The 144,179-nt window shown below is 36.6% G+C and overlaps 7 protein-coding genes, 3 long non-coding RNA genes and 1 pseudogene across 15 annotated transcripts; 6 read left to right on the top strand and 5 right to left on the bottom strand.

The window, feature by feature from the left end:
- The window catches only part of LOC109088165, a 7,683-nt pseudogene extending 2,145 nt beyond the window's left edge, over window positions 1-5,538 (bottom strand).
- Window positions 5,171-11,346, top strand: LOC109088208 (constitutive coactivator of PPAR-gamma-like protein 2). Its single transcript, XM_042750717.1, has 10 exons — window positions 5,171-6,490; window positions 7,832-8,078; window positions 8,183-8,265; window positions 8,416-8,544; window positions 8,646-8,748; window positions 9,152-9,225; window positions 9,319-9,605; window positions 9,700-9,946; window positions 10,483-10,654; window positions 11,017-11,346. The coding sequence occupies exons 1-10, from the start codon at window positions 5,963-5,965 to the stop codon at window positions 11,313-11,315; spliced, it is 2,169 nt and encodes a 722-aa protein (XP_042606651.1). The 5' UTR covers window positions 5,171-5,962; the 3' UTR covers window positions 11,316-11,346.
- Window positions 11,347-15,311: 3,965 nt separating this feature from the next.
- LOC122141923 (3-hydroxyacyl-CoA dehydrogenase type-2-like) lies at window positions 15,312-30,765 on the top strand. The gene is made up of 7 exons (XM_042750718.1): window positions 15,312-15,477; window positions 27,790-27,872; window positions 28,295-28,459; window positions 28,590-28,754; window positions 28,970-29,098; window positions 29,603-29,711; window positions 30,231-30,765. Exons 1-7 carry the CDS (start codon window positions 15,456-15,458, stop codon window positions 30,419-30,421), a joined length of 864 nt encoding a protein of 287 aa, XP_042606652.1. The 5' UTR covers window positions 15,312-15,455; the 3' UTR covers window positions 30,422-30,765.
- Window positions 21,845-24,118, top strand: LOC122141924. Its single transcript, XR_006158209.1, has 2 exons — window positions 21,845-22,410; window positions 23,880-24,118. It is a non-coding gene; the product is annotated as an uncharacterized LOC122141924 (long non-coding RNA).
- Window positions 30,766-33,057: 2,292 nt separating the features above from the next.
- Window positions 33,058-92,148, top strand: tafa1a (TAFA chemokine like family member 1a). Of its 3 annotated transcripts, XM_042750870.1 has the most exons (7): window positions 33,058-33,077; window positions 52,277-52,301; window positions 54,226-54,386; window positions 55,276-55,405; window positions 85,751-85,891; window positions 89,213-89,337; window positions 90,141-92,146. In XM_042750870.1, the coding sequence occupies exons 3-7, from the start codon at window positions 54,378-54,380 to the stop codon at window positions 90,168-90,170; spliced, it is 435 nt and encodes a 144-aa protein (XP_042606804.1). In that variant the 5' UTR covers window positions 33,058-33,077; window positions 52,277-52,301; window positions 54,226-54,377; the 3' UTR covers window positions 90,171-92,146. The 3 variants fall into 3 exon arrangements, with proteins under 3 accessions (XP_042606804.1, XP_042606806.1, XP_042606805.1); XM_042750871.1 differs by lacking the exons at window positions 33,058-33,077; window positions 52,277-52,301 and adding an exon at window positions 89,820-89,892 and having other exon boundaries at window positions 54,007-54,386; XM_042750872.1 differs by lacking the exons at window positions 33,058-33,077; window positions 52,277-52,301 and having other exon boundaries at window positions 53,996-54,386; window positions 85,754-85,891; window positions 90,141-92,148.
- An 8,988-nt stretch (window positions 92,149-101,136) lies between these two features.
- Window positions 101,137-104,125, bottom strand: LOC109061769. Its single transcript, XR_006158175.1, has 3 exons — window positions 102,740-104,125; window positions 101,545-101,661; window positions 101,137-101,289 (listed from the first exon to the last, which is right to left on the bottom strand). It is a non-coding gene; the product is annotated as an uncharacterized LOC109061769 (long non-coding RNA).
- Window positions 104,126-104,156: 31 nt separating this feature from the next.
- On the bottom strand, window positions 104,157-108,762 carry LOC109061758 (protein FAM13A-like). Its single transcript, XM_042751365.1, has 8 exons — window positions 107,792-108,762; window positions 107,356-107,473; window positions 107,066-107,272; window positions 106,781-106,958; window positions 106,437-106,563; window positions 106,192-106,250; window positions 104,336-104,422; window positions 104,157-104,199 (listed from the first exon to the last, which is right to left on the bottom strand). The coding sequence occupies exons 1-8, from the start codon at window positions 107,819-107,821 to the stop codon at window positions 104,157-104,159; spliced, it is 849 nt and encodes a 282-aa protein (XP_042607299.1). The 5' UTR covers window positions 107,822-108,762.
- A 216-nt stretch (window positions 108,763-108,978) lies between these two features.
- LOC109077613 (NEDD8-activating enzyme E1 catalytic subunit-like) lies at window positions 108,979-114,152 on the bottom strand. Of its 2 annotated transcripts, none has more exons than XM_042750505.1 (18): window positions 113,949-114,152; window positions 113,798-113,836; window positions 112,977-113,091; window positions 112,806-112,886; window positions 112,633-112,715; window positions 112,480-112,560; window positions 112,322-112,365; window positions 112,159-112,223; window positions 111,409-111,564; window positions 111,169-111,271; window positions 110,875-110,988; window positions 110,738-110,791; window positions 110,588-110,624; window positions 110,269-110,350; window positions 110,028-110,128; window positions 109,881-109,944; window positions 109,715-109,769; window positions 108,979-109,522 (listed from the first exon to the last, which is right to left on the bottom strand). In XM_042750505.1, exons 1-18 carry the CDS (start codon window positions 113,966-113,968, stop codon window positions 109,404-109,406), a joined length of 1,413 nt encoding a protein of 470 aa, XP_042606439.1. In that variant the 5' UTR covers window positions 113,969-114,152; the 3' UTR covers window positions 108,979-109,403. The 2 variants fall into 2 exon arrangements, with proteins under 2 accessions (XP_042606439.1, XP_042606440.1); XM_042750506.1 differs by having other exon boundaries at window positions 113,766-113,836; window positions 113,949-114,058.
- A 1,748-nt stretch (window positions 114,153-115,900) lies between these two features.
- On the top strand, window positions 115,901-121,593 carry nucks1b (nuclear casein kinase and cyclin-dependent kinase substrate 1b). The gene is made up of 8 exons (XM_042750193.1): window positions 115,901-116,310; window positions 117,802-117,851; window positions 118,089-118,143; window positions 118,378-118,406; window positions 118,539-118,670; window positions 119,643-119,813; window positions 119,902-120,042; window positions 120,189-121,593. Exons 1-8 carry the CDS (start codon window positions 116,294-116,296, stop codon window positions 120,494-120,496), a joined length of 903 nt encoding a protein of 300 aa, XP_042606127.1. The 5' UTR covers window positions 115,901-116,293; the 3' UTR covers window positions 120,497-121,593.
- Window positions 121,594-122,955: 1,362 nt separating this feature from the next.
- LOC109077620 (major facilitator superfamily domain-containing protein 4B-like) lies at window positions 122,956-129,054 on the bottom strand. Of its 3 annotated transcripts, none has more exons than XM_042751123.1 (11): window positions 128,988-129,054; window positions 128,727-128,876; window positions 127,464-127,662; window positions 126,239-126,472; window positions 126,004-126,157; window positions 125,529-125,659; window positions 125,286-125,459; window positions 124,941-125,088; window positions 123,839-123,909; window positions 123,642-123,759; window positions 122,956-123,531 (listed from the first exon to the last, which is right to left on the bottom strand). In XM_042751123.1, exons 2-11 carry the CDS (start codon window positions 128,789-128,791, stop codon window positions 123,413-123,415), a joined length of 1,413 nt encoding a protein of 470 aa, XP_042607057.1. In that variant the 5' UTR covers window positions 128,792-128,876; window positions 128,988-129,054; the 3' UTR covers window positions 122,956-123,412. The 3 variants fall into 3 exon arrangements, with proteins under 3 accessions (XP_042607057.1, XP_042607056.1, XP_042607055.1); XM_042751122.1 differs by having other exon boundaries at window positions 128,975-129,053; XM_042751121.1 differs by having other exon boundaries at window positions 128,727-129,049.
- A 9,516-nt stretch (window positions 129,055-138,570) lies between these two features.
- LOC122141966 lies at window positions 138,571-143,116 on the top strand. Its single transcript, XR_006158246.1, has 4 exons — window positions 138,571-139,747; window positions 140,635-140,806; window positions 140,954-141,020; window positions 141,165-143,116. It is a non-coding gene; the product is annotated as an uncharacterized LOC122141966 (long non-coding RNA).
- The last annotated feature ends 1,063 nt before the right edge of the window (window positions 143,117-144,179 follow it).

Genomic DNA, 144,179 nt, shown 5'->3' with positions numbered 1-144,179 from the left:
AACTGACCCCAAACTTTTGGACTGTAGTGTATCATGTACTTTTGTAGTTCACCATTGATCTACCTGCATGGTGGTGTTGTCCACGATCATGCTATCAAATGTGATATCAGGACATCCAGCCGCCACCTCTTTACAGCACTGCAAGAAAAGGCCATCGCCAAGTTTCCTATGGAGCACAGGAAAAACAATACTAAACTAATTTGAACCTGTACCACAGGAATCCAATATTTCAGCAAGATATATGCAGACGTGTTTTCGTCTAGTGATTTTGGCTGAAAGTAAAGCAGAGGTTAGTAAGAAGGGTCCCTCACATGATATTAGCTTTATGTACTTGCAGTGACCTTGCGGCGACCTTTCTCTCTGGCCAAGTTAAAGGCATACTCAGCGATCCGCAATGAATTCACACGTGTTATGATCTTCAGACTCTCCACCACCCCGGGAACATTCTGGAAGAGAGGAGATTTAAACTTGAGGAATGAGTGTAATTGGTGTCCTTAAACCATAAGAGACCCAAACACACGGACCTCGTGCTCCAAGCTGCTGTACTCTCCTTCTTTATTCTCCCTAATGATGATCACATCAATGTCTTTGTGATGGGTCGGGACTCCAGGAAGAGATTGACAGTGCATGACATTAGCATACAGGTCTAAAGATGTGCTGTCAGAGAGGTAAACCAGTCATATAAATGAACCCTCTGGATTTACCACAGACAATCAAGTAAAGAAAAAACAAATCCAAGATGTCTTACCGAAGCAAATTGTTCCTGGATTTATGAGATGGAGGAAGGTTGTGATTAGTCTCTATGTTACCTGTGAAATAATCTTGATTTATACACTGCAATTTAATGGAATAGTTCACCCAAAAATGAAAACTTGCTGAAAATTTACTCATCCTCAGGCTATTCAAGATATAGATGATGTATTAGAAACAAATCCATCATTAAAGGGATATTTCATCCCAAAATGAAAATTTTGTCATTATTCACTCACCCCCATGTCGTTCCAAACCCGTGAAAGCTCTGTTTGTTCTCTTAACACAATTTAAGATATTTTGGATGAAAACCTGGAGGCTTGATACTGCTCCATAGACTGCCAATTAAATAGCAGTGTGAAGGTCCATAAAAGGTATGAAAGTCGTCGTCAGAATACTCCATCTGCCATCTGATGTGCAATCTGGGTTATATGAAGCGATGGGAACACTTTTTGTAAGGGAAGAAAACAAAAATAACAACTTTATTCAATATTTCCTTTGTCAACAGTCTCCTCTGTGTCTATCCATATCACTGTATGCTGTGTATGCTCTTCTGTGTCATCAGTGCCACAAGGATTTGCTGTTTTCTTTCAAATCAAAGCTAAATACACATAGAAACAGCACATCCTTGTGGCGCAGATGAGAAGAAGTGCATACACAGCATACAGTGATAATGAGAGACACAAAGGAGACTGTTGTCACTGTTTATTTATTTGGCAGTCTATGGAACAGTATCAAGCCTCCTGGTTTTCATCCAAAATATCTTAAATTGTGTTCCGAAGACGAACGGCGCTTTTACGGGTTTGGAACGACATGGGGGTAAGTGAATAATGGCATTTTAACTTTAAACCCTCACTTCTCGCCAAAATACAAGTCCATAATTCATAATAATGCTTCCTCAAGTGACTAAGTCTATGCCCTGTTGATCAAAATCAAGCGATATATTTGTTTAGACCTGTTTTGTATTGTTTTCGCTTGTAGACGGTGCTTGATCTGTGCATATTTCTCTCCTGATTCAGACGAGATGACATTTCGGCCAGAAGTAACGGTTGGTTAAAATACCTTGATGATGGATTTGTTTATTACAGATACGCAGCTTTTCACTTCAAAAGATGATTTAAATTAATACTGATTTTGAGATTTGCTAAAGATTTAACAGTATTATTAAATTATTAGTGCTTTTAAAGGTTTACTTTAAGTGACTTAGTTATATGATGACAAAGGTCATTTTAGTGTAAAATTAGAGGTAATGAACAATGAAGTATCCAATGTCAACCGATAACTGATATGGTACCAATATATTTATACACCTAATATGCAGCAAACATTTCTATTGTTTATTGATGTCATCCTCAGAGGAAGCAGACGAATCCACCCTGACAATCTCAAAATCCACAGGCACACAGCAGAATCTGTGAACATTATAGAATGACAAAAATATAAGCTCATCTTTGGTGTTTTCTGGTGAAGTCTGTTTATAGCGAGCTTCATCTTCAAACCTGAAAATCTCTCTGACGTGGTTCAGCAGTTCTGGTCCAATACCATCACCAGGGACCAAAGTCACCGTGTGTCTGCCTCCATATTCAGCAGGAGGAGGCTGATGGGTAAAGATGCAAAACAGACCATTGACAAAAGAAGGGCAAAGGTCAAGCTCACAATATGAAGTCAAATCTCAAGTACAATAAATATTTTTATTCAGCTGCTATTAAATTGCCATGCTGAGAGTAATGCATTAAAATACAACACTAGTGTTTTATATTCTAGCGAAACTCTGAACCAAATACCTGAAAGCAACTTTGTTGATGTTGATGTATCGAAATATCGCTTACACAAATCAGCTTACAAGCACAGGAGAGATTTATTTAAGATATTATATTAACTACAATGAAGATGTTACCCAAAGTACAGTATATTACAGGCCCTAAATTTAAGTAATTTCAGATGAATAGAGAGAGGGAGTGAGGTGACAGTAAGGGGCTGCAGGAAAAGATAAGTCATGCTGTAATTAGTTTTCATTAAGTAAATCATCGAATGTAGGGCAGGGTCAAACATTATCATAATCATTATCATAAATCAAGACTTCAGCCCAAACTTACAGTATATGAAGACTTCTTCATATTCATTAATTCATTATTATAACAGAGAAAAGAAAAATTTACTAATCAGTGTTCATTTTAGCTGATCCTTCATAAAATAACTAATTCCAAACTGCTTTATAATTTGAAACATAGCATGAAAAAAGTCTAAAATATCTCAATAAACGCATTGATGACACCTGTAGCACCTTTAAGTAACTAAATGCGCTTGACATTTGCTGACTGATATTAGAAGTGAAGTGACATACAGCCAAGTATGGTGACCCATACTCAGAATTCTTCATCTAAAACAAACAAATCCAAAACACACACAAACAAACAAACAAACACACACACATCGTGAACACACACCCGGAGCAGTGGGCAGCCATTTATGCTGCGGCGCCCGGGGAGCAGTTGGGGGTTTGGTGCCTCGCTCAAGGGCACCTCAGTGGCGGTATTGCCAGCCCGAGACTCGAACCCAACAACCCTAGGGTTAGGAGTCAAACTCTCTAACCACTAGGTCACGACTTCCCCCAGAAGCGGGGGCTTACGTTGTTTGTGGAGCTCTTTAGTCCGGTCCATGGCTGCAGACGCGTTGAGAAGAGGACGAGCCCTGATCTCGCTGCTATGGACATTTTGGATTGCGGCTCCAGCATTAGCAAACAAACCGAAATAAGTGCCGCCGTGCGCTCTGTTTGAACTATACAGTCTATGGCTTGAACCAGCAGCCCTGTTTCATTATCAGCTGACACAAAACTCAGAAATTAACTTTTATAAGCAAACATTTTTACTTTGGCGCGCTCTAGTGTCATTTATGTGTATATTTTTGTTGTTGTTGTTGTTGTTGTTGTTGAGGTGTGCAGACATGACGTCAGTTTGTACGCCAACCCGTTCACCATGGGTTTTTGTTTTTAGAATAACGTTTTTCGATCCACTTTTACATTTTGTACTACAACATAAATTACATACAGTCATAGCACTAACATTTTAAGTGAATTTGGTAACATGTTGCTACAAAAGGACTACAACTACCAAAAGGATGTGCATTTATGTGATGATTCAGACGACCGTTGTTGTAGTCCTTGTTGTAAGAAATTATTTTCTAAATTACTTGTAAAGTAGGCCTAGTTGTGATAATTTTCATTCAAAATAAGACATTGTCTTATGAACATCTTTGCTATTTTGTGATGTTTAAAATGATAGAACACTATTTTCAAGAACAGAATGTCCCTTTCCTTATTTTACACAGAAAAAAAAATGCATTTGTTGCATTTAATTCCGAAGGGAGATACAGGCCTATTTGAAACCCTGTACCATACATCTGTAAAAAAGGGATTAAAAAAAAGTTTTAATGCCATGTTCTCTCGAACATATATTGGTCGTCATATATATGAAGACCCATTTGTTTTAATATGATATATGTAAAAAATAATGATAAAATTTTAGTAAATGTATTGAAAATGTTGTGGTACTAATAACTTTTACCTGACAGCCCTGAAATAGGCCTAAATTTCTAAGATTATTTATTATTTTTCCTTCTATCAACTGCAGAGCCCCTGGTATCCTCTTGTGATTCACCAGTGCTAAATGGTTTATTCCCACACTAAAAAAAAAAACCACAGACACAGATATTAAAAAGATATATCACACAAAAAAAAAAAAAATTTGGGTGAAAACCAAACCGTTGCAGTCTGTCAGTCTTATAATGGAAGTGGATGGGAATAACGGCTAAAACATACAATAAAACAAACAAACAAACAAAAAAACATACACAAACAAATTAAACCCTGTGGCTCGTGATGATACATTGATGTATAAAGACACAAAATGATTGGTCTGTGCAAGAAACTGAACAGTATTTATATAGTTTTTTTTTTTTTACTTCTGAACCATTAAATACAATCTCTGAAATGGACCACTGACACTCCTAATTGAGATCTGCCATAAAGCAAGAAGAATAATACTCCCAACACACCTGATCCGAGACTTATAAGTGCATAAGACTGCAACGGTTTGAGTTAAAAAATCTTCGTTTGTGTTCTACTGAAGAAACAAAGTCAAACACAACCTTTAACCCCTACAAAAAAACAAATAAAAAACAAATACAATCAAACTGGTGAACTATCCCTTTAATCTAGCTTTTCCAGCTGAACCAATTTTCCCTATAAACTTTTGAATGAACCGTTCCTTTAGGATATGGCATGCCACGAGTCTGTCACTTTACTGTACTGGTAGTTGTAGTCTTTTACTCTATAATCCAGATACCTTCTCAGTCAGAAAAAACTACATCCCCCAGGCACCAGGCTCATCGCTCCTCCCACTTTCCTCAGCTCGCCCGCCCTCCCACTTTCTGTCGGTCCGCGGGGAAGTCGCAAGATGGCCGACGTCGCATGAAAGTATGTTCCTCTCCTCAACATGAAGTCGTGAGTGAGCCAGAGAGCGAGGGAGCTTACGTCGGGCTTTTGTTTTTGTTTTATTTTAGTTGTTTTACTTTATTTTCCCCTTAATTATTCATCCCATTCCGAATCGCGGCAGCCCCCGATTTGTCTCGACTAGTTTGACGCGTCAATCACGCCGGGACCTCGGCTAGCTGGCTAACTGCGCGAGCTAGTGTGTTAGCCACAAACTGTAGCTCTTATAACTGTTAACATCACAGTACATACTGTATTCACTAGCAGCTGGAGTTCGTTTTGAATCACCTAACGGTCATGTTGGATAGCAACGGCGTAGTTGTTGTTTAGTTTGCAGCTAGAAAGCTTACAAATAGGAATTTTGATGTTACCAACACTGTCGACATCTTAACTGTAGCGTGCGCGCCGTTATTCTCCATCGTTACGCTGCACACCGTGCAACACCGTAAATGATCAAAACAGAGAGACTGTAGCGGGATTATACTACCGACACAGTAAGGAATGGACGCAGATTGCATTTACATGACCAAACCTAAAAAATAGCCACGCGTATCTGGAATTTTACAGGGGGTCGTTCAGCACTTGTACTTGTGGGATAATTTACCGTTACCAGACATTTCAGCTATTTAGTTATCCAACTACAACCGGACAGATCTAGTTCTGACCGCACAACCTAGAAATCAACTTCTTAAGATTCATCCATCTCAAGCGCTTTGACAGAACATGGGAGTGCAGGGGTTTCAGGAGTATTTGGAGAAGCGCTGCCCCGGGGCGGCAGTTCCAGTAGATCTTCTCAAGCTCGCGCGAACCGCAGGCCGTCAGCCCCCACACCACCATCACCACCACCACCACCACCACCACTATCCCCATCACCCCAGCTCGCTGCCTCCGCCTCCCCCGCCAGCGCGCATTCTGGTCGACGCAGACTCCGGCCTTCAGCGGCTCTACGGGGGATACCAGACCGACTGGGTCTGTGGAGGCGAGTGGAATGCAATGCTCGGCTATCTGGCGGCGCTCTCCCAGGCCTGTCTGTACCAAGGCGGACTGGAGCTGGTGGTGGTTTTTAACGGTACACTTGGGAAGGATCGCTGGCCGGAGTGGGCGCGACGGGCGCAGGGGCAGCGACAGACCGCACAGCTCATCGTCAACCACGTCGGGAGCAAGGCGACGCCTCCTCCGCGGGCCTGGTTCCTGCCCCCGGCCTGCCTGAGCCACTGTGTCCGCCTCGCCATGTTCCGATTCCGCGTGCGGGTGAGTGGCCTGATGCCCTCCTCGAGAGGATCTGTGGATTGCCATGTCCTTTTAGCAGCTTCTTACTTATTTACATTTTAACGTAGAGAGTTTAATCCAATTTGTGCTGCAAGTTTCATTGTAAAAGTGTTGGCAAAGCAAGTCAAATGATCTTCAAAATCATCCATTTTCATTAAACTGTAATTTTAAAAGTGCACTCTTCCCTCATTATAGTTTTACACGTAATGCCGTGATTCATATTTTGAAAATGTTTACAATGATGTACAGGTGAGACTAATAAAAGCTGTTTTGTTTCACATGGAGTGGGTCTCCTCGTGAAGGCTGCCATGTTATGATCACGTGACTAGGCAAATGCTTTTTGATTTATCTTGGTAACTCTCTGACACTTTTGTTTGAGGAATAAGTTAATCATAGCTGACAGTCAATTTCGGATTTCTAGCTAATGTGTGTTATAAGGTTGTCACAGTACTGGAATTTATAACTTTGATACAGCAACTAGGAAAATATTGATATTCAACGTAACTCACTACATTTTGACACTACATGGAAAAATGGCTACAACTCTTTCCCGCACCATTCAGTGTTTTCTTATCAACTGAAACTGATGTCAACTGATGTCCGAGATGCATCAAGCCTGATGGCTCTAAGTTTATATATCAATAACTTTACTAGTTTTATTATTTCTAAGAAAATTACAGTACGAGTAGTAATACAACTGCACTGTAAAGTAAAAAAAAAAAAAATTAATTGAACACTTCTTAAACAGTATATGAATTAAAGTATCGGTGACCACAGGTTTACATATGCTTCTCATTAGAAATTTGTGTGAAGTGCTGTGATTTATGTCTACAAAATTGTTGGAAATTATGTAGATGTGAAAAAACTGAGTACCTGGCAGTGTCTGTTGTGTTACAAAGTAAATGTTAAACTCATAGCACAGAGATGGAGCTCGCTGCATTTTCTTTGAACTGAGCCGCTCGCGTGAAATAACACAGTGATGCACTTCACTTTGAAACATGCAGCGATTTATATATTTATTTAATTAAAATACACACTGCTGTTTGTGTCACCTTGATGTCAGAGCTGGGACCAGTGTATCAGTGCTGCAGAAAATGAGTGTTGCAATTGTTTCAAATATTCAGAATCAATATGTATAAAAAAAATGTAATTTGACAACACTAATGTGTTAGTATAAACCCAAGATGAATGCCACATCAGCCAGAAAAGTAGGATAACTGAGTGCACCTTTAAGCTGGATGGTCAAAGTGCTGTTTGATCAGAGCTTGTTTATCAGCAGATCACAAGAATACATGGTCTCCTTCCACCCTGCTTGTGTTGTAGGTGGTGCAGACCCTGGAGGACCACCATCAGGAGGTGCTATCCCTGTACAGAGACTACGGTTTTCAGGGTCTGATTGCACAGGACTCAGAGTTTGCGCTATGCAACGTTCCGACCTATTTCAGCTCCCACGCTCTCAAGCTCTCCTGGAATGGCAAGAATCTGACCACGCACCAGTACCTGCTATCAGAGGCGGCTCGCCAGCTCGGCCTCAAGACCCAGCACCTGCCCATCTTTGCTGCTCTTCTTGGTAAGTGACACCACAGGTTTTTTAAGTCAAGGATGTGACTTTGCTTTTTTCCGTACATTGTTTGGTTCTAAATGTGGGTCTTCAAAAAAAAAAAAAAAAAACAGGTAACCACATTCTGCCAGATGAAGACTTGGCTGCCTTTCATTGGAGTCTGCTAGGCCCAGAACACCCTCTTGCCTCACTAAAGGTTCTTGTACAATTCGTCATTTCACACAGATATTTTCATTCTTCCATAATTGTAATTGAGGATACAGACTTAAGCATCCTTGAGCATCAGTTTTTTTCAATGCAACCCATTCTTTTAACTTCATTCTTTGTTTTTCTTCTCTCTGTTCAGGTAAGGGCTCATCAGTTAGTGCTCCCTCCATGTGAGGTTGTTATTAAGGCTGTATCTGAGTATGTGGCATCCATCAAAGATCTTGGGAATTTAGATTCGGTGGCCAAGGATGTTTTCAAGCAGTCACAGGTGAAGCATGGCTGTGTTAACATATGCATTTTCATGTACTACTTTACCTTCATCATAAGTTCATCATAACATGGAGACTTAAAAAAATTTCTAACCTCCAGTCACAAACTGAAGATAAAATTGAGAGGTTTAAGAAGGCAGTGGAATACTTTTCAGCGGCCAGTAAACCAAGACCTCTCTCCATGGGACCGTCTCCTTATCTCTGTAGGTATAACGTGGTGTTTACATACACTAACCTTCAAAGTTTGGGATCAGCAGGGTTTTTTTTTTTCTCCCTTGCTTGATCACCAAATCAACATATTAGAATGATTTCTGAAGTATCACTAAAGACTGGAGTTATGATGCTGCAAATTCTGCTTTGCATCAAAGGAATAATTTGTTTTAAAATATAGTTAAATAGAGAACACTTTTAAATTTCAACAGTATCTCATAATATAAATGTTTTTGCTGTATTTTTGATCAAATGCAGACCCCTTACAGACCCCAAACCTTTGAACAGAGTATGTTTATTTTCCACTGTTTAGCTTTCAGAAGCCATACAATAAACTGACATCAATCAGATTATACTCGCACAATATGAATTTGGTTTCCCTGACTCTTCTTTCAGTTCCTGGCTTTGGGCCTAGTCAGTTTAGTGGACCTCCAGGCCACATGGGGGCAATGCAGCCTGTAAAAGCTCAGGTAATTTTTTACTAAAGAAGTGTAGTGCTTCAAATCATGTTTATTTTCCCGAAACTGATTTCAGCCAATCTTTTTTTTTGCTGTTCTCCACAGTTTGGTCCACCCCAGGTGTCAGGTGTTAAGGTGCCTTATCCAGGTGGGCTCTACGGACCCAGCCTTGCCACTGGTCCAGCCCTTTTATGCCAGAACCCAACTCAGCCTCTGCAGGACTGTAATGATTCACTAGTTGGGAAAATGGGCTTTGCTGATTGGTCTGCTCCATATGATTCCACTCAAGGTGGCAACCGACAGCCCAATCATCACACTGCTGCTCCTACAGGCCCCTCCCCCTCATCATCTTCGTCTTCAGATGGGGAGGAGCAAAATGACACCAGCACTAAGTGAGTTTATATTGTACAGAATCTGTTCATTGTGTTGTGTACTTGCAAGCAATCTGCTATTCAGAGCAAAATGAATATTAATTTTCTGTCGTAGTCATTTGGCTGACAAGTCTACAAGATGGGAAGATCCCAGTGGACGGGGGGGCAGTGGCTCTGGGGACGGGCACCATGGTAACGGAAGTGGGCCGTCCATTCCATCATTGCTGTCCATGCCAACACGGAGTCACATGGACATCACAACTCCACCCCTTCCACAGGTCAGTGCCGAGGTGCTGAGAGTGGCAGAACACAGACACAGAAGAGGACTCATGTATCCACAGATCTACCACATCCTGACCAAGGTACCACAGTAACACAGCATGTGCTCACAAATAAATGCCATTCTGGTTTCATCCCTAATATTTCTTGCTGCTGAATCTGCAATGGCACAGTTGCAAGTTTTGGAGTTTTTACTTGTAAATGAGTTTTTCCTTTCAGTTTTTTTTAAATGCATTTAAGATCAGTATTTTTACATAGATTTATGTATTTCAAAGTTAATTATAATATTATATAAAATATGTAGTGTATATAATATAACCTTAAATGTTTAAAGGGATGGTTCACCCAGAAATTAAAATTCTGTCATTCACCCTCATGTCATTCCAAGGTCCAGGATGAGACGTGAGGTTGAGTAATTAATGACAGAATTTTTCATTTCTGAGTGAACTATCCCTTTAAATGGGAGTTAAATAATATTATACCAAAATTTGTTTACATTTATGGTGACAAATGCCCTGAAAACTTATTTAATGTATTAAAAAGCATCTAATAATACCTCTCAGAGCTCTTACAATCCTCCCTGTCACTTTTTGTTCTCCCTTCCCTTTCTCTCTCCCAGGGGGAGATGAAGATGCCAGTGTGTATAGAAGACGAGTGCAACCCCGACCTGCCTCCTGCTTCTCTACTTTTCCGTTCTGCCCGCCAGTATGCCTACGGGGTGCTTTTCAGCTTGGCTGAGACCCAGCGGAGGCTGGAGAGACTGGCCATGCGCAAGCGTAGTCCAGTTGACGGTAAGCGTAGACCTTGGTTAGATGAGTCCGTTAAATGGCATACACATTTTGAGTATTGTCACAATACCAAAAAATAAGTTGCTAATTCCAACACCAGGAAACTTTTGAGATTCTCAATTCTGATTTAAGTACCACAGCAAAAATGAATGTGCTGTTCAATGTTAATATTTGGGTTAAATATATACATTTAAGTAAAAACAATGCATCAAAATAAGATAAAAATTATTGTTTTATTAATAATATATGATGAGTAAATATTAATAAACACAAATTGCCAGATAGAAAGTTGTAAGAAGTAAGGAGAAAGAAGGCATCAAAGTAAGATGAAAATGAATCTAAATGTGTCTCATTTAACTCCACAGTGCCTCCAGTGATTGTAAAGGAGTGGTGTGCCAGTAAAGCTAAATCTGCCCTGACCCCAGAGCTCGTTCCAGCCCTGTGTTTCCGCGAGTGGACGTGTCCCAACCTGAGGCGGTTGTGGCTGGGCAGAGCGTCTGAGGACCGTAGCCGCCGTACACGAGCCTTCCTAGCCTGCATGCGCTCTGACTGCCCTGCCCTGCTCAACCCGACCTGTGTGCCATCTCACCTGCTGCTCATGTGCTGCGTGCTCAGGTACCTTGGAGATGACATCATTGGAGACCTGTGTCTCATTGGCCATTGACATTAGAGTGGTTCTTACTAAATGATTTGATAAGTAGATCAGCACTGAACCTGAGGAGCTCTGGGTGTCTTGAGCAGTGTTATGTGTTTACATACATATAAATCATGCAGTCCCCGGGGTCGCATCATTCATCCACATCAACTAGCATGATTCCTTTTTGGCTCAAGCTGTGTCCAACCAGCTCTATGAGCCTGACCAACTTCAGGAACTCAAGGTAACACATTTCTCATTAACTCTGTCACACAGTGACCACCCCCTCCAGCAATTAGGGGTAGCCTTTTTTATTTTATTTTTTGCTGTGCTTGTATTAGAGCAGCACAATTTGAAAAATGTTGTGGTTTATATCAATGTGATTATCTATTATTCTCAATAACTATAAAAACTATTATTAGTAGTATTCTTATTTATTTCTGAATTAAAATATTTGCCAAAATAAAAATACATCACTGTTGACTAATTTCAGAGAGTAAAGTAATACAATAATCATAATGTTATTTTACAAGACAGTTGCAATACTAATATTAATGGCGGTCTTAATTTTTTTAATTTCATCAAACCATCAAGATTTTAATTTGGTAAAAACCACAGGGAGCCCTTAAAACTTATTTTATTGACAACAGCTGGTTTTATAATTACAATTTTAGAAATTTGTTGTGTTCCCAAAATAAACAGATCATCTCTTATATACCAAAAAATACTACAAACTAAGCCTACACAAAAACACAAAAAAGCACACAAACAAACACATACATAAAAAAAAAAAAAATACATACACATATATATATATGTATTAGGTGTGTGTGTGTGTTGGCTGCATCTCAGAGAATGATTGAAAACTAATTAAAGATGTTTATTTCTAATTAAAGATTTATCTATTTATTGAGTTAATACCAGATGGATGGATAGCTGTGGTTTGAGACTAAAGCACATTTGAATGTGTTTGCATGTTCTTATATAACTGTACAGATCCAGATTACAGTAAAAGCAGTGAGAGGCGGGATTGAATTGAACACTGCACACAACATACCCCATGCACTCTTTGTCTTTGTATCTTCCACGCTTTCTTTATTAAATGTTCATTCACAACAATTTTGATCCTTTTTTTCTTTGCCTTGAGGCAAAGCATGTTTTTAGACAAGACTAACTTGTAAGGACTCAACAGCTCAGCTCAACTTCAATAGCTGTATATCACACAAAGCAAAAGGTTCAAGGCAAAACAGTTCTTTAAAATAGAATGCTGTCTTTCAACTGTCAGTTTGTCAATGATCTTCTTTGAAAGAGCTCTGTGAAATCTGAAATGACATGCTACTGTGATATTTACCAGGCTGATGCCAAACATGCTGCCGGATCATATTTCTTCTCTTTGACACTGATACCAGGTGGAGAAGGTGGATAACCGTGGGGTGCAGCTGGCCTCTCTGTTCATGAGTGGAGTGGACACTGCCCTGTTTGTGAATGATGTATGTGGACAGCCCTTGCCGTGGGACCACTGCTGCCCTTGGGGCTTTTTTGATGGGAAGTTGTTCCAGAGCAAGCTAGCTAAAGCCACCAGAGACAGAGCCTCCTTACTTGATATGTGTGAAGGCCAGGTAACAACCGTATAAATGCAGTCACATCTGTTTAGTATTTGGGAATATTTAAGGGTTTTTTATTGTCTGTGACACTTTGTCCTGCAGGAGGAGCTGGTTTCGAGAGTGGAGAAGATGCGCCAGTCCATTCTGGAAGGCATCAACCTGTCCCGGCCGCCTCCCCCACCTCCACCACTGCCACCCCCTGCATTCCTCCCCCCTGCCATGGTGCCCCCTTTCTACCCCATGCATCCTCTATACCCTCCTCGCCCCCTGGGCTCAATGCCTCCTCCTCCTCACCATCACCACCAGCACCGGCCCAGGGCCTTCCCAGGTTAGACCTTCCTCCCATTTAGCACATTTAGTTCATTTTATTTACTGCCCTTTGGTATCCCTTTAGTCATTTTCTGAAACTTTTTTAGGAATCCAGTCTATACCTCCCCAGGGTGGCAAGCTGGAAATCGCTGGCATGGTTGTTGGTCAGTGGGCTGGGAACAAACCAGTCCGTGGCAGAGTCAATATGCAGGTGGTGTCAGTAGGAGGGAAAGGGTGAGTCCATTCTGTGTCATAAAATAGTGGCCATATAGTTGATTATTTATGGAGGTATGACAGAAGCCACGCAACAAATGGCTCCTCTCTCTCTGCTGCTCTCAACTATCAATTGCACAACCTACTGGTGAGGCTTGAAGCAACAGGTGGAGATTTTAAAGGGGTCATATGACATTGCTAAAAAAAACATTGTTGTGTATTTGGTGTAATGCAATGAGTTTACGCAGTTTAAGGTTCAAAAAACACATTATTTTCCACATACAGTACATTACTGTTGCTCCTCTATGCCCCGGCTTTCTGAAACGCGTTGATTCGGTCTGAAAAGCAAGGTGTGCTCTGATTGGCCAGCTATGCAGTGCATTATGATTGGCCGAATGCCTCAAGTGTGTGACGGAAATGTTACACCCCTTACCATTTTGGTGTTTTTTTGCCCCAGCGGGACGAAACAAAAACAATAAAATCCATTACAAACAAAGCATTTGTTGCATCTAGTGGGGACATAATTAAGTGAAAGTGAAGTTACATGTGGCCAAGTATGGTAACACGTGCTCGGAATTTAACCCATCCCAAGTGCACACACACACTGTGAACACACACCCGGAGCAGTGGGCAGCCATATTGCTGTGGCGCCCGGGGAGCAGTTGGGAGTTTGGTGCCTTGCTCAAGGGTCTCACCTCAGTTGTGGTATTGAGGGTGGAAGAGAGCGTATATAAAAAATTTACTTACAGGCTGTGAGTCAGAAGCGTCAGACTGTCCTTGCAAAGTTGGAATTGCCCCACTTTATAGAAACAGTCTGAAATGTTCTTTCTTTGTGTGAACATTTGGGCGGCGTTATGCAAATCTTCCCACATCGTGATGTAGACATGTGGGGGGCATGTTTAAACGAGGCGTTTTAGGAGGGCGTAGCCGACTCTTAACTTTTATAAAGAATATCTCATTGGGTTTGAGACTTTGGTCTTTGCAACTTTAGGGATCTTATCTATACACAAACAGCTTTTAACACTCCAAAGAGAAAGGAAAACTTGAAATCGCATCATATGACCCCTTTAATGCATTGAACTATACTGCACATGTATTTCCGCTAAAATCTCAGTGTTGTGCCAGCTGATTGCAAACCGTGGCAGTAGCAAACTCTTGTTTCTAATAACGAGTTCCAGAAGCTTTAAATAACCTTAATGTTAAGGTGTTTCGTATTCATATTACTTTGTCCTGTGACTGTCATTCAATACTTTCTCAAGATTTAATTTTGTGCCTCATTTTCTCAATTTTCATACACTGTGCTGCATCAGAAGTTGCAGTGGTTTTTGATGCTAAATGCAGAAGCTTTTGTGTATTGAGACTATTCTTAGATTAATTTCACTTGAAATATTCACTGCTGAAAATATACAAATGTTTAATTGCAGCCTCAAAAAAATCAAATGATTTTTATATGCAGTTGAACATGCTTTGTGCCAAAGACATTTTTCAGAAATATATAATTCTCTCCACTATTGTGTACCTTTTTACAAAACTTATCTGTTAATGTAGAGGGCGTTATTGTTGTATTATTGTTTTTAAGCATAATAAAATCAGCTGTGTATATATAACATCTAATCTTTTTTTGTTTCCCAGAAGGGGTAAAGAATTGACACTGAAAGGAAGGGGAGGGAAGAAAGTGACCACCAACAGAACACAGGTCAGTCCGATCCATAACTTTCATGCTAAATGCTAAATGTGAGCGAGGAGATTCATTTTTTTTCCTTCTCTTTCTCCCAATGTTTCTCGTAGACTTTGTCCTCTTCACCACCCTCCTCCAGCCCCCCGAAACTCACTGAGGATGCCAAAGCGGTGGGGCGGCCCACGGAGGGAACGGGGACCGCGTCACAGCAGCTGAACGGCAGCTCTTCAGGAAGCGCCACTGGTCAAGCTCTTGACCTGCCACCACTGGCCCAGCCAATCCAGTGTGCCTTAGCCAGCAGAGACAACCAGTCAGGAGATGGGGTGGAGGTAGAGGCCCCATGTTGCCTTGACGACTGCCCATCAGATGGTGCACTACAGAAAGAGGAGTAATTACATCCCATAATGTAATAAGAATGAGAGAGTGAGGGGGAATGATCTAAGGTCGACTGCCTTTTCCTTGCAAAATTGAATATTTAGGGCACAGTAGCCACTTTGTGTTGTCATGGTATAATTTATGATGCTGCACATGCTGGAAACGACAGATGGACAGTGTCAGGAATGCGGTCTATGTGTCCCCTTAAGAGCCGGGTCTGGTTTAAAACTGAATGAGTTTAAATCACAACCCTCGATTGCACATCGCCCTGAATCTTCGGGTTCTGGACCTCATCCTTTCCACTGGCCCATCAGTGTTGTAGCATCGTGAAAAGCTCTCGAGTCTTTTTATTTCAACACCGTTTTCTTTTCAGACCTTAGTACATTGACGGTGACCTTATATGTATGATTGCCTAAAATGGCTACGAAAAGCCCAAATTGCCCAAAGTGTATTTGAAAATTGACCTACTCGAAATACTTGCAAGTGTCAAGTAGCACAGAAGCACCTGCTCTAAAGTTTCCACCACACAACAAAGAATTACACTATTTGTACTACACATGGCTGTATCTGCAGTGTACCACATAGGGGAGGATTCAAATGAACACTGCCCTGAATACAGTAGACGAGTGGAAACTGACGGAGAACGCGGGTTGTATTTGTATGTCACAGTGTGCATTCACACACACATAGTAGTCCTTTTTTTTTATTTTTTTTTTATTGCATATTATCTTATCACTGAGTGATTTGCATGTGGAGAAATTGCTATTGTCTTCAGCACAGGGGCCACGGGCGGCCCGAGAAGTCCAGGCTCAGAGAGCCCTGTTTGAGTAGCGAAGTGTAAACGGAAGGGAAAGATTCGTACAGGTTACAATCTGCATCGCATAGCTGGCTCTCCTCTGTTGCTTTCTCTCACATGTAGACAATCTTCTTTTAGGCCCACATCCCCTTGAGGATTCACAGCAGTACTCAAGTAGTTCTAAAATCAAAATATTTAAAGCACCTTAAGCTCGAAATTATACATATGCAAGCCCCCCCCCCCCCCCCCCCCCCCCCCCCCCCCCCCCCCCCCCCCCCCCCCCCCCCCCCCCGACTGAGGAAGAAATACCCTTAAAAATTGATTGTATAGTAACGTAAAGCACTTAAAATATTATTTATGATAGTACTGCGCTATATAGATACAGTTAATTGGTTAACGTCCTTTTATTAAGCAGCAGGCCATCATTTCTTTTGACAGTTTAACTGTCCAGATACACTTTACCTTGCGTGTTGTTTACCAGTATGACGTACAAATCAACACCAACCCATTTGAATGTGAGAACGGAGTGTGTGGTAAGCTGCACTTTGTTTTAAAACCGAAAATACACTGGGTTGTCCTCGAACCAGGATAAAGAAAAATCGAGGCCTCTGGCAGAGTTCGGGAGGAAGCAGTGTGTTCGGAGGGAACCGTGATACTGTTTGACATCCCAGCCGTTTGTATATAGACCCAAATGTACATGATCCTGTTACGCAATGACGTGATTTAGGGGAGTGATTTTATCAGTGGTTGAGAATGCACACAGTCCCTCAGATAAACCTGCCATTTGACATCTCTCTGCTTCACAACATTTTGCTTTCGGATTTTAGCAGCTCTTTTTTTTTTTTGCTTGCCCCTCGTTGTTCACGTCTCCTCTGTGCCTTGTGCATGTGTACAATGTGGATGCTTTTTTGTACATGTGCATTCTCCCACCATCGCTAAAATCATTGTAGTTTTGTTATGGTCGAAAGAGATGAATCGAACGAACCTTAGGATTACCTTTTATTGTGACAAAGTCATTTAAAAAAACAAACAAAAAAATTGGAGTCTGTGCTTCACCAGACTGTTTCGTGATCAGTCCGTCTCGTCTTGTTTTTGTGACAGTCCTATGATTTCATGCACTATGTTCAAAACATTATTTCTATTGAGGCGAATAGGCTTTAAAATGAAAACGAACGAAACACCTTAAAGATTAAAGCCGCGCTTGCCGTTATATTGACCATTTTGAATCAGATGGTTAGGAGATTAATTTTACTTACATGTTAATGTTTTAAATGCATTTTAAAAACAATACATGTTTTGTACCAATGATTTGTTGGACATAATGAATGAGAATTTAATTTTAAGAATAACTAATACACTTGAGAGAGGCTATTGCATTTAATCATAGTTTAAGATCTGTACAATTGACAATGTCAAGATTACATCACAGCTTTCTATTGAAGTTATAAGATGCACCTTATTTTGTTAAGAAGTTAATATTATATTTAGTGCCACTAAAAGTATATCGAAAGCTCTTATTATGAAAGACACCCATTATAGTTACACTTCTATGTATATTCTGCAAATTCTCACTCTTGAGGAACCCAGACAGATCAGCCCGTCAGAAATATCATGATGACCTGAAGCATGCATTGTTAATGCAGTTTGTTATAAAATAAGTAAATGACATAAATGATATATTGGTGTCAGAATGACAATACTGGACATACCGGACAGACTTTAAACCAAGAAGAATCTTGACCGTAGTGTGACAGGTAGTGTTCGTGAACTAACACGCTACACCGTCATGCACGTTAGAGCATTTTAAACCTCAACCTTAGGTTGTCACATTTATTACGCGTTAAGTACAGTAGTGCTAGTTTTCAAGAGAGGATCTCCAGCATGTTAGTGCATATGAACATGCATACGTACCCATTAATGGAAATTCGGTTTCCTCAGAATAACAGTAGATCCTTTTAAAGCATTCAGTCCTGTTTCATCTGTGAGTAACAGCCGTTTCAGTTAGTTGGTTTTATTCTCAGTGTGTTTGTCATAGAGTATCAGTAACTCCTTCACATTTAGTTATGTGTAATCTAAGAAAGGAACAGCATAAACCGAAATATACAGACACACCAAATAAAGATATAATCTCTCTCTCGCACATACACACAGTACCTTTGTTATACCCATAGAGAGACATCAGTTAGTATGAGGGAGGAGAAAAAAAAAAAAGTTAAACTTTGGCATATTCAGATATATACATATGTCCAGTGTGTTAATTTCTCTTACAATTATTTTGATACTTAATTTGCTGTTTCAGATGCTTGGTTCCAAAGTTACCCTTTCCAAAGCTTCTCTGCTTTGCTCGGTTCTAGATTGCTGCTTTAACTCTCATTCAGACATTTATGGAGATTCATGTGAGAGTAAAATATAGACTTAGAAATATCTAGTGGATAATATTTGGGTTGAATGAGAAGGAAGCTCTGGAGATCAGTGAGGTTGTTATAATGGTGCTGTTTTACTCCAGATGCTGGTCTTGAGAAAACCGTTAAAACATTTGGTCACAAATGCAAATCCCAACGTTTTCCCTTTTCTTTTTTTCCACCCCCTTTTTCACAGTTTTATGGGCCATGGACATTCACAGTCACAATAAGTTCAAGTGTTCTCCCTCTTCTTAGCTCTTGTCTCTGTTCATTATTTTATTTTTGCCGTTGTTTCCCCCGCAGCAACTATCCTTACATTTTCTTACTAACAGTGAGAGATCTGAACTTTTATAATTAGTCTAATAATCTGTCTGTAAGTAATCTTAGACAAGAGTTGGTAACATTTTCAACAGTGAATCGAGAAATGTAACCTTACCATCTTTGGTTTCATTCAGTTGTGAAATTGTTTTTCTTCCATTTTTTTAATGTTATTACAACAGCTACTCCTTTGACCGTTGCTACATTTATTATTAAAATTTGCTTAGCAAAGATAACTAGATATTTTTAACTGTAATGATTGCAATTTTCCTCACCTCTATTTTGTATGGTATCGTTTCAAACCACTTCACCATTATGATGTAATTGTCACTCGTAGAAATAAGTGTTTTGGGTTTTTTCCAGTCTCTTTAAAATTGTCAATTTAAAGCTGAATTATTTTGAGCAAATTTTGCTTCCTTGCACACAAAGCAGACTAATACACATTTGTGCAACATGAATTTTCAACGAAAGGTGATTTCTGGAAACTGCTTTTGCAGTATGTGGTAAACAGTCTTGATTCTCTTTCTGGATCCTGTATATATAATTATACAGCTACGTGTTTTCATTAATTGAGCTATTAGAATACGTAAGGGGTCCGTAATCAGATACTAAATGAAGAAAATGTGATGTTTACATCTTTTTGGTGAACAGTGGCTAAATCTTGTATCGTCCAGTTTCATTGCTAAAATGAAGATTAAGATCAAGTGGAGCCTTAGCTCTTCTTAGCGATTAACCCTAGAACACTTCTTCAGCTCCCATGTACATGTATCGTCCCTCTGAAAAATGTAGCTTCAATGTAGTCATGGATAGGTTAAGTGTGAACCCATACTGTAACCATGCACACACACACACACACACACACAACAGCTATTCTGGTAAAGAGTTTTGCCTGTGCATTCTTGTAGATTTGTGTCTGGACCTCAGATCTGACTCTTGCTTTATAACTGTTACCCCTGTATCCTGGCTCTGTCGCCCTTCACTCCACAGGACCACTGGTGTGGTCAGGTTTCGGTCCTAGTCTGATAACAGCAATGTGTTGTGTACAGTGGCCCACTGACATCCTACATTTTCTGGAAGTACGTAGCCTCTATATCTCGTCCTCTTTGCTTTTTAGCATGTTCCCCCAAGACCGTCAAGTCGAGACATCCATTTGTAGGCAACACATTCTGTCGTCTGTTCTTGGAAAACCAATCAATTCATCAACACAAACACATTGATGCATGCATCAAGATCTCCAAAAGCTCCAAAAAACTTGTGAAGTGAAGGGTAAAGTTCATTATTATTATTGCTGTTATGGTTATGATCGTTATTAACAATTTCTCATTTTTAGTATAAAGAAAGCACCTGATTGTTTTGGAAAGAAACTTTTTCTTTTTAATTTGTCTTGCTGTTGTGGTCTGATTTCACAGTGGATTGGGGAGAAAGCCAAAAGGCTCAGAGAGAGAGAGAGAGAGACAAAGTTGGCAGTCATGTTTGTATGGTTGGGAAATGACTTACAGTGCTGAAATAAAATTTATTCTTTTAGTAAACAGGAGTTATGGTTTTTATTTTCCTGTTTATTTGAAAGACATTCAGACTGGAGCCGTGCCAACTCACAACCCACACAAGATAGATAATTCTGCACACAGCTGCAAATCCACGTTTTCAAACAGAGATGGTGACAAAGAGGCAAAACTGACAAAAAAACTTTTAGTTTCTGTACCTGAAATTTGGTTCACTTGTATTTATTTATGCTGTTTCTAATTGATTTGTTTGTTCCTATTTTATTACTGACTGTTAACTTGTCTTTAACACTTTAATATTTGAAATTGATATTAATCTAGTTGTTTTTGCTGAGGTATTTTTTTTTTTTAAAGCATAAGCATTCCTCTTGCAGTGTTCCAGGCTGCTGATTTTTGCTCATGTTATTCAGCTGCAACAGAATGCTTTGTAATCTAAATTTTTGACTTAATTTTTTATATTGGATTTTTTCATCTTATTGGAATTGAAACTAGGAATCGATAAGTGGAATCGGAATTGATAAAACTCAAGCGATACCCAACCCACTCCCTACACAGTGTTCATTGCTCCCTACTCCCTGATCAGGGGAAATCTGTTAAAGTTTACCTCACTTCGGAACATTCATTCACGGATTTGCGCTGCACAACGTCTTCACACATGGACAAGTGTGACATCATATACCTCTGTAAATAATATCAATTCAAATTCACGTCTCGCACACTTCAATGCACTTTGAATGGAACGTATACGTTCGCTTTGAATTGGAATCATGGCAGGATATCCTGTGATGTCCACTTCGCAGGGCACTTACGTTCGAATAGAACAAACGTCTGAAGCGATAAGAGAAACATACAAAATGTGCAGAGCAGGGGGGCGCGAGGACTGAAATTGAGAACCGCTGTTTAAAACTCGCATTTGAATCATCAGTGGCAAATCCTTTACATATGTAAACGCACTTACAGACTGTGAGTCAGAAGCTCCGCACTGTAGTCTTCTCTCCCAGGATCAGGAAACAGTCCTCCATAAAATGCGCTGCAAACACACAAATATTTGGGTTGAACTGTTCTGGAGCAGTGTTGTAAATACAACTTAAACACTGATTTCTAATTGTGTCCTCTTTTGGAAGACCAAACATAGTAGTTTCGCTTTCACAACGGAACAGCATCCCCACAGCATGGAGCCGGTGGCAACAGCGCGAATCAAAGTTATGCCTTTTCTTTGCCTGAACATTATGCAAATCTTCCCACATCGTGACGTAGACATGTGGGGGCGTGTTTAAACGAGGCATTTACAGAGGGCTTGGACGAGTCTTAACTTTAATAAAGAATATCTCTTTGGGTTTGAGACTTTAATCTTTGCAACTGTACAGATCTTCTTTATGCACCAAGAGCTTATAACACTTCAAAGAGAGGAAAACTTGAAATCGCATCATATGACCCCTTTAATGTCACAACTGACAACTAATTGTAAACTAAATGTATTCGTAGCTAAATAACCTGTCTGCTGTCAAAGTACCGTTCATTGTCATAGCGAATGTTAACTCGCTGAACTTTAATGTAAAATGTTAATAAAATGTAACAATTTATTACAAAAAAAAAAAAAAATTGTAGGCTATAAAAATAATTAGGTAATCAAATGACAAGTCTATTTTTTCTTCGTGGAATGTCCGTTTATTCATATTTCTAAGCATAAAATGTACAAAAGGTGCTGCAGGTTTCTGTCGTTCAGGTTGTGACATCTGACAACCACTGCTTAACTGCACACTTTGTAGTCCACTTAATTATCCAGTCGTGATCTGAATGGAAGGCGGCTCGGATCACTCGAGGGGCAGGTCACTTCAGGGGTAGATCTGCGTGCCTGCAGCAGCTGCTGTATCTCTGTTCTCGCTGCTGATGTAAGATGGCGGTATCATGTACAGTCGCGGACTCAGGTGAGCGAAACAACACGTTCCTTCTTTGAAATGTCATTGCCGCAGTCACCGCGAACACTGGCGCTACATTTGCACTCTGTCTTGCTTTTGCCTAAACACGTTTCAGTTTAATATGACGACTAGGCTTGTTTTAGCATGCAATTTATTGCTGATCATACCGGGCGCACTAGTGAGGCAACCGCCATTTTTCGTATTTGATAGCATAACTATAATATCAGAGTATATGATCATAATGTCATGAGAAAAGAGGAGTAGATCATGCATGCGTGTCTACAATTTTCTCTGAAATATTAGCCGACAGAATGCTCCATTTCAAGCGTCAAGTAAATCAAGTTAGGCTGTCGATTTGATTTGTAAAGCTGCAATTTTTCGATAAAACACTTGATAATCGCACGCGTGTCTCTGCTTGTCATGATAAAGTGAATCTGGCGGCCAGACAGTCGAAACGCCTCGTGATTCAAACACATCAGCCTGACATGCATTATGCCTCTGCCAGCTGTTGATTCCTGAGACTCAAGTACTGAGCTGGTATGGATAGTTTGCAATAATAATAGACCATGTGGACGGTCATCATCAGCTCTGGCATTCAGTTCAAATGCATATTATTCTGATGCAAAGATGTTTGAGTCTTGCATTGCTCAAATGTGCACATCCAGCTTGAAAATACAGTTTAAGATGGTAGATGAGTCTTGGAGCATGGCAGCTTGATTCTAGCTGGTGCAAACTGGTCCACTAGACCATCACTGGACTGGCAACAAACAAGAAACCAGTAAAAATGTTATATAACTCAGCTACCAGCTTAAGATGGATTTTCCAACTGGGATGCATGTTTAAGGGACCACAGCGCATGTTTGCATATGTACTATTTTGTAAAGTATGAAAAACGTTTCCATATGGGCTGATTTATTGCTTAGTTTCACTCGGTCCTAATACATATTGACACAGCTATTTCCTTTCTATCACCTTCCTTACAAATGCAGTGCACTGTGTAATGCATATAACCAGGGACACAGTCATGCAGTGAAATATAGTTGTGCATATATTGTAATGCATAATATATTATTGTAAATCAATATTTAATATGCAGCATTCATGATTTTTGCCAGTGCTCTTTAAGCTTCAATAAGAGCACATGTAAGTGGCACATTAATCACATCAAATGCCGCAGAGCACCAGATCCTTGATCCATTTTGTGCAGTCTCTTTGTTGTTCATGGTATATCATGACTCACATTTCAAAAGATGAGTTGTATTGCCAGAAATCTGCCCACACTCATGGTGTGGATGTTTGAGGATAGTTAATACTGGGTTAAAGGGATGATGATGACAGACAGCTTTCAACTGTGGGATTTATAGAAATCAAATTAGCAAATGGAAAGGTGGTTCATTAAATATAGAGTAAGAATAGCACAAATAAGCTTTTTATTTCTAGCACTGACATGTGTTTGTGCCTCTTTTCTCCTCCCGCAGGGTACCAGACAGAGGGGCTGCTGCGCTGGGGGCTGTGGAATGAGGTAGTAGTTTGTATAGTTTGGGATCACACCAGATCTGGGAGATAACTATACAGCCTACTGTCTTTCTCACAGCTGCTCCCTCACATCAGATACACCGATGACGTACCTTCACATGGGATTTGTGGGATAGCTGAATATATTATACATCTTTGTACTATGCTTTCTGAGTAGGTAAATAAATAGTAGATAATTGGTGATTGTCTCACTGTACAAATTACTATAGCTTAGCACCAAATAAAAATATTGATGGTCATAACAAAATGAAAATTTTGTCATTAATCACTTACGCCAGTGGTTCTCAACCTTTTTTTCTACCGGGCCGCACTATGGTCCAAGTGCAAGTCTCGCGGGCCGCACGCATATCATTTACATATTACGTCGACAATACAAACCAACCTGATTTATAATATTACAGGTGCTGGTCATATAATTAGAATATCATCAAAAAGTTGATTTATTTCACTAATTCCATTCAAAAAGTGAAACTTGTATATTATATTTATTCATTACACACAGACTGATTGATTTCAAATGTTTATTTCTTTTAATTTTGATGATTATAACTGACAACTAAGGAAAATCCCAAATTCAGTATATCAGAAAATTAGAATATTACTTAAGACTAATACAAAGAAAGGATTTTGAGAAATCTTGGCCAACTGAAAAGTATGAACATGAAAACTATGAGCATGTACAGAACTCAGTACTTAGTTGGGGCTCCTTTTGCCTGAAATACTGCAGCAGTGCGGCGTGGCATGGAGTCGATCAGTCTGTGGCACTGCTCAGGTGTTATGAGAGCCCAGGTTGCTCTGATAGTGGCCTTCAGCTCTTCTGCATTCTTGGGTCTGACATATCGCATCTTCCTCTTCATAATACCCCATAGATTTTTTATGGGGTTAAGGTCAGGCGAGTTTGTTGGCCAATTAAAAACAGGGATACCATGGTCCTTAAACCAGGTACTTGAAGCTTTGGCACTGTGTGCTGGGGCCAAGCCCTGTTGGAAAATGAAATCTGCATCTCCATAAAGTTGGTCAGCAGCAGGAAGCATGAAGTGCTCTGAAACTTCCTGGTATACGGCTGCTTTGACCTTGGACCTCAGAAAACAGTGGACCAACACCAGCAGATGACATGGCACCCCAAACCATCACTGACTGGAAACTTTTCACTGGACCTCAAGAAATGTGGATTGTGTGCCTCTCCTCTCTTCCTCCAGACTCTGGGACCCTGATTTCCAAAGGAAATGCAAAATTTACTTTCATCAGAGAACATAACTTTGGACTACTCAGCAGCAGTCCAGTCCTTTTTGTCTGTTGTTCAAGAGTGGCTTCACACAAGGAATGCGACAGCTGAAACCCATGTCTTGCATACGTCTTTGTGTAGTGGTTCTTGAAGCACTTACTCCAGCTGCAGTCCACTCTTTGTGAATCTCCCCCACATTTTTGAATGGGTTTTGTTTCACAATCCTCTCCAGGGTGCGGTTATCCCTATTGCTTGTACACTTTTTTTTTCTACCACATCTTTTCCTTCCCTTCACCTCTCTATTAATGTGCTTGGACACAGAGCTCTGTGAACAGCCAGCCTCTTTTGCAATGACCTTTTGTGTCTTGCCCTCCTTGTGCAAGGTGTCAATGGTCATCTTTTGGACAACTGTCAAAGCTGCAGTCGGTAACTTTTGGGGCTCGCATCTGGCGGAAGAACATTGTAGCTGGAGCTACTTCTCTCCAATATAAACAAAATCCACCACTCTCGGCTCTTCTGGTCCAATCAGCGCAGGGCTGTGCCACAGTGTTGTTTTGTGTTGAAAATGTAAAAAATACATATAATGAGCGAGTACATCATGAATCCATTTTCCAAACCATGTTTTTGTCTTATCCTGAATCACTACGGTACACCTATAATAAGTGTTTATATTCTGACTATTTTAGTCTGGTTGGGGTCGGCAACGCTGCAGAGTAGCACAGTACCTGCGTGACTCGCCATAGATGTATACAGGGAGAAGTAGCTCCAGCTACAATGTTCTTCCACTAGACGCGAGCCCCAAAAGTTACCGACTACAGCTTCAAGTCAGCAGTCTTCCCCATGATTGTGTGGCCTACAGAACTAGACTGAGAGACCATTTAAAGGCCTTTGCAGGTGTTTTGAGTTAATTAGCTGATTAGAGTGCGGCACCAAGTGTCTTCAATATTGAACCTTTTCACAATATTCTTATTTTCTGAGATACTGAATTTGGTCACGTTCTTAATTGAAATACATAAACAAAAAAATTAAAAGAAATAAACATTTGAAATATATCAGTCTGTGTGTAATGAATGAATATAATATACAAGTTTCACTTTTTGAATGGAATTAGTGAAATTAATCAACTTTTTGATGATATTCTAATTATATGACCAGCACCTGTATAGCCAAAATATTATGATATCTAATCGATTACATTCATTGAAATAAATAAATACTTCTACTCAACCAAAAATCCAGCACTCTCCTTCACTACTGATATTGCGACTATTCTTGTTTGTATTCACTGGCATTTTCCACATTTCTTTTTTCTCCCTTAAAAACAAATTTGTCCATTATGATGCTCAATTTTACCGAACTAATGGCTGTTGATGACTATTTGAATTGAATTCTGCCAAAGTGCGCGCTTGTTTGTGTTAGTTAAATGCAGAACGTTATGTGAGTCTGCTCATGTCTGAAAATAATATATGAAAAACAAAATAATTTTACATAAAAAAATTAGGCTATAGCTTATATTTCTTTAGGACATTTTTAAATTAATGTAAAAACTAAAATGAATTAAAAAACTGAAAGTTATTTTTTTTTAAATTGTGTTCAGCATGGTGGGCCACATTTGAATTCGTGATGGGTTGAGAACCACTGATTTACCCCCATGTCGTTCCAAACCTGTAAAAGCTTTGTTCGTCTTGAAAACCAGGAGGCTTGTGTCTGTCCCATTGGCTGCCAAGTAAACAGTGTCAAGGTCCAGAAAAATATGAAAAGCATCGTCAGAATAGTCCATCTGCCATCAGTGGTTTAACTGTAACGTTATGAAGTGACGAGAATACTTTTTGTACGCGAAGAAAACAAAAATAACGACTTTATTCAACAATTCATCTCCTCTGTGTCTCTCCATCATCGTAGCGCCATTTTGGAGAATATCAGCTGAACGCAAGCTGCGTCAAATCTGCATTGTTCTGACAGGAAACACTGGCATCTAACAATAAAACATATACATAATCCCAAATTGGAAATAAAACGGTTATCGAATGAGCATGTGTCCTAAACTCCTGAAACATTGTCTCATATTTAACAGCAGTCAATGCAAGTTATGAAAGAAATCACTTAAACTTGTATGTGGATGTGAGTGTGAAAAAAAATTCAGATGTAACCCCCGTAAGATGTAATTGTAAACTTTTTTATAAGTAACTTTAATTTAATTACACATTTTTTTTCCTCAGTAACATTTATTTTGTAATTAAATTATGTAATTTAGTTACATGTAACTTTTTTTTTTTTTTTTTTTGACAATTGTTTTGTCCTTAATCTTAAGTCATTTTATTTTACAATAACAATACAATGTTATTAGAAACAAAGCATGTTATTTCCAGCCCGGCTCGTGGGTTTTAAAATCGAGGAGGCACACTAATTGTATTGGTCTGGTATCCCTGCCGATTATTATTATTATTTGCTTAACCACTTTAAAATGGCTTTTTGGTGGATCTTAGTATATTATAGATCAGTGGTCGCTGCTAATTCTGAATGATCACCGACTGGCGTGCGACTTCCTGTGAAGCTGTCAATCAAATTAACCGTAGCCAATCGGCTTAAAGGGCGTTATCTGATCCTTATTTCTGATTGGGCTGCAGAGCGCTTACGCGCGGTGACGTCACCACTGGTACCCAAGCAGCGGCAGCAGCGTGTGAATATGGCGAACATCAGAAGTGTCAAGGTGAGAGGGAAATTGAATGAATTAACAGAAAGGCACTGCCTCAAAAAAGTCGTCTGTCCTGAAGTTCAATATTTCAAGATTGTTTTGCAGCTCGCTTTAGTCTGCACGTCGTTGTGTGTTTGTATTCCACTTCTCCTCGCTATATTTTGAAGCTGTAGCCGCAGTGCTAACCACTTCAATGAAACTTCTGTGCAGTTATGAGAGTGATTGATAGATATGTAAACATTAGAAACAATGGGGATTAACCAGCTTTGCTCTTATTTATTACATTATTATTAAATTGCGGTGCTGTAGGCTTAAACCTCATTGTTTTGCAGCATATCACAGTTGAACCATGACTGAATTGTGTTTGTTATATAATGAAACATGACCGAGCTCCATGCAGGCTGTGTTCCGGTGTGACCTCACTGACTGTGTGGCAGGGTATGGTCGGTCTGGTGACAGGAGGGGCCTCTGGTTTGGGCAGAGCCACCGTGGAGCGGCTCATCAGTCAGGGGGCCAGCGCTGTGATCCTGGACCTGCCCAGCTCAGATGGACACAAGGTGGCTGCTGCTCTCGGAGACCGATGTGCATTTGCACCTACTGATGTGAGTGACACTCATTGTTAATGACCTTTTGATATTTTCCACTTTCTCTTTGTGCTCTTCTAGGCAGCGGTGCTTGATCTGAATATATGAACTATTTGTTTTCTTCTGATTGTTTTTTTTTTAAATTCAGGTCACGTCGGAGGCAGATGTGAGATCGGCTGTGGATTTGGCCAAGGAGAAGTATGGCAAAGTGGACTTGGCGGTGAACTGTGCTGGGATAGCTGTGGCTGTGAAAACATACAACTTTAAGAAGGACCTTCCTCACAGTCTGGAGGACTTTACTCGTGTTATTACTGTAAGCCTCACTGTATTTACAGTGCTGCCTGAACCTCATGACACTGGTTCATATTTCTACAAATGATGATTATTTTAAATATCTTATAGCAGCTTATAGTCTTTTTTTCACTGTAAAATTTATCGCTATTATTTCTCTAAAGCATCCGTTCTTTTGAGATGGGTGACATGTTATTGCATATATTAAAATGTGTTTTCTGATTTGATCTGTTAAAGGTGAACATCGCTGGGACTTTTAATGTGATCAGACTGGCTGTAGGGGAGATGGGAAAGAATGAGCCTGATGCGGATGGACACAGAGGCTGTATCATCAACACAGCCAGTGTTGCTGCTTATGATGGACAGGTATATCAGCTATACACTAACGTTCAAAAGTTTAGGGTCTGTAAGATGTCTTTTATTTATTTTAAGAAATACTTTTTCCGAGGCTGCATTAAGTTGATCAAAAGTGACAGTAAAGGCATTTATGATGTTACAGAAGATTTCTATTTCAGTTAAATGCTTTTCATGGAATTTTATTTTCACTGATAATAATAATAAATGTTTCACGAGCAGCATATTAGAATGATTTCTGAAGGATCATGTGACACTGAAGACTGGAGTAATAGCTGCTGAAAATCTAGCTTTCACAGGAATAAATTACATTTTAAAATATTAAAATAGAAATTATTTATTTCAAATTGTAATAATATTTCCCCAAATTACTGTTTTTACTGTGTTTTTTATCAAAGAAAAAAACCTTGGTGTGAATAAGACAACTCTTACCCCAAACTTTTTAACAGTAGTGTACTTTAACCATACAGATTTATGGCACTGCAGGTTTTGTAATGTGTCTTGTTGTCTTTTTAAGTGGGTCAAGCTGCGTACTCTGCATCTAAAGGTGGGATTGTGGGGATGACACTTCCTATTGCTCGAGACCTTGCACCAATGGGGATCCGTGTGGTCACCATCGCCCCAGGTCAGTGTCCCTGAGATGCATATTTTGTTTCTAAACAGAATGAGCTTTTCATTGTGTCCCATCATTGCTGTATGAAAATCCATTGTTTGATAGGGATATAACGATTCACTCAGCCCGCGATGTGATACAATTTTCTCACATTTTATTTTTTGCACATTTCTTTGTCAAATAACAAAAAATAAATTGACATTTTAAACAAAATCCCAAATAAATAAATAAATAATACAAATAAAATAAATCTACATATAAAAACTTAAATTAAGGCTTTGCATGTGCTCTTTCCTGGCTTGTCATTTTTTTAAAGGGGTCACTGTGCGCTCTAACAGGAGAAATGCCCAAATAAGGAAAGCCATGCTTGAAAAAACACTTTCCGAAACTTATAAGAACCACATATTTTTATCGATTTTCAGGGTACATCTCTACTTCCCTATTGTTTGAACACAGTTAATTCATTATTTTTTACTTTTTTTTTTGAGACCTTTTCAATTATATCCTCTATACCATTTTCTTTCCCTACAGGTCTGTTCTCCACCCCACTTCTAGCAGGATTACCTGAGAAAGTGCGAAGCTTCCTGGCCAGACAGGTGCCCTTCCCGTCACGTCTGGGAGATCCAGCTGAGTTTGCACACCTTGTGACTGCAATAGCAGAAAACCCCATGATCAACGGTGAGGTGATTCGCTTGGACGGAGCCATTCGCATGCAACCCTGAAAGAAAAAAGGAAACAGATTGGAGAAACTCCAGTTGAAATATCAAAACTGGTCTGTGACTGAAGACCTAAACTTACTACGCATTTTCAGCATAAAATTAAGATACTTTGTATCTGAGAGGAAGTGCTACCACTCCCCTGAATGGAAATCTTGTAGATTTTTCAGCTCTTGAGGCTGTCTTGTATTTATATACTGACTGCACTTCTGTGCCTCTGAGGTACTAATGACTGATGTTTCTCCATAGTAAATGCATTTATACAATCATAAAGTTGTACAGGAGTCATGCAAACAATGTCTCTGGTATCCACATATCTTTTTGTGCAAAATAAAATATGTAAAACATAACAGGATGAGTTGTAATGAATTAATATTTGCTGATGTAGATCACCGCAGTGAACTAAATACAGCCTCAGGAAAGATGATCAATATGAAATGTTTTGGATTTGCCACTATACTGACTATTATATCACCATTATATCAGTGGTTCTCAACCAGGGTGCTGGGACACACTAGGGGGCCTCAGCATAATTTAAAATTATTCAAATTTGAACTATTATTCATACAATTCAAATGAAATCTACTGCTATAAAGTGTTGTCACTAATTATGACTTCAATACAATACCAGATAAAGTTATCTGGATAATTAACCAAAACCAAAACTGAATAATGACAGAATGTGGAATATAAAGTTGTTGTTTTTATATTTTATTAATTTAAACATTACTTTATTAAAATGTAAATTGTTGCCAGTGTGAATGTTATGCTTGTGTATAGAACTATTTGCAACACAAGTTAGCTAAAAGGATAAAGTCAAATAAAAAAATATTTTTGCTCTCATTTGCTTTGTAAGATTCTGATGGTGACAATTTTCACTTGCCAAAGTTTTGTACATTTATTTTGTATGAGCCCTTTTTAGGCAATTTTCCATCCTTTTAAGTCATTTTATTTCACAATAACAATATATCTCAATATAGTTATTTTCAGCTGAATAACTCTGTCATTAAAAATGAGAACAAAACAACAAACTACAAACAAATGGAAAAATACAATATATATATATATATATATTTATATATATATATATATATATATTATTAGTCCAGTTTCTTATTCCACATGTACAGAAAATGTAGCAACATTCAAGTAAAAAAAAAAGATACTAGGCCTACACAAACTGACTACAGACAAGTTTTACTGCTCTAAAAAAAAAAAGAATCACTGCTCTATATGATACTCAAAAATTCTTCTCTTTTCCCTTTGCTGTAAAGTGACCCTTTGGGAGAATGATTTATTTGCATTTACATTTATTTTTTTAAGATATATTACAAGCATTTTGTGTCAGCGTGAAGAACTACCAACAGAGGGCAGAATTGAGCTTATTTTGACAATCAGGACAGGAGGCTCATTACAACTTGCATGTGATCTATGCTGTGACTGACAAGGTCAAAGATCTTTATTGCAACAGCATTAAAACACTTGTGAATGCTATTTTAGATAAGTTAGAAAAAAATCTGTATATCTTTCAGATAAAGAATTATATCTGTAGATCTTTGTGGATTTTTGTGGCTTTTTAAGTATTAACTACTTAAACAGCATGTAAGACTCATCACCAGCCAAAAAAAAAAAAAAAAAAAAAAGTAAACCCGGAATATATTGCCAGCTGTGCATAAAAGTCCTGCTAAATCCTTTACTGAACAGATTGTGCATAATTAAAGTAAGCCTAGATTGATGCTGGTAAATCTGCTTTAGACACACACACACACACACACACACACACACACACACACACACACACAGAGCTGATTGATTTCTGTCCACAGGGTGGCAGTTCCACTGTAATCTCAGTTTCATTTATTTCAGTTCATCCTAAAATCTACACAGGCCATGTTAACACGATTACACTTCAGAGGTTAACAGTTCTCACAGTTACCATTTGGTTCTGAAGGATGATTTTGTTCTCTGACATCCAATTAACCATATTATTACTATGTTGCTTTTTTTATTATTATTATTATTTCTTATGTTTTCAATTTTACTGTGCAATTGTACTGCACACTACCATATGGAATGGGTCAAACATACATTTGTGGAGTGTTCAGAGAAACATCAGGTTGAGGCGAGTGGTTTGAATCATGGCTGATGGTTATTGAGTGTCACTGTGTTGTCTCACTTCACTCTGATGTGTTGTCCAGTGTCTGCTTCATCATGTCATGCATCTATCAGGGGGCCGTGAGTTAGGACAGCTTTGATGGACACTTGCTGTCATCCCATAGATCTCTGCACTGTCAGGAAAATTACTTTCACTATTAACAATGGAGCTCTGGCTTCCACAGAGGACAAACAGAGGCTGTGTGAAGACAAGGTTAAAGACTGAGGGGTGTAGGAAAGAGACGTCCTGGTGCTTGTTCCCAAAGCAACTCCAGAGCACACTAACGGGCCGATTCATCAATATGCATTATTAATGTGCTCGGGACAATTCAATCCCCCCGGACTGTGTAAATATTAGAGTTTGGGTGTAATCAGAACACAAGACCGCTTTATGCTGAACCTCTAGAGGGCAGACGGAACAAGCATGCGACAACCTGATCGGCGTTTAGAAACACGTGCCACAACATGCATCATTTGGATAACAGGCTGTCTCCGAAAATCCCTCAAGGTATAGAAAAGACAGTGCTTCATGATGATTTTATCAGTGTAGATCCACAAGAATTCATGTCTAGCCTGCTGTGTGCTCCTTGAAGTAGTCTAAAGCTAAAACAAGGGATATAGTCTGAGACTCTGTTGGAGAGGAGGACAGATGCGGAAATAAGGAGGCAAGAATTTGAGCTGGTTGTCATTTATCTGGGTCAGCCAGACCGACCTCTTTTCTTCAATAAAACATAAACCTGCATATGCACGTCTTCAGATATATCAGTGAGATATCAGCAGTGTTTATTAGTGATATTGTGTGCAGATGGGTAACCCTCAGAAAACAAAGAAGAAAAAAAAAACGTTTGCTTTAATGAAGCCTATTTAAAGGTCAGTGGGATTTTTTATTTATTTTTTTGTAGTGATAATACATCAACTTTTCTCTTCTATTGCCATAATTCTTTCAGAAAAATACACACACAATTGTAACTGATTATTAAAATTTTGGAATTTAAATGATACTTCTTTGTTATTTTCACATGACAGTATGAGAATATAGTACTGGTTATGAGAGTTTTTGCATTATGTTAATGAGAATTTGGAGGGAAATGAACTCAGATATCATAATGAGCCTAAAAATATGCTTCATTTTATTCATGCGATATATTAAAGGAACACGCCACTATTTTTGAAAATAGGCTCATTTTCCAACTCCCCTAGAGTTAAACAGTTGAGTTTAACCGTTTTTGAATCCATTCAGCCAATCTCCGGATCTGGCGGTAGCACTTTTAGCTTAGCTTAGCACAGACCATTGAATCTGATTAGATCGTTAGCATCTCACTCAGAAATGACCAAAGAGTTTCGATATTTTTCCCTTTAAATCTTGACTCTTCTGTAGTTACATCGTGTACTAAGACCATCTGAAAATGAAAAGTTGTGATTTCCTAGGCCGATATGGCTAGAAACAATACTCTCATTCTGGCGTAATAACAGCAAAGTTCTTTATCAAACCTTAATCATAAAATATTACCTACCTAAATAATAAAACAATACAATAATAATATCATTGCGTGACTTTTGTGACAAAGGTCAGAACTCTTGTTATGATGTAGATATTTTTTCTATGACTGTTCCTACATAATTTGTAAAAAAAAAAAAAAAAAAAAAAAAAAAAACTAACAAAATTTTTGGAGTCTCAGACCTTTCCAATATATATATATATATATATATATATATATATATATATATATATATATATATATATATATATATATATATATATATATGGAAAATGTTTCTTGACAATCTAATGATTTCTTAAGGATCATGTGGAACTAAAAACATTTTAAAATATATTACAATAGAAAACAGTTATCATTAATGGTGATATTTTACAATATTACTGTTCTGACGGTATTTTGGAGCAAATAAATGCAGCCTTTGTGAGAAAAAAACTTCTATATGGCATTATAATGAATACATACTGCATGAAGAAATGTAAGCTTATTTTTAGCATCATAAAAAATGTGACAGAAGAATCATACTTGGAGAGTCATTAGAAAGCACATGAACAGCTTTCAGAATTGGGTGTTTGTAATTAAACGGCACAGCGTCGTCCCACTGAGACGTTCAATCCTTAATCTCCAGAGAATACTGCTGTGAGAACGCTTAGGACAACAGGATCCCTCCTCCAAAAGCAAGAAAAACAAACAAACTTTGGGAAACTCAAGAAAAACACTGCAGAAATCTTCAAGGGACGACTGCACCCACTAAAGAAACAGTGAAAGGATGATTCCCAGTCATTAAATCTAAAGAGTCCCAAAGATCTCAGATGTGTAGGACCATTGGCTGATTTGAATACCAGCATTATCACTCAATCCCACATTTACAATACCTTTCATATCCGACAATACCGTAACCCAGCCTGACACTGTTCATTTACGTCTTATCCTTCATGAAAACAAATACATTTGTCTGAAACATTGGATACGGTGTCTTTCTGGGACCTATTAGAGGCATTGTGTTGGTTTTATCTGTTGAGCGCAGGCTACAGTAGCAGTCTTTGTGCTGAGGGACGGTAATCCTGTATCTGTATGTGTATTTGTGCCCACTTGAGGATTCGAGACAGAGGAGGGAATCCACTAATGCTGCCGATGCTGAAGAAAACAAATCAACACAGCAGGCCTCCAACTAGCCACGGTAGAACAGATATTCCCTCGACATTCGGTCTTTACAAGTGTATGCTCAAATAAAGCTATTATTCATGTCTGTTCTGACACACACATGTTCTGTATAGCTTGGCTGTCGAAAAGAATGCTTGTAGCTCGCAGGATAACAAACATACACGGGCCACATAAAGAATCACCTCCGGTGACTTTAATACCACTCTGTTATATATATGTTGCCAGCAATGGGATTCTTTTTATATTTACTGGGCATTCAGTGCACCATTAAGAGCCAGTTGTGTTCCTGAGAGGCTAGTGAGTATATTGTTTTCTGGATGGCCTTTGAAACAGCCTGTAATCATAGCTTTGAGAGCGTGATGAAGATCCAGCGCTCCTTTAGCAACACACACTGACTTCTGACCTCATCCAGTGCTTCATTGTAGCATGACCATAAAGCTGATAGAGGTTATCTGATTTAATCAAAACACAGTAACAGCCTCTCATGAGGGTCAGACACTGACATCCTCACAATACCAGCGCGGAAAAAGCTTTGCATCTGAAGTATGCATCTCCTGAACACGGCGGAATGATCTCTAAAGGGATCGCCATCACAACGGTGCCGTGGTGGGTGTAATTTCTTTACAACCTACTTTGAGACACGACAATGTGTAGGAAATCATAGAAATCGTGTTATCAAAAAGCATTTCGAACCAAGTAATAACATGGTAAAAAAACAAAATTGATTTGACTTATTTTCTCATTTGGGGGATCGTATCAGATCTGTGTGAGGATCAAATCTCTATCAAAGGAATAGTACACTCAAAGATGAATATTTGCTGAAAACATACTCACCCTCAGGCTATGCAAGATGCAGATGAGTTTGTCTCTTCCGATTTGGAGATATTTAGCATTACATCACTTGCTCACCAATGCATCCTCTGCAGTGAATGGGTGCCGTCAGAATGAGAGTCCATCATTAAGACGTTTTTCACTTTAAACTGTTGCTTTCGGCTAAAATACTAGTCATTTATCTATAACATTGCTCCAGTTCAAAACAGTTATAAGTCAGTGGATTTTGAAGTAAGAGAATGGATTTTTTTCACTGGAGGAAGCGTCATTATGGATTATGGACCCAGAAGCCACAGTTTGAAGTTAAAAACGTCTTCATGATGGATTGGTTTCTTACTAACATGCTTTTCACTTCACAAGACATTAATTGATTGGAGTCTTGTGGATCGCTTGTGGGTTATTGTAACGGCACCCATTCACTGCAGAGGATCCATTGGTGAGCAATTTAATGCTACATTTAATGCTAAATTTCTTCAAAACTGTTCAAATGAAGAACAACTCATGTACATCTTGGATGGCCTGAGAGTAAGTAGATTTCTTATTTTTTACTATTCTATTCCTTAAACGTCACCATGAAATCAGAATCAACAATTTATATTTTTATGGAATATTTCAGTGTTTATTAAAAATGATTTATCCATGTACATCATTATTTTTATAGCTGATCTGTGTGAGGCTCAAATCTCTATTAATGTGACAAAATAAAAAAAAACTATTGCAGTGTATATATATACATATACATATATACATATATGTATATATATCTGTGAAATATTGCAGTGTTTATTTTTAATGCCTTATCATTTTATAACATTTTTTTATTTTTTATTGAGTACTGCAGTGTTAATTTGAAATGATTTATCTGCCTGCATCATTTTTTATGGTATGCTGCAGTGTTCAGTATAAATGATTTATCTGTGTACTTAATTCATATGCCCTTATAATCTTTAATCAAAAACATTAACTTCCCCTCCCCCTCACACATCTTGTCTCTAATGACGTGTGCACCAACATGATGACGGGACAATAACCCCTCTCCTCCAGCAACCTGTCACTCACATGAGATTGCAGCAATTAGCACTTGACAATGATCCAACCAATCCGTTCCCAATGGACAAAACAAGTCCCGCCCAACATGTCTTCTCATATGAGATATACATCAATATAGGGAAGAAAAGATGACTGCAATTTCCGTTTCATGCTGACTTTAACATGGTGGACAGGCAGCCACACCGGTGACAGGTCCACTGGGAAAGAGATGCCAGCTTCAGATGGGGTTTGAGAGAAAGTGGGGAAAAGAGAGCGATAGAAAGAAAAAAACAGACACAGAGAGAAACAATTATGAGACATAGTGAGGCATGTCTGTCTGCTCTACCCTAAGGAGAGATTGAACCATCATCTCAGAAGCATAGATCTGTCATGACATACAACTGAAACTTTAAAATGTTTCAAAGTTTTAAATTATTTTCTCATATGCCAACTTAATATACAGAGTCTGTAAATGCTATGGCTATCAAAGCATGGCTTTGTGTGAATCCAGCTGTAGGGCAATATTGGCTCAACCAGTGGTCGGTAGGAGGTTGGAGGCGGGACTAACCCTTTTGGTCAATCAATGGCACACAAGGGAATATTCACTGACCCTTTGGAATTTTTATTTTTTTATTTTTTAAGGATTATATTTAGTGGCGCTGTACAGTTTTAGCAATCTTTTTAAATCTCAGTTACACTAGACAACTAATAGAACATGCTGTTGCATTTAAAAGTGTAAATACAACTCAACACAGTGAAATGGAAATGAACGCAGGCGCTTGAGTCGTGTTTTTAAAAGTTGAACATTTAACTTGACATAGTGTCTTGAAAAAAATGTTGCTCCTGTAAAATGCTGAAAAAGCAGCAAAATGTAAAACCAGCATATTAACATTAGTGATGAGAAGCAAATCTTTTTGAAACTCTGAATCAACTGAACCAAATGTTTTGCAAAATGATTCACTGTTTCGAAGCACACAAAACATTGTGAGCAAAATGGTCAAAAAGGTGCAAAGGCAACATGAACACAGCCTATGTTAATAAAGATACACCAATTACAAAAGTGTAATCTATTAAATGTAATCTATATAAATCATTAACTACCATTAAATATGAAATGTATGTTTATTTATTATTTTGTAGTGCTAGTTTTTGTGTTTTTATTTAGGACCCATGCATGCAGCTAATTCCAATCAGAAACAGTAAACCCTCCCTTTTTGTATTCCACATGCATGTTTACTAAAAGTCATTAAAACTGAACCTACATTGTAAAACTGATCAAACCATATATTAGACACTGGTTCATGAATTCACAAAATTAACATCCTCTAGCAGCGAACCATCAGAATTCTAAAAGTTTCAAAATCAAGATTCAAAACAGCCTAGTTTGCTAAAATCATGACTTGGCCAGTTTGAACACTGATTCAAAACAAAAGATTCATAAAGTCTTAACAAAGCAGTGTTTTGAAAGTGGCCATCACTCGTTTACATAAAGCGTCTCTGGTGGACATACATGCTCTTTTGATATGACAACCATTTATAGATCTGAAAGACGCTTTTATTGAAAGTGACTTATACGGCATTCATGATATGCAGTTCACGCATTCCCTGGAAATCAATCCTGTGACCTTGACATTGCAGCATAATGTACTGTTTGAGCTACAGGTTATGTTGCATGCTTATATGTTGCACTTTAAACATGCTATATATATATATATATCATTACACATGCATGCATACCTTTTCTAATAGGACATTTCTTACACCTCCCAAGGCCTTTTATGCATGCAAAATCTGTATCATTTTCCATCTGCAAAATAATTACCTTGTCCATTTAATTACGTTTGCATCTGGAAAATGAACACTGAAAATCATAACTTTGTTAATGAGAAGGTATCAGCATAAATGTGTATTGCTGGCTTGCATGAAAAGAAATGCATTTTTAATTTCAACAACTGCTGAAGTTTTCCACTCTTTTGTGCCGAATCATAGAGCTTACAAATACTCATCTCCAGCTGCGAGTCAGTGCCATGGAGCATGAACTGTCTTTATCCATTCATAGCAGCCTAACTTCAATTGCTTAGTATTTCAAAGACATCATTACCACAGTACGCAAGCATCGTGATAGTCTGGGATGTAGTCAGCAAGACTTCATTAGCAAAGCAGTTTCATGTAGAGAGCCCAAAGGAGAGCCAAACTCAGCCGCTTTCCATTCCTTCAGCAGGGTGCAGTTCTCTCAAACTTCCCCTCGAGAGCAAGAAACTCAGGCTGTAAGAGTTGCTATTAAATGCATTATGGCTGGTCTGTTACACAACGCTCCTCTGGAATACCAAAACCCCCCTTCCCAAAGTTCAGGGTAAATTATGCATAGGCTAATGTCATAACTGAAGTACAGTTTACACGGGCATTTTTCAAACCCATCTACATGATTAATATCAAAGACACATCGCTGATGAATTAGTTACTGATCTGGGGATGAAGGGGTTGATCCTGAATCACAGTTCAGCATATTTATATGCTTTCGCTTTTACACCTGAATTAACCTCAGAGATCCATTCAATTATCTATGCATCTGTATGTCTGCCACACCTTTTCTCTCAAACTGCACTCACACGTGTTTTCCACACATTTCAACTGAAACAAAACTCATAATAATATCGGATGGCATTGACAATCACCTTAGAGACCGGCACGAAAACCTGCAGCTGAATATAAAACACTTTTGCTCTAGTTTATAACACTTGTGTGTCCAATCAATTTTAATTTATTGAAATCTATTCAGACATAAGCTCAGTTATGCAAAAGATGAATCTGATACAGGACATGCCAGTAAGCCTCAAAACAGTCATCAGCATACTTAGGGCTAACGTGACAGACTCAAACATGCATGTAGATGCACTTCGACTGCCCCGAAACTACTGCTAGAAGAATACAGTGGGTTACTGTTTATAGCAAGTAAATAAAGGTCAGATTTACTCATAGTAAAATCTCCTAAATTATTATATTTGCACATTTCTAGTCCAATTATATCGAGAGTCTACCTTCACAAATCTTTGTTTTGGTAACACTTTACTTATAGTCTTTATGTATAATGCATTATAAAAGTAGTTTTAATGCATTATTTATGCCTTGTAATGCACCTTATAATGCATTGCATCTCATGAATAACTGTAACCACAGTTAATATATTATAACACTTATCAATTCATTATTACACTATGCAATTTAAATTGGGTTATAATTATTTACGACAAGATATAATGATATAATTTATATGAATAATAACAACGCATTTTACCCTTTCATATCCCTTTATAATGCATTATACATAATAAACTTTGTTATTATTTGAATTACATCAGTGTCATTCAAGGTACTGCTTTTGCATCTCCTCTGTCACAATAAAACCAAAACAATACGATACAGTATGTTAGAGTAAATAGAGGGTGATAACTTGAGATTGAGATCTTCTGTAATTTTAATATGCATTAGCTCTCAAAACATTATGATTGCAAATCAGGTGTTCTTCTACATGCAACCTATTTCTAAAATCGAAACTATTCAGTCAATTACACAAAACTGTACAGCCAGCTCTGTGGAAACAGGATGATTGTTACACATTTCAAGTGTTCTTCAGTGAATGAATCATTTTGAGGAGAGGGAACAGATTAGCTCTCCTATCTTCTTTGTCAAATTGGCTCTTCTTGTTGGAAATCATACAGAGTCTGCATTCTTTCTAATGGGATCACAGGTAGCCAATATAGGACAAAGTTTGTACGTCGAATTTGCTACCAGTACTCCGTGACGTGAATGATTTCGTTGGACAGATGACATTTCGAGTCCCTTCTCCTACATTATGCGATGTATGGACTTCATGGACGCTCTCTTTAAGAGAATAACTCACCTGACCAACAGCGCATGTCATGCAGGTTGTGTCAGCGCTGGCAATGAGATGATGAGGCTGATCCTGTATTCAAGAGTATGAATAGAACATTAGACCATGTTACATGACTGCTCTGAATACATAACACTGAATGAAGACAGACAGAGGCATCCAGAGAGCCATCGCCCCTCACCGAGCACTGAACTATGAAATGAACGCCTGTCCTCTCGCTCTTTGAAAGGCAGGTTCACTAGAAGCTGGACAGAAGTGAATTTAATGACGTTTGAATGATGAAGAACATGCCCTTGGTTTGTAAAACAATGTCGAAAAAGGAACTGGGATGCAGTTATCAGATAATGAACCCAGGTCGCTGGGTGAAGCAGGTCCATATTTGTAGCTAATGTCTTGGCCGAGATCCTAATTGAGTCCTGAACAATCTGGCTGGTGGAATGATCCACTCAACTAAAGGGATAATTAAAGATAAAGGGCTCCCATTTTTCTATTCAGTGCTAATGTAATTGTAACGGTCTTAAACGAAGTACAGCTCGGAGAGGTCATTATCTTGCTCTTGTTAATATTCTTTGAAAACTCCTGCCATGAGGTAGCTGCATCTTACCTGTATCACTCACAGAGGGCTCGATCTATGTCAAAATACTGGAATCAAAGTTCAGTTAAATGTCCATAGATAATTAGACCTCCAGTGTGCTTTATGCTTTTTTGATTTTCTGTGATTGTCCTACAAGGCAAAAAAAAAAAAAAATGAAAAGGTGAAAATGGTGTGACAATCTAATATTTCCGACATTTAAGATGTAGGCTATGACTTCAAAGGTTGCCGGTTTGGTTCAGAGTAGATGGCCTAATAACTGGAAAGTTTCTGAAATCACTATCCTGCTCACCTTTATGACTTCTAGCAAGATCCTTAAAAGAATATTCAGTCTATTATTCAACATAAACTCCATTTCAATAGTTTGAGGTTGGTACGTTTTTATAGTGTTTCTGAAAATCTATTATGCTCACCAAGGCTGCATTACTTAACCAAAAATAGAACAAAATGTGGACCAGTAATACTGTGACATATTTATTACAAATTAAATAACTGTTTTCTATTTGAATATATTTTGAAATATAATTTATTGATGTAAAGCTACATTTTCAACATTAAAAGAATCATTATTCCAGTCTTCATTGTCACACGATCCTTTAGAAATCACTCTAATATGCTGTTCAAGAAACATTTCTTATTATAAATGTTAAATAAATAGTTGTGCTATTTAATAGCCCATTTTTGTGGAAACTATATATTTTTTTCAGGATTCTTTGATGAATGGAAGCATTTATTTAAGTTGAAATAATTTATAGCATTATAAATGTCTTTACTGTTACAACTAATATATGAATCCCCTATATATATATATTATAATATATATTATTGAACACAAAATTTTCGACTGCAGTCTAAAAACTGTGTACCACATGTGCTGTACTACTGATCCCTCAGTGTCTATAAATGAACAGGAGACATATTTACAATAAAGACACTAATGAAACCTTGTAAGCAAGAATGTGGAACTCATAGTTTAGCCCAGGAGTTGTTCAGTAAGAAATGTTTGTTACTTGAGGTGTTAAGTTGTTACCAGTGGGAATCGGCAGGAATGATGCTGTAGTGCCGGGAGCAACTTAAAGCAGCTCAAGCAACAAATATTCTGCTGAATTCAGCTCTGTGTGAACAGAGCTCTACAGATGCTGGCATTACTTCCAGCTACTTCCGCAAAGGCACTTAAAGAAATCATGTTTACCTGTGAAACTGGTCATGACTTTCATGAGTTAATATTTACTGATGTAGCACATGTACTGTTACAGTGCTCTGGTTATAGTTGCATATTTTAAACATTTCTATTCTGTCTGCTTACCTGATAAGATGCATTACAACTATTTACTGTAAGCACATTTCCCATTCACTCAGGTATGAATTATTGTCTAAAAATTATCAAGGCAATGCAAATACTGGATAAAAGTGGCCCTAATATATATATATATATATATATATATATATATATATATATATATATATATATATATATATATATATATATATAATTTAGTGCTGAAATGTGCAACTTCTGTGCAATAAGTGTGATCAAGTGGAAGTAAAAAAAAAAAGTTTTTTTTTTTTTTTTAAATATATTTGAACTAACTAAAGCTGAAAACATTGATATTTTTATGTCTTCTGTAGAGCTGCTTATAGCTGAAATGAATTGATAAACTTTTAGTTATCATAGTTATTACACTTATTATACCGAACTGAATCAACACTGAACTGATGTGAGCTGAATAATGAAACTATTGTCTTTTAGGAGCTGTTTTACAGCAGAATTTGTCTCATGTTAAATGAAGTGTGCATCATGGATTTTCCTGTTATTACTGTCAAGCCGCTTTGAAACAATCTGTATTGGACACTGTAAAGCACTATATATAAATAAAAGGTTACTTGACTTGAAAAAAAAAAAAAAAAAAAAAAAATCAACAGTAATGTTTTATATACGACAGTACATATTAAGCTGAAATAAAGTTAAGTATGTATTTTAATGTATAAATAACTTTTAACGTTGGAAATGTACTCATAACGTAGCAGCAGACTTGGATAATTAATGACTAGCCATTAACAGTTGTAGTTTAACTATTGCAGGCAGAATTAGAATAACATAGAGCCAAATAACAGAGTTTAATAGGATGTAATGGGAAAAGAGTCTAGTAAATTGGCCCCAAATAGATAATAATGCATAATAAACACAAGTCTAAGAGTTTGGTCTGAAAAAAGAGATTTTGTTTTTGAAGAAGCTTTTGCAAATAGTTTTGTGAACAAACTAAATGAATCAGCTCCATCCTAGGGGTTTAATGGCCCTTTCAGAATACCTCTAGTAAGTAACACAGCTCTCACTTTGAACTTGAAGGCTGAATTGCTCTCACTCATTACTCAAACACACACTCACACTTGCACACCAAGAACAAAAGAGAGAAACGTCTCTCAAAAGACCTCTGCTGTACAGCTCCTCTGAAAAATTGCACTTATCAACTGAATGATGATGGCACGTATCTATCAACGGGGCATTACGGGGCAGAGGAACGGCAGTCTCTCAGCGCTCTGCTTTCTGCAGCAATGCGCCGTAAATTTACAGGGCAATAATTATGAGTCTTTTCAGGAAGATAAAGGCAGGACCCTGTTTCCCAAAAGTAATAAACCTGACTCACGCACCCCTAGTTGAGGATGAAAAATGTTCCCCTGGCAACTGCGTTTGTCGTGCACGCTGGTTTTCCTCTACTGGCATGCTAGGCAAGCAATCTCCTTTCATCACAGGGAGAAAATGCAATTTCAGGGCTCATATCCACCAATTTTGTGTAACTCACATAAGGGAAGAAGGAATGCAAGCTGAAAAACATAACACGATGTGCAAAAACGGCACACTAGACCCATCTCCTCTTGTAGGACTGTAAATACTCCACTTTTCGGTTAAAATATGAGACACTCCAAATCGAAAACATTTCAGACTACGAAAACAAGATCTAGGAGAAAATACTCATTAGATCCTGATTCAAGTGCCACATGATGTCAAACTGTTTTCTTGAAGTCTGGTCAGATTTACACTGGTGGCCAAGAGTTTGGAATAATTCAGATTTTTTTAATGTTTTTGAAAGAAGTCACTTATAATGAACAAGCCTGCATTCATTTGATTAAAAAAATAATATTGCAATTTAAAAGAAAAAGAAGAAAACAGAAAACTTTTTAAAAAATATGATTTATTCCTGTGATGCAAAGCTGAATTTTCAGCATCATTACTCCAGTCTTCAGTGTCACTTGATCCTTCAGAAATCATTTTAATATGCTGATTAGGTGCTCAACAAACATTGAAATTTTTTTGTTGAAAATCATTTTATTAACCATAATACACTACTATTTAAAAAATGTGGGTATGTTACACAAATTTTTTTTTTTATTATTACTTTTATTCAGCAAGGATCCATTAAAAGTGACAGTAAAGAAATGTATATTGTTACAAAAAATTCAAATAAATGATGTTGAATGAACCTTATATTAATCAAAGAATGCTGAAAAATTGTGCAATTATTAATAATTGAGCACCAATAATAATTAAGCACCAAATAAACATATTAGAATGATATCTGAAGGATCATATTATTAATGGCTGCTAAAAATTCATTTAAAAGATATTTTAAATACAATAAAACAGAAAATAGTTATTTTATAATAAATAGTCACAATATTACTGTTTTACTGTATTTCTGACAAAATAAATGCAGCCTTGGTGAGCATTAGAGACTTCTTTCAAAAACATTTAAAAACAATCGTTCTTATTTTACATTTTTGGCCACTTAAGTATGTGTCAGGAAGCCATCAGGTGACATTTCATTGACGTTCCAGATGCAATAAGCCTTCCTAAAATAGTTATCTTCTCCAGTCTAATCTTTGTCACTCTATAGTTCGTGTTAGGAGAATGACACCTAGTTTCCCCCCAAAATGGAGTTTGGCAAATTGGTGTGTGCTAAAAGAGAGTGGAGCTATTCTACATCTGCGTGTCCCTGCAGGCATGTTCCACTGACAGGCCCAGTGCGAGATCTGTCCATCACCGCGTGCCTCTGCTCTTTCCCTGCTGATACACGCAATGTCCTTCTCCTCTCATTCCACAAGACACAATCACACCAATACATCTGTTTTAGACCAGGAAAACCAGGGATAGTTCAAGTTCGATCAGTGATGAGATGCAAACACCCTGATGTAATTTGTGCCATGTCCACCAAAGTGAGCCATGAATGTGAACAAATACCAAGACGGTCTCATCCATTACACGCTTGTGCTATTAAAGAACCTCGCCGATGTGAGAATAAGTGTGTCGTCTGCTCTATCCAGGTGCTTTGTGTCAGGAATGAAAGCCTCAGACAACAAGTCTTGCGAAAGAAACGGACTGAAGCTTTATTCTGCAGCACAGTGACCTTGACATTTTCACTTAGAATGTCGTTGTGCAGCTGCCACAGAAAGAGATGTATCTGAATTAATCAGGTATCTGGGAGCTTATGCAGTGTTGAAAAGGTAAAGCTGTTGATATAACACTCACCGCTGAGTTTAAAGCAATGCAAGTACCTCAGATGCAAACTGAATAAAATGACAAGTAAACTTCAAGTAAAAACAAGTTTTTGAATATAATCTGAGCCTATTTCAATTTAAAAAATGTTCAAGTATTTTAAAATATGAAATAAATCAAACTTAAACCTTACGGTATATGGATTTCACTGTAAATTGCATTGTGAAATCGCATTTAAAAGAAAGATATAGTATACAAACATTCAATTGCTGTACAAGATAAGATTTTCTTTAAATCGATGGCCATTTTTATATCAGCAAGGACACATTAAATTGATTAAAAGTGACAGTGAAGACATTTATAATGTTATATTTCATCAAAGAATTCTGGGAAAAATGCATCAGTTACCACACAAATTTTAGGCAGCACAACTGCATATTCAAACAGAAAAACATTCTTTTAAATTGTATTTTTCATCAAATAAATAATTAAATGCATCAAAAAAATAAATAAATAAATAAAATAAATAAATAAATAAATGCATAAGGGCCTTACTAATTCTTACTAAACCAAACTTTTGAACAGTAAAGTAGGTTTAAGAAATAAGACACCCACCTATCTTCACTTTCAGCATGAATCATTTTGAGTAGAGAAGCTCAATGCTTTACAAAACACCCACTAGACTTGACAAAAACATCAACAATAACAATGCAAAAAAGTTTGAGTTTTCATTTCTACACACTTGAATTGAGTACAAATGAAGTGTGTCCAATATTTTCAAGTTTACACTTGAACAAATATATTCGCTGTAGAAAGTACCAAATCTTGTCTGCTGTTTTTACTTCAGCACACAATCATTTTCCCAAGTGCATTCTATTACTATTGAACATCTTAAATGCACTTTCATGCAGAGGTTTAAAAAAATCCCTTAGCGTGAATAACAAAGACTCTAGAGACTGCATTTCAATCTCAGAAAAGGCTTCACTTCCAATCTTATGACATCATCAAAACATCTATGCCAAACAGCGTCAGTGTGTCCCTGTCCACTCCATGTGATCTTAAAATGTCACTTAGACCTCTTACACGCTCAAATCACTTTGTGACTTTCACTTTCACAGGCCTCTCAAAACCCATTTAGATGCGAGTCCAAGCGAGAGGGCAAAGATGTGAGTCAACTTCAAAGGACACCACATGGCAGAACAAACATCGTTCTCAAAGATCTCCTCAATGTGACGTGAGAAGTCCTTATCTACTTACTGTTAGCCTGCACCTGCATAACATTATACAGAGAATTATTTATAAACATACAGTATGCCTTCGACGAAATGTGATATTCCACAGGAAAATGGCTGATAGGGCATCTGATTTAAGGTTCATTAGTGTGGAGCGAAGGCCAGAAGCTGGAGCAGATGCTCTCTCTGGAGCATTCTGGACGGAACCTCTACATTCATATTCCATTCCATCTGCCTGCTTCTGTCTTTCAGCTGGAAATGGAGCACCTAGGTCCATTAATTCCAAAATAAGTGCTCTGTGCATTCAAATGCTTTAAAAGAAGGGCATCCATTGTGGACCGTCCATTAAAGCACATTATCTGGGCCAGTCAAAAATTACAGCAATCGAGAGACTCAATAGCAAGGATGAAGCAATGTGGTGTGATGTGATATGAGCTGGAAAACTCTTTTTGTAACAGGACAGGATGAGATAAACTTTGGCTCTAAGGCATGATTGGACCAGAGGTGGAGCAGGTGTGAAATACTACCACTTTACCTTGTGATTGGGTAAATGACGTGGAGCGTTTTTCTGTTGTTGTTGTGAATCTATTTATTTATAAAATTACTTGAACAGACCTCTAATATGATGAACATGTTCTCATTTCTGAATTAACATCTATTTTTATGTATCTACAGAACAAATGTTTGGAGTCGGTAGGATTTTAAAAAATAGTTTAAAAATTTGTTTTATTTATATGTTCAAAATGCAGTAATATTGAGAAATATTATTACAAATTAAGATAACTGTTTATAAATAAAATTCATTCCTGTGGTGGCAAAGTTCAATTTAAGCAGCTATTTCTCCAATCTTATTACCAATCTTAGTGTCACATTATTCTGCAGAAATAATTTTAATGCTCAACATTTCTTATTATTATCATTGCTGAAAACAGTTTGCAATTATTGAATGCAGCTTAATATTTTTGTGCAAACCATACTATTTTCCAGGATTCTTTGATGAATAGAATACTAAAAAGAATTTATTTGAAATAGAAATATTCTGTAACATTATAAATGTATTTACTGTCACTTTTGATTCATTTAATGCATCCTTGCTAATTAAAAATAAAAATTTCTTTAGAAAAGCCAAAATGTTATTTTTACTGTAAAAAATGTCAGGGTGATACAACTGTCCTGATATTATAAAATAAAACAAATTAATGAATATTTATTTATGATTATGATTATTTATTATTATTATTTCTTTAAAAAAATAATTAATGTAAAAATGAGTCAAAGTGCTACAGAAAAAACACATAAAACAGGAAATGATTTCATAGAGAGGACCTCTGCAGACTCTGAGTCAAGGCAAATAAATCTCTTAGAATATCAGATAAATTTAACTTTTTATGACAAAGTTAGTTCAGGATGTAAAATGTCACATGGAGTATAAAATATATTTCTTACATTACATTAAAAAATATTTACAAAAACAAAAACACACAAAAAAAAAGAAAAAAAAAAAAAAAATATTACTACTATCATAAGAATACCACACATGAGATTTTTACCTTTCTTGAAAATGCTTTTTTCAAAACCATACAAAAACAAAAGGAATTCAAAGAGTACATTTCTATGATATTTTCTTTTCTTTATGGTGGCCACTCCTATTTGTCATTGACCCGATTGTGTAGGATTCATTGCGCTCTATTTCTTCTGTGCAACCACATTCTTATTCATCGCCTGTGGGAACACCAGCAAAGGACAAAGTGCAATGCTTATTAACGTACAACATGTGCTCACACTTGCTATCTCTCCTCGATTGAGCCGCAACCAATTAGAGCTAATGGTCTACAGTAGCTGTTTTATACACGGGAGCTGTCCACTCAGCAGTGGTGCTGAACAGAGGCTGCCGCTGTCCGTGGTGCTGAGGATTATCAGTTGCCAGCACTGGCTAAAATGGCCATTGACAATCACTCCAAAAACTCATCCCATCCATCATCCATTACATACTTGCCCTTGGCGCATCACTACTCCTCAAGTCCCCATCGCCCCCCCTCCCCCCCAAGCCTCTTCCATCTTCCTCTCTCTTTACATCAAGTCCCTCTCATCTGTTCTCAGACACCACTTGTCAGTGAGATGTGCAATGTGGTTGGATGAGTGTGTGGAAGTGTGTGTGAGGCCCACAGGGCATCTATCCCTCCATTGAGAGATCAGAGCAGGTGCCAGATGCCTGGAGCTCATAAAAAAAGAGCATCTTGCTTTTCAGCTCACCTTCAGCTCTTTGGTGCCCACACATATCCGGTTAACTGCACTTACTGCTTCGCACAGTTACAAGAATCTTGTCTCACACGTCATGCGGCTTGAGCACTTCTCAGAGCTGCTTTATGTCGTTCATAATGCTGCTTGACAGAGGTCCCGAGTTCATGAACACTGCATTTTTATGCCACAGAAAGTATAGAATAAACCAGAGCGACTTCAAGATAAATGACTATTTATCATTTGTCACTGAGTTCAGCAGATGGAGTGAATATATGGGGCTGAAAAACCACGAGCCATGTTTCTCTCAGACAAGATATTAAAACGTGTTAAATTATTAAACTGTGCCCTCTTGACCCGAACGCGATCAGTCAGACACGATGTGCAGATATGAGATGTTTAATCAGGATTTTCATCAAGTCGTATCAGAGACTACTACCCCGAAACTGTCCATTCAAATTCATCTGTCATCCACTGGCTTCCCTAATGAATATAAAAAAGCAAATCTATTGAGAGGACTGGATTCAGATGGATGACGTTGACGTGGCCGACGAGATACAAATGCACATGCGATGCAAATCCCTGGCATACCATTAAAAATATACTCTCTAATTGAGCATATGCACAGCAAGGACATTTGGAGGGAAGAGAGAAGCTGTGTTTTTTTTTTTTTTCTGCTGTCATTAGTAATCTCTTCAGGGCAGGTAGGAGAAGTCACTGATGGGAGAATCGGCTGAGAGACATACTGTATTAGAAGTGAGATCTGCATCTGGCAGGCTCACTGTGAAATGTAACTGTCAGCCATTAGAAAGAATCAGAGGAGAGAGATTTGTGCTCATGAGATAATGAGTTTCAATCTAATTCCATTCCATACAGAAATATTCTCATAAGACTAGCATTCAATTCTCCCACAAGCAGCGGAAGTATTGACATACGCATTCCCTTTGATTTCCCTTTGGTTAAAATCCACATAAATCACACCCCAAAAGGAGTAAATATTTAAAACTTTCATGGAGCTCATTATGAAAATCCTGCTTTATCAGCACTAAAGCACATTTCTGTTTTGTGTTTTCTTTTTTCTCCCTCAAACGCCTCAAGTTCTATAGTTTCTTCAAAACACTTGCTTCTGGGATTTGTCTTACATGGTCCCCTCGTTTTGCTGAAATGTCTCTATTGCAGTGTTACCCAAAGAATTACATCCTGATCCTGTATTCCCTCGACTATATCCTGGTGCTTTGTCTCTCTAAACACACCTCCCATAGACTGAGGGTAACAAGGGAATCAGGAGATATGCTGATGCTGTATTATCTCACCGGGTGTATCTTCCTAAAATTGCTCATGTGCAGCTCTCAGAATAAAGATCTCTCTCGCAATTTAAAAGCCCAGAGATTTCAGAACATAGTTTAAGTTCTTTATATTTTTTATAATTAATGGTAGTTACTACATTCTAATAAAGTTTTTTTAATTAAACCGAAGATTTTCGAAATGCCATTTAATCACACTTTCATCACAAAATTCACAGCATAAAAAGCTGCAATTTTCTTCTAATTAGTGTACGGAAAAGCATATTTCCTCAGAAACACCTCATACACAGAATGTTGATCACAACCCTTAACCAAAAACACAAGCATTTTGTGTGATATTAAACCCGAGCTATAGCACACAATACTGAGTTAGAAACATGATGAGCTAGAAACATGATGGTACTGTAAATAAGATCTTTAAAAACCGCTGTAAGAAAAAACATTCCCTAAAATTGTTTCAGATTGTTTCAGAAAATCTGACAAGACCTCTGTGAATTGTAGTTGAACAGTGATAAAATCTCAAAATATTAGGAGGTATGGAATGAATGAAGGTGTACAGGTGTCAAAGATAAGTACAAAAATATGTCCATGAATTTAGTTTAAACCAATTAACAGCATTAGAGGCTTGAAAACTACTGGATATATATGGAAATACAATGATATATTGGCCAAAACAAACAAACAAACAAACAAATCTGGTGCAAGTTTTCCATAACAGGAAAATTCTCATCTCTTGGTTTAAATTTTCAGAGTTTTAACCGTTTTAAATAATTCAATGTTCCGGGGAAGAAAGAATGGAACATTACTAAAGCACATTTTTATTCAGATTCTGACAGGAGTTGAACATTACTTGGTGGTAACCACTTGAACTATTTCAAAAACAGCTCTAAAACCCTCTTCACAGTTATGTCTGGTTTGGGTGAAGTTGTACATGAACTTAAAAGGGAGTGGGTAACATTAAGACTTTAGCACAAAATATGCTTGTACTTTCCAGCTTGTCCAAAATTTTAACTCAGACTTTACAAGAAAAGTGAAAAAAAATCCAGCTGGCAAAGAGAGTCTCAAGGTCTCAGTTCAGATAGCTTTAGGAGCACTGGTTTGGCAGACCTACTCTCTAAAGCGAGAAGCTGTATAAAGCTGCTGCTCTGGAAGAGACAAACTCCACTCAGAGAAACAGTGTCTGTTTGTAGACACATGTTATTCAGAAGCAGCTCCCTCATGTGAGCAGCACTGCAGTGACTAGTCTTTAGTAGGAGGGATATCAGGTTTGCAGCAGCCAGCAGGTGGAAGTGAGCCTGCAAGGAAGGGAGTCAGTAGGCAGGCTGAGTGGGAGCTCTCCATGGTAGTGATGGTTTCCAGCAATTTCACAACACATAACCATGGTCTGAAGGTCTGCTTTACAAACTCATAAAGGAGCATCAAATCCCATTACAGGCTACCCCAGGTGGAACAGCTTGAGGTAAGTTCTCTTTAAGTTCTCTTTTAAAGCACCTTGCAGCTATGATCTGTGGTTAATAAAACATAATATTTGGATACCATTTTGTTAATTTGTAATTTTACATTTTAATGGTGCAAGTATATACATGCAATATTATATATATGATGAATAGTGGGGGTGAAACGTTATTAAGAAATACATTGTTTTGTTCTAATACACATTGACCACAATTGTTAGCACCCCTAGAAATTCTTCTGAATGAAATTTAACTGAAGTATTTTCCCATTCCCATTTACACTTTCTAATTGACCAGACTCCAGCCATGACTTTCTGTTGTAATTGTGAAGGCCAAAACCCTTAATCATTCATCACGATGAGAAAAACCAAAGATTATAGCTCTGATGTGCAGCAAAAGATTGTTGAGTTCCACAAAATAGAAAGTGGCTGTAAGAAAAGAGATAAAGCATTGGAAATTCCCATTTCCCCCCCAAAAAACGTAAAAAAAATAAAAATAAAAAAATCTAACAGCACCTACATCGCCCCAAGTTGTTTTGGAAGGGTTTCAAGAAAAAATCCTCTTCTCCAGCACATTCAGTTGCCAGACACTACTGGAACTTCAAGCAGGACCAGGTTCTATAGTTATATATATATTTAAAAAAAAAATCAAATACCAACAGATAAAAAATCAAAACCTGACTGAATCTAACAAAAAAAAAAAAAAACATCAAAAATGGGTCACTGAAAATAAAACGAGGGTTCTGCCATGGCCATATATATATATAAACCAAATAAAATGTTTTACATAAAACCTAAATATTATATATATATATATATATATATATATATAAAACCTAAATATTATATACAGTATTTGCATGCTGCTGTTACATATATATATAAACCAAATAAAATGTTTTACATAAAACCTAAATATTATATACAGTATTTGCATGCTGCTGTTTGCAATTATAGCCAAATATTTAATTTTACCATTTATAATATACCACTGGCATTTTCTTGTTTGTTGGGACAATCAAACTTTATGTGTGCTTTTTACATATACATAAATTCAAGATTTATTGTCTTTCAAATTTATTAGTATACTTGCAAAACAACTCCTTTTTCGAATCTCAAAGTGCAAATTGAAAAGAGACATTCTGCACTAGTTTCTGCACATAATGCTTGCCCCTTTAAAAGAGCTAATTGATTGTTTTTAGGACCTGCTGATTGTGTCACAAGTCTATTGTCTGTAGCCTGGCTCAGTTTAAAGGGGGAAAAAAGAGAGTTTTGTTGTGCAGGACACTGCAATTTGTTGGTGACAAGCAAGTGACTCCAGGTCTGGGCTCAATTACATGCTGAGGATAGAAGGGGCTTAAAATCCTGAGAGTTACTGAGATCTCAATCACAATCTGTTTGCATGCTGAGTGAAAAACATTGCTCAAGGGGGGATTTGTGTTGCGCTAGAAAAAAAAAATGTTTTTGATAAATGTCAGTTCACCATAACCCAATGGAACAATATATTAAGATACAAATGCTCGGCATCATTTCCCAGTTTCCAGTGACTGCTAGATCAAGGCAGGTTTTAGATGAGAGATCATGTATAGCTTGAAGCTAGGAGCTCTCGTGTATCGGGAAAAAATAATTATGTGCAATAGGAGGGAGGAGGAGAAAGATGGAGTGAGGGACTAAGAGAAAGAGACAGAGAGAAAGTGTAAGAGAGAGAAAGAGATGAAATGGGAGAGTGAAGCAAGAAAGAGAGAGAGAGCAAGAAAGAGGGAGGGAGGAAGAGAGAGAGAGTACCGCCCTTCAGTTGTGTTTAAATGTGAAGCGGAAAATCATCACTATGGCTCAGGGGAGTGAAGAGGCGATTCTAGGGTTAGATGAGCGGGTTTGCTGTGCTTGAATCATAGCGCTCTCTCTCTTTCGCTATTTGTTTGTCCTACAGTGTCCCTGATTTCAGCTTCAGGCTTGAAAGTGAGAAGACAGAAGAACTGAGAGTTTCTACAAGACGACAATACCTGGACGCAGGGATATTTGGACACCTCACAATGGATGGATTGAGGACAAAGTGTTGAGTTCTCCTACGGCTGTCCCTGAATGATACAGGTACAGTAGTTGTTTCAGCTTTGTTTTGCTCTTTACCAAGTATCAGCATGCAGCTGATGCAATAGAAATGTTCAGAAAACAAATATATAATGTTTTTACCTTGATGCAAGGAAAATGGTTGTTTTTTCTGAAAAAGGAGTGCACTGAAAGATCAGCATGAATACCTTTATCTGATCTCACATTAGTGATTATTATAGCCTAGATTATGAAGTATATGCCGTGAGACTGAATGGCTGGCTCTTTTCATAAGTTCTCCAGACGGTTTTATAGTTTTATAGTCTGACATTCAATTTCAGTACATGCTATGTGGATAACTGAAGAAAATGTGACTGCCTAGTCATAACTCTAATTTATGAATATGAATAGGCAATTGGAGACTCAAGGAAGGAGGCAGACTGTAAGGTGGCTGAGCGAAAAAAGAAACCATTTGGCACTTTCATTTCTAAATGTGGCCTAATAGACACACTAAGAGGCTGAAAGCAAGTCGGTCTACATAGAGATTGGATCTGCGAGATTTTCTCTGCACTGAAAAAAAATGTTGTGTGGAAACAATTTCTCACACAGAAATTGCTAGTGCATTTCACAAACAATTACAAAGAAATGGAAAGCAACACTGAATTCAATGTGAAAAACTAAAGTATAAAAACTGAAATACTAATGTAAAGCATACTCAAATAACAGTTTTATTTACAAATTCCTAGTCATTTTTTGATAGTGAGGAAGTTCTGTCAGACTCACATAAACAAGAATTTATCTTTTTTCAGATTTAATTAGAAATACCAGGTTTGAATGAACTTCATGGCATTCACAGCACTTAAAAAGGAATGAATGGAAGTGAGAAATGGAAAGGGAGTGTGTGAGTTACTGACCTCTCTCTGTGTATCTTCAGAGGAGTGTTGGGATGTCGTGGCTGGTGTGGGTGTGGGTCAGTGTGACAGTCCTGCTGATGTGTGAGGCTACTTTCTATGAGACCATCCAGCAGCACCTGGCCCCACCCGGAACCAACATACAGATCCTCGGTGAGTCCTTCCTTCTCTTCATCTCCTGTCTCATCGTTCACTCTGACATCAGCATGATTTATCCATCTCAATCTGAAAGTCCACACAACCAAAGATTTCATGCATCAAAAGAACACAAAGAGATTGTAAAAGTATATAAATCGAGCAGTTTAATACAAATCTTCTAAAGAGATACAATCGCTTTATATATTGAAGAGATTTAATTGATGCTCATACATATAGTATAGCACATTGATGTGCCACATCAAATATGGTAAACGGAAGCTCAGACATGCTTATGTGACATGCAAAGATCAAACCTTATTGGTTCTCACATTTCAAGCAAGCATGTCTGAGTTTCTGTTTACCATAATTGATGTGCTCTATTACTCAATATATGTGCTTTGATCAGTGTTTCTATATGGATAAAAGCCTAAAATGAAGACGACAGACAAACTTTCTGTTTTCAATTTCCAATTCCTATAAAGAAATTAAAGGGATAGTTCACACAAAAATGAAAATTCTGAAATGAAAATAGTTTCACATGGACTATTTTAACAATGTCCTCACTACCTTTCTGGGCCTTAAACGTGTCAGTTGCGTTGCTGTCTATGAAGAGTCAGAAAGCTCTCGGATTTCCTCAAAAATATTGTTTGTGTTCCGAAGACAAACAAAGGTCTTACAGGTTTGGAACGACATGAGGGTAAATAATTAATGACAGAATTTTCATTTTTGGTGAACTATCCCTTTAAGAGAGCAGCTAATCTGAAGAATTTTCATAATAATAATAATTCAACAAAGAATATTTAAAGAAAAATAAACATATACAAAATAACAATATAAGAGTATATACAAAGTATTTAGGTATTTAACGTGTACAGTAAAATATAAACAATATAATATAATATAACATAATATAATATATAAGCTATTTTTGATATCCTTTTCTATATGACACGAAAATGGAAGATGGTGTGAGAGTATTTGAAGGGCTTTTTGCTGCTGTTTACTTCCACTGGTTAATCCACCATGGCGGACAATCAAAATTAATTGCAGGTGAAGGTTTTAATCACTGGTTTGTTAGGCAGTGTATTATTAAGTAGTGCACACAACTTCAACAAATCCTTTTCTTAATTGAATTCTCATTGGTGCAACTCTGATTCAGGAAAGTAGACAAACGGGATTTCTAGCACAGTGGTTCTCAACATGGCATTGCTGCAGGACCCAGATTTGGACATTTATCAAGTGGCAACCCAACACAGTAGCAGAATTGTTTTGATGGTTTTAAGCTCTCGGTATTCAGTAATTCACTGCACACAACACATTTTGGTCTGTATTTAATGATGTCTGGGTTTGCAGAGGTTTTTTTTATGCTTTTCAAGGAGTCAAGCACTTGATATCAAGGACATGTCAAGTAACTCTGCCTAATTTGGCTAGCTTTTACCATCTGTAAATGGACGATAAATTTGCATTGGAGTCATGTCTTTTGACATCAGCAATTTTTTCCTTCCAAGTTCATACATTACTATGCTAACTAAGCACAATTATATGGTAAGTTGTACTTTTTATTTTTATTTAACAAAGACTTTTTTAGTTTTTTCTTTTGTTTTTGATCCCTATCAGAACATGCAAAACGCCAGCTGAGAACTGCTCTCTGACCTCGTGGTTAGCCAAGTTTACAAGCACCTGGGGTGTGAGAGGAAATTTCAATATTTGTTCAGGTTCAAACAAACTTACAGTTTTTCTTCCACACATCGGGTCAAGAGGACATTAGACATTTTTATCAGAATGTAAATCTATTAGAAAATCCTGTTTATCTAATATCTCAGCAGTCTGGGGTGGTTTTAAGGTTCACCTAAATTGAAACAGAGCACAAATGCTTCTTGTAACCTCACACCTTCAAATGAGAGGGCTTAAAGCAATTTAAGACCGTACCACTTACCTTAACTAATCTTGCTAGAGGCACTTTAGTGGGATTGGATCCTGAATTGGAATTGATTTTATTGTACAGACTATAGAACAATTATAGAGGTACATGCTATTCTTGATTCAAAGTAGAAGGTCGGTGGAGTTTTGCCTCTTTGACATCAAATACTTTTGACTATTTAGATTTGGCTTTAGTGTCATTCAGAATGTAAATAGAGCAATGTTAGGAAGGCTAGCCCTGATTAAACAATTGAGCTCCAGCTAAGAGACTTATCAGAGCACAGTAGTATTTCTTAACAATCACGTTCATCTTAAATGGAAGGCTATATATTGGCTCTCTGGGATTCCACTACCCTAAATCTGAATATCAAAGCAGATAAAAAAACAAACAAAAACTGCACAGATTGGGCTTTTATGAGCTTTGGTGACGTTGCATAAAATTCACATTTGGTGCTGGATGGAATGAATGGACAGAGATTACATTTAAGTGTCCATATGTTCTCTCAAATGATGAACAATACTGAGGCATTTAGATTTTTCTTGACTAAGTATAAAAAGAGGCACTAAATAATTCATATTTAAGTCCCCATTCTGCTCCAAAGAGATGATTTCTCTAAAAGACGTCAATTTATGGTCATGTTTTCTGCACTACTTAATTTACAAAGGAAGGAATTTGAGATATCAATGTTTTCTGAAACAACATCTTCACAGCCATTTCCTTTTACCACTTGTCTTATATGAAAAACACAAACAACCGGCACCGATTGTAGTAGCTCCAGGATGCATTTGCATGTTGTAAAAACATCAAGCTCAGCAACCATTCTCTCAAACTGCCAATCATATAAGAAAAAATGTATAAAGGTCAGCCAAACTGACAACATCTGCTCTGCTTTCAATCCTTGTGTGATTATGTCGACATTTTTGATGTTATGACAAGTGTGATCTCTAACTGTAATGCTTTTTCCAGTCAGGGTGAGATTGTGGCTTTGGAGAGGGTGGGAGTGTGTGCGTGTGTGTGTTGTGTTACAAAGAGATATTTAAGCATTGAGTGCTTTGAGGCTGGTAGATTGTCCTGAGTATCAGGGTTGACAGGTCATGAATTGTTGCTGTACCGTTGCTATCATTAAAACCATCAATGTAACTAGTTACCAAGATCACTGCAGGAAATTGCAAAACACTGTTGTTCACAAACTGATGAATTGAGCTTGCATCCGTTGCGAAAATATATATATATAAGAGAGAGAGAGAGAGAGAATATATGTATAGATAGAGAGAGAGAGAGAGAGAGAGAGAGAGAGAGAGCATATGTTTGATTTATGCAGTATTGACTATTATGCAGTGTAAACTGCACATATGAATGTGGGAAAAAAAATATCGCTTGGCAACTGCAAACAGCCTATAGTTAGAAAAATGAACAAAATTTAAGCAATAAGGTTTGAGAAGATGTGCAACATAGCGAATACAGTCATAGATAAAAGGTGCTGGTAGACACAGCATAGATTTTAAAATCAACCACACAATAAAAATATTGGGAATTATTAAACTAGAAGATAGGAATGGACATTATATGGTCACTAGTTGAAGCGAGAGATAATTGATTGGTATCAGTCAATATTGGATATATATTGTAAAAGTGTTGAATATTTAAATGTTCATTCTTATATTGTTTTTATTATTTTTAGATAAGCTTTGCCCTCATCTAACACTCATTTAAGTTTCAGGTATAAAAACGAATAATTGAATTACACTGATAAATGTAATCTCTAGCACATCTCAAAATGATATGCATTTTCATAAAGTACATTATAATGTTATGATTTCTAAAGAAACTTGCAGCATTTAAAATGACTGACTTTAGTTTTTAGTTTAATTTTTAATTCAAATAAAATAGTATATCATTCATTGGTTATCTGCCATAACAGGAAAATAATTATTGATATCAGCCAGAATTTTAATATCGGAGCATCCCTACTAGTAGATGAACTCCCTGAAATAACAGAACGCTGATATGCAATAAAAATAATGATCCATTATGGGAGTTGTGGAGTGATGTGTTGAACAAATCAAAGCTGATTCTATATTGTGATTGGTCAACACAACTGGGGTCCCCACCTTAATGCGAGGGAGGGGTTTGAGTGCCCCCTCTTTGGAACTAAAACAATGTAATGACCTATCAGAAGCCAGGATTGGAACTATCTCTTCTATAATGCTAAAAATAATATTATACTCATTTAAATAATTGGCCATACATTTACATTTATTTAAATATGTATTTAAATATCTATTATAATTATATAAACTATTATAATATAAATATTTAATATGATATATATTATAAATAAAAACAAAATACATTTATACTGTGTATTAAGCATTGGTGTATTTTATCATAGTGCTACAGTATAAGCCACACAGAGTCACAGTTTACAGGTAAAATCACTGCAAAGCACAGTTTCTTCTGGCTTATAGCTTTAATAAACCAAAAGCAATCATTTAAAGGCTGAATATAGATGACTACATATCTATCTAACTTCTGACAAACATTTTTGTACATCAAGGAATCTGAAATATTGCAGCTATATGCATTGAAACACCATGCCCATAGTGCAAGTGATTGCATCTGTTTTAATTTTTCTACATGATGTGTGTACAACGGCCGCTCTGTGGGCTCACAGGTCCTGATTTACTTGCTGCTGAAATGCGATGCAAATCGATGATTATATGTGTTTTAAATGTAGAGATGGATAGAAGCGAGGGATAGAGAGAGCGAAAGACAGATGGAGAGACAGACAGAGTGAGGAACGTGTAGCGCTTCTCACAGATGTGCTGCCGGCTGTTCATGCTCTCCAGCTCAGATAGACAGGTGAGGATGGGTGATTCATGAGACCAGGTCTTTATTCAGCTCTGACAGCTGCAACAGCACTAAGCAAATTGTGTTTGTCATGCATGCATAGCTGCCATGTTTTAGTGTTATGAGTCTGAACTCTCCAGATGTAGAAAATAACTCATCTTTAACAAACCGAGACCTGAACCAACCCTTTACAAACAAACACAGACACAGTTTCTCGGGCCCCTGGGAGACCAACACCAAGTCCAAGGACAAGTAGGCTATTACAAAACCAACCACACCGGAATCGACCTGGGTAGTTCAGAGATTTAAAGTGCAAGTGTTAATAACGGACAGGCGGCTAACTGTATTACGTTGAAAATAACAGCAGGCTAATCCGATAACTGCGGATTGGCTGCCTCTTTACTTTAACAGCAACACAACTGTGACTTATGAGCTTCTTGCTGTGGTTTTAGAGGGCAGATATCATATCAATCTTGTGGAGTTTCTGGGAAATATAGATTGTCTGTCAGATTCACTTTACTTGTTAGGTTCTTGATCAATGTAGCTCTTCCTGGACATGAAGCTGTGAAAATGTATGACATGTTGCAATATGTATCAACATACATCCAGACATGGTCATATAAGGCTTCAGATATACATTATGCCATATCTCCATTTATCCGTGTAAGCTGAGGCTTGAACAATAGATGATACAATATAGGCCTATATATATCAGATCAGTGTCTTTAAAAGGTATGCACTTCTTTTACTAGTCTTAGTAATGGTAAAATGTAAAAAAAAATAAAAATAAAAAAAAAACTTTTTGTCTTACTTCACTGGCAAATTAAATACAAATCTAACAAAATTTTTAATATTAAAATTCTTGATATCAATTTCTGTCTCTCAAGTAAATGCATCTTGTTTTAGGAATGTTCAGACATTTTTTTGTTTGTTTTAGGAAACTTTTTTCCTTTTTTTCAATGTAGTCAACTGCTGTATGTAGGTCTTGTACTCTTCTTTTAGAGTGTATGTTTTGTTAAAAGCATCTCCTGTCAGTACAGATATCCTCACAGGTAAATATCTACTAAAATCTCTGTTGAAATTAATATTAAATGTCTTATTACTGCTGCTTGACTGAGCATATGGTGTAAAGCACACTATATGGGATAATTCATCTGTACTGTGCAGGTTGGTTCATACATTGGATTTTTTCTGGTTTACTTTGCTGGTAAAAAAAAAATGCATAAAAGCGAGATGATATTGATAATAAATTGGAATTAACACAACTGATGCAGCTGGATAGACGCTTCTTATGGACTTAAAGATGATAAACTTAATCCTAAAAACATATGAGAAAAAAGACAAGACACATTTGTCTGTTTTATATCTTTTTTGCTTAAAACATTGAATCATATTTAACTACATTGTTTATAGAATTCAATTAAAGCATGAAAAGGGAGATATCTGCAGACATTCAGAGCTGAGGTGTGTAATAAAACATTTTACAAGCAACCACAAATATTTCATTTATTCCTGTAGATGCTTAACCAGAGCCTGATTCTTTTTAAGAGGCTCCTAAATATATTTTTTTGCTCCAAATTCCCAACTCGTGACATTTTTGTGTTCCCATCAGCAAATCAGTGTGATCGTGACATCATTTTCCTCTCGGCTCTACAGTCATTAGTCACATGCCATTTAAGTTCAGTTAATTGGCTCAAAACAGCTTGGCAGCAGAACTGAGCACCCATGAAGATGGCAGCCTCCAGGTCACGTACTTCCAGGCCTGGCCAGATGCCAGCCGAGCAACCGCCGCTGAAAAAATGGGAATTCTAACAGATAGCTCTCTCCAGGTATCACATAAATCTATTTATTTGCCAGCAAATAAACAAACAAACAGTCCAACCCTTAACTCACGCTGTTTTAACTTATTTAATAGTTAAATGCATTCATTGCGGGAGATCTGGCAGTATTTCAAATCTTTCCTAGGCTACAATAAAGACATGCCTGGATCTCTTTGAATCAAAGCGTCATCTGGTTTCCGCTCTGCCATTAAAGTTTCTCTGGAGGAAATCTCCAGGAGGGCTCAATAAAGCTCAATAACAGAGGTGACGTGGATGCCGGGTCTCCATCTGCAGCTCTAGGCTGCCGAAGCCGCCCGAAGACTTTCCTACAAAGTGCCTCTGACAGAATCAGGGCTCGACTGCGGCACAGCATCCTGCTTGTCCTTCTTTGTATTAAATATATCTCAGCGGCATGAGAGAGAAGACAGTCATCTGTGATAATTCCCCCCACACGTAACGACGGATGCAGGCCATGGATGTAGCTACATCAAAACAAACATGGAATATGTTTTTCATCTGCTGCAAAACAAAGGTTATCTTACCGAATGTACAGCACTGACAGTTTAATAGCCTTATATAATACAGCTCCTAAAGGCACATTATTTTAGCAGAGATGTTCCGTCCATCTCTCCCGCTTCCATCCAATCTTCCTGACAGTGCCAGCTCGCCTGTAGGAACAATGGGAGAGTCGTACAGTCTCAGCCCCTGGGCTGTCCTCCATCTGCTCTCTGTCACACTACTCTCTCTCTCTCTGCTCCAGACAGCGCTTCTATGAATGCCAATCTGACCTCACAATACCTGAAGCCACCAGACACATCCAGCCACATATTACCTCCGAATTCTACCCTTGCCAGAGCACGGAGGAAGTCCTATATCAACTTTATTACATCAGTCTTATGAGTTTTACTAGACATGTGACATCTACTGAGCAACCTGAACCAAGAGACAGATTTATATTTCTTTTTCTTTTCTTTAAAACACAAAACTTCTGTACATTTTTTTTTTTATTATTTCAAGTTGTTAAACATGCACAGTCAAAGCCAAACATATATTTACTATAAGTAACACCACATCTTCAGTATCAACAATATGGTGCCCCGTGCTGGTAATGCATTTCAAGTAAAGCAAGTTAAGTAACTAGTGAGTTACTTTTTTAAACAAGTTATGCAAGTTACTCTGTTTTCCTATTTATTTACTGATACCTCTCCTGTCGGTGTGTTTAGAAAAATTGGGAGTGAATTGCAGACTTCAGCCTGAGGCTTACTGATTTCACTTTTGGTGTGAAAGGGCCTTTTACAGTTGCCAAAAATATATTGTTTTTTTTTGAGGTGTGACAAAAGTAATGCAAAAGTAAAATAAACCAATAAATACAATAAAAAAAAATTAAATAAAGCAATTAAATATTGTAGTACATAATAATTCAATATTATAATGCATTTACCTTTAATAGTGACTTTCCCCAACACTGATTGTGCCAATGAAAGAAGTATTCACCCCCTTAGAAAAAAAATCTGTCAAATTGAATTACAGTTATTGAATACAAAATAAATATTCTGAACCAAACTGAATCACAGAAGATTTATTTAGACTTTTATGACACACTGATGAACAGTTTTTTTTGTTTTTGTTATACTATATGTCAAAGTAAGAATTACTACAAATTAGTCAAAAATAACCATATCCAAAAGAAATTCAAGCCCAAATCAAGTATTTAGTAGATCTATCTTTGGCAGCAATTCTAATCTATCTCGAGTCTATGTGGATTTAGATCTGGCCACTGCAATTTTTCCCATTGTTCTTTGAAAAACTGCTCAAGACAGGCTGCATGGAGATTGTTTAGTGGAGCCTTTTTCAAACCATTCAAAAATTCTCAATTGGATTGAGATTTGGACCAATCCAAGAGTTTAGCATTGTCTTTTTTATGACTGAGGTCTTCTTCTCTCAAGGTTTGAGGTCAGTTCTATAAAAATAATAATAATAATAATAAACAAGTTACAAGTGAATTCAGGCATCAAAACATTATAATATACAATGTGAAAAATTTATAGATAGATAATTTTTTATATGAATTAACTTGTTTTTAATATACAGTCTATTCAATTATATACAGGCCTACACCAATAATGATTTAGATACATTTTATATAGGGGTAAATACTTAAAGCAATTATTTTGCTTTTTTATTTTTATTTTTGGAGACCATTTTTCACTTCATAAGATAATAAAGTGAGTCTTTTTCTATATAACTATAAAAATAAATATGTGTGTGTGTGTGAGTGTGTGTGTTAAATGTCACAAAGAAAAGCCTTTAAACTGATATAAATTAAGGATTTCTACTTTACATCTGTATGTTGTGTCGTTACATTATCTCTCATCTCGTTTTGGTTCAATGTGTTAATGCTCTCCAGATCTCCCATGACGCAATAAGCGTAGAACTTAAAGTGACATATTACTGATGCTGTCATGGCTACACTAAACTGATGATATGAAGCTGCGTTCTCCGTTTGATGATTTGTGGTTTCAAGGGGGATTTGCTGGGGTAATCAAAGTCTTCACAGCACAGTAAAACACTGATCTGCTCTATCCATTAATCCCCTCTAATTGATTTCATATCTCGCAAACGGCAGAAGTTTAATAGGCTTGTTTGTGCCATCAGTTTCAAAACAAACAATTTCCAGTGTGCAAGTGAGAAATCTATATTGCAGATGAGTTCAGGCTGATGTTCAGATATTCAGCAGGGAGGAACAGAAACTGAGCTGCTGATGCATAGCCAGACATTGCCCTTATTGTTATTTGTTGTAGTTTTAAATTTGTTTCTGTGAAACAAAACATGACAGCTCCAGAATTAGAACAAATCTAGACAGAGCAACAGACTCAAGTGTTGTGCTGTCTCGCTTACAATTCAACTTTCCTGCCATGGAAATTTTCTGCATAATTTGTGTGTAAGGAAACAACCCATCCGTGATTTGTGAATCATATTCTGTGAATAGCTGATGAGAATCAATATACTAGTCCAACATGGCCAGATGATGTGGACAGAATATTAGTGTTGCTTTGTGTAACTGGGCAGATTTGTAAACCACTGTTGTGGGATGAAGAAGAAACCTGTGTAAAACCAAAAAAAAAAAGGAAAAACAAGTTTGATTATAAATGATTACATTGATTACATGATTACATATTGTTCACACAATACCAAAAAATAATTATTTATAATTCATCGAATCTCCCTAATTCCTCTTTAAATGTAAATTTCTCTGATGTTCTTATTTGAATTGTGAAAAATGTCATAATTGAAAAGGAGGCATAATTCAAAAATCCAGCGCAAGTGCCAAGTTCTTAGAAATGTAATCTCGGTATTCATGTTGCTTTCATTCATCCATCAAACACCATTTTCAAAAGAAAAATTAACTGATTTAAATGACAGGTCAAATTAAATGTAATGAAATACTTTCCTTACATATTGAATGCCGTTAATTATACTCATTTAGTACTCAATTTCTTGGGGTTAATCTATTTGACCTGAACTAACCTTGTTCATAAAAAAGGTCAAACTATATAATATTTTTAAAGACATACTGACCTAGATACACAATCATACAAGGTTTTTTTTAAACAAATTCCTTCACTAAATGTATATTAAAGAAATGAAAATAAAAGAATATCTTTTTTAATTTACAATTTCAGGCTTATAATATTCTTTTTTTCTTTACTGCAATCTGGACAAAAATGTCCTGACAATCACTCATTTTCAAAAGCCTAAAAAGGCTCAAATCAAGATTTTTTGCACTTGAATAAATCACACTGTGCATGATATGAGAACAAACTAAATCTTTAAAACAAAACTGACTTTTCATTGTGACACACTTTATGAGAGAGAAGACCATTCAAGACCTTCAATTTCACTTGAATGGACCAGAGTTTCAAAAGGAATATTAGTTAGGTAATGATTTCAACTTTCAGTTACTTCTCAACACTGATCACAAAAACAAAAAGCATCTCCATTTCTCAGAGTCTTCTATAGCAGTTACCAGTTTGAGCTTGTGGCTTGCAGTCAAAAATCGAGTTGATGAATAATTCAGAGGGTGTATCAAGAATGTGTTTGTGTGTAATTGTTTAAACAGCAGGAGTAATTGAAAGTGTACAGGCGGTGGTTGAGAAAAATGGATTTCGGTCGCCTACAGCTTAATTAATTACACCACACTTTGTTCTCACAGCCTCGCTCACAGCCACGAAGACCCAATAAGTGGATCCCCATGCAATAATAAACATGCCATCTCTCTGTATATGTCTCTCTCATTTACTCTTTCTCGCTTCCTCTTTTGCATCCACTCTCACACCTACTCTCTCTCACACAATTCCTCTTCCTACCTGCAGCAGTAGAGGTGGCAAGGCAATTGAACTGTTTTGCATGCGAAAGTTGCAGCCATCAGCCATACAGAGAAGTAATCAATCAAAAACCGTCGTGCAGACAGGAAAATGAAAACCACATTGAGAGGAAGCAAAATCTCTTGCAATTAATTTTAAGCTGTTCAACATCACTTGTAGCGTAACGCAGCTCAAGTTTTCATTGGTCTGAAATAGGTATTCAGTGAACCGATTCACTAAAGTTTATCAGCCATTCCAACATTACATAAAACAGAGCAACTGTGCAAGATTAACTGTCAATTTAATTAATCAGAATTTCTAACATCACATAACAGAGAGAAGACAGTTCAGGACGAACCAGTTGACTAAAATGAAGACATATTCATTTTTTAAAAATTAAAATATTAAAAATACAATTAGAAAATGATAAACATAGTTGATAAATACCATTTTTCTACCATTTTCATGTTTGTTTCATTTTTATAAGTCACAATTTTATTTGATTTTAGTTGTAATACTGTTTTGACCTATTTGCTATTTACTATGCTTACTATTTTCATTTTTCATAGAATGAATTTTGGTCAATTATATTTAAACCAGTTATGTAAATATAATAATTATAAAACAAGTACATAAGGAACTCACAACAATTAAACAACAGAAACTCATCAGAAACTCTTTAAAATGAATTGTCCCCCTTTATAAATTTATACTTTAGATAATAACACATGAGATTTCAAAATGTTTTTGGACCACAAAACTAGTAATGTCCCCGGTTACCATTTCAGAAATCTGATCACCTTATTCAGGATGAACCAAATCACTAAAATGAATTATACTTTAAAATATGTTACATATAAGAGAGAAGACTGTTCAGGATGAAATGATTCACTAAAATGAATCAGAATTTCTGGTGTAGCATCTGAGAATCAATCAGACAATCCAAAACATTCCTGTTATGACGCATTAAACCATTTAAATTTAATATATATATACACACATATCATTTATGCACAGATATGGTGCCCACAAATATTATCATTAAAGCCGCAACTATTTCATATATTTGGTGAAGCAGAACATTAGAGCCTTACTTAAGTTTTACAGAGCATTTTATTAATGAAGATTTCGAGATGTGTTTATTATATGTCATGTTATTACAGCTTTTTGATAAAGCAATTGAATTCCTTCTGAACTTCAAAAAACACCAGAATGCATTTATGAATGTAAAAGCATGTGTGTAATAAAATATTGTATCAAAATCGTGATTAAAATTGAAATCAAAATATAGATTAAAAAGTAGTGATTGTATCTTTTGTCCATTTCGCACAGCCCTGCACACATCTGAACACACTAAGAGCCCTTCAGATGAATAGAAGAGAGCGCTTTAGTACTTACGGGTTTGAGGGCAATTCTGAACTCATTTACACACATAATGACTAACTTCAGCAAGGGCAGGACTTTTCTCCAGTCTGGACGCCACTTTCAAAGAATTCAGTGCGAGCTAATGAATTCTACAGCATACAGTGGAAATGGACAGAAGGTTAGTGTGCCATTAATGTGTTCTAGCTGTGGACTGAAAAAACAGCAAATTCATATGCTGAATGTTTGAGAGAGACTAAAAATTAACTCAAGTCAAGCAAGTTAATGTTGAATTTTAATGATTACTCCAAGCATTAATAGTGCAGTTGCAATGATGCAGCAATGTAACATTTAGTTTTAATGTCTGTGCACAGTGTCATTTTATGCTATGTGTCTCAGACTTTAATATAATATTCCCATAGTTGTCTGGTACAACCTAATACTTTTTCATAAAGGGTATAAATGAGTGTCAAGTACAAAGAGTGCTGCTACAACATTTCATACTAAGGCTGAAACAATATTACAAATTATGGAATGCAATTTAAATTATTATCTTTTAATATATTGTTGTAAGCAAATTTACTTGATCAAAATGAATATTTTGCAATCACCTATTTCATTAAAAACATCATAAAATTAAATATAATATACTAAAATTGCTTATAACTTTAGTAAGTGTTGCTGTGTACAGTGATGCTATCAGGGGATGGTTGTTATGGCACATATATTTCCAGATTAACATGACAAAGCATTGATCTGATAAATGGTCTATATGAACTTTTGGACGGTAATGTAAGGCGGTGATTTCATCCCGCTACCTCATTTCTAATTGGTTAAACCGATGATGTTACAACTCACCCCATGTTACATCACTCCCCAGCCTCCCCTGGGGAAAAACCTGCAAGAAAACATAAACATTAATGAGATTAACATTTCGATATGCAATCAAGAGCAGTACATTTAAAATATCCCTACATCACTGGTATAATTTGACAAAATTTAAACATATTTCCACAGTGAGGGAAAAACTCATCACACCAGGAAATGACCAGAAAATAGAAGTCAATTCCCCACTAAATGTGCAAAAAGCGAGAGATAATAGGAATTAAACAGAGTTGTGAAATCAGTGTGTTTGAATTAACACATCAGTTCAGTGTTCTTCCCCCAGGCCATGTGAATATTCGTAATGAGAGTTTAAAAGGCCCACTGTGAGTTGTATTTTGTATGCCCTGCAAGCAAAACGGCAAGATTAGCACTACCTAAATCACAGCCAGAATGCTGTTAGTGCTTCTCTGATGCTAAATTATTAGCTTGTTAGTAAAACATGGTTTACGGGCAAAATGCGTGATCTCTTTTGTGGAATAATGAAACTTGACACTCTCACAAATATGATCTCCTGTGTCCATAATCACAATGCAAATGTTTAGATTGTTATATTCATTTTTTAAACCTTTTTTATTTGTACCCACAATGGCCATAGGACTCATTAAAGCTGAATATCATGGGACTTGTAAACGAAACGAACGGTAAACCGTGTCATAGCCATAAATACGATACACATTATGTTTTGTTGAGATATGCCGTTATTTTTCATTCAAGTCCACTTGGAAACTGCAGATAAATTTCAATGGGATGCATTTTCACTGAATCTGCATTCTTCTAATAAGACTTCTCCAAAATTAATTACCATTATTTCATATATATTTAATTACCTTATTATTTCCAAAGAGAAAACATCTTGAGTTGGAAATTGAGCCCAAAAGGGGGGGAAACTTCATAAATTAGCAAGATAGTGAGCAACCCGATCTGGGGCTTGGTACGTGATTAGAGCCGTTGTTGTTATTCATGTGTATTTTAGCATCCACACATTCTGGCGTTCACCTTCATGGAGTTATGAGGCCGTTATTGCAGCCCGAGCTCATTTCTCTCATTATGAGAGGATGAAGGGATTAGACAGAGGTTGTTTGAGGTGTGAATGGAGTAAGGAGGAAAAGCAGAGCGCGTGTGTTTGATAGTGTTAACATTGGACAATTTGAGCCCGTCACATTTATACAGCGCGAGTGGGCCGCTTTGATCAGTGTGGCAGTACTGAAAACAGATTGCTCTGTCCATGAAGACAGGTATTCAACAGGGTTCAGCGGCTGTGTATTTTTAGAAAAAGAGTAGATAATACTTATGTGCTTGAATGCATCTAGAGCAGCATAACCGAGAGCGGCTTAATTCGGTTCTACCAGTTCAAGCTCTCATCTCCTGGTTATTCATGCATGTGGGCAGACAATCTCATCATGTAATTGTGTTTGTCTGAAACACTTCTTCGCGACATTAACGGCAAAATTACTCAGGCCACAAGGCTGTCTGTATAGGTCTGTCATGTTGGTGGTGATTACGCTTGAGCATCAGACAGCTGTGTGAAGAGCAGCCAGGTCCAAATGTTCCACACACACGCCAGCCTCTTCTGGAGATGAGATGAGCTCTGTTGTGGAGACTGGAGGACGCTGGAGAGGAAGAGATTAGAAAGAGGACAGGGAATCGCTCGCACACACATCACATACTGATCAACCAGATAGACTTGACTATTTCAGCTGCACCCATTACAGGCAGAGGTACTTTCCCTAGACAGAGATTTACAGGGATGAAATTTGACATGGCACCCACAGTGAGGTCTGTAAGAAATGGTTTATGGTGTCTGGGTTGTGTAAGAACTTGACTGCTTTGCACAGACCTGAACTCCACTGGACACCCAAAGCACTTGACCTCAATGATGGCCGTGACTGAAAGGGAGCAAATCCACACAGCCATGATCTAGAGAAAAGCTTTCCTAGAAGAGTGGAAGCTGTTATAGAAGCAAATGGAGGAGCCACACTCTATTAATACTCGTGGTGTTGAAATTAAAATGTTCAACAAGCACATAAGCGTCATGTGCTTCAAACCTGATGGGGCACTTGCTTTTGGATTTCAAATGGAATTCAAATTCTTTTATAATAAAGTTGCAGAACTGTAAAAAAGTGTTTGTGTAAATATGCTGTGGCAGAAATCACACATCCACATGTCTAAAGTTAGTCAGGCCAGTTGACTCATGCCTTGTTCTGCAGATCATCTGCTTTAAACTGAATATTTGGTCATCTACCCACTCTCATGTCAATACAACAAACTCATTATTTTATTCTGTTGGAAAACAACTAAAGGGACTCTTTTCCATGCAATGGAAAGTAAAGTGATTTCTAGACATGAAGTAGCAATTTTGTTGGGTTTATTAAAATTACATTTCTGTATGCAAATCTGTGAATGTTTATATAAATCTATAAATTTACATAAAGTTAGATTGCTTGCCTGGTTAATAGTAAATATTTTGAAAATATTTGCATGTATATATATATATATATACACACACATTTATATTCTTATATTTTATATCAATATATTCATTATAGAAACAAAATTTTTCTTAAATATATACATGCATGTGTTTGTATTTATATATACATAATAAATATACTGTAAACAGAATTCACACATACATTATATAAACAAAAAACTTATTTTGGATGCGATTAAACATTTGAATTTGAATCTAGTGCACAGAGCACCCACATATATTTTTTTTTTTTTTTTTTTTTTTGGGGCGACCAGCTTCTCTTAAGGTCCTTTAGGAGATTCAGAATATGATTTCATGCCCCAGATCAGTTCCACTGTCTGAAGCTTCAGCCCGCTCTGAATGTGACAGCCCGTTGACGGCCTTTGAGGAAACGCATACTGATGTGGATAGATTCTCTCTCTTCCCCATCCTCTATCCTTTCTTCCCCTCTCCTTCTCCTCCCTCTCTCTTCTTCAGTCCCCTCTCTCTTTACCCCCTTTCATGCCATTCTTATTCATCTAAAAACAACACCAGCTCTCGCCTTTTGTAGTTGCACGGCATTTTAATAAAACATTGGCGGTTTTATACAGGTCTCCCTTGGCAGGCTGTTTTTCACTCAGCGCTTGGATAGTGGTGCTCGGAGGCATGTGTAGTTTTATAAACCACCAGCTTTCATTTGTCTTCTGTGACTCGTGCTTTCAGTCCCGCTATTGATATTTGCTTCACCCATGTGTAAAATACATGTGTTGTAAAAATCGTAGTGTGAAAAAAAACCCTACCTGCCATTTGAAAGGGCATTGTTTCGGGAAAATGAATCTACGACAGAGATAATAAATGGAATATGTGCCCATTCAGAGTTTTTGCATAATTTTAGCCGTGATATATAACCATGCCCAACGGCCACTGGAACGAGTGAAAAAACAAACTGTATATTCACACGTGAGTTGCTTACAGAGATGTGGCAAAAAAATGCATTGGCTGCTAGTCAGTTCAAATATCTTATTCTTTAGTGGTCGGGGTCAGAAAATAGCCTTGCTCTGCCTCGGTGCTGAAGCACACTCAGGGCAGAGGTGAAGAGATGCCTCAACAGAATACATCTTGCATTTGTTTACGGAGTATACCTTTCAATACTATATCTTTCTTTTCATTCGTATTTTGTTTAAGACACAGTGCCGTGCATTTTAAAGGGGTGTGCACTGGGGCGTCTCTCTCTGTTTGCCCTTCATGTGAAATCTCTCATTGTGAATCAGCTTCATCTCAAAGCTCTGAACAGCATGACTCCATCAGACTGACATCATGCCAGCAGCGGCAGCAGAGAGACTGAACATTTAAAAGTTTTTCCAAATGCTTGTTCTCAGCTAGTGCTAGCATTTTATGGAAGTGCATATTGTTTTCAGAGTCTATGAAAGTCTGTAAAAAGTAATTAATCTCCAGACTTATATGATAGAGCAACAAAACAATAAAAAAAAATAAAAAAATTAACACCTTAAAATATAACTTAAAAAATTCTCATATCCTCAACAATCATTCATTTACATTATTAATTTTTTATGTTTTTGAAAGGAGTCTCTTATGCTTACCAAGGCTGCATTTATTTGATTAAAAATACAGTAAATACTGTATATACAGTGATACTGTGAAATATTACTATATATAAATAACTGTTCATACATTTTAAAATGTAATTTATTCCTGTGATGGCTAAGCTTAATTTTCAGTAGCCATTACTCCAATCTTCAGTGTCACATCAGAAATCCTTCTAATATGCTGATTAAGCGTTTATACATAATATATTTGTGGAAACTGATACATTTTTTCAGGATTCCGATGAACAGAAAGTTCAAAAGAACAGCATTTATTTGAAATAGAAAACTGTCACCTATTATCATTTTAATGCATTCTTGCTGAATAAAAGCAATAAATAAATAAATAAATAAATTTAATCTTACAGACCCCAAAGTTTTAAACAGTAGTGTATTTATCAACCTTGACTTTGTCTTGCATTGTGACTTTATATACTGTATGATAACTGCGACTATCTACCAGTGTGTCTTTATTACTTATTTTTAAAGGGGTCATATGATGTTGCCAAAAAGAAAATTATTTTGTCTATTTGGTGTAATGCAATGTGTTTATTTGGTTTAAGGTTCAAAAACACATTATTATCCACATAATGTACATTATTGTCACTCTTCTATGCCCCCGCCTTTCTGAAACGCGACGATTTTTACAAAGCTCATCGTTCTGAAAAGCGAGGTGTATGCTGATTGGCCAGCTATCCAGTGCGTTGTGATTGGCCAAATGTTTCAAGCGTCTGATGGAAATGTTACGCCTCTTACCATACTGTGGTGTCGTCTCCCAGCACGGTGAGACAAAACCAATAAAACCCATTACAAACGAGGTATTTGTTGTATCCAGTGGGGACATACAGTAATTACTGATTATAATGACTTATACAGTCTTTTTATGCGTTGCATTGCATATCGCGCCGCGTAACATAAAACCATGTCTGCATTTGTGATCAGAGAAATGACAAACAACATGCCTACTCTACACTGTTTCAAGTGATTCAACTCACGTATGAATCATCCGTAGCAAATTCTTTAAATATAAAAAAACTTACTTACAGGCTGTGAGTCAGAAGCGCCAAACTGTCCTTGCAAAGTTGGAACTGCCCCACTTTATAGAACAACCTTTGAGCACAGACGTATTGTAGCATTGCATAAAAAAAAAAAAAAAAACCTACATTCAGAATGCAGGAACAAGTGGCCAATCCATTTTTATTTTTTTTTGCTCTTTTTTTTGTGACAGTGTGAACAGCACAAACCACATGGAATCTGTTTGTTTCTGATGTGGGTCATTTCCAAAAGTGCTCCTAAATCAGGTACAGGTCTGATGTTTTGCAGTGTGATCTCCAAAATCCAAAATCCCAAAATTTTACATACCAATAGTTCTTTGTTCTTAGTGACAGCTCTATACCAGCAAAACTCAGCCATATCATAAATATTTAATTATTATCTCCTCGACCCTGTCTTCATCCTCCTTATAGCCTGTGCACAAATTCGTAGGCTTCCACGGTATATCACCTTATAAATGCATTGGTAAACACTGACTTTAATGGCCTTCTGCATGACAGAGCCCTGCTTACTGTCTTTGAGTCGGTTCAGGACCATGATCAGTTCACACACAAATCATTTAAACAAAAATAAATCAGATTTTGGTTCTCTGTTAGGTTACTTGACATCCAAAGTAAACTTCTAAAGCAAAACTAGTTAAACCCTCTGCACTGTAATGGAAAAAAAAATCTATTACATTAATTAATTTTAAAATAAATTATAAAGAAAATAAATTTGTACTATACACCCCTTTGCTTGACAAATGACTTTTATAAGAGTAAATTACCCAAGTTACACAATGACTTGACGGGAATCCATTTGAGTGCGTTTCAAGCTGTACTGAGATATTGTATTTCCAAAGAAACACCAAGGAACACTAAAAGTAATTATGAGACAAGGTTCTTGAAAAATATCAGTCAGTGGAAGGCAACCCAAAGAACTTAATGTACCTCTGAGCAGAGAGACTTCCATCAGTGAAATGGTTTGGACACAAGGAACAACTGTGAATCGGTCCAGAACTGGCTGTTCTCCAAAACAGTCTGGGTGAGAGGAGAAACAGAAGCTGAGGTCATTAACAGAAACAATAACACGGCAACACTAACAGAGTTACAGTCCTCTGTGATAAACACGGAAGACTGTGCATGTGAGACTACAATAGCAAACACAGTTCAGAAATCACACACACACAAACAAAAACACACACACGGGAGAAACACACACACACACACACACACACACACACACACACACACACACACACACACACACACACACACACACACACACACACACATACACACATATGACATCTCAGCAGGAGTTTTGCCCAAAGGCATGTAGGAGAGACTCACAATTTGGAAGAGGATTCTGTAGTTAGACCAGATTCCAACTTTCAGGCCTTAATACAAAGTGCTATATTGGAACAAAACTAACACAGCACAACACAAAGAGCACAGCATCCCTACTGTGAAGCAGCATCACGCTTGAGGCATGATTCTTTGCGGCATGGACCAGAAAACTCGTAAAAAAGCGAAAGGAAAATGGATAGAGAACAAAATCGAAAGCAAAGTAGAAAAATCCTGGTGGCGCAGTAAGGAGCTCTGGGACATGGAAGATTATTCATCTTCCTACAGGAAGAACTTACAACAAAAGTCACTGAAGTAACTTAAAACCAAAATGTGTAATGTCCTGGAATCACTCAGTCAGAGGCCAGACCTCAATTCAACAGAGAATGAGAATGACTTCTGTACAAAGATAATTCTCACATGACTTGTGTAGTTTATTATTGCTGCAAAAAAATATATACTTTTTTTTCTTTTCTTTTTTTTTAACAGAAAGAGAGACAATCTAAACATGCTTGAATAATATTTGGAAAGCAAAATTGTGTAACAAAAAATATAAAGTGTTGTGTCAGATACTTTTAATATAAGTGTAATACAAAGATGCATTAATTTGATTAAAAATGACAGTAAAGACATTGTTACAATAAAAATTCTATGTCAAAAAAATGCTGTTCTTTTAAACTTTCTACTCATCAAAGAATCTTAAAAAAAGTTTCTGCAAAAATATTTATCATTACAACTGATTTCAACAATGCAACTCGGAATGATTTCTGATGGATCACATGACAGAGAAAACTGCTGAAAATTCAGCTTTGTCATCACAAAAATAAATGTAAATAAATAAATACATATTTAAATCTATTACAACAGAAAATTGTTATTTTAAAATGCAATATTATTTCATAATATTACTGTTTTCACTATGATCAAATAAATGCAGCCTTGGTGATGAAAAAAATGTCATCGACATCGTTTGTGTACAGATACTGATTTTAAAAAAAAATCCTTCACGGGGTAATAATTCTGCTCTATTGGTGGATGTTTTTCTGTAGCAGTAAACCCCTGTTAGCCTTTATTCCTTTAGGTAAAAATACACTGCTAGGGATGCATTTCATGTGCACTGGAATAGATAACCTCTGTTCGTTGCCTCAGAGTTCATCCTTTGCCCTGGTGGAAGCAGCTTGGCTGTGAGAAACAGGTTTTTTTTTCTATCGGTGACAAATATGTTTTGAGGGTTGCGAGGATAAAGCAATTCATCAGTGAACAGTACTCACCAATTTCAGCTTTTCCCAGAAGAGTGACAGCATTCTGTGATGCAACGCCCACAGGAATAAACACCCCTGGCCAGTGTGTAATAGCGGTGGAGGTTGTGATTTTTCTGCGTGTCATCAGTCTGCTCTCTCATCAACTGCTGTTGACAGCACTGTCAGAGTGTATGGCTAAAACCTGTATTCTGCCAAGGTCACCTTAAGAAACCTTCTTGTTTTGGGCTTTGAGACATTCTTGTTTGCTGGCTCGATTTAAACAGACCTGGTTTAGGGGGATAAGATGAATAATAAAGAAGTAGTGACAGAAAATAACTGTAAGGAAGAAGTCTCTGTGTGTAATGGGTTTGAAAGATGACTTTAAAAAGGAAGGAGACCTTAAAACAGAGAAATATTCAAACAAATGGAGCCCCTTGGCTTTGTTTTTGTCATAATTGTCATCATACGGCTCTTCTTATTTAAAAGTAAAATTCTGTGAATTAGTCTATAAGTAATTTATGAAATTACTGAAAGAAAAAAAAAACTTTTATTAAGTGTTATAAAAGTGTTTTTAAGAGTACAGGTGGGTCTTAATAAATTAGAATGTCATGGAAAAGTTCATTTATTTCAGTAATTCAACTCAAATTGTGAAACTCGTGTAATAAATAAATTCAATGCACACAGACTTAAGTAGTTTAAGTCTTTGGTTCTTTTAATTTTGATGATTTTGGTTCACATTTAGCAAAAACCCACCAATTCACTATCTCAACAAATTAGAATATGGTGACATGCCAATCAGCTAATCAACTCAAAAACACGTGCAAAGGTTTCCTGAGCCTTCAAAATGGTCTCTCAGTTTGGTTCACTAGGCTACACAATCATGGGGAAGACTGCTGATCTGACAGTTGTCCAGAAGACAATCATTGACACCCTTCACAAGGAGGGTAAGCCACAAACATTCATTGCCAAAGAAGCTGGCTGTTTACAGATTGCTGTATCCAAGCATGTTAACAGAAAGTTGAGTGGAAGGAAAAATTGTGGAAGAAAAAGATGCACAACAAACCAAGAGAACCGCAGCCTTATGAGGATTGTCAAGCAAAATCGATTCAAGAATTTGAGTGACTTCACAAGGAATGGACTGAGGCTGGGGTCAAGGCATCAAGAGGCACCACACACAGAGGTGTCAAGGAATTTGGTTACAGTTGTCGTATTCCTCTTGCTAAGCCACTCCTGAACCACAAACAACATCAGAGGCGTCTTACCTGGTCTAAGGAGAAGAACTGGACTGTTGCCCAGTTCTCCAAAGTCCTCTTTTCAGATGAGAGCAAGTTTTGTATTTCATTTGGAAACCAAGTTCCTAGAGTCTGGAGGAAGGGTGGAGAAGTCCAGTGTTAAGTTTTCACAGTCTGTGATGATTTGGGGTGCAATGTCATCTGCTGGTGTTGGTCCATTTTGTTTTTTGAAAACCAAAGTCACTACACACCTTTACCAAGAAATTTTGGAGCACTCCATGCTTCCCACTGCTGACCAGCTTTTTGAAGATGCTGATTTCATTTTCCAGCAGGATTGGCACCTGCCCACACTGCCAAAAGCACAAAAAGTTGGTTAAATGACCATGGTGTTGGTGTGCTTGACTGGCCAGCAAACTCACCAGACCTGAACCCCAGAGAGAATCTGATCACAAACTGATCACCTCCATGCCACGCTAAATTGAGGCAGTAATTAAAGCAAAAGGAGTCCCTACCAAGTATTGAGTACATTTACAGTAAATGAACATACTTTCCAGAAGGCCAACAATTCACTAAAAAATTTTTTTATTTTATTGGTCTTATGAAGTATTCCAATTTGTTGGTATAGTGAACTGGTGGGTTTTTGTTAAATGTGAGCCAAAATCATCACAATTAAAAGAACCAAAGACTTAAACTACTTCAGTCTGTGTGCATTGAATTTATTTAATACACAAGTTTCACAATTTGAGTTAATTACTGAAATAAATTAACTTTTCCACGACATTCTAATTTATTGAGATGCACCTGTATATAAATAATAAAATATAAATGTTTGTAAAATAAATAAATAGCACACCTAAGGCTAACATTATTTACCAAAAATAGAGTCTGCACATTAAGCATGCTGAATTAATTGCAAAATACTGTGGAGAAAACAAGGTTATTTGCAGTAAATGCAAATAGTGCTAAGTGTTATTAACATTAATAGCAATAGATGCTATGTACACTAAGTGAAAATAACAGTATTTCTTTGAATAAAAGTTTTAGATGCTATTTTTACTTGCGAAGACTGGCAAATACTATTTCCACCTCAGTGTATTGTACTACATTAGAAAACAGCATGTAATAATAACAACAAAAATATTAACAATAATAAATGTTTTTATTTATAAAATTTTTGCTGTCTTACTTATTCCTATGCCTAACTCTAACACCTCTACCCTAACCATATTTATCCATCTGCTCTCTGTCCTCAAAGGTCCAGGAAGATGGTAACAATATGAGCTGCACATATATATCATGGCAGATTTGCAGCTCGTCCCATCAACACAACCACATCCGGTTTCAATTAGGCCTATTAAGTACCCATTAGGCACTTTATTTCCACTTTTTTGAATATTTTCTTAATTTTAATTTAAAATAAATGCCTCTCTGAGCTGATATGTAATCAGAAAAGGGAGAAGAAAATTTTAAAAAAAAAAGCTAATAAAGAAAAAACTCAAATTAAACACTTCAAACAAAGATCATACTTCAGCATCAAATCCCCAAAAAACAAATTACACACTTTAACTGTAAATTCGTCATAAGGATCATAACTCCTCATCCAGACCTCATCGTCCTGTTTCGCTTCTAGCTGTTTTGCAGCACGTGACTGAAATCTTTCCTGTCCAGGCTCATATGTTTTTATAGTCAGAGACACATTGTGCCTTCTCATCTGTCGCTGTTTGTTTGTCCTGTGAAAGCGTGTTTGTTTGCTGTTGAGAGGTTGTGATATAACCTGCCTGTCAGGGGAAACTCTCACGCAGATGGCTGCGAATGAATGGAACAATTGAGGCCAAATGCACACACTACGCCTTCTCCAGACAGACAGACACGACGCACACACACACACACTCCAGCTGGCTAATTAGACAGCAGAAGAGTCAAAGTTATAGCCCGTGTGTAATACGCTGTCTATTTTTCTCTCTCCCCACCCTGGCTGCTGCAGGAAAATGAGCTTTTATTGGTCCCCGATGGCCTGGTCTCATATCCATTAAACTGAATAAGGGCCTGAAATAGCCCTTGTAGTAAGCAGTATGATGCAGGATTCCCTACCACAGCAGCTATCAGCGCATCCGCTAGATCAATCAGCGGTGTAGCCCACACTCCCTCAGGGTGACCTTATGTTATGTCTTTTAAAAATATGATACTCAGCACCATTCAATGATACTCTGTAGGTTTTCTAAGTTTGCTTAGTCATTAACATTTCATGGAATTATACACAAGACTTTTAAATTGAATTTTCGGGATGTTTTTGAGACGTTCCAGCAGAGGTTAGTGAACATTATGGCAGCAAAGTGCTAGACTGCTTTTTGCTTCTTCCATTTAAATGGATACCGGATCTAATTTCAGATATAAATTTGATGAAAGGAACCAGAAAAGAGGTCCAGAAATGCTAAAAATTTTATAAGGTTTTAAAAAAGGAATTGGTAAATGCAGTATTGTAGTCTGGTTGACGGTACACAGTGAGGTCCAAAGTCTGAGCTTATGGGAATCTAATTTAAATCTGACCATAAACAATTTTAGGACAAATAAATGCAATGCTGCACGATTAATAAAAATAAAATCTAAATCTTGATTTTGCTTAGTGTAATTATCAAATTGCAAAGGGTGAAATTAAGTCAAATATTTCAGAGTGAATCGCAGCACTGTGTTCTTTAACATGCAAGCAGCTCATGATTCAGTGTTTTCAGCATCTCAAAGCAGCTCAGGTTACAGTAAAACTCCACACAAAAGCCTCTCTGCATCTGTTTTTTAGGAATGCAACATGCACAATCTTCCCAACAGTTTGTAAATTAAGACAGCATTAAATATTAGTATTGTAATTTTACAGTTGTACTGTAAAATAAAATTATTATATTTTAATACTCATTTTTTATTTTACAGAAAAATATGACAATAGTCATATTTCGTTTTGTTTAATATTTAGTAATAGTTATTTTTTTATAGTCATGTTGATATATAATCACAAGTGCAATCATAATATTCATCTAAAAAAAAAATCACAATTAGATTTTTCACACAAAATGTGTAGCCCTACGTTATGACGTAAAATGATAAGATTTCGCACTATTTCTACGTCACTAATCAAATAAGTAAACATGTGACTATTTGTACAGATGGTCAGATGTTTTTGCTTTTGAGTTTTGAAGCTCAAGATGATTTTACACTATCTTATGGAGTTCATGCAGCTGAAGAGCTGCATCCATTAAAGCAAAAAGAGAGCAGAATCTACAACAAATTAATGTATTTTTTCAGTTCAACTTTTCCTGAAAAAAAAAAAAAAAAAAATGCAAAACAGCATCATTTTCACTAGTGGTCTCAGACTTTTGTTTCCAGTGTACAGTATAAGCGCACACACACTGACATAAGGTCTAGTTAACAAAAGCTGCTTGACAGTGCTTTACCACAGCTTTAAAAGTCCTCTGACCCTCTGTTTGATATGTTGAGTAGGAAGGAGCCATACAGAGGCCTATACGAGATAACGTTAAGCCCCTGAGGTTCAGCAATCAATTTTTAGCGAGTTGCACGAAGTGACAGAATACAAAAAGCAATCACGTCCCTGCATGGATCTGAGCTGTCCACTGTCACCTGCTTAAACATTCAGAAGCGCTCTAAAATATTCTGATGTGCTGTTAAAACAGTCGACAGGCAGCGCTCTGTTTCTGTCTTCCTTTGTGTGTGTTTCCCCTCCTGCTTTGACTAACTTCAATCTAGAGGTAATGAGAGCCTTAGAAGCTGGAGACAGAGAAGCTATTTACATTTTTATTGATTTTTGAAAGTGCATTTAACATTTTTCTCTCCCCTTTCCCCCACTCTTTTCAAATCCCCAAATGAGAGGCCTGCTGCACTGTTTACACTCATAGAGGAGTGAAGATATTTTAGTCAGGAGCTCCTGCATTTTCTTCCTCTCTTGATAGATCAAAGCGGAAACTGGGTCTGTCTTATGTAATTAAGACTAGGCATTAAAGAAAACAAACCCCTGTGAATTCTGACTGAAGCCCCACCGGGAAATTGAGTATTTTTCATAATTAAAGAAGCACAAACAAGGCCTGCTCAACAATCCACAATAGTTCTCAGTGGAGCATTATTGTTTCCTGATTTCCACAAGGTTATTTGTCTGTTTGACTCCTCGAAGCCAAACCTTCTAGTTACAGTACGGCCATGACTGGACCTGTGTTGTTAGCAGGTGCACATATTGTAATATGCAATTTTCCCCACTGGATCTGGATTATTTTTGACCACTTAGGATTGTAAGAGGACTAGGATGGAAAACCTATATTATTTATTAAGCAAATTCATTAGGTGCCATATCTTTCTGCTGCATGTTATACAGTCCATGATGACTAGCTTGCTGGTGCTAAAGTTTAAAAAAATTAAGCCAAAAATGAAAATTATGATTTACTCACCATCATGTTATTCTCAATCAACAGGGCTTTCTTTCTTAAACCAAAGACCAAGGGAGAAACTTTTCCATATTTGCTGGTTTCCATACGTAAACGGTCAGCTGGCTTTTATGCTTTAACAATAACACAAAACAACACCATAAAAGTGGTCTATTTGAATCGTGTTCTGGTCTTCAGAACACTTTGTTCAGAATCTGAAGTTATACGATAGCTTTGGGCGTGAAACAGCCTGAGTTGTTGAGTTGTTGAGTTTTTGTTGATGTAACTTTTTTGTTCCTGGATCTTTGAGTGAGTGAAATTAACCCGGGAACCGAATCAGCGAATTAATCATTTAGACTGGCTTTCTGAACTGAATCAACAGATTCAGTTAAAATTTCAGACTCAAAAGAACGATTCATTCATGAATCGGACGACACTGCTTGCTTGTCACAAGAATGTATGAAGGGAGATTTTCAAACGTTCAGTGAATAACGACTTTAATTTAAGTTTTTCCTAACATATAATGTCACTTCATCAAAATAAAAATATAGTGCACAGGTCAGAAAATTGAAATGACTGTTAAGTTACGCGACTGCGCCTCTTTCTGTGGAAGACAGGAGAAAGCGTGTGCAGATCAGAGGCATGCAGTAAAGAAAGATGGGCTACAAACAAACCCAGGTGTTTAGGTTTTTTTTTCAGACTATGCTTAAACTTGGAATAATATTTTAGCTATATAGCCTAATTAGATTTGTCTGATCATTATAATGCGACTTGACTGCTTTAATCACTTTATTAAAAGCTTATTTCAGACATCTGCATACTATTTTGCAAAGAGTTTGTTTATGAAAAAATACACATTTCAGCATTAGAATAATCTCTCTGTTGGTCATCACTCAGAAACATCTGCAAAGTTTTAATTAGTTTACATGGTTATGAAAATAAAACTAAAAATAACCTACAGGGAACTTTCTGGAAAGGTTCTTTTCAAATTACCGTCCTAAAATAATCTGCAGGCAACGTTCTTGCAAGGTTCACTTTAGGTTACAAATTTAAACCAAAAATAACCTGCAGGGAATGTTCTGGGAAGGTTCTTAAATGAGCAATAGGGACTTTAAGCAACAACAGCTGATGGAACGGTGATCTGACGTAAACTTTTAACTGCCATAGCCAAGGAGTGCAAAAATCACTTGTGTACGAGAGTGATACCGGCTCTATATCAGCATGACCATGATTAGGCCAGAGGCATGAGGCCATTACAGCCGGTATCGCTCGAGTACGAGAGTGATATTGTGTTTATACAACAGTTTGATGGCACGAGTGTGTGAATATATAAGAAAAACAGTTTAACAGCTGAGCTCAAGCGTCCCTTACCAATTCGAAAACATCACTTTAGAACTAGTAATGAAGGAACGTTGAGCTGCTTCATTAAAAACGTATTTTTTTACTTTATTAAAAGCTCACTATATTATGTAGAGTATTGTGAGAGAGAGATGGACTAAACAAGTATGATTACCTGCATCTGATACAGCATTCATTCTTTAGCTCAATCTCATATTCACAAAAAAAACATGAGTTTGAATGTCCGCTGAGAAAAGTGATATTGTCATACTCTCCGTTCATCTGTTAAGGGTGATTTTCGATGACAGCGCTGCTCACTGCATTTGTTAACTGCGTCTTACAGGCTGTTATTAAAAGTAAAAATAACTTCCATTTCAGTCTCTTTCAATATAAAAGTATTTGCTGACCTGTAAAACAGTCACTTAATTGTCACCATCTAATGGCGGAACAATGTCACAAAAGTCACCATCACGAACACACACAGTTTCCCCAATACTAAATACTACTATGTATATAAAATATTATTTATATAATAATAATCAAAAACAGCCATCATAAAAGCCATGCTCTAATAAACAGGATTAAAGTTACTTAAAATAACGTGATGAGATTTTGCCTTCAGCCCAAACTATTTGCTCTGGAACAAATAATAGATTAATGAGACCAAAGACTGCCCTTCAGATTTACCCAAAACGAAATATATCTCATTTTTAACCACTATAGAGGCATCAGAGCCAGCAGCAAATTCCAGAAGATCTGGCCAATCCTATAGATTCAGAATGTTCCAATTGTGTTCCAAAAAAAAAAAAAAAGAACCATATGGGAACATTAAATGGAATGTTCTGTTTGTTAGGTATGAACTAGAGCTGCTTTCTTGACAACCCCCCTCACAATTAACTTTTATTATATAAAAAAAGATTGATCAGGATAATCTTCAAAATGAACAGAACCCATACTGGTTTGGAACGAAATGAGAGTATGTTAATATGACAATTTTCCATTTTGGATTAACTATCCCTTTAATAATTGGTCTCTGTGGGTGTTTTGCACTGATATAAACAGTACTTGAACTGTTTTATCATAATGAGTAGTTCATTTCTCTCCAGTGGGCTGATGCAGTTTTGTCATTTGATTCACCTGTTCACACAAATCTGTTTTTGACACATATGTACAGTAACCTATATGCTTTGAAATGGTAGCAAGTCTTCCCTTTGCTGTTCAGTGTATTTACTGAATATCTTTGTCAAAATAACAATCTATTCAGGTAACATTGAATACAGAGAGCACTGTGGTGCTCAGTTCAGTGAACAGTAGGTCCAATCTGCTCATGAACTGAAGATTTTCCATCTCTATCAGATATATTTGTCTCTAAAGGCTGGATTAGCAGAGTGTTTTCTAATATCTCAGTGTGAATACAGTCACGTACAGCACGTCATTCTGAAAAAAACTTCGGTTTATTATAGATCGCTCATTGTTAAGGTGCTTTTAAGACAAATTGCAGCAGTTATCCATCATTTCCTTTGTCCTGATCCTACAGAGCCTTTTCTTTTCTATTAGAGTCAGCAAAGCTTTGTTAGCATGATTGTTAGAATTTACAGTATTGCAGAACATGCTGTACCGAAATAGACAATTCAGAAAATAAATAAGCTAAAATAGAGAAAGAAATAACAGATAAAATAAAAGAAAGAGACAAGGAATACATAAAAGGAAAACATAAAAAGAAATAGTCAAGTAAATAAGAAAGTACTGAAGGGGTGATTTAAAAAAGGGACGAGAAAAAAATTAATAAATTAAGTAAATAAATATTAGATTTTAATGGGAACATAAATTAAATAATCGGAATGTAAAAGAAAGTTAGAAGTAGAAAATAAAAGCAAAAAAATAATTTTTTAAAAAAATAAAATGAAGGGACAAGGCATAAATAAAAATAAAAATAAATAAATAATGGTATGTAAATAAAGAAATAATGAAGGAGAACTTTTAAAAATGGACAAGGAAGAAATATAATATAATAAATTAAGAATAATTCAATGGGAACATAAAATAAAGAAACAAATAAACTAAATCAAAAGCTGAATGGAAAAATAAAGGAAAGTGACAAGGAAAAAAATGACAGAAAAAATAATAAGGTTAATATACTGTAAGAACAGTGTAGGGGGAAAAAGACTAAATATATTGAAATCAAATAATACAATTTGGATCTAAAATATGGTATATATACCTGTACAAAATATGTGTCTCTTCTTTCATATATATATCTATATATATCTCACTCCCTATATCTCATGTCTTTTCTCTGCTGCTTCTGAAGCACTACCTCATCTCATCTTCTCTAAGGAGTGTCTGCGGTGTCTACATTGAAATGCATGATGAATTATGTGGCAATATAAGGGGACCATGAAAGATGACATGCATGAGATAATGATTGTAAATGTAGATCCACGTGGCGAGTCAGGAGTTTCTGTTTGTTTACTAATGGCTTTGTCTTTCGACAGAAGGAGGGACATGCGAGGTGATTGCGGCACACAGGTGCTGTAACAAAAACAAGATTGAAGAGAGATCTCAGACAGTGAAGTGCTCCTGTTTACCAGGAAAAGTGGCAGGAACCACCAGGAATAAACCCTCCTGTGTTGACGGTAAGTGAATAGACATGGCAACCATGGATGAAGTCTTAAAGGAATAATTTACACCAAAATTAAAATTAGCTGAAAATGTACTCACATCCAAGTCATCCAAGATACAGGTGAAGATTTGTTTCTTACTTGGAGCAGATGTGTAGAAATTTAGCATTATATCAATTGCTCACCAGTGGATCCTCTGCAGTGAATGGGTGCCGTCATAATGAGAGTCCAAACAGCTGATAAAAACATCCACAAGTAATCCACACCACTCAAGTCCCTTAATTAACATCTTGTGAAGCAAAAAAGCTACATGTTTTTAATAAACAAGTCCATCATTGGGACATTTTTCATCATTAAGTCCACTATCCATAAAATTGCTTTCTTCAGTGAAAATACCATCTCGTCTGAATCAGGAGAGAAATATGCACAGATCAATCACACTTTACAAGTAAAAATAGTCCAAAACAGTTCTAAACAAGTATGTATCTTGGTGGATTTTGATGTGAGAGGACAACATAATGGATTATAGATCTGTGTCCTGGCCAGAAGTGACAGTTTTAGGGTAAAATGCCTTAATGATGGATTTGTGTATTACAAAAATTCAGCTTTTCCCTTTCACTAGATGTTAATAGATGGACTGGAGTTGTGTGGATTATTGTGATGTTTTTATCAGCTGTTTGGACTCTCATTCTGACATCACCCATTCACCAAATCTATTTCGATCAAAAACTAAACCCCTATACATCTTTGATATCATTTGTTTTATGTTGTTAGAAATGTAACAGATGCTCAACTGTTTTGAACCATCTCAATGCAGCTTTGCAGTGTGTGAACAGGCTTGCACAGTGCAGCTGTGCTTAAACACACTCTGTTCAGCTGTGTAAAGCTGCAAGGTGCTCCAAAAGACTGTGGAGCTTTTTTTGAGGTGTGGTATGTTTGAAGAAACTCTGTTCAGGGTCGCTCTTGCAGTGTCCCTGCCCTAGAAAAGCTCACATCCTCAGGGCTTTTCATTATTAATGCTCTGTCCTTATGACAAACGAGCTGCTGTAAACTAACACTTCTGGGAGAACATCTCACTCGCAACGCACCCAGAGATAATCAAAGTACATTAATTTTGACTGAATCTCACGGAGGAGCATCCAACCTTTTCCCCATGTCAAACTTGTTAGGATATTCTATTCCTAAAGGTGAAATGTGTAGTTTTTTAGATATTAAAACACCTAAACGCTCAGCTTGAAGGGATTCTAGCATCATTTACTCATCATCATGCCGTTCCAAACCTGTGACTTTCTTTAACCTGTAACTTAATGTTGTTGCTGGTTTAACTTAAAAAAAAAAAAACCTTCAAAAAGATACAATAAAAAAAAAAAAAAATTCTGCCAAAAGATACAATAAAAGATCAAATACAATTTCTGACAAAAAGATTCTGGAGGCTTTATCCACATTTTTAAAGGTATCCCATATAATGTTTTATGATTTGAAATGGTAATTTTAAATGAAGTAATCAAGTAATACATTCATTAAATTTAATTTATTTTCATCTTCCACCAGTAACTGCAAGTAACGATAGGCTAATATTTTTTATATATATATATATATATATATATATTTATATATATATATATTCTTCCAAAAAAAGTTATTTAAAAACAGTATTTTATGTAAATATATATAATATAAAGCAATATTTGTAATAATGTATTTAGGTTTTGCAGCAGTAACATTAACTTAAGTGTCTATTTACATTCATTTCTTAATCATTTTAACTTATGGTCTTGCAGCAGTAACATTTACTGAAGTACCTTTATAATAATTTAGCAGTAACTATGATTTAAAATGCAAAATTTTGTTGCATTTTATGATCTCTGGTTCCTATTTTAATCGAGATGACACATTTACTGAGTTGTCACTGAGATGATGGCCATTAAAACTGGTCCATGTTCTCGTTCTCCTCTCATCACATTGATATTCTTGGATATGAGGCTGAAGGCTAACTCTCCCTCTCTCTGTCAAAGGAGTACATGACATCGAAGGCTACATGTTATGTATGAGATGTTTTGTTTACTTTTTGGAGGATAAGAGACCTCAGTAAAGTGAATTTTTATCAAAAAACAGAGCTCTTGCCTGAGGTTATGTTTTCCATGGATTTTTTTTATTGCTCTGTGTCCTTGGCAATGCTGAACTGGCAAAAACGGGAAGAACAGTGTTTGGTTCATCTCAGAGAGTGCTGTGACTATTGTACATGCGTGCAAAGTCTATAAAGCATGAATGTTTGTTCACCCTTTAAAAATATCCATGGAGAATGTGTTGAGCACAGGCAAATCAAATTTTAATGCCCTGTTTGCAAGGAGACAACTACTTGGCTGAGTGCTTTTGGGTTTTACAATATTAATGTATGTGACTTAAGTTCACCCATTATCACGGAAAAGGAGTAAGTCACACTTGTCATGTACTTGTTAGAATATTAATAACGTAAGTGCATTATATTATATTTTCATGTCACTCTCTCTCCTTAAACCTTTGGTGTTGGGTGTTAGATAGCATTAACGTGATGCATTATTGTATCATATTCTAACATGTTCATACTGATGCAAAGATAAGATGTTCTCAAACCCCTGAGCACCTGCTTCCTTAATGGTCTCTACTCTTTCTCCATCTGGTAATGATCATAAATTTCACAAAGTGGGAAAAGTGATAGTTTTACAAGGATGCTTCTGTTTCAAGCAACTGAAATGACGTAAAACTTTCCATTGTAATGGCAGCAAAATGACCTTTATTTTATATAAACATAGAATACGGACCATGTAATTCTTCATAAGATTTCCTAAGACTACAAGGTGAAGCAGTTTAAGTGAATGAATCGGCATGGGATTTCTTTTCAGAATAATACATTTCATAAAGTACCACTCTGCAAAATGGCTGTGCTCCTACTGACCGCAGACATCCACTGAGGCTATTCAAACACATTAGATTCAAGTCAATTTTATTTGTATAGCGCTTTTCACAACATATTGTTTCAAAGCAGCTTTATAGAAAATTGTACCTTAAAGCCCCATGAACAAGCCAAAGGCGACTGCGGCAAGAACAAAAATCCATAAAATGTTTAAGAGAAAAGCTTATGAATTGAATTTAGACAATGCTTAAATTACTTAAAGTATAAATGCTTAAAATCTATCCTTAAACACTTAGTAATGCAGTCAGTTAATGAAGCATCCTCTGACATGTAAATATTATATGTCAGATGGTCAAGGAGCAGACGATCATGGAGGATGGAACATTACTCTGTTTTAAGTCAGAAGCCAGTGAGAGTCTAACCCAATTATGATCTGCTCACAGCCTCCATAGTGATTGGGAAGTGGTGGTGTGAGATGGAGCCGTGTCTGGAAGGAGAGGAATGCAAGACTCTACCAGATAACTCCGGCTGGATGTGCTACTCTGGAAACAAAATCAAAACCACCAGGGTAAGATTTACAGCAACCAAAAGCATTTCTTGTGTTACTTTAGCTATTCTGATTAACAATACAACACTCTTGGTGGTGGTGCAGCATGTGATTGCATGATGTTAATGGGTGTGTGTGTGTGTGTGTCAATACAGAACTTTTTTTTTTTTTTTGCTTATTTCACTGAAATATGTTATAAATAAAATACAGAACAATAAATAAACAACCCTCCTACACCTGAATGGCTGCAGGCAGGTATGTTGGACGCTGGAAGTATTATAAAAATAGAAGAGCTGCACACTGCTGGATCACGCTAGAAATCCAATATTTATTAAAATAACAGCGATTTGGTCATGTAACTTCCCTCAAGCAGAAAATGACACTCGAATAATTGTTTTTTAAATAAAAGTAGCCAATCAGAGTGTTTCTTCAGGTAACCAATAAGATCATTTCTATAGCAGATGTGAATTTTTTTTCTTACATTCTATTTTTATTTTTTACAGAATACCCACCCTTACACATCCTTGTAGCAGATGTAATGTTACTGCAAGCTCATAACGGAGGAACTTTATGAAGGTTTTTGATATTATTCCTTCTTTCTGTCACAATTGTGATTCAGTCAATGCATAAAATAACTGATAGAATACAGACAAATTATGGATTTCAAAGACGTGGACACTATGGTCCATTTGTGAACTTCTGATAATTCCAATCGCATTTAGTTAGCCTGTTTGATATGTTGCTGCACACTATTAAAACATGAAATTCATTCTCAGATTGCTTTTGTGTTACTCATCCAGCTTTTATTTACTGTACTTTTTCAGGGAAACATCCAAGATGACAAGCGGAATTAAGTTTCCTTAACTCTAAACCAACAGACATGTGTTTAATGACTTGAAAAGGAGTCCTCTGCTCATAAATCCATCTGTCTCTGAGTAACACGGACACCAGACTTTCTAAGAAAACCTTTGTGGCCGTTGAACACTGCTGGTTCTTTCGTTGTTTTGTTTTTGTTTGACATTTTTCAAATATTTGTTTCCTCTCAATGAGCCCTGGATAATTAAACTCGTATCCCTTTGTGTGGAGTGCACTCAAACCAGCTATACCTTGCCTGAAATCATTTTCAACTGTAATATTCTTGGATGTTCCTATGTCTTCGGAAGAACATATTAATTCTCCTACTGTATGTAGTGAAACTGGCTTCCTGTTCATGTGGATTTTCAGAAGGGGATTGGTCCTCATCAAGCAAGTTTAATTAAGACACTTTGTGCATCAACTGTGAGTAAAATGCTGAGGAGCACATGTACATGGAATGACCGATCCAGTCTGGAAATGTTCCTCCGTTTCCTGGAACGTTATATCAGATTCAGAATGAATTCTGGTGGTGATACTAAAACCAAATAAGTCTTCAGCATGATTTCTGTAAAGCTGTAAAAATAGGTGAAGGAAATGTTTTACATAAATAAAATGAATTCAAAACAGGTGAGAATGATGTTACAAATGTATTGGACGTACAATAAACAATAATTTAATGTGAACGTAATGGGTGGGGAAGTGCAAAGGAACAGTCTTGTTTGCATTTTTTTGTCCACTGTTCTGTTGATTGGTTAAAGATGCCACTTTTATTATTATTTTTGGGCTTCAGTAATATTTTGACAAATTGAGTCATCAAGGCTTAACTGAAGTGTTCGGAGAATTTACATGTTTAATGAAAAACTAATAGACCGTCACTTTGGCTGCAGCAATATATAAAAGTTGTGGATTTATTACTGAAGTTAACGAAGCCTGATTGAAATATGCTGGTGCATGCACATATAAAATACCATGACATTTAAATATTCTGAATCAAATTCATTTTTCGTTGTTCAAATATACCTTCATTAAATGGTACAAGACCTATTAAGACCATTCTGTAAATTGGGGGATCTGGTCGTTTGAATGGACCAGAGGAAAGCGGGTGGAGGGTCTTTCAATGTGTAGGCAGGCAGTCTACACTGAAGGACACTGTTGAAATTCTGACAACCGCTGGGACATTTACCTGTCGTTTACATTCAGATATAGTCCTCTCTGCTCGAAGCAGCTGAGGGCCAGGGCACGCACTCACTCTGAATATGTAGCTCCAGCATTTTAAGCAGGGAGCCATGAACATAAGAGCCTCTGTGTTGCTGTCGGCATGCAGAAAGGAGGCTCTAACTACAGGCTGAGTGAATACAGATCACTACATTTACAGTCCTCCGCATGGGACAGCAGAGGATGAACTTTAGCCCTCACCTTCAGCGGAGCTTTAGTGGAATTTCAAACAGTTGACTACAGAATATCAGAGTGGAAAATGAATACAAGGAAATCTTAAGCACATATCAGCATTATCAGGCTGAGCTTTTGCTAGTATGGTTTTTGCTAAATTGACAAAGTTCTTTTGTGTTTTTGAAAAGATGAAGATGAATCACATGATTATTTTTAAGAGCATAAATGGAAGGTATAAACTGATCTAATTCCAGTCTTTAGCATCATTATACAATAGTTTCCGTGCTCAGATTTGATTGGCTGAGCAGTGTTCCAAGAGTGCTGATGCAGCCCAGCAGCACTGGGACTTTTCACTGTTTGTATCACTCCACTTGTCTGTGTTTGCATGTTCAAAACATTAACTGTGCATTAATAGTGGGGATTTCACAGTGTTTTTTTCCCACATTTTGCATTGAGAGAGGGTCACTGAATGAATTATTCAACCAATTTGTTAAAAATTGATTCATTCAAAACATAACAAGTGACTGTCTTTATAAGTGAATCAATAAATCATTATTTCAACGGATTCATTAAAAACAAGTGACTCATTAAATCATTTTACTCAATAAGTTGATTCATTCGGGAAATGGTTGTGTCTGAATTTGCACACCATAGAGAGCAGGTGCTTCTTTAGAATAAGTACTTTGCGAACGTTAAAAAAATATGTTCTATATAGTATGTGTAATCAGACAAAGGCCTTTGTCATGTTATCATTGTCATGAGACCTACTAGCATCAACTGCATTGCTTTCTGGATGAATATATATATATATATATATATACACACACACACACACACACACACACACACACACACACACACACACACACACACACACGCACACGCACACGCACACGCACACACACACACACACACACACACACATATACACATATTATATATTGCTTTCCGGATGCAAACTTCAGAAATTTACTAGAAATAGTGTTTTTATTTATTTATTTATTTATTTATTTAGAGAAATAAAGACATACTGATCTTTTCAAATACTTTTTTTTTGCCTACGATATTGTAGGGATGTATGTATTATATATATATTTATATATATTTATATATAGCCACTGTCTTTATGTGCAAATCATTTAACCATTATTTCAACCAATTTGTTTAAAACAATGATTCATTTAAGAGTTAAACATGTGCCTACTGTAATGAGTGAGTCACTGTATCGTTTACCCTGATTCGTTCAAAAGCACTCATTCAGGGACACCATTGCTAGGAAATTATTCTGTTTTGACAGATTTTCGTATTTTCGTTGGCAGAGCAAGTAACTGACAATACTGTGTCTAATATTCATGTTTCTTGTTTACTGAACTGTATAAAAGCAATATCTCCCACTGCAGCCTCGTGCATATGGATGAATCACAGCCCTTCTGCCTGTGTGATATAAAACACCTACCAATTTTTCAGATTTCTATCTACTGAAACTGGACATTTTGCCACATAAGTTAGCCATTAAATCATCAAAACTCTCAAACAAGCAATTCCTTCTGTAATTTAATCACATGCATATGAGTAGTAGACAACGTGTCCATGGATCTTTTGAATCAGTGTCATAATTTTATAAGGGAAAGTGTATATGTGGGTCACCATTTCTTAAAAAAAATGTTTTAATCACATTTTTGCCTCTTTTAGTTCATGTTAAATGGTTAAATACAGTTGAAACAGTCTGTTAGTAATATGAGCTCACATAAACAGCATTCATAATAATCATAACAGAAAAGAAAAATAATTACAACAGAAAAAAGCAGTTAAACACAGTTGGGAAAGTGAAGCATGTCACACCTCAGGACATTAACTTTCCTGTAGTGTTTCATGTCAATTACCCATACACATATTTCCTAGGATTTCTACCAAGTCTTTTTACCACTGCCAACCTACAGTGCTTTTTAATTTTAATTTTTTTTGGAAAGGCAAAGGTATTCATATGCACTGTGAGTTTTTCAGGAAAAGTGTTGGAAAAAACATATCACACATGCTGATGGTTGCTTGTTGAGCTCTTTGAGGTCCAGCAAATGAGGCTATTAAGAATTCAAAGCAGTTTCTGATACAATGAAGCCGCAGGAGCTTTGAAGGATAAAAGCAGCCATGTCCTCCTCACTGCCACAGAGTTAACTGCACTGATATTTGCTCAGAGAGACAATTCTAGGTCTGGAAAGTCTGAAACACTCCTGTGAGGCTCTCTGTCTGCTCTCAATGTCATTACAAAAAGTCATTTATATAACACTTTAAAAGGACGGCAAATGAGATTGCAAATTGGATCCTTTTAAAAATAACTAGTTGGTATTTTTTCTATGAAAGATTCAAAAGAAATACAGAAAGCACTAACTGAAATTCTCATGTATGAAATGAAATAATTGATCTTAAAAAGGATAGTTTTATGAATAAAGGACTCATATGTTTGCTGGAAACAATGGTTTGATGTTAAAAACATCCTAATGATAGATTTGTTTATTACAAACATGCTGATTTTCACTTCACAAGATGTTAATTGATGGACTGGAGTCTTGTGGATTACTTGTGGATTATTGTGATGTTTTTATCAGCTGTTCTGATGGCACCCATTCACTGTAGAGTATCCACAACAATGTAACAGTGTCTGCTTTCTTGTGTTTAACTGCAGCATGAGTGCTGATCACAACATGAGCTCCCTTGTTTTTGTTGGTAAAGTCCCTCTTTTTGACCCTAATTTATCCTGACATCAGGAGCTTCTTACACAACCCTGCTCTCAATCACAGTTATTAATGACCAGAGAGTCAGGAGCTGTTGACATATGTGCCGTTTGGAAATGTGCATGCAAGCAGCATTAAAACTTCCCCAGAGTCTTTCCAAATCAAGTAATGGGTAACATTGAATAATACATATATAAATAAATTTAAAAAAAAGCAGAGATTTCCAAATTTAAAAAATGTTTAAGGCATGCATAAATGCTCACAGTTCAAATCTCACAGATGACTGAGTTGGTTTTTTAAATGCCAGCCATCATTCTTTTTTAAATATGGTTCCTGAAGATCAGAACAACACAGGGTGTGATGATAGACAATGTGAACCCAAGACTCGCTCTCACCTTTCATTTTCACCTTCTCGCGTCACTTAATTCACAGCCTCCTCTCACACCCAGTTACACAAACAAGACAGGTATCTCTCAACTGCAGACATGCACACACCAAAACACTTGATCAGAAGGAGCAGCCAAAAAAAGGAAATCACCCAAAAGCATCCTAGACAGCTCATTATAGAGTCTGAGTAGTTCTTCACGAAACACAAAAGTAGTTAAAGCGTGCACAATTTTAAGGTAATAGTGAAATAAATCAATAAACAAACGTGTTCAATGAGGTTAAAACACCCCAAGCCTTTTTCAATAAGGTTAATTTCTTTATAATTTCTTGTGCATGGGGCTCGGTTTAGTGTTGTAATTATTGATTCAAGTAACCAACTGTGCTGTAAACATTTTTAATCAATAAAAAATCATCACACATGAAAATGTATATGGGGCTATAAAAACATTTACCTCTTTAAAATAATAAGCACACTCCAACTCAAAGCCACACGCAAAAGCACATTCCCTCACAATAAGAACATCCCAGCAGATGTGAAGCAAAACAAGACAGTTTAATAAAAATGATCCATCAATCAGTTTTGTCTGTGTGGCTCTACACATCAATAAGAGTGAGTTTTATGATTAATGTGCATGTAAAAACATACTAAATAGAATACATTTCTGGACTTTGACTCAATCTATGTATGGAAACTCGGATACATCTTTCTAAATCATACAAAAAGACAAATCCCAAAACAGATGGAACGCATCATTGCTCAATTACTTATAAACACCTGTATAGTTAATTCATTTCCACTGTTTGGACAATTATCAATTTAGAAGTTCTCCAATTCTCTAAATCTATTCTATAACATACTTACAGTTAATTGTAAACTACATTCAGTTTGCAATTAAAAGAATAGCAGTTCAGTTTGTAATTAAAAGAAAGTGTACTTAGCCTCAGGTTATCCAAGATGCAGATGAGTTTGTTTTTCTTCTGAGAAGATTTGGAGAAATTTTGCCAAAAAAAAAAAAAAAAGCCATTAGTATTTTCACCAGCAAAAATTGGTGTGACCACCCTTTGCGTTTAAAACAGCTTTTGCGTTTAAAACAATCCAATTAATTGTTTGACAGCACTTTATATATTATATTATATATATATAATGGTAAAAATTTAAATTCTGTCATTTGTTCATTCTAAATGATTGGCAAAAAATTTAAAACTTTGCCATTCAGCGAAAGTGAATGCATTTTGATTGTATGGAAAAAAGCAGCTTGGATCTTTTGTGTTTGATGGTAGAAAGTCATACAAGTTGGGAATGAGGATAAATAAACAGTGACAGAATCTTAATTTATAGGTGGACTATCTCTTTAAAATAGCACACAGATGTGACATGATGTGTTCCTCTCCTCCCTTTCCTCTGTCCCACTGTGAGTATGATGCGAGTAAGGATTTGTGGTTATTATCTGACCAATGCAAACATTTGGGATATGTTTTACACCCACATCCATTCCCGCTAATTTTCTCCTCCAAAAAGACGGATCCACCTGAGCCTGGTAATGGTAGATTGCTAGTCTAAAATAGTTCATAATTTGAATTTTTTATTTCCCACAGAGCCAAACAATTTTCTCTGTCTTCCTCTGCTCACTGCTGGATGTAATAAGATGCTGGCATAGCGTGTTGGCATGAGTTCTTCATTTCCTTATTTTAAAGTATGCGAACAATGGCACATCGAGTTATTCAGCTGCACCCTTATTATTAACAATGCCACGCAAACAGAAAACTGTGAATGTAAAACTCAAGCACACCACCATTAATTTCATTATGGACGTCAACATCGTTTAAATTCAAGCAGGTATACTTACATCCACTGTCCTCGGTTCTTCTAAAACACTACAGGAGAAAGCTGGCCCTCCCCAGGGGACTGATGCCAGGCACGGCATGCATAAGTAATACCCTGTTTTCTGAATCTCCACACAGAACAATTACTCTCTCCAGGAGAGTTCTGTGTCATTAAAATTGAAATGTGTTTATTTTGAAATACATTCAAATTCATCTTCCCTCTTGCCACTTAAACTGTCAGGAATAATTTTATGGGAACTGCAGAGCGAAAAGGTGAAAAAAAACCCACATTCCTCATGATTAAACAACGATACAGAGAGGCACCTCAATAAGTAATGTTTATTCATTAAAATTTGAAAAAAATCTTAAGAGTTTTACATTTGGAACCACCAAATTAATTCCTCGAATTGTCATGCGTCTTAATGAGCCTCATGATAAATCATTCAAAACAGCCAGCGGTGACTCTGGTGTGAATTAATAACAGACTGGAACCTGCAGTGATTCCCAACATGTGTTTGTGTAAGCAAACAAATACATTATTTCACTGTTTTTACAGTCATAATTTGAAGCTGAGCCCCCTACTTCCCCAAACCCGAGAAAAAAAAAAAAAAAACTCATCAAAATTTTAATAAACTCTAATATGATAATGACCTACAACTCAGAAGCACATGGGCTCCAGCATAGTCTGGTTCTCCATCTGTCTTTTCTCACACATCCAGATGAACACACACACACTCTCACACTCCTCTGTTCTATTTCCATATCAAACAGGGCTTGTTTTGCTTCAAACTTCCATGTTTACTTGCCTCCACTTGCAGGTGGTGTCTCAAGTCAGTCAGATGAAAATGAAGAGACAGGCAGTGTTTGTGTGTTGGTAGGAGCTTTATTTTAATATTTGTCTAAATCAGAACCCCCAGAAGAAGTTTTGCTGTGCAAAAACAACATCAGAGTTAACTTGGTTACAATTTGGGGAACAACATTTTCACATTATGATGCAAGATGGTTTAATCAATGAAAACAAAACATATTTGTGATTTCCAAAGATATTTAAAGGCATAGCTCTCTCAAAAAGCAACAATTTCTCACTCTTGTGTCTTTCAACACCTGTATGACTTTTTTTTTCTTCTGTGAAGCACAAAAGATGATATTCTGGAAAATATACTATATTACTGTTCAAAGGTTTGGGGTAAGTAGCATTGTTTTTGAAAAAAGTCTTATGCTCACCCAAAAATACAACTGTAAAAACAGTATTATTGTGAAATATTATTACAATTCATAATAACTGTTTTCTATCTGGATATATATTAAAGTGTAATTTATTCCTGTGATGCAAAGCTAAATTTTCAGCATCACTACCCCAGTCTTCAGTGTCACATGATCCTTCAGAAATCATTCTAATATGCTGATTTGATGCTCAAGAAACATTATTTTCAATGTTAAAAACAGTTGCTGCTTAATATTTTTGTGGAAACTGTGATACTTTTTTCAGAATTCTGGACAAATACAGTTAAAATAAAGCATTTATTTGAACAAGAAATATTTTGTGAAGCCAGTGCCTTGCATCATTTTAACTCTTTTCACAGTCTTAGTTCACAAGTTCGCATGTTTCTGCTCAAGCGTGCATTTTTGTTGACATTTGCAGGTCTGATTTTAAAATATGCTCGCGTGAAATTATGAGTTGTCATCACATGTCCACAGAAGTGTTGCTTTACCTCGTGACCTAAGTGGGGGAGAAGAGCGAAGATGCACTTTAGATGATATTCCATATGACAGGTAGAGTTAGCAATGAATAAATAGATGAAAACTGATGCATTTGCAGTCCAAACAAGCATCACTGCTGGGACACTCAACCCAAAACATCTGGCGATGAAGCTCTGACATACGTGTGGTCTCTGTCAGACCGCTAACTATATTTCTAAGAGTGGACTCTCTCCATAGACCAGGCCTTACAACTCACCTTGGTAGTTTTGATTTTGTTCCCAGAGCTGCAGGACCAGCCGTTGAGGTCAGGCAACACTTTACACTCTTCACCATTTAAACATGGCTCCATCTGACACCACCACTTCATCCGCACGATAGACAAAAACAAAGTACCATTAAGAAATTATATTGACTGACAGGAAAAACAAAGTACCATTAAGAAATTATATTGACTCTAATCTATATTGATCCATTCCAGAGATCAGTGTACAAAGAATGTATAATATCACAAATAACTACTTTGAATTAATAACACACTGAAATAGTGAGTTCTGTTAAAAGTTTTCACCTGCTCAGAGGCATACAAAAAAATGACCACATCATTACACCCACACAAACTCACTGCCCACCTCTCAGATGCACATACACCCACACTCAAGCCCACATAGAAAGAAGAACATCCATGCTAAATTACACAAAAAGGCACAAGCTATGGCTGATTAATGCTCCATGCTGATAAAACCGCATGACAGAACAGCATATGTTGGATTTTGGACGCAGTCACAGCATGGGTCCCTTAACCTGCAAGATCTGTGCTGGTCATTCAGCTTCATCATAAAGACAGTTCTGGTCTGAAAAATCATGCTAGTCTTTTCAGCAGGATATTCAGGGACAGATCTATACACAGTCAGCAGCTTCTTTTGTAAAAATGTAATATCCTGCTTTACACAATACATGTTCAGCCCAGGCACAAGAATAAAGTAATGCTATTGAAGATATGAGAAAGTTTATGAAAGTGAATGAGGTATTACATCTGGATTTGTCTTTCAAAACTTTTTTCTTGACATTTTATCTAAGAATGAATTCTAAAGACTTTGAATCCAATTCTGCATGATTCTGCATGATCATTATCCCAATCTAAATACAAGTACTAGAGAATAATCACTGATAGCACAAGTGAATGCAAGCTCAAGTGGCTATGTGTGCAAACAAAAAGGCATTATATAGGGTATATTAATGAGGAATATTGTTTATATGAATGAATTTTATTAATAAAAAATACCATAATCAGTCATCTGCCAATTTTGGACATTTACAGATATACTGATATTCAATTGTTCAAAACTCATCTTCTAATAGCTACTTTAAGTTAATCTTTAAAAACAGTAATAAATTAACAACACTGTTAAAAGTAATCTTTAGCAAAATTCACATATCAATTTTTCATACTTCACATTATAGTGTTAGGATGTCTAAATTTATGTGGCATTTAAAAATGACGAGTTTAATTTTTTGTTTTATATTTCATTTATATTTATTTAGACTAAATACCACAGAATTTTAATATTGACCATTTATTAGTTAATTAATTATTAGTTTATTGTATCAGCCAGAATATAGATACCTCCAGCAAGAAACACAGTCTGTGGCAGTAAATCCCGAAAAATATCTGTTGATTGAAAAGTCGGCAAACTGGCAGAGCAGGATTAGATTCCCACCTCGAAATCTGGACTAAATTTAAGCAGAGTGACAGCTTGAGAAAGCCACTGTTTTTTTGTTGCTGGAGTTTTAAATCAAAGGGAGCCCTGAAGTCCAAACTGTTTCTGAAACTAAAATAGAGCCAACGGGAGTTTGCAAACCATCAAATGCAGCCAGGGTTATTCATATGAACTAAAACTGGACCTGAAACTAAGCACATTTAAAAAAAAATAATTACTTGAAATTTAATAAAAAACAATATATAAAAACTGTATAGACATATTTAAAAAAAAAAAAAAAAATTGTTACCAAAACTTTAAATAAGACAGAAAATACATAAACAAAATTCTAAAATTCTAATTCAGAATATTACCAAAAAATATAACAGAATATCAATGATACTAAAATACCACTGACTGCAGTTTATGCTGTCATACAAGTATTTTTTTGTTTGTTTTGACCAATCTGGCAGTTATGGACTGCACTGATACCTATTGGTGTAGAAGCAGCATCACAAAAATGAATATATAAAGCTGTGACCGTGGACAGTGGACATACCTTCAACACAAGAAGGTTGGGCATGGGTGGTCCCAGCAACCTGTCCAGGGAGACATGAGCACTTGACCGTCTGAGATCTCTCCTCTATTTTATTCTTATTACAGCAACGATGAGCTGCCACCACTTCACAGGTTCCCGGCTTAACTTCAGACCGACCACATTGACAGAAAGACATTTCATGCAGAATGTTTGTCATATTGTGTGCTAACACATCTTGAAATCTAAAATTGTGAAAAGGGCAAAAGCAGTTTTATTTCTAGTATTCTGGCGCCCTCACATGGACATATACAACACTACAATTAGCCTATGCTCAGCTCTAATCCAGTGGCTTCGCAAAAAGCAAAGGAAAATAAAAATGAACAAAATGTAAACTTTAAGCAAGTACAGTTTCTGACCTTTGGTTGATTTGACACAGAGTGATGGAGTATATATAAATACATATTATTTGACTTTTTAAGTATTTAAATAAACACTTTCAATTTACCAAACACCTCATGGCCAAATGACTGAATGAGTTATAATGGGTGGCAAATGGCTCTTTAGCTGTTATTAGCAGTGGTCTGACTGTGCTCCAACAGGGGCCATATAACTGTGTGTCCAGTGTGTTTAATTAGACCTGAGGGGAAAGACAAAAGGGAGAGAGAGAAAGAGAGATGTTGCAGGAGCTTAGCTCACCGGTTTGGCCTCGAGAGCTTTGGTTGCTGCTGGACACTGACTGTGAGCACAGGAGCCACACACACACAAGCAGAAGAGCCACTGGTTTCCACTTTACTTTATTCCTGTAGATAAGTTCCACACAGGTTTCTCTTTTGCAAGACATGCTTGCATTTTCCTGTAAGGAAAAGGCAGTGTGTTTTGTCTTGATCATTATTTTAATACTTTTTTTTTTTTTTAAATAATGGATGCATCACGTGTAATTACAAAAGTCTATTTCTGTAGCATATTTAAAAATAACAGAATACAACCAAAGCTTGCAGCTAAAATACCAAGGTATATTAATATTATGACACATCATACTGTACATTCAATACATCTTACTAACCATAGTAATTGCTCTGCCTCAAACTGGTAGATCTTAAGAGGATACCTGAATTTAGTATGACACTTCACTTAATGTTCTGTAATCTGCGAGCCATTAAATGCAAAAGAGTCTCTGAGGTTCAGTTGCATCATCCTTTGTTATCATCTTTATCATTTGCAAGGCCTAGAAAGAAACAAAAAATGAGAGGGAAATAAAATACTGTTAGCGATTAGTGTCAGTATTAGTGTGAAGTCCCCACGGTTAATCTGATCTTTCATCTGATCTGCAGCCCTGCCGGGACTAGTGAGCTCAGACGTGACTGCTCTCATCTGACTGTTATTGACACAGTGTCTTTAAACACAAGCTTTTATATAGAACCTGGCCTGACTGTGGAAAACTGATCCCTATGCTCTTCCATCTCATCCAGTAAAGATAATAACAAAAATGTTGTCAGGATAACATTTTTAATGTTCAGGATATTCACACATTTTTGAACTTCTCAATAATCTGTAAAGCCTGTCTGGATCCACTTGCTTACCAGCTCATTGTGACAACTGACAGGATGTGAAATCAATATGTAAACAAAAACAAACAAACAAAACATAAACATAGACCAAAATATGATGTTAATTAGAAAGCCGAGATTTAAGGATAGACTAATTATGTTTTGTTTTAATTCAGTTTTAAATTCCCCCTTTTCACCCTGAAGAGTGAATAATAAAAAGTAATAAGCTTACAATTTATTTGTTGATAAGGAAGCCTATTGTAAAATTAAACTAAAAAAAAAAACATTTGAGGTTAAGGGAGAACCGTTATTATTAACGAATGCAAACCAATACTGAAAACAACTTATAAAATCAGCTACTCAAATTACTGGTGTACTAATTTACAGACACTTCCTGACTCCCAAAAGAATGAAAATTGTGATAAATTGCTACAATATTAGTTGATTCGTGTCAATCTTCCCGTGTCAAGAGCGTGTTGTTTAAATTTCGAGGACCGTTTCTCTTCAGTGATTTTCATATGACTAAAAATGCAAAGGATTAACATTCTCTAACAAATGCGATACCTGCACGCAGTTTTATTTGCTAGATAACTTTTGATCTTTGCAAGTTATCGCGGATGTAATGCGCACTCCGCGTATTTCATGATTTATTATCATGTACACATAAAGTGTCTGTGCATAATTTTGTAAACGGATATAAAATACAAATGATTCAACCTGTTTATTTTAAAAAAATTAAGTTTAGAGTTGCCTTACCTGTATTTCTTCAGGAAAACGCGTCCCTCCTCTTCGTGCACTACTTCAGCACTGGTGACTGAAAAACGCTTCCTGCATGCGTCAGAATCAAACTTAATCAAGAGACCATCTGTTCATTCAGATCTTCTCTATTACTACTCTAAAGGCGATTACTTGTGTTAGTTACATGGTAGACAGGGATATTTAATAGCACGAGCTCATGATAGGAAGAAACTATTATGTTTATTCTATACCGCCATACTAACATTTCCAAATAGGGTCTATAATAACAATACATGTGATTTAATTAAAAGAACATTTTAGATATTCAAAATTTCTAATATGCGTTTTGTAATTAGAAAAATACCTGTTTATATTGTAGTACATTTAAATAGCTTAACTTTTAAGTGCAGAATTTTGGTTTCTGCTTAAATGAACATTTTATACATGCAACTTGTCCGGACAACCAAAAACTAAAGACTGTGTTGAGACTTAATCAAGAAAAAAAAAGAGAGTCACTAACTAATTGAAGCTTTATTTGTGAGTGCAACATCAGCATCTGTCACGTCTGTGTCTTCATAATCAAACTTGCCGTCTTCTCTCACCATCTCCAGTGCCCTTAACATGCCCAATTGTCTTTCAGTGACCCCCACCGGAATCAATGTCTTTGTGGTGAGTGGTGACCCTCACTGGCACGAGTGCTGTGTTGTGTGATGATCCTCAATGGCCCCATTGTCTTTGCAGTGACCCTCAGTTGCCCCAGTGTCTTACAGGTGACCCTCACTGACCCCACTGACTTGCGGTGACCTTCACCAGCACAAATGTCTTGCAGTGACCCTAACTTGGCCCCATTATCTTGTGGTTATCCTCACCGGACCCAGTGTCATCCAGGTGACCTTCAACTGCCTCAGTGTCTCCAGTGTTTTGCAGTGATCCTTGCTGGCCCCACTGTTTTGCAGTGATCCTTTCTTGGCTCCAATGTCTTGTGGTGACACACATCAGCCCCAGTGTTTTTACCCTCACAAGCCTCACCAGCCACTTGCCAGCCCTACTGTTTTGCGGTGATCCTTAATTGGCCCTAATTTCTTGAAGTGACCCTTACTGACCTCTGTGTTTTGCAGTGACCCTTGCCGGCCCGCGGCCCCATTGTTTTACAGTGACCCTTAATTGGCCCCAATATCTTGTGGTGACCCTCACCAGCCCAAGTGTCTTGCAGTGACCCTCACCTACCCCAGTGTCTTCTAGTGGCCCTCACCAACCCCAGTGTCTTCTGGTGGCCCTCACCAGCCCCAGTATCTTCTGGTGGCCCTCACCTACCCCAGTGTCTTCTAGTGGGCCTCACCAGCCCCAGTATCTTCTGGTGGCCCTCACCGGCTCCAGTGTCTTCTGGTGGCCCTCACCGGCCCCAGTGTCGGGTCTCCAGAGGCTTCTCCACACTCTACGTCAATGCTATGTGGTGAATTCCACACTCTACGTCAATGCTATGTGGTGAAGGAATGAAAAAGAAAGAAAACAGTTTGTTCACTTAACACATTCATGACCCACATAATTTTAATGTTAATGTTCTTTTTCATTATCGAACATAAAAATGTTGTCTACTGTGAGCCTACTGTGTACCTGTAAGTGCATGAGCATAACTTTCTCCAAAAACCTCTTAATCGTTTTCTCAATCGCCCAAGTCGTCCAATTTTGGGAAGCATTAATCTGGAACATACATACACAAAACAAGCATGAATGTTGACTGACATTAGTGCTGCGTTTGACACCATAGATCACGACATACTCATAGATAGATTACAAAACTATACAGGGTATACAAGGGCAGGCTTTAAGATGTTTTAGATCCTACCTGTCCGATCGCTACCACTTTGTTTATCTAAATGGGGAGTCATCTCATTTATCACCAGTAAAATATGGAGTGCCACAAGGATCTGTCCTAGGTCCTCTGCTATTTTCAATATACATGTTGCCCCTTGGTAATATCATTAGAAAATACGGGATTAGTTTCCACTGTTATGCTGATGATACTCAACTATATATCTCAACAAGACCAGGTGAAACTTCTAAATTATCTAAGCTAACAGAGTGTGTTAAAAATGTAAAAGATTGGATGACCAATAATTTTCTCACTATTAAATTCAGATAAGACAGAGATATTACTTATTGGACCAGAAAACATTACACAGAATCTCGTAGATTACAATTTGCAACTAGACGGATGTACTGTTACTTCCTCTACTGTAAAAAATCTGGGTGTTATATTAGACAGTAAACTTGTCTTTTGAAAATCATATTTCCCATGTTACAAAAACAGCATTCTTCCATCTTAGAAACATTGCCAATCTACGAAACATGTTACCTGTTCCTGATGCAGAAAAGCTAGTTCATGCATTCATGACCTCTAGACTGGACTATTGTAATGCACTGCTAGGTGGTTGTCCTGCATCCTCAATAAACAAGCTACAGGTAGTCCAAAATGCAGCGGCTAGAGTCCTTACCAGGTCAAGAAAATATGATCATATTACCCCAATACTACAGTCTCTGCACTGGCTGCCTATTAAGTTCCGTATCAGTTACAAAATATTATTACTTACTTATAAGGCCCTTAATGGCTTCGCTCCTGCGTACCTAAACTAGTCTTCTACCACGCTACAACCCATCACGCTCCCTAAGGTCACAAACGCTGGACTTTTGATAGTACCTAGGATAGCAAAGTCCACTAAAGGAGGTAGAGCTTTTTCGCATTTGGCTCCCAAACTCTGGAATAGCCTTCCTGATAATCTTCGGGGCTCAGACACACTCTCTCTGTTTAAATCTAGATTAAAAACACACCTCTTTGGCCAAGCATTCAAATAATGCATCTCATAATTTTGGACTGCAGTTATATCTGATCAAATGTGCATTATTATTCTTTAGCTTGGGTTAAACGAATTAATTTTACTTGGCTGGAACAGCAGCTACGCTGATTATGTCTCTATTTGTTTCTCTGCTTTGCCACGGGATTTACATCCCGTGGTAACTAGGATTTACACAAGCTCCAGTCTGGATCCAGAACACCTGAGAAGAGATGATGCCAGCCCCTCAGAGGACCTCAGATGATGCTAACCCCAGAGACAACATACAGAACTACCACATTTTGCTATAAGTTTGATTGCATAATTGCTGTTAATAGTGTTAATCGTCTGTTTGTTTACGTCTTTTTATTGATTTTTCTGAACATTTCTGCTATATGCACATGAAATGACAGTCACCACTGATAAGCTACTACTAAATATTGTAGAAACTTAATTTTCTGTAAAGTTGCTTTGTAATGATTTGTATCGTAAAAAGCGCTATACAAAAAAACCACAATCCAAATGGACTGAACTGACAAGCACGCTACAATTAATTAATTATAATAAACCTATAATGATCACCATCCTGAGTGTCTGCATGTGTGTGTGTGTGTGTGTGTGTGATTTCAGCATATATACCTTATTTCTTTGAGTGGCATTTGTTGGACACACTCTTCATTAGTCCAGTCCCTTTCCTCCTCAGACACACAAACACTTTTCTAAACATTTTAATCTCTCAGATATATAAAAAAAACTAAAGAATTTTCACACTTACATACTAGCAATGACTAATAGTTAAAAACATCCTTATTTAATTCATCAAACCAATCACACAAACACTCAACCATCATTTTAAACAAACTTATAACGTAGTATAAACTCACTGCTGTGTTGCTGGTGGATGCATGAGGGTACATGTTTGGCAGCAGGTGGATCAGGTTGTCCAGCAGGTGCTCAATCAAAGTGTTACACTGCCCCTGTTCTTCAACCATGGTGGGGCCGAAAGGAATGCTGCACATGCAAATAACAAATACATGTCACCTTAATAAATACACCACACACCCCATCTTCGTTTTATGACTGACAGCTCCATCAGACAGGTCTCTGTGTCTTATAATATCCTGAAAACTTGTGCATGTGATTCTAGACACCTCAGTCCTTAAGTTATTTTGTAAAGTGTTCTGAAGATCAGACTACATCAGCTGAATACACGCATACAAACACTTACTGAAAGATGTTGGGTCCAAAAACTATTGACAAGTTTTTAGATGTCATAAGATTTAGATGACTCTCAGCAGCAACACGGGACAGGAAGAACATTAGGTAGCAGAGGACATTAAAATGTTCCTCTGGAAGACTGTTCAGCACGGTCCTCACAGCCTGATTTAGTTCTTCCTTTTTTGAATCTGCAAGATACCAGGATTCAGTAAGATTGAGTCGAATCTTTTAAATCTCTTTTGTTGTGCAGCAAGTACTTAAAATGTTCTCTCATTGCCAGCTCAACTTCTCTTACCCCTGAACACCTTCAGCAGTTGTGTCCTGTGTGGCTCTGGAATAAGTCCACCAGGCAATTCCCTGAAGAAAACTTTCAATAAGGAGGCCGAAGAAAGAATATCCCAACTGTCAAACTCTGGAAAGCCTCCTTCATCAAAACCTTTCCTCAGTTCCTTCCAGCGTTTCACTGAACCGCCGACTCTGAACAGTCCACTCTTACTGAGCCCTGAACACAAACACACATTTTGCAAATACACACAACCTCTACATACAAGTGACAAACACTGAGAAACACTATCAAACACTCACCATGCTTCTCCACAAACTCTACTATGTGTGTGAGCACCAGAGGAAGACCCTGCCTCATCTGTCCTCTCTTCCTCAGGCTGATGAGGGGCACACCGAACACGGCTCTTGGTGTTTCCACCTGCACAGACCGAAGGTTCAGTGGGAAAATAAAAATAAAAATAAAAATCTGTAATCTTTAACTTGTTTAGTAATGTACTGCACAGCACACTATGCACGAGAAGGGTTTTTACTTCTAAAAGGTGTACATTTCAATATCCAAGAGTGCATAGACCAGAAACATATTTGTTATAGTGTTTCTACATGTACACCAATACAAATCGCTATGTGAAAATTAAAGCAAATGTGCTAATATATTTTGAAATGTTCTGAAACTTTATGAAGCTCTTTACTGGGCAGTCATTGTTAGCAATCTGCTGTGTGCATATCGCATACTTACACATACTGATAAAACACCAATCGCTCCCATTTCCTTGAAAGGATCGGGGTTTTTTTCAGCAGCAGAGCTATCAACCAATCCCAGGAGAGTCCGAAGCCGTGGGTCAAAAACAGAAAAGGGTCAAAACCGGGAGTCCAAACAGAGTCAAAATCGAGCGTCAAAAACAGAAGGGAGTCAAAAACCGATTGTCAAAATACGAAGCGAATCCAAAGCCGATAGTCAAAGTCCGAAAACAAGTCAAAAACCGCAAAAATATCCGAAAAATTCACTGTAAATACTCGCCAAACGCACAAAAACACCAACCGCACAAATCGCCAAAACTCCCAACAGAGAATTCTAATAAAGAATGTTCATATACCTGCACTCCTCACGTCATAATTGCGCTCTACTGATCATGAACAATATTCTTAATACTCTAGCTGTGTTTAATTACATTACTAAATGTGCATACACTAACATTTAAGATACTGAAATACATAAATAAAATTAAAGCACATTTTATAATACAGCGTTTAAAATAAGTGTGAACAGAGTGAATACAGCTACATATTAAATTTTCCTCACATTTCAACTAAAATATAAATTTGCCAATAAATATTAAAAACGTCAGCAAAGAATTTATTATAGGTCAAATTCATCCACAAACATCTGCGTAAACAATATGTACAAACATTAACTTAAAACATATTTCACAAGACACAAAGGCAAAACGAGAAATACAACTATAATGGTAACACTTTACACTTAGGTTCCATTTGTTCACACCAGTTAACTATACTTGCACAAACTAACAACAACAAAAAAACACTTACTTTAATTTTAGCATTCACTAATTCATTATTAAAATCAAGCTGTCTGTGAACTAACAAAGAGCTGTATTTTTATTAACTAAGGTTAACGGAGATCAGTAATTACTGTACCGAATGTATTGCTCATTGTTAGTAAATGCATTAGCTGATGTTAACTAATGAGACCTTACTGTAAAGTACTACGGACTTAAAAAAAAAAAAACTGCAACTGACACAGGATTACCAGAGGCCTCTACTACAAAACCATTTAAAGAAATTCAATACAGGATTGGTTTCATCATTGTTCATTTTATATATATATATATATATATATATATATATATAAAACAAAAACAAGAATGTAAACAGACAACATAAGAGATCATGATGAACACAGAATGAGAGATACAGGATGAGTGACTTTATTGCACATCTGAGACAAGACGATTGGTCAAATACATGTTTGTGACCTCTGATTGAGACTAATTTGCACTGGAGTAAGGTAATTGCGCAGTGTTTGCTACTATTTCAATGAACACCAATCCACTTTCATAGTACTTGTTTCTAACTGGTTAAACTTGCTTTGTGGTACAGGTCTCATCATCCTTACTTAATAATCCTAAAATTGTCTGGATAGTTGGTTGATAAAATTACAACATTCCTAATAAATTATGAGTTACAAATTAATTACAAATGAATGAGAATACATGATGTTTCAGTTTGATGTACAAAGCAAATACAGACTCTACACATGAAGGGAGTTATTTAGGTACATGCTCCACATAAACTGTTGCAGGTTAATCTGAGGAACCTCTGCCATTAAATTAATTTTGTACTTGTTTAATGCTGCATGTTTCTGATGTGAAGTTGAGCTTGAAGAGGACAGTCTGAGGTGTGGTGACATCAGCAACAGCTAACTCCTGCCCATCAGCCAATCCCAACTCTTTAACACACACACACACACACACACACACACACACACACACACACACACACACACACACACACACACACAAATCGTAGTATTAAAAAATCATGGCATTTATAAAAAGGATAATGCTGTCAACATCCTGACCATTTGGGAATTCGATTTCAACTGTGCTTTTGTGTTTCTCATGGCTGGAAAACACCTCACCTTTCAAAGTTTTGCAGAGATTGGGTCTTGTTCTTTCTTCAATTGAGGCAATGCTCTGAATGACACAAATAAAACCTTAATATTTAAGCAGTACAAAAAAATACAACAAACATCACTATATTTAGAATCTTAGCATATTAATACTGTCCCTGTAGGGGGCAATTACCTGCAGGTAGAGTGTTTTATTTTTGCCTTCAAGTGTTGTACTGATAGCTGGGGACTTCATTTGACTAAAAACAGTTTTAAATTCAAGTAGATCAGTATTTATGAATCATTTGCAGTGAGAGAGAGTTAAAGGGAATCGTGTACTTACAGAGCAGCATTCTCAGTCAGATACTCCAGCACCTCTTGCAGTTTTGCAGATGGCGGGAACTGTAGTTTTTGAGGAACCTGACTACATGCTGTACAGTTGTCCTATCAATCATAACAGGCAACAGCTGGGATCATTTCACATCTTTAACTTTCAAAAAGCTGAATCTTTGTAAAGAGACCTTAAATGAACGTTTGTAACTTGTGTAACAGATAAAAAAAAAGATTGAAAATATCATCATTACCTTTCGCTCAGCTTCAAAAGTATAAGTATACAATCCATCCACATCATTAAAAACAAGATAGTTATTCAATGGGATATATGCACTAAAAGAAAACAGACACGTAAATTAAGGTCTAGATTAGGTGACTAGTAAAATGTTTCAAATATACATTTTGCACATTTTAGGTTACATGTTCGAGGAATGTGGCTTGGTTCATAAGATATAAACACAAAAGGTTTTCACAGTAAATGTTTTCTGTTTGTTTGTTTTTCACTGGCCATGAAACAAACTTGAAATGTCAAAATGTCAGAGATGGAATCAAAACATATAGATGATTCACCTTGTAGCAATTTTAAAAACTTCTGTGGCGCAAGCAGCTGAAAATAGAGAAAAAAATTCAAACTCAATTACATAAATTAAGAATTAAAAAAAAAAAAAAAAAAAAACTAAGGGAGGAAAATAGTTGTTTCCTCTCAGGTTCAATCCATACCAGCGATGACTGCATTTGTGGATGCAACAGCAGGGATGATTCGTTTAACCACACCTGAAAGAAAGGCATGAACATCTTACAGTCTGTAAGAAAGCACTTTTGAAGTTTCTCAGATACATCAGTCCAGCCGGCTTCACCTTGAGTGAGTCTGTAGGTGACACCAGTGATATTAAACTCAGCTGCTCTCTTTAAAGACTCCTGGAACACCCACTGAACGTGCTCTGGGTTATCACCATCCAGCCCAACAGCATCTGCAGACACACAACAATCACACGGCAACGTAGAGCCATTCAATGCATCGTCAAAAATTTCAGAGTCATATAAACTCCTAAAAAAAAAAATATATATATATATATATATATATATATATATATATATATATATATATATATATATATATATATATATATATATATATATATCTTAAACACCTCCAAAGGGTTTGTCTTTGGGCCACTGCAGCACTCTCACATACTCTATGCAGTGCTCTGGTAGCCGTGGCATTGAAGCAATTGTGCACATTGGGAAAGTGATCTGAAGAAAACACAGACAAAAGCAGAGAGTCACTTCATCTCAGCAATACGAGTGATGTACAATTGTATGGTCACAGCAAACCCTTCATTTACAGTGATGAATGGAATTAACAGCATATGAGGGTGAGACTACAGTACTTGTGGTGGGTAAAGCTCCAGTGTGCAGTCTATACAGGCTGTCATTCCCGGCAGGATGACTCTTGCATTCCCTTTAAAGCCCTCTGTCCCTCCATCTATCAGAGGAATGATAGAGCTGGGATCCAAAACTCCATCTTCATAAGAGAGCAGGGACAGCTGAAGAGAAACCACACCAACTACAGTTAAATCAAAACATGTCTGTCAGGGCTTATAGCTACTGTGGCAGACTATATAATGGTTATTACAATACTGCATATTCCTTTTGACAACCACAGACTAGTCAGCTACGAGCCCTAAGCGTAGGCTTAGGTAAAATAAAATGCATAAAGAAGAAAAGGATTTGCGATGAAATTTAATTGGCAAAAGAAAAAGTATGAGTATTTTACAGATAATTTCAGTATTGTAACAAGTGCTTCTACAGCATTACACAAAAACCTTTCAGGGTTTAATTCACAATAAAGACCTGCTGGCTGCACATCATTCCTCTTATTACACAAATTAAGTATTTAAGATAATTTAAATAAAAAATAAATAAAATAAAATTCAGAGTAAAAAATAAAAATACAATATCTGTAAAAAACAAATATTACAGATGAAGAAATAAACTGACTGCGTGGATTGTCTGTTAATGGTTAGAAAGGGGGCAGTGCTGGTAGTTTCAATGTATTATTTAGCAAACATTTGTTTACTGGCTTTTGATTCAATCCAAATCAGTTGTCAAAGTTAAATGCATGATGTATCAGAACTGACCAGCATCCCATTGATCCAGCGCCTGGCAATGATTGAGTCCAGCCCACAAACAATAATATGAAACTCTACAGAGCAAAGAAGAAATATTCATCGATCAGATCATAGACTCTATAAATACTTCACAGAGAAGGTTTCAGATACGATGAAAAAAATCTGCACTCACGTCTATAAAATGAAGCGTCAAAATCCTGAATTTTTTTAAAATGTCTATAATCAAATTAAGAAAATACAATATTTGTTTCCTTCACAGAGATGTTAAGCATGTGTGTTCAGCACGTCAGTGAGTGTAAAGTCATAGTCACAGCATTATTTTAAGGATACGGTACAACATTACAACCAGGAACACGCTGGTTTATAAACTCAGCTGCCACATCTGCTTTAGGTCGTCCAACATCTTTGGACCTTAAAGACAAAATGAAATAATGTAGGTGCCAACAAATGTGGATATCTGTTTTAAAATGCACACATTCATACCTAAAGAGGAACTGTCTGTTGAGGTTGGAGACATCAATGATGTCCATATCCACAACATGAATATGACGAAAACCTGACAAAGCTTCAAAAAAAAGAAAAAAGTATCATCAGTAAGTTTTCCCTAATTTAAAAAATCAGGGACTGGATTGAAAAAATATAGAGAGGGTCCTTACCAGGTTTTTCAGTAGTTCACAGCCAAGACCCCCAGCCCCAATGACCAGGATCTTGCATGTTTCCAACAAAAACTGTAATGATTTAAAATGATGATAAAAAAAATGTATAACTAACTTAATATAATATAAAAGTACTAAAATGCAAGCAAAATTGTCCAATTGTTTTCTCACCTCCTCACTAGGTTCAAAGTCTGGGTGTGTGAAGGGCCCAGTTCTCTCCAGGAACTTCTGCACATGACCCCAGCGGCCATCCCAGTCACCAATACTGCAACCTTCAACTGCCATGCTAGCAAAAAAAAACAAAAAAACAAAATATACTTAAGATACATGCAACTACCACCAGAATTTAAAACAATTATATATATACATGGCTCTGATTTCTCAATGAAATGTTTGATAAAAGTTATCTCTATAAATCTTTTTTGCACTTCAGTCATGAATCTTCAAACATTTGGCTCACATTGTTTTAACTGTGAAGCAGCTGTTTCAAAATGCTGAGGTTTCTGAACATAGTTTATCTGTAAATAAGTTATTAAGTGCTGTTGATAGAGTATTCTTCCTTGTACCCCTTGCAGCACAGCAAATCAAAAACTGGAACTTACTAGAATAACACTTCACAAGGTTTAAGAGTTTTATATCTTAACGAATGCGACAATAAGAAAATCACAGCTAAAGCTCAGATGTAGTTAAAGTGATAATGTTCTGTCTGAACACAGACCAGACCTGATGAAGACCAGAACTGCACGACATACTGTAATGTTAAATTTTTCATTAGGTCCCTTGAAAGTTATTAACAAGCCTAGCAGCATAACTCTTCTATATTATGTGTGCTGCTAATATATTGCCCTTCACAAATTTAAATCCGATTCATCATTAGATTCTTGTTACTTTGTCTGCTCTGTTTACAAGTCAAATGCAGGGTGATTTTTTTACAGTCCCTATGCTAAGCAATCCTCAAACCTGCAGCCAGCTCTTAGCATTTCATCACTAACTTCTCAGTCAGCGCCGCTATTCTCCTTCTTTTCTTCTCCCTGAAAACAAGAAAGGAGAAAAGGTTCAGACAAGCCTGCACACGACCACATATCCGTGTAATTCTGTCGTGAAGAGTTCATCTGCGCTGATTGTTCATTCTGCGGCACTTACGTCTCTTCTCCATCCGCCATACTTTCAGCGTCCCATTCCTACCCATCCTGCTTTGCGGCGGCGAATCTATCAGAGTTCAAGTCGAAATGCTCGCCACTTGACTTTTAGGCCTGTAAACCACTTCAAACGCCATTTAATTTGACAGGAAGATTTTTTTCTTTGCAGATTTGAGCATGTGCTGGAGGGATGAAGCACAGCGCCACTGGTTTATACAGTTCGACATTAAATATCATGGTTATCTGAAGAAGGTATAAGAATATAAATTATGTATGCAGCACAAAACTAAATACTACCAGTGCCTGTGTACAGCATCAAGCTATACTTTAATTTTACACACTGACCATGAAAATCACAATGGCTGGACCTTATACTATGCCTTTAATAGTTTATTTTCTTTAATTCATAGATTTTTATGTTATTTTCCCTTGGCACAGTCCCAGATTTTTCTATTTTAAAAAAAAGTTTTTTAAAAAGTTTAACGGTAAAACTGTGATAATGTGAAAATATAAGCCATTTGTTTTTAGCCAATATTAATTGTAAAAATATTTTATATGACTATGACAAATATACAACACATTTTACAATAGGCTACAGGATATGTGTAACAAAGTTTTGCAAAATAACTGGAAAAAAAAAAGAAAAATCTGTCAGATGTGCTATTGTTGTTACCAATGTGGCATGTCTTTCTATTATCAATATTTTTTTATATTCTTAAGATTAATAAAGCATTTTTTGTTTCAAACAAAGACCAAAAGAAAAAAGAAGAGATGAATATATAATGCACTTTTATGGAAAAACACACAAGTAGTTATATCAAGATGAATATTGAACTGTTGTTGTATTACATCTTATGATTATTGTATTACATGTGTTAGATGGAAGATTATGTTTGATTTTAATTTTAAATTGGAGATTAATGTTTACAAGAGCTTCAAACCCAGAAACCTTAATTTAAAATAATAATTTATTACACAATAAGACAGTCTACATTACACATGCCACATTTTATCTAATATCATACAAAAATGCAGATACAAATTATAACCATTTATTTATTCTTCTTCAAAATACCCAGAAAACAACCCCATTCAATTTGTTACAAATTATAACCAGAAACTGAAACTTTATAAGTTCAACACCCTTAAGAACTTTATTATATTTTAATTACATAATCATAGGACACATCTTATAATAATAAAGTTTTTTATGTTTCATTTTAATTTTCTGCAGAATGTCCAAATATTTTAATGCTTCCCTTTACTAGATTTTCAAATACTGGTGCTAAACCTTCATTGGTTCAAATCGTGAATCTACCAGTGAGGAGAAGGATTTTCACACTGTCTCAAAGTGCTTTTCTTTATCTGTGGGCAAATGCTTTTTGTACCCTGACCCTCTGACAAGCACTTCTCATCTCGAACCTACTCCCAGTACTGTGCAAGGAGGCTAATGTTAGAGTCCCAGACTAGTATAAACATGTATTACTGTGCGAATAAACAAGAAAACCCGAAAGGAATTTTTTATGCAATGTTAACACGGTGTGTGTGTGTGTGTGTGTGTGTGTGTGTGTGTGTGTGTGTGTGTGTGTGTTTTAATAGCATAGATAATGAAAAAGAAGTCATGTGTCTTTGAAATAAAACAACTTCCACACACCTGTTGCCTCCTACAATTGCCCACACACAACATTTCTCAGTTTGCGTAACCCCTTTAAATCAGAATTAATGTCCTCAAGAGTGTTTTACTCTGGTGATATTGGAAACATCACTGAAACTTCAGTAGGCCTCTGTTAATTACACTGATTGAACGAGTCTAGCTTCACTATCTCACGGTAATAACATTATCTGACTAAACTGGATTTGGAAATGGTCCAAATAAAATAATCTAATCAATTGATTAAGCATCTTTGGGAATGAGTGGGTAGTGAAGGACTGTTGCTGAGTGCGGTCATCCAATCCTGGTTTGCGGGTCTCTTGCGTTCTTCAGACTCCCATCCCACTTTTACTCGTGAAAGAATCCTGGCTGGCAGGCCAGGCAGCAGCTAATTAGTTAGCTACTATTCGACAGCAGGCTTAAACCAGGTCACTTCGGCCTGTGGATACTTCAGCATTTCTCCATTTTCTACCCACACAGACTAACGCTGTGTGCAAACACATGCTCTAGATCGCACACGTTTGCGCGTCTTTAGTGCAGTTTGCATTGCATTCGTTTAGTTTGGCACAGCTCCGTGCTACCGAAAGCGCTTTCCAGCAGCAGGAGACACCTGGATTTCAGCTGCAAACAGCCAGCACCTTGGTCTTCGAATACACTTGCAGTTTGAGATAGCATACGTCTCTCAGTCTGTGTGCAGAATGGCGAGACCTTCCAGGTAAGCGCGTTTTGTTTGTCTCTTGCTTTACAGCGATCGCAGCTTCGCACATGATGCGATCTGTACGCGGGTCTCTCCATGTTTGCTAAATGCTAAGTGGCTAACCAGCATTTTTCTACGCGTGTTTACACTGCGACCCGAAAACAGCTCAAATCACACGCAAACACGTAGATTTCCACCTCTTTATACACGTATAGATTTATTTTCATTAAAACCGTGGCTGCATCGGGCTCTGCACCCCCAGACATGCGTGTGCTAACCGCAAGCAGCCAGCATCAAATAAAAAAGCGGGAGAGTAGTTCACGCTGGTGGCTAATTAATATTACACCAAAACAACATCGTCGCCAACAAAATAAAAACACTCGCTTTACCACTATCTCGTATTTTAGCGAATATGTGGTATACTAAGAACGTATTGCGGTGTAAGTTTCACGTGTTTTGCACAGTTAGCCCCGTGAGCGCACTGTTAGTTTAGCGGCGGCGTGTTTGAGACGCGCAGCGCGCGCCATTACTTCACACACACGACTCGAACCTTTCTCCTGCAAACTTGTGTTTTTAATTAATGCACTTTGGATTCGCATCTGGTTTCAGTCAGAAATCAAGGCCCCTAAGTACGTAACCAATAAACGTGTTTACGTTTCGCGATAAATATATATTTAAACGCGCCCAAGCTTGTTGTTTTCGTAACATTAGCGTTTGATAAGAGCCAACGAGCTCAAGTGACGTTAACACTGGCAACATGTTGTTTTTCATCTCTCGGACTGTATTTTTATTTAATATGCGAGCTTGGGAGGGAATGTTGTTCTCGTCGGTATAATTTATGGATTGAGGAGGTCCTGTGGGCAGTGAATATAATCTGACCTGCAGGGCCTGTAGTTCAGTGCCCCTATCCGAGCACAGAGTCCCTCCCCACACTGCTGCTGTTGGCATGGCACCCCTGTCTCCTCTGCCCCTTCAGTCAAGCTTTAAATAAGAGGAGTGACAGCTCTGTTGCTATATGAATACATTTTTGATTTTATTTTATATTCATACAACTAAACTTATTGTTGTTGTTTTTTTTTAGTCTGGAGAGAAGTTCTGTTGCATTCAGATCAGGTTGTTTAATTTTTTTTTTTTTTTTTTTTTTTTTTTGCAACAACCTGCCAATTCTTTGAGTTCAGACAAATAAATAATAATAATAAAAAATAATCAAAACTTCAACCAGAGCTAAATGTTTTATTGTTCCTCTCACATTAAAACAATGTAATGTACAAGAATAGGCCTCTACATCATTCATTATTATTGTATGATTTTTTGACACTGGAATGTAAGCACTGAAGCATGTGAATGCATTAATATTGCGACATAAAAATATTCATATAGATTGAAGACCCCTGTAGTGAACTCATTTTTAGGTCGTAGATAATAAATGATTTATAAACATATGCTACTGCATGTGTGTTTGTTATCTTGTGGGTCATTTACCTTTCCTTTCATGTTCTTTGTGCACAGGAATAAAAGGGTTGTTGACTATGCACAATTCCAGGAGTCTGATGATGCAGGTAAGCTCCTCTAATGCAAATATTTATCCTGTTGCATGCATCACCATTGTGTTTCCACTTGACAGAGTGCCCACAGTCAGGAAACATCAGGGGGATTTTAAAAATGTTTTCCTCCAGGTTTGGAAAAATCATGAAAATGCTTAAAATAAAAAATGATGGGAAAAGTGCTCGTATTAATGTTAAATAATGACAGTCGTGCCGTTTTCTAACCTGATTCAACTGAATGACTTTATACAGATGAGGAATATGGAAAAGAATTGGATCGGCCTGAGAAAACCGCTGTAAAACGCAGGTCAGTCTTTTTGAACAATTATAATATTGTTAAATATTAATATGTAACATCTGAGATTGTAATAAATGATTACTATCTTATGAAAGCAAAAAAAATTAAATAGTGGTTGTAAAAGTGTGATGTTTCAGCTTACGCACCGCTGTCTGTTTTTTATGTATTTATTTAAATTCATGTATTTTCTCTGAATTATTTTAAATACCCTTAAAAATGAATGCTGTATTTCTTCTCATGTAGTGATGATTCTCGAATCAAGGACCACAAGAGTAAGTAATTCTTATATTACTTTTGTGCCATTATTTTATATTAGGATTTAACATTTAAATATTTTATTTTTAAATACTTTTTTATTTCATTATTGAATATTGTCAAAATGCTTTTTCATCCCCATATTCTAGAGGATTTAAGTGATGACGACAATGACTATGGGGAAGATGAGGAAGAGGAGGATGATGGTGGGGACAGTGATTTTGATGCTAAAGAGGCCAGCAGGGGGAGACGGACAACAGCTAAACGGAAAAGGCCTGCAGGTATTACCGTTATAAACTGCTTCATTCATGACATAAAGTCGTGTAGTCATTTTTGATAACATTAATGGTGTAAGCTACTTTCTGTGCAGCCTTGTAAATGTTCTTATGTTTTAGGTTCTTCATTAAATTATAAATATATGATATAAACTATAAGTTAAATCAAAATAATGGCTTGTATTCTTCAAGTGGTCATGTGTTATTTTAGTATCAAGATACTTTTATACTTTTAAAAAATAGTTTCTGTATTCATTTAAATTTGAGTTAAAGTTGTTATAATTTTGCTGTTTTTATTTTTATTAGTTTTTTAAAATATATCTATAGTTTGTAGTTTTTATTTCAGTTTTAGTCATTTTAGCACATCAAGGTAAACTAAATGAAAATAAGAAAAGTTTGTTTGGCAACAAGCTGATATAAAAGGGTTTTTTCCTAATTGTATTTCAGTTAAGAGCTTTTCATCTCAAGTAAGGCATTTTTATTTATTTATTTTTTATATGGTTTTAGTTAACGTTATTAAAACTGGTGGCAATTAATTAAATATTGTTTCAAGATTTTTGTCAGTAAAAATGTAAGCATCCCAATTAAGGGAAAAATAGTTTTGCTTGATTAGTAGTGTATAATGTTAAATAAAACACCCCACATCACAAACTTTATTGTCAGTAGGCAGTGATTAATATCTATTTAAACTCTATGCAATATCTATTGTAGATAATAGTTTAAATGTCGTGCTTTTCATCATTCGCTCTTTATGCTATTAAAATGTAATTTTGTTATTTTATTCCTCTTTACAATGTCAACCTGCTCTCGTCTGTAATGTTGCCGCTCTAATTAACTTGCTTTTATTCACTTAAGCAAAACCGCAGTAAAATTTTCATGCCTGTGTTTGTGATTTGTTCATGAATTTTGCATATTAATGCAGAGTTAACAAACCTCCAGCTTGTGTTAATTAACCATGCATCTGCTCTTTTGACGCAGATGACAGTGATGATGATGGTAAGGTTGTGAGGAAGAAGGGCCGGCAGGTGCGTCAGGCTGCCACTAAAGCTGCATCCAAACAGAGGGAGATACTTCTTGGGGATGGAGGAAGTGAGGATGAGGAGGGAGAGGAAGAGGAGGAGGAAGATGACAGTGACGTTTACACTGGGGGTATGTAGAGTCAAAATATTTGCAATAGACGTTAGCTAACATTGAGATATTTGTTGATTTCATTCATACATCTCTCTTCTGCTCATAGAGGATTCAGGCAGTGATGAAGACTTCATGGTTGAGGATGACGATGATGACAGCGATTATGGCCGACCCAAACGGAAGAACTCAAAAGTGAGCAGGAGAAGCAAAGACAAGAAATCCCCTAAACCCAAGATAAGAGCTTCAGGTAAAGCCACCCATAATCCTACCATCAGAAAGGTCTCCTGTAATACCTTCCTAGTTAATCACTTCCTGCTCAAATTAATTAAGAACTTCCTCCAGATGCCTTTATCCGTCACAGTTACAGTAATCAAGTTAATTATTTTCTCCCAGTGACCCGAGGGCCCAAGAAGAGGAGAGGAAAACGTCAGACGAAGGTGAAGAGAGTTGTGAAGAAGGCCTCGCCTAAAGCTAAAGATGAAGATATCGAGAGCAACAAGGAGGAGGAGGAAGAGGAGGAGGCGCAGAAGGAAGACAGAAAGGAGTCGCCCGCCCCCAAGAAGACGCAGGATGACGAAAGCGGCGCCGAGGGAGAGGAAAACAATGACAACGGAGAAAAGGAGGAGGAGAAGGAGAATGAGAATGAGAAGGAGGAAAAGGACGATGTTTCTGAGGAGGAAGCGCCATCAGGCGAAGACTGAGCTCTTTCGCTTGCTGGTGAACGTGTCTGTTATCTGTTTTTCTTAACGAGGAGCAGTAGGATTTAATTCCCACAATACTCAAAGAGTGTTTTGGATGTTTGTTATGTCTCTCAGCTTGTAAATACCATATCTCAAAAACGAAATCTGTAAAGTATCATCAGACCTATCCTAAATCTGTACGGTTTGGCCTCCTAATCCCAAAATGCGGACTTTCATATTAATATTTATCAATGTTTCAATTATAGCTTTGCCGAAACAGTTTTGTTACAGCTGATTTGCCCAAAAAAAATACAGATTATACTGTAGGCGCTGTAGTTTACTTTCGGGCACCTTCAAATTTTTCCAAATGCATTTGAAAAGAACGCAACTGCTTGTTAATTCCCAAACAAAGCATTTTTGTGACTTTTAATGTACATGATCTCATCCCAGCTGCGTTGACCGGTGAAAAACCACAGGCTTATATTGAACACATGCGCTTGTCATCATGAACTGCACTGGATTGTTGTGGCTGCAGTTCAGTCACGTGATTTTCTTGCTACATCGACTGTTCGTTACATAGTTCTAGTACGCTACTTTCTCCCACTTTCCGTGCAGTTATTTCTTGATTCAGTCTAGTAAATCAACTTTTTTCTGTCTGAGCATTTGAACTAAGATGACTTTTTCTATGGTTGTATTGAACCTCTTTCATGGTTGGCATGCTTTCATGTACGTGGTGCGAAGTATGACGGTGGGCGGAGTCTTGGGCTCCGATGTAAACCTTCAGGATGAGTGACGTCAGAAGTGAGCTAGTGAAAACCTTATTATTGACCTCTGTGATGCTTCATGTGAACATTTTTTAAAGAATATTTGCCGCTTATAGATGCCTTTTTAAATGAGCCATTAGAATGGTAAAAACAAGCTGAATTCAGTGCACACCATCCATAGCTTTCTCAGCTGCATATTACCATTTTTATTGCTTGTATCTCCATCCTAATCTGTAGCCTTTCAGTCTATATCATAATTTATCCAAAATAAATGTTTGTTTTAATTACGCTATTCTGATTTTTGTAAAATTTGTTTTACAAGGAAAAAATAAAATGTATCTTTAAAGAAATCTAGTAGTTGGTGACCTGTTGTTCACTTTTTTACAGCATACACTTTTGTTAGACTGTAATTGAAATGACACCATGATGTTTAACTAGCTTTTTCAGATTAAAAACTGACATCCAGATGTTTTCTTCAAGTGCAGGATGAATATAGTTGAAGCACAGCTCCTTCCTGAGTTGTTCTTCTACAGGGCTGAAGGAGATCAGAGAAGATTGATCTCTGATGTGCAGCTGTGTTTTATGTTTGTACAGTTCTTTAAGCTATGCTATATACTTTCTTTTATAACAATACTGTACATCCCAGGATGGCTGAATGTAGTATCACACATGAAATCAAAGCAATAGCTTGAGAGAAACACTACTTTTTCTTTTACTCTTCTTTTATCTGTGTTCATGCATGTAAGATGCAAAGAACAATATTTCATCTAAGAAATCAGCTGAGCAATACAAACATAAAAACAAACAAAAAACCTCCACAATTACCTACAGCATTTCAAAGCAGATCACAAAAAAATAAACAATGAAAACAATTACTATCACATTTACTATTGTTCTGTGAATTTCTGTGGATAAAACTGAGTTCAAAAGGAATTCATACGATCTGTAATTTGGCATGAGAGCTCAAGATTAATGCAGATTTTGCGATGTTTTCAAGTTGGTCATGCAGATTCATCTAATATAGCTGTGCTTCATGCATTGTTACACTACTACTGACATTTAAAAAATGACAATTTTGCAGAATTTTAACCAAACTTTTGCTAGTGTGACTGGACCTTTAGGATGACAACCATTTTGGGACAGTTCACCCAAAAGTGAAACTTTTATCGTTTACTCACCCTCATGCCTTCCCAAACCTGTATGATTTCTTTCTTCTGCATGAAGCCCCACACATGACACGCAGAGGCAGAAAAAAGAATTCGTTCCCACGACTTAATTTGTTGCCTTGTTTCAGTTAAATCATCGCCACAAATTAAATTTGTGACCACGTTGTACTAATTTGCTCCTTATTTTAAAATCAAAATGAGGGAACAAATTAGTACAACATGGCCACGATTTAATGAAACAAGGAAACGGTTTAAGTGTGTTTCATATAGGCTAATACTTTCTGGATTACAATCCTCCATTAAAATGATTTTTTGACATTTAATTATTCTAGGTGCTGTGAGAAAAGGCTATAAACGATCCTCCACCTGCAGGATCCTCACACGCCATATCCTAACAACAGGGACAACTTCCTTATGTTTACAGACGTGACGTAATGACGCAGCAAAAAGCACGATTATCAAACGAAAAACAACAAATAACACCAAAATTAAGTTTACACAGCACGGTGATGAAATGGTTAACAATAAATTATTGCAAAGAATTGTTTGCCTTAGTCATCATGAGATTATTTATTTTCATGTAAATACAGTACATTACTCCATGAACCTCCCTGAACTCCAGCCCCAGACCAGTTTAACCAAGAATAAAATGACTAGGAAAGTTCTAGGAATTTCTGCTTCAGGTTGATGAATTATTAAGCGAGAGTTTAATCTGGTATGATTAATGATTTTCAGTCTTGGGTAAAGTATTGCGTAACTTAATTCCCCTGATGTAATTAAAGATTTCTCACATTTGTTAGACCTTCTGTTCCAATAATATTCATAATTTAACAGTCAAGATTATCTGTGAGAAACTGAACATCAAATAAACAAAAAATATATACTGTATACACCAATAGCAAACTTAGCAGAAATACATAAAATACACAAATAGGATAATGAAAGCACATGAAAGTTTACAGTTGCATCGTTAAGTATTTCCAGCAGGTTATGACCGATGAATAGTCTCATCCAGAGTCACATTTATTTGATTCAGTTTGTATTACAGCAACTTTCTGTTCTGGAGCTGCTTTCTCTGAAGCAGGTGCTGGTGGCGCTTCCACCATGGCTGCTTTTTTAGATGCCCCTGGATAATGAACACATTGAGCCAGAGTCATATAATGTTGTCCAGTTTACTCAAACAGTATTAATATCACCGGTTCACCAGTACAGAAAGTATCACCATGTAAGTTTTACCTGTGAGATTTCTGTGGATGCGGTTGCACAGGATCACGCTGAGAAAAAAGACGAAACCGAGGCATCCGATGACCAAACCACACACCAAAAAACTGTAAGTGCCTTTTTTCTGAATTAGCTAGAAGAAATGTGCTCAGGGTTATTTACTTCCTTAGAAGGTCTTTCCCAAGTGTTAAAAGAGGAGCCTAAGAACTTACTGATCCAACCAACACCTGCAACGTCATCTCACCCATTCCAGCAGTTGTCACTAAGACTGTTGTTGCACATCCTGAAGAAAAAAAAGAGAGAAAGTGTTTGTGTTTGTTTGGCTTCATTTGTTCATAATTGTGGGGACCATCAGAGCAATCTGAAGTCTCAGGCAATAAATATATTTAGTTCTATTACAGTTTTTTTCAACTGCTTACACACAAAATCTTTACTTGTCAAACAGTTTCTGAAACCTGACACCAGAACCACACACCAAATCTGCAAAACCATGCTAATTCTCAGTCTTTGACTCAGTTTTCAATTTCATAAAACACTTTTTCAATAATGGCTTTAGAATAGGCCTATAAATACACAACTATACATGACTGATGTATTTATTTTCTTTCGTATTCTGTAAAACTATTCACAACCACAAATGCTTACGGTAAAAAAAGTTTGGTTTCAAACTTGCTTTCATGTTTCCTTTGAATTTTTCAACATCTCTTTGCTAATTACGTTCATTCTTGCACAGAAATGTACATAGGAGCTCATGAAAGAAGAGCTTTTGCTTTTGAATAACTGCATATGTGATATATTCAAAAATATAATATTATGGCAATGTAAGACAAATGTTTGCTTTTGAGATTAAGATGTTTGTGATGTTTTGAATGCAGTGCTTCGTTTTGCAAGAGATGTGAGGCATTTTGCATTTTGTGTGTACAACTCTTGGATTTGTGAGTACAGTTTTGAAAAAAAAAAATAATAATAATAATTCTAAAGTTTTTAAAATGTGTGTAAGGCAGTTGAACATCATCAGATGTCCCAAACAGGAGGTTTTGTCATATTTTCTTACTCACTTTTTTGGCCAAATTTGAATTACTACAATAATAAAACTTAAGAAATTCATAAATTCATAATATAAAATAACAATTATTTATAATTTAAAGTCTGTAATATAAATTCATAATATATAATTGTTTAGAATTTATAGAATAATAACAACAAGCAATAATAATTATTATTATTATTATGGAAAATATAATATAAGAACAAAAGTAAGTTAAAGGTCTCCACCATGATATAAAACATGAAGTATGTTTGTGTGTAATTTACCGCGGTACTCTAGGATGTCCTCGGTGTAGGCCACTAGGCAGGGGAAAACACTACTGATGAAAAGCCCAAGCAAGGTCGTCCCAACAAACAGAAACACTCTGTTGGTGTAGAGGATCAGTAACAGCAGCAATGTTACAATCACACCAGCCTGAAGAGAGAGAAGTGAGAGGATTCACATTCAACAATCCCAAATCATTGATTCATTACATACTCAACAGCCAGATGCTGTATTTCGAAAAACTGATAGCAACAGGGGAGCAGTACACTAGTAAAAACTTAGTTTGAGTGGATGTGTACTCTTTAAACATGAGCTATACTGTATTACACAGTTTAATAATAGATTACCAGGTTCATGACGAGCAGATGCACAGATCTGAATCGGTATGACAGCGGGATGGACACCAGTCGTCCAGCAGTGACAGCTGCCCAGAAGATACAGTTCAGGTATGCTGCCATTTTAGCGTGCAGAGACATGGGAGCTGAAACAGCGTACGTGTAAACAAATCCGGCGTAGACCCCCTAAAAGTGAGGTTAAATATTAACTTGCAGTTCTCAAAAATATTCATAAAACTCATTGAGCTCACTCACCATAATACCTTCCGTCATGAATAACACCAAACCGCCTAAGATGTGGATACCAAAAAATGTGACCGGTAACCCTCGCAGGCTACCATTCATACAGCAGCTGAAGATGTTTCCATGTCCTCCATGATGAAAACCTATGGGGACCATAATAAAAAAAAAGTAAAACAAGTTGTGCACAAAAGCCGTACCTCAATGTTATGAGTCAGAAATTCAATTGTATGTTTTACAATTGTTTTATATATAAAAAAAAAATGTAAATTCTGTTATTAATTACATTTCTGGGTCTGGGAACATTTCAGTTGCGTTGCTGTCTATGCAGGTTCAGAGAGATCTTGGATTTTATCAAAAATATCTTAATTTGTGTTCCGAAGATGAACGAAGGTCTTACAGGTTTTGAAACGACATTAGTTTGAGTAATTAATTGCAGAATTTACATTTTTGGGTGAACTATCCCTTTAAGACTGCAGTTCACTTGTACCTGCATCGTCTGGTTCAGATATTTCTGTGCCTTCTGGTGCTTTAGTCTCCATGGCCAGCTCATCTTTGTCCAGCAGTCGTGGTGTACTATTTGGGCAGAAGGGGAGCAGCTTCTCTTGGTACATCAGCACAAAAACCGCAATCGGCACGGGCAACTAGGAGAGAAAAACACTGAGATCTCACAGAGACCCAAGACCTTCTGCACACCACACATAGGGCGATAAGCATCAGCTTACATTTATGAGAGCCATGATCCAGAAGGCGTACGCCACGTTGGCCTTCTCTTCCACCGGCTCTGAGTGCGGGGAATTCTCAGTGAGGATTACAGGTGACCTGAAGCTGGATCTGAAGTGGTGAATTATCTCTGTGGCATTTTCTGTGCTATTACTGCCCAGGCAGTGCTCTGATATGAAAGGGTCTGCAATCAGGGGGCTCACCAGAGCACCGAGCCCAATGAAGAAGTGCAGTGCCTGGAAAGAGAGTGAAGACACAGACAGGAGACTCAAATTAGAGCTGTCAATCTCTGTTCATCTAATAAAATGAATTATAAAAGAATTAAATAATACATTTATTTTAATTTGTAATTAAACAATCCACATTCCCCTCCCTAAAAAAGGGGGGCGGGGGGATGTTGCATGAAATAAAAAAGGAAAATATGGCACTAATTTTTTGCATTGTGACATTAATATCAGGACAGATAACAATATCACCCCAGTTTTCATTAAGTGTTTAGTATTTCTGTTCTTTTAAGGGAATTCCATTACTGTAATAATGTTATTTATTATACTGTATCACAATTAAATACTGTTTACAAAGATTTTTAATTAAAATATATGATTTAAATTTTTTTAATACATTTTAAATTTATAGAAATTATGATGATTATAATAATTGTCATTTATTATAATGATGATGTAAGACTCCCTATTTTGCATTAGAGTAATGAGATTTTTTTTTACTGCTTTATTCTGTGTTTAAAATATTAACAGTATGAAGTGACAAGAATTTTTTTTATTATTATTTATTTATTTATTTTAGTGCTGTCAAATGATTAATCGCATAAACATAACATATTTTTTTCTGAAATATATACATGCATGTGTGTGTATTTATATATAAATAATAAATATACACAGAACACACACATATATTATGTAAACAAAAACTTTTATTTTGAATGCGATGATTAATCGTTCAACAGCACTAATTTATTTATTTATGGGGATAGAAGATGGCCTTGTGAGATTTAAGACACTTTCTTGCATTTCATGATTACTTTTCACATAAATCCATTTGAATTGGGCTACATCTTTTTCCACTTTACAGGCCCATCACTGACCCTATGCATTAAACAGACTTTCATATCAATATAACTAGTTGAAATAAACACCGTAAAGAACTGAATGTATGGACTAGCACCTCTCCTGACTGAAATATATGAAGATAAATGTCTTTTCTCACCTGTAGAAAGATAGCAGAGTCTTTCTTATAAATGGACACCAGTTGGATGTTTGCAATAGTATCGATGATGCCCATCGCCAGGCCTGACACTGCCATAGCAACCGCCAGCAACAGCACATTATAGCAAAGTGGGATGATAGCAAAAACCACAGAGATGATGAGGGAGGAGAGGAAGAGAGCGGTGAGGGCCCAGAACAACCTGAGAACACAAGAAACAGCTTGATTACTTGTTATTTGTTAATTATACCTCTTTATTTCTCACATTTTTGCTTTTGTTTCAAAGTATTGCCAATTACAAATGCTAATGTTTAAGATCTGGAGCAGCTATAAAGACAGGTAAGTGAGCTCGCCACTTGATATTCCACAACATGATGTTCATCTGCATTTCATAGAGAGACATAGAGTGTATTTTATTTATGTTTTTCATGTGTCTGACAGCTAGTCAGACAGTCAGTAGTAGTGCTGTACAAGTAATTAAAATGTTTCTTTTTACAGTAAAATGTTACAAAACTGATTTATTCTGTTTTTATTTAGTCATTTTTATTTGTTAATAATAATAATTTTCATTAAAAATTACAAAAAATTTACTTTATTTTAACTTTAATTGCATTTCCCCAAACAGTGCGGGTCTAGTTAGTGATTTTTCACTCTGTGGGTACTGCAAGGTGTCTGTAAAATACAGTAGACATATGTCTTTAAAACTATAATACATATTTAATATGATTTATATTTATATGATTTTATACTATTTTTTATATAATATAATTATTTATATAATTTTAGTTTTTGAAAATTTTAAACAAGTTATATAAATAATAATATAGGTCTTAGCTTCACCTAAATCACAAATCACAGCTCAAGGGTTTGTTTGAGAGACGTGGTGACAGTGAAAGCATATTTTATTGCACTGTGCTCAGATCACATCGGTTGAGGATGTCTAGAAGTTTCAGGCTGAAAGCTGACATGAAACATTGCAATAAATCTGTCTTAAACTATAAAGTGGCCATAATAAAAGGTCAACCAACATTTGAGATTCACAAGGTTTAAAGAGGGACAAAAGGTGCATAAACTGTACTCTCAAGGCAGGAGTGTAATCAACTCTGCCTTTTACAGTGTCTGACATGAACTGAATATCTAAAGAGAAACTAAACGACAGCGTGTTTCCCAAACAATGGAGTAATGGAGAGTTTATCTTGATGCACACGTCCATCTCCCGTGGTCTCCTCATACAGTTTCTCAGCAGAGACTCGCTGCTCTACTCACGTTTTTGTGAAAGCTCCTCCAATCGAGCTGCCGATGAGCAGGCAGAGCTGCTGGGAGAAGAACATCCAGGTGATCTCCTGTAACGTGGAGCCAGTCTGGCATTTCAGATCTTGGATTGTTGGCCCCAGAAAGGCTATGCTCAGTCCAAAGCTGAAGAACACACTCCAGTATGTCAGTGTATGTTGACAGTTCCTTCTGAAAAGTGTTAATATACGCTCTTCAATTAACATAGTGTGAAAATCTCCAACCTATTCCACTCACAGCTGTAGTTATTGGAGTCCTGGTGTCTGGATGTTTCTTTCTATGGGTTTCAGATAATTTGCTTAGATGACAGATCACAGAATAGATGATCATTTCCCGCTTTTATATTCCTTCACTCCTCCCATTTCATGAACCTTTGTGCAATGCTTCTGAAGTTAATGCCTAAAAATCACCTCTCAACAGAGCTCTTCGAAACTGTCAATGATTTTCAGTTCAACTGTCAATGATTTTGATTCTCAATGAGAGTCGTGGATCGCAATGTGATAATCTGAACACAACTGGACCACTTATATTACATCAGCATGCTTTATGGGACATTATGTCTGTATGATCTCACAAAGAAACAATTTCTAAAAGAGCATTTCTTACTCATTTGTAAAGGTTGGCTATAAATGCTATGGTCGAGGCTCTTTGGTTTAGTATGAATGGATTGTTACAAGGCTTACATCATTGATTGAAGTTTATTCTACAAAATAATCCAGAGAGCCAATGGGACAATCATTAGCTTCGTAAAATTACAAAGTGTTACTTATATACAGTACTTGTTAAACAATGTCCTATGAACCCATCCTAAGGTTTGTTTGAAATGTCCAAACCCATATGTTTATAAGGTCCTGGTGAAGACCTGCATGTTTAGATGCACGTCCCTTTAAAGCAAAAAAAGTTTTATAATAAATAATGAAAATTACCCAAACAATAACTCAAAATCTACATTAAAATCCTTAATTACTCACAATATAAAAAAAAATATAAAAACAAAATAATAAAAAATATAAATAAATATATTTAATTATTAAAAATAACTAAATAAATAACTATATTTATTTTATAATTCATTATAAATATTAACTACATTTAGAAACATACTGAAATCATAATAAAACAAAAATGAATATTCGGTCATTTTAACTCAATTTCAAGCCTTTATGAATTTCTTTATTCTGCAGAATACAATTTTTTTAATTAAATATATTTTAATTAAAGATAGATAGATAGATAGATAGATAGATAGATAGATAGATAGATAGATAGGTAGATAGATAGATAGATAGATAGATAGATAGATAGATAGATAGATAGATTAGATTGTAAGTTTTTTAAGTTTTAATAGATAAATCACAATTATTTACTGTGGAAATAAAACTATATAAATGTAATTAATAATCAGGTTAAACATATAAATAACTATAAATTGCAACAACATTTATTTTCAAATTCACACATTCAAGGACTCCCAGGGCTCTGTGAACCTACAGTCCAAAACGTTTACTTTAACTTCTTGTATTTATTAACAGAGAATATATTTTTCTTGCATGTAATGCTTCATTATTCATTTCTTATTGTAACTTGCAACTTTTGTTATTGTTGAGCTGCACTGAGTTCTGCATTTAGTATACACTGTGTTACATTGTATATTGTATAGTGAGAATAAGTGGGAGCATTTATATTTTTGCAAAGCAAAACTGTACGCCCTGCACCAAATCAAGCAGCTGCACTACATACAAAATGCGCTCAAATCTGCATATCCTGGTTGCCTTTCGGGGACCCATTTTGGAGTTTGCAAGAATCAACGTGCATATTTCTCCTAGCAACAAAAACCTTTCAGTGGCTGTCAGCAGCAAAACCATGATCCACTGATGCAGCTATTTTCAAACATTTATTGGGCTCACGCACACATGCATGCTGATTTCTTCTTTATCAAGTCTGATTAGATAACAAAAGCCAGTAATGCTATGAAACCAAACAGAGAGCAATCTGATTTAGGGAGCGTATAAAATGGCTGTCTTAGATCTTAGAGGAGAGGAAGCTGCATGACACATGTGTGCTTTTATAATGGACATTGATTAACACGTTTAAACACTTTCACATTTCCTAAAGCTAACTGAAAGTGACTTATTGGAAAGTAATTGCAGACTAGACCTCAAATATGTCTGACATTCTGAATGAGGACATGTTAATTTTCAACATAGCTATCATTCTGTGAATTGCAGAATGCACTTTGTGATTATAGAGATCTGAGGATAAGTAGTTATAATTATATATTCGGCCTCAGTCATATGGCAGCATCAGAAGTAGGAGGCCTCATTTGTCTCATCAGCATGGCGCAGCTCTGAAGCATCAGAGACCAAATGAAATTGATTGCAAAATGATTGTCTAACAGTGGCTGCAATTTGTCAAATCCATAATTATTATTAATGCATCGCCCTGTTGTAATCAGATGCCGCATATTTCATTTGCCTTGCGGTTTTGGCATAAACTGCTGCACTAAAAAATGGATAATTAATTTATCCACATTTAGTAATTCCTAAAAAAAAAAGCTTTTTTTATATTCATCAACAGATAATGCTCCCATATCTCTTGAGCAAAAGTAGATGTATATACAAGAGCATTGGCTGTGAGCACCGGTTAACCATTGTTGCATTTTAATGACCGGATGATATGTGCAATGCAAAAGGTCATGGGATGTTAAAACTTTGCAAATTGAGATGAGAAAGGGAAACCTGTTATATGTGACACACAAATGTGTCCCTCGTTTCATCTTGATCAGATAGTTGTATGGGATCCTGTAAGTTCTTCCACCCTAACGTTCTTGCGTTAAAGATAGATAGATAGATAGATAGATAGATAGATAGATAGATAGATAGATATATAGATAGATAGATATATTCTTTTGCAATTCTACAAAAGAATATATTGAAATGACCAAAATACAGTGTATAAAAAATACAATGTAAAAAATAAACAATGTAAAATGCATGTTGTAAAAAAAATTGTTCTCTTCCACTCCACTTTCAGTTCTTTTGAACTTTCCAATTGATTATATGGTGGCCACAGAGAATCTGCTCAAATTAGGCTGAACTATGTCCTGCCTCTGTTCCATTTCATGCACAAGAACATGATCAATCACAGTAGTTCTGATTTCATCTGTAATGAATGTTCTTGGTATTGCTCTTCATCATCCTCCTCTTCCTCCACCTTGTATATGCACTCTTTCTCGACCTCTCAGATTCCTATCTATTGTTGACTGATGCACCCGTGCCATCTGTGTACTTTGAACTGGCTTATATTTTGTATTTACATAGAAACAAGTGTGAACAATTTTTAATTATTAACACTGTGTTGCAGTGGTGCTTGTGTTTAGGGGTTTGCATCACAAGTTCAACACAGTGTAAACTGTGTTTTAGTGAGTGAGAATGTCTTTAGAGTTTTGTAAAAAGAGTGCATGAGATCTGCAAACAGTGTCTAAACTGCCTGAACTGGTTTTGCAGAAAGAGTGATTCCTTTGACAAACTGGTTTAGGATATTGAGAATTTGGTTCAGAGAATGGGGTTTAGTGTCTTAGCAAATGTGAAAAACTGTAATTATGGGTGAAAATAATTAAGGAGTTATTTCTCCTTGTCTCCACTAGATGTCATAATATAATGACATCTATTCAGTGAAGTTGTGTGAAACAAGGTAAAAAATTACTATTGTTACTATTGTTAAATTTAAAAAAAACCTTTTAAAACAAAAAAAAAAAAAAAAAAAAAAAAAAAATACTTAATAATATAATAATCATACAAAAAATCTGTTTAAATCAGAAAATAGAAAACAGATAATAAAGAAATACTTAATAATATAATAATCATACTAATATTGAAACATGTATGCAAAAAAAATCATGATTTTAAATAGTAATTCAGCCCTCTGCAGTTATCATGTGTTAGGGTTTGAGAAATTACCCATGACTTGAACTATTTACTGTTTAATACTATTTTAAATGCTCATGATTGCAAATATTACATTATAAGTATTGCAAATATTTAATTCACACACACACACACACACACACACACACACACACACACACACACACACACACACACACACACACACACACACACACACACACACACGCACACACGCACACACACATGTTTGTGTGTCACATATAACACGTGTGCATGTTACATGTAATGTTTAATGTTTTACTTTGTAAAATCTGTTAAATCTGATACCGAAAATATATTTCTACATCTCTTTTGCTTTTTTTCGTTTTCTAAATGCTTTTTAAATATAAAATTTACATTTAATATTTTCTACATTTAGACAAATATCTAAATATTTTAGGGAAAAAAAAGAGAAAAGGTACAAGAAATAAGTCTTTTGCTTTTTGGAATTTCGGTATTGTTTTATTGCCTATAAAGCAATACCTGAAGACAGAAAGTCATATTTTAGTTGTGTCATTGAACAATAATTTACTAATTCCTCAGTCAGAACTATTTATACACACACACACACACACATACACAACTCACAAACACCCAGACTCTTGTCCTTAGTTCATCCAGACATGTCTGCTGATATTTGGTATGGGTGCCACGTCAATGTTGTGCAGCTGGCATGACCCTCCTCCCCTGCCTGACATTTAGCAACACTTTAACTCCCAGCAAATGCACTAATGTGTGCACACACTTAAACTGAGTATAATTAGAAATCTGTATACAGAATAATTGTTTGACTCTTCCACTGTGAATTTTTAATTATCTCACACAGTGAATCTTTCCATCTCTCTCTCTCTCTCTCTCTCTCTCTCTCTCTCTCTCTCTCACACACACACACACACACACACACACATAAACACAAATACTGTAATTAAAGCTGTACAGTTACAGCAGGGGTAGCATGGACCTGACATTATCCCAGTCTGGGGGATTTCCCAAAGGACAGGCTGACGTTACATCCAAAACATCAGATAATGAAAGAAAAGACAATTAAGAAAACCAGAATTAATGCCTATTGGTGAAATGTTACTCTGAACCGAAGTTATCTTCACCAAACGCTCTCCAGTGTACAATACAAGGCATAAAAAAGCCTTCCCAAGGCTTTAAAGGCAATAAAATCAAAAAGAGATTTTCCAACATCCATCGCACAGACCTCAACCACAACAAATCAATCTATTCCACCTTGACACACCAAGGCAGACTATCTATCCCACCGCCTTGAGGAAGGAGCAGGACCATATCCTATGCTTTTTATAAAACCCAATTCTCCTCCTCCAAACAAGATAAATGAGAGGCATGAGATGGGGCTTCGGTGGGGCTGTTTGCAGGTTGGTTACAGGCGGACTGTTCTGTCATGATTAGAGCTCTATAGACTTCAGTGTGCTGCTGCTCTGTGCATCTGACTAAGATTGAATGGAGTCCTGGAACAGGAATGCCTCTTTCACTTTGCACCCTATTATTGCTATATCATGTTTTAGCATGCACCCTTTTGCCTCAGTATCATGTTTTAATAACCTAAACTATTAGCACTGACTTGATAATACTTCAGTATGCGTCCTGAATCATGCTTGTGTATATAAAATATTTGCACTGTATAATGCTTTAGTGTACAAATTATTAACATTGCATCAGTATGCATCCTCGCATCCATGCTTTAATATACAGACTATAAGCAATGTATCGTACTTCAGTATATAAACTTTTAGCACTGTATCATACTTTTAGTATGCAACCGTTGTCATGTTTTAGTATACAATCTATAAGCACTATATAATTCTTTAGTATTCAGACTATTAGCATTGTAACATGCTTTAGTATACAAACCATTATCACTATCATGCTTAAGTATTCAAACTATCAGCACTGTATCATGCTTCAGTATGTACACTTTATCATACTTCAGTGTACAATCTATTAGCATTTTATCATGCTTCAGTATGCACCCTTTATCATGCTATAGTATAAAAACTATCAGCACCTTCATTCTTTAGTATACAAACTATTTGAACTATGTATTAGTACACAAACTATTGCATCATACTTTAGTATGCAACCTGTATTATGCTGTATTATACAAACTTCTAGCATTATATCATGCTTCAGTATGCACTATTTATCACGCTTTAGTATTCAAACTTTTAGAACTATGCTTTAGTATACAAAGTATTTACAATACATCATACTTTAGTATAAAAACTACAGTGTTAGAATTATAACACGCATAAGTTTACAAACTATTAGCATTATATCACCTGTATTGATTTGCTATGGGGTGATTTAATGCATGTTATATACAGGGGTTATTTCATTTGTTATATGTGCAGCAGCAGTATTTATTACATGCTCTCAGGAAGCATGTCTGTGTGGATGTACTGGCAGTAGCATTACCAACTCTCTGGGAATTGTCATGACAGAAAAACATTAACACTACATTATACTTTATTATTCACATGCTTTAATATGCTTTAGTATACACACTTTTTTTGCATTGAATTACGATTCAGTATTCGTCCATTTATGAAAGTGTGTCAGTTTAATGTTTGTATTTGATATGTAAAGAATCATGAAAGGCATGCTAGGGAAAAAAAATAAAGGTAAATCATATTTGCTGTTCAGCCAGCTGTTCAGACTGATGGAAACCATCTGTGAAGATCTGAGACAAAAGCAGGCTTCCTTGCACACAAGAGCAGGCCTGTGTGATGATCACAACGCTGAATACCATCTAAATATGCAGATTAAGAGGAAGATGCTCTGAAGGTTTCTGAGAGGTTTAGATTGTGCTCGCACACAGCCGTCTGGCTGAGAGAAGATAAAGTGGCCACAATTCTGATGAGACGCCTCTCAATTTTGGCATCCACAACAGCCACAATTTGTTCTGAGCCTTGCCTTTTAAGTCCACATGAAAAACGCAGTCCCACTGAACATCTCCTGCCAAAATGCCCCACAAAACCATACCTGCTCATACACAATCTAGAAAGTCTTTTGTAACAGAACTAAAGCATCCAGAAATGCTGCACAATGCTTTTTATGTGCAAACAGGCTCACTTTAATGATCGTCATTTCCAAATAACCTTGAGCAGCGAGTTTATCGTAAAGTCATGACCAGATTACCAGCACCTCTGATGGATAATGAATAATTATAGCTCCAGGCCTGGTTAATTATTGACGGTTTTGATATGTGAGGCGAGTGTCAGTGGATGGATATGAAAATCTACATGCTGCTTGATCTAACAGACAGTCTGGATGGGTGTTCTGGCCTGCTGATAAGTCTTTAATTACGACACCCTCTCGCCCCTGGAGCCTTCATCCTCCCCTGCTCCTCCTCCCCTCCCCCCGGCTGTGTCCTCGCTTAAAATAGAGCTACAAACAGACTGGACCTGACCAGACTGACAGCTGAGAAAGAGGGAGAGCGGCAGAAGAGAGGGAGAGAGAAGAGAAATGAACTCTCACTAGATAAGTGCACAAAGCATCAAACATTTGTATTTAAAGAGTTGAAGTTGTGTGGCTTTGAGGTCAACTATATGCTAGTGTTCACACCAAGAATGATACTATAAAGATAACTATTACTATATTAGCGTCCACACTGAGCTCTTTAAAATTGGGTGATTTTTATTGGCTGCCAATGTTTGTATTATTTATTGGCTGATAAAAAAGTTATGAAAGTGATTCCAGCATCTTTTTTTTTTTAATGATAAAAATAATAATCAAAAATCTTCTTGAATGATCTTGCACCCAAGGATGTGTCAGAAACTTTAGAAACTTTAGAATGAGAATGTCTTGCCCTAATACAGTACATGCTTTGACTAGCACTTGCAAGTACAAATAATAATTCATCCCTGAATATGCTTATTTGCTTCTATATAGTAAGTGAAATACAATATATGAAAAGAGACAGAATTCATATTCATAAAATAGTAGATTAAAAGCACTTGAATGACTTACATGAAGTAAGATTCATTCTGAAGTGCGCATCTGATGAACACTTTACCATCCCATGAGGCCACAGGAGATTTGTGAATGGCACTCACATGAATTTGACAACAAGTTGGATGTTGTGAATTTCATTTATACAACTGATATTTATACTATATAGTCCTTTTTTAATGGTCACGGTCAGGTTAGTTTCAAACCTTAAATTTTGTGAGTGCTCAAACTGCTTGTCAAGCTTTAAATCACAGAAGATATTTTTAAGAATGATGGTAATAAGTATGGAAAAATATGGTCACCAGCAACTGGAACATTCTTCAAAATATCTTCTTTTGTGTTCAACAGAAGTAGGAAATTCAAACAGATTTAGAACAAGTGGAGGGTAAGTAAATGAAGAAAACATTTACATTTTTAGGTGAACTATTCCATTAAAGCTTTTGTTGTTGTTTATATATTTAGCTTTTAGGTTTAATTATAAAATTATTTTACGGTTTAATTATTACATAGATGTTAAAGGGATAATAAAGAGGTTATAAAGTGATGTCATTCATTTTTCATTAAATTATATAAAGATAAATGTAAATGTCCTTGCAATAAATGTCATCATTTACTCACACTCATTTGTTCCAAACTTTCTTAATTCTTTTGAGGCAAGAAATCTGACTCACAAGAATGATTCATTCATAAATCGCTACAGCTTTCATAAACTTTTATGAACTCAGCAAGCAGAGCCAAGGCAGATGTCAATATTTTTCCATGAATAATGACTTAAATTTCCATCTTTTCCTCACACAATCATTTTTATATCCCTTTAGAAGACTGTAATACAGTACACAAGTCATTTGAACCACATTTATGGTGCTTTTTTCTCATTTACTTTTATTACAGGTATATTTAAAAAGAGAGGCCATAACATTTAAAAAAAAAAAAACACACACACTTTATGGGTTCTATAAAATAAAATAATTAGTAATTAATGACATTTATGCACATAAAAAAAGACAGATGATGGATATTTTTTCCTTATTGTGACATACAACCAAGTGAAAAGAATCATTAAAAAAGAAAAAAAAATGAAGGGTGGGACAGGATTTAAGTGGACTAAAGGATTAGAGAAGTGGATTAAATCACTTATGAAATGTTGATGAAAAATTCCAAGGTCAAAAAATGAAATATGAGCATGGATGAATCTTTCACAATAAGATCATTAAGAAAACATGGTTACACTTTATTTTAAGGTCCAATTCTCACTATTAACAAACCATTAACTATGACTTTTGCCTCACTAAACTCCTAATTTGCTGCTTATTAATAGTAAGCAAGGTAGTTGTTAAGTTTACTTAATTGAAAGGATTAGGGATGTAGAATATGATTATGCAGAATATGAAATAATGCATTTTAGCTTTATAAGTACATATGTGCTTTATAAATACTAATAGACACCCAAAATGTTAAAAAGCAACTAGTTAATTGTGAGAATTGGTTGCTATACTAAATCGTTACCGAAAACACATAAGATGAATTTCCATTTCATGGAGACTTTTTAGTGGTAACCTATTTTAGGCCGCTCATACCAACACATGCAATTTTGAAAAGTCAGTCAACCCCAAGCAAGCAAGTCATTTCTGTTCAAATATTTTTCAGTTAGTTTATTGTAAGAGACCTAACATAGACCAAAAATGACAAGTAAACAATTACAAAACTACTGCAGAAAGGCGCAGCCAAGCCTAACAGACCAGATCATGTGTAAAAGGATTTCCTCTCTCATTTCACTCCTCAGTCAACAACGGCAGGGTGGCGAGAAAGGAGGAAAAAATGCAAGAAAGGTAACTCGCAAGATTGTCCTTGCCAGGAATTTGGCACACACAAACAAAGTATTACCTCCAAGAGCAAAAATTTCCACTTTTTTCCATGCATTACACTCAACCTTTCAAATGCCATCAAAACTCAAAGCTTCGCATCAAAAAAAGTTGTTGAACTTGATCGAACCGAGTGCAGAGCCCAGAGGCACGCAGCTCCTCGGGGGAAGCAGCTGGTGAAGTTGAGAGTGCTGGAGGACTCACATGGCTAACCTCAGTGTACTCGCTCTCTCTCCTCACCTCAGCCCTGCTGCCAGCTCTCTAGCCAAGCGAGACAGATCTCTCCCAGCAAACGCTAGTAGAGGGAAAATGGGAGAAAAACAAAGATCGGGGGTAACATAAGAGGGATTCGATGAATGGGATAAGACAGCATTTTAAGATGGTGGGAGAGGAACTTTGAGATAAGACTCGAGACAAATTGAGCACATACCTGTATCGTGTATCATGAGCAACAAAAAGGACAGACAAAGGAATATATTACATTGCTGCTTATTGCGTCACAGTTTTTGGACGGGGGAGGTGGAAGGCTTTTGATATTTCAGAATGGACACAGCACGAGACAATCCATTTCACATTAGATGCAACAAGCCTGTTTTCACCTCGCTGGCTTCCTCTCTTAGTAGGGTAGCATTGCGCGTCTTAGGAAGACCCGGTGAATAGTAATGAACTAAGCTTGTGTGTCTATTTGACAGAGCAGAAGAAGGGGGAGAGGTGGGGGCTGTGCAGTGTGTGTGTGTGTTGCAGGGAGAGCTGTGAGAATAAGGCAGAGGGATGCAGAGGAGAATGGAGACAGCCTTCCCATTCCTCCACTCCTCCCCTCTCACTTCTGCTTTTCCCTGACAGAGGGAAAGGAGTTCTGAAGATGTACTACTGAATTCTTATGTAATCTCATTTTTTTTGTCCTCTCTCCCTTCAGTTTATTGACAGGGATCTGCCAGGTTTCTGTGAAAAGCGGCATTGAGAAGAGAAGAGTTGTGAAGATGTTCTACTGAATTATTTGTGATTTCTCAGGTTTCTCAGTGAAGAAATGCCGGATTTCTGTAAAAAGAGACATTTCAGAGATTCTAGTTTGAAGAAAGAGAGAAAAACAGACTGAATTCACCTCAGGGAGGCAGAGCACCTTCACGGAGACCCTGACTGCTCTGTGTTCCTCTATCCACCTAAAGGGGCACCAGGAAAGAAAAGAGTATGGAAGAAAACATCAAATTTGGTAAGATATTAAATTTGAGAAATATAGATAAAAATATATATATATATATACAGAAATATATATAAATATAAACTGTATTTTATATTAATATAATGCATCTACATATATAGTTAATTAATACTGATGTAATTAAAATGTGTGGCAAGATTGCAATGGCTCTTTCATAACATTTGGTAGAACTTTAAAAAATGTAAATATAGTAAAAGTATTATTTATTACATTTTTATATTGTGTATTAATATTCACACCCACAAAACGGGAAAAAAAGATCTGTTGCTATGTAGTATTTCATATATTTATTACTTATTTATTATACATTTTACTTATAATAAATATATTTTTTTTTTCTTTCGGGTGTATGTCACAATACGGGAAAAACGGGAAAAAAAGATCTGTTGCTTTTTATGTTACATTGCGACTTTAATGTGAATAAATGTCATATCACTCACTTTCATGTTTCCTTTTGTGGAACCCAAAAAGTGAATTATTGTAAAACATTATGGCCTCCTTTTTTTAATATACCTGTAATAAAAGTGAATTGACAAAAAAAGGACAATAAAAGTGGTTCATAAGACTTGTGTACTGTATTACAGTCTTCCGAAGGCATATAAAAATGAAAATGCTGATGTTATTAAAATGTGCAGTTTGCTATGCCTTGTTCTCAACAGTTGGGAGCACGATGGAGAATCTGCTGCCCCCACCCTTGAAATGTCACACGATCAGTCTTGCTTTTACGTCCCACCCCTAGACATAGATGTTGTGCCCTTGAACAGGGCACTTAACCCTGAATGGCTCCGGTGGGAACCCTCTGTCTGAATGCTGATAAATGCATTTGTGTTCAGATGAGGGAATTTGCCTAAAACAGGGTTTCTGGTGCTCCTTTCCAGAGCAGATCAAACCAGTGGAGTATGAGGAGTGCAGCATCCGGTGTCTGTGTAACTCAAATAGCAGTTGAAGAGGGGGACACATACAATAGATCTCCCCCTCCCTGTACGTGCTCTCCATCTAAGAGGCAACGGCTCAGTGCCAAAACTGAAGCACAAGGACTCATTGAAGAAAGTAAGAAAGAGGCTTGGTTAAAGATGGAGCCCGTTCTCACCCTTGTTTCATATTTTATTGTGCCCTTTAAAAATTTTGAATTTCTTTCTTGTTTCCTTTCATGTCACAGAATATTGTGACCAGACTTAAACCAATTTGATTTTTCAGGCTCTCTTGGTCCCATTTTTCTCGCTTCCTTAAGCAGTTGGTTGCCCATTCCCCCGTCCTCAGTCTGGTGAGCTACTCATTTGTTTAATATGTTTAATGTCTTAAGCATCCTTCATTATGTCTTTTTAATACACACACAAACAATGAGTGTGCTTTATATCACATTAACAATTCCATTTGACCAAGCACTGTAATGTTTTTGTCTAATTAGCTTTCATGGGATGTGACTTCGATAGTGATTTGGCAGCGAGTCAGAGTTAACAGCCAATCAGAGAGATCGTAAGAGCCTCTAAACGGACTGTTTTGCTGTGTTGCACTGGCTTGACATAATGATCATTAGTGCATGCGTCTGTTATAATGTGAGTAATTAGAGTTACGTCTAATGCATAAACCTGAAACACTTCATTTAACTCTGTGTTGTCTCTGGCCTGAGTAAGACACATATATTTCATTATCCCTTTCCTGAGGCTGAATTATATTGCATGTGAAACAAGCCTGTCAGATTACATTTGTATTTATATTTCTGTCACACAGGTTTTACTTGACAACATTTTAATTGGCTAGGTTTGCTGCTTGATTAAAGCTGTCACATACAAGATATAAAAACAGAGCTGTGATACTATTAGTGCAGTTGTTACTGTTGCCATTAGCAATTCTATTTGAATTAGTGTCCCTGAATAAGCATCAGAAAGGGGGCGACATCCTCGACTGCCAGAGACTTAATGAGCTCACACATGCACATTGTTGCTCGTATCAGTGTAGGTATGGAGTATGTGCTCGATATTCAAAATATAAATCACCACCCTAATGATTGAGAACCATAAGTTCTTAGGTTCTCATTTAGCTTTAATAACCTTGTTTCTGGTCTTGTTTCTTATTATTAGTGATTTTAAGTGATTTTAGTACCTTAACTTAAACTTATTTTATTTTATTTAGTTGCCAGAGTCACATTTCTAATATTCATGTAAGATTTTTTCATCTAATATTTAGGTTACTTTATGTAAGCATACAGCCATTACTGAAAATTATTTGAATAGTTTTAGTTAAAAATAACAACATTCTGAATCATTTACAGATGTTACATTCACAGATAAGTTACCATCAACATACATACAGTAAATACATTCATTCAAATGTCACCAAAAACTACTGATATTATTTAAATTCCCATTTTTCTGTGGGAATTTGCATGGCTGAGTTAACACATTCCCTCTTCACCCAATGTTATTAAAGCGTATTTTCTGCAAAAAGCAATTTATAGCTCATATGCTCCATATAATACGCTGTTCATAATACGAAGAAAATTAGGGCATTTCTGAAGCTAAAATTCGCAATTGTTAGCTTATGTTCCTCCAGTTATCAATCTGTTCTAGTTTATTTGGAGGGACATATTCATCATACCCAGAGAGGGATTTCTATTCGCAGTGTATTATTCTCAGATAATGAGGTAGGATGATATGCAATGGCAGTATGTGAATATTGTTTGTGATGTGTTGTCATGACACACACAGGTGTCTTTTTCCCATTCTGACCGCACTGTGTTGTCAGAATACATTAAGCTAGGAATATAAATGTTAATCAAATATTAATCAGCTCTGATACACAGCGGAATTGATGACATGTGTAGACTCTCTATAATCAGCTCTTTGCCAGATATTTATGAGGATGAATGGGCAGAGAGACGACCAGTGTATAATTATTGCCAAAGAGAGAGAGAGGCAGAGAGAGATGCAACCATCAAAATTGACAGTCTGCAACACAGAATATGAGACTCACAGAAAATAAGCAACTGCATTATTCTGAACTAATAAATGTTGTGAAAATGTGATGCAAGCATTCATATAGGCCTACATTTGATTTGCCAGCATCTTTAGTCTTTTCCAGAACTAACTTAATTGTCGCAGATATTGACAACCATGCTGATTTTCAGACCCTTCAGCACAAATGCAAGTCTGACATAGCAGTTGAATAAACAATAAGAAAGTATTAAATAATTTACATTTTAGACACTGTTTAGTTTGTCTGTATTTTGCTCTGCCAAAATAGCTTCAAAAAAGCAATGAATCAATCATGTGAGTGAATGATTCAATGACTCACTTACTAAATGACTCACTTACTGTGGGGAAGTCGTGGCCTAATGGTTAGAGAGTCTGACTCCCAATCGAAGGGTTGTGAGTTCGAGTCTCGGGCCGGCAGGAATTGTGGGTGGGGGGAGTGCATGTACAGTTCTCTCTCCACCTTCAATACCATGACTTAGGTGCACCTTGAGCAAGGCATCGAACCCCCAACTGCTCCCCAGGCGCCGCAGCATAAAAATGGCTGCCCACTGCTCCGGGTGTGTGTTCACAGTGTGTGTGTGTGTTCACTGCTCTGTGTGTGTGCACTTCGGATGGGTTAAATGCAGAGCACGAATTCTGAGTATGGGTCACCATACTTGGCTGAATGTCACGTCACTTTCACTTTTGTCACTTTCAAAAGTCATTTGTTTCATTCCTGAATGAATGAGATGGTCCTCACTGCAGAACACAAGATCCAGGGGGCGTGGTTGGATCCAGATCCAACTCCTCCCACCTTACATATACCTAAACCTACCAATCTCCATCCCTAGATGTGGATCCAACCATGCCCCCTGGATCTTGTGTTCTGCAGTGAGGGCCTACTGGAATGAATTGAAAGAATCAGTTGAGTGAATGATTTAATGACTCACAATAAAGAGTCACTTGCTTTGTTCCTGAATGAATCTGTGTTTTAAACAAATCAATTGTGACTCTCACTTGTAGAAAGAGCAACTGTAAAATACATACTACTAATGCACAGACTATCTGGAATGCTTAGCCAATCATTTTAATTCAGTTTTTATGATGATAATTTAAAGCATAACATCTTATGAGGAGACATTACCATTAGCAATAATTTTTTGTGTTTCTTTTGGGATTCTCAAAATACCCATTTAGTTGTGTGAATAAATAACAACACCAAGCACAGAGCTCAAAACAAAAATCAGATTATAATGTGCCATTTTCATCAGCCATTTCATTAGTGTCAGAACGGCAAGTTTGCTTAACTGTTTATGCGTAGATTGTGTTCATTAAGCAGATCTTCTAAACTCCCTTGAGCTGTGATTTTGTAAGAGGCAGAAAGTCAGCTAGACTTCTGAAGTCTAATTGTAAATTGAATGTTTACATAATCCCCTCATCATTCACCAGGGCCACTGTGGAAATCACAA

The sequence above is a fragment of the Cyprinus carpio genome, chromosome B23, assembly GCF_018340385.1.
Source record: "Cyprinus carpio isolate SPL01 chromosome B23, ASM1834038v1, whole genome shotgun sequence".
NCBI classification, from domain to species: domain Eukaryota; kingdom Metazoa; phylum Chordata; class Actinopteri; order Cypriniformes; family Cyprinidae; genus Cyprinus; species Cyprinus carpio.
Note: the sequence above shows the minus strand (reverse complement) of the source record. Positions and strands in the feature narration are given on the sequence as shown.

Bases quoted from the DNA above. Each gene is read 5' to 3' on its own strand.
- tafa1a (XM_042750870.1), top strand. The intron at 55,406-85,750 runs GTGAGTCCTTCC...GTCTTTCGACAG, and splicing joins AACCAACATACAGATCCTCG to AAGGAGGGACATGCGAGGTG. The intron at 85,892-89,212 runs GTAAGTGAATAG...ATCTGCTCACAG, and splicing joins TAAACCCTCCTGTGTTGACG to CCTCCATAGTGATTGGGAAG.
- LOC109088208 (XM_042750717.1), top strand. From the start codon at position 5,963: ATGGGAGTGCAGGGGTTTCAGGAGTATTTGGAGAAGCGCTGCCCCGGG. The intron at 9,226-9,318 runs GTAATTTTTTAC...TGTTCTCCACAG, and splicing joins TGCAGCCTGTAAAAGCTCAG to TTTGGTCCACCCCAGGTGTC. The intron at 10,655-11,016 runs GTAAGCGTAGAC...TTAACTCCACAG, and splicing joins CAAGCGTAGTCCAGTTGACG to TGCCTCCAGTGATTGTAAAG.
- nucks1b (XM_042750193.1), top strand. The intron at 118,144-118,377 runs GTCAGTCTTTTT...CTTCTCATGTAG, and splicing joins AAAACCGCTGTAAAACGCAG to TGATGATTCTCGAATCAAGG. The intron at 118,671-119,642 runs GTATTACCGTTA...CTTTTGACGCAG, and splicing joins TAAACGGAAAAGGCCTGCAG to ATGACAGTGATGATGATGGT.
- LOC122141923 (XM_042750718.1), top strand. From the start codon at position 15,456: ATGGTGCACTACAGAAAGAGGA. The intron at 27,873-28,294 runs GTGAGAGGGAAA...ACTGTGTGGCAG, and splicing joins CGAACATCAGAAGTGTCAAG to GGTATGGTCGGTCTGGTGAC. The intron at 28,460-28,589 runs GTGAGTGACACT...TTTTAAATTCAG, and splicing joins GTGCATTTGCACCTACTGAT to GTCACGTCGGAGGCAGATGT.
- LOC109077613 (XM_042750505.1), bottom strand. From the start codon at position 113,968: ATGGCGGATGGAGAAGAGAC. The intron at 110,792-110,874 runs GTGAAGCCGGCT...CCTTTCTTTCAG, and splicing joins CACCTACAGACTCACTCAAG to GTGTGGTTAAACGAATCATC. The intron at 110,625-110,737 runs GTATGGATTGAA...CTCTATTTTCAG, and splicing joins CACAAATGCAGTCATCGCTG to CTGCTTGCGCCACAGAAGTT.
- LOC109061758 (XM_042751365.1), bottom strand. From the start codon at position 107,821: ATGGGAGCGATTGGTGTTTTATCAGTATGT. The intron at 106,564-106,780 runs GTAAGTGTTTGT...TTGCATGTGCAG, and splicing joins TTTGGACCCAACATCTTTCA to CATTCCTTTCGGCCCCACCA. The intron at 104,423-106,191 runs GTATATATGCTG...TGTATGTTCCAG, and splicing joins ATGCCACTCAAAGAAATAAG to ATTAATGCTTCCCAAAATTG.
- LOC109077620 (XM_042751121.1), bottom strand. From the start codon at position 128,956: ATGTTAATTGAAGAGCGTATATTAACACTTTTCAGAAGGAACTGTCAA. The intron at 126,473-127,463 runs GTGAGAAAAGAC...CTCTCTTTCCAG, and splicing joins ACTCTGCTATCTTTCTACAG to GCACTGCACTTCTTCATTGG. The intron at 123,532-123,641 runs GTAAAACTTACA...TTCATTATCCAG, and splicing joins CATCCACAGAAATCTCACAG to GGGCATCTAAAAAAGCAGCC.